The 144,179-nt window shown below is 50.3% G+C and overlaps 1 protein-coding gene across 1 annotated transcript; it reads left to right on the top strand.

The window, feature by feature from the left end:
- Positions 1-68,411: 68,411 nt before the first annotated feature.
- LOC144683185 (nitric oxide synthase 3-like) lies at positions 68,412-139,667 on the top strand. Its single transcript, XM_078546147.1, has 5 exons — positions 68,412-68,630; positions 74,820-74,922; positions 135,286-135,434; positions 135,702-135,864; positions 139,347-139,667. The coding sequence occupies exons 1-5, from the start codon at positions 68,533-68,535 to the stop codon at positions 139,665-139,667; spliced, it is 834 nt and encodes a 277-aa protein (XP_078402273.1). The 5' UTR covers positions 68,412-68,532.
- Positions 139,668-144,179: the final 4,512 nt, after the last annotated feature.

Raw genomic sequence — 144,179 nt, 5'->3', positions numbered from 1 at the left:
CACAAACAGTACTAACATTGAGTTCAGGCTACACACAGCACTAACACTGGGTTCACACTACACACAGCACGTACACTGAGTTCAAACCACACACAGCACTAGCACTGAGTTCACACCACACAAAGCACTAACACTGAATTCACACTACACACAGCACGTACACTGAGTTCACACCACGCACAGCACTAACACTGAGATCTAAACACACACAGCACTAACACTGAGTTCGGGCTACACACAGCACTAACACTGAGTTCACACGACACACAACACTAACACTGAGTTCACACCACATGCAGCACTAACACTGAGTTCACACTACACGCAGCAGTAACTCTGAGTTCACACTACACACAGCACTAACACAGAGTTCACACCACACACAGCACTAACACTGAGTTCACACCACACAAAGCTCTAACATGAGGTCACACTACACACAGCACTAACACTGAGTTCACACCACACACAGCACTAACACTGAGTTCACACTACACACAGCACGTACACTGAGTTCACACCACACACAGCACTAACACTGAGTTCACACCACACACAGCACTAACACTGAGTTATCACCACATACAGCACGAACACTGAGTTGACAACACACACAGCACGTACACTGAGTTCAGTCTACACACAGCACCAACACTGAGTTCACATCACACACCGCACTAACACGGAGTTCACACTACACACAGCACTAACACTGAGATCACACTACACAGATCACTAACACTGAGTTCACAACACACACAGCACTAACACTGAGTTCACAGTACACACAACACTAACACTGAGATTGCACTACACCCAACACTAACACTGAGTTCACACTACACCCAACATTAACACTGAGTTCACACTACACACAGCACTACCGCTGAGATCAGACCACACACAGCACGAACTCTGAGTTCACACTACACACAGCACTAACACAGAGTTCACTCTACACACAGCACTAACAATGACTTCACACTACACACAGCACTCACACTGAGTTCACAACACACAAAGCACTAACGCTGAGTTCACACTCCACACAGCACTAACACTGAGTTCACACTACACACAGCACTAACACTTAGTTCACACGCCACACAGCACTAACACTGAGGTCACACTACACACAGCACTAACACATAGTTCACACCACACACAGCACGAACTCTGAGTTCACACTACACACAGCACGTACACTGAGTTCACACCACACTCAGCAATAACACTGAGTTCACACTACACACAGCACTAACACTGAGTTCACACCACACACCGCACTAATACTGAGTTCACACCACACACAGCACTAACACTGAGTTCACACTACACACAGCACTAGAACTGAGTTCACACTACACACCGCACGAACACTGAGTTCACACCACACAAAGCACTAACACTGAGATCACACCACACACAGCATTAACACTGAGTTCACACTATACACAGCAATAACACTGAGTTCACACCACACACAGCACTAACACTGAGTTCTCACTCCACACAGCACGAACACTGAGTTAACACTAATCACAGCACTACAACTGAGTTCACACTACACAAAGCACTAACACAGAGTTCAAACTACACACAGCACAAACAATGAGTTCACACTACACACAGCACGAACACTGAGTTCACATTAAACACAGCACTAACACTGAGTTCATACCAAACACAGCTCTAACAATGAGTTCACACCACACACAGCACGTACACTGAGTTCAAACAACACACAGGACTAACGCTGAGTTCACACAACACACAGCACGAACACTGAGTTCACACTACACACAGCACTAACACTGAGATCACACTACACACAGCACGAACACTGAGTTCACACTACACACCGCACTAACACTTAGATCACACTACACACAGCACTAACACTGAGTTCACACTACACACAGCACTAACTCTGAGATCACAATACACACAGCACTAACACAGAGTTCACACCACACACAGCACTAACACTGAGGTGACACCACACAAAGCACGTACACTGAGATCACAAAACACACAGCGCGAACACTGAGTTCACACTACACACAGCTCTAAGACTGAGTTCACACCACACACAGTGCTAACACTGAGTTCACACTACACATAGCATGAACACTGAGTTCACAGCGCTCACAGAGCTAACACTGAGTTCACACAACACACAGCACTAACACTGAATTCACACCACTCACTGCACTAACACTGATTTCACACCACACACAGCACTAACACTGAGTTCACACTACACACAGCACTAACACTGAGTTCACACCACACACAGCACTAACACTGATTTCACACCACATACAGCACGAACACTGAGTTGAGACCACACACAGCACGAATACTGAGTTCACACCACACAGAGCACGAACACTGAGTTCACACCACAAACAGCACTAACACTGAGTTGACACCACACACAGCACTAACACTGAGTTCACACCACACACAGCACTAACACTGAGTTCACACCACACACAGTACTAACAGTGAGTTCAGGCTGCACACAGCACTAACAATGAGCTCACACTACACACAGCACTAACACTGAGTTCACACCACACAGAGGACGAACACTGAGTTCACACTACACAAAGCACTAACACTGAGTTCACACCACACACAGCACTAACACTGAGTTCACACCACACACAGCACGTACACTGAGTTCAGGCTACACACAGCACTAACACTGAGTTCAGGCTACACACAGCACTAACACTGAGTTCACACGACACACAACACTAACACTGAGTTCACACCACATGCAGCACTAACACTGAGTTCACACTACACGCAGCAGTAACTCTGAGTTCACACTACACACAGCACTAACACTGAGTTCAAACTACACACAGCACGAACACTGTGTTCAAACCACACACAGCACTAACACAGAGTTCACACCACACACAGCACTAACACTGAGTTCACACCACACAAAGCTCTAACATGAGGTCACACTACACACAGCACTAACACTGAGTTCACACCACACACAGCACTAACACTGAGTTCACACTACACACAGCACGTACACTGAGTTCACACCACACACAGCACTAACACTGAGTTCACACCACACACAGCACTAACACTGAGTTATCACCACATACAGCACGAACACTGAGTTGACAACACACACAGCACGTACACTGAGTTCAGGCTACACACAGCACCAACACTGAGTTCACATCACACACCGCACTAACACGGAGTTCACACTACACACAGCACTAACACTGAGATCACACTACACAGATCACTAACACTGAGTTCACAACACACACAGCACTAACACTGAGTTCACAGTACACACAACACTAACACTGAGATCGCACTACACCCAAAACTAACACTGAGTTCACACTACACCCAACATTAACACTGAGTTCACACTACACACAGCACTACCGCTGAGATCAGACCACACACAGCACGAACTCTGAGTTCACACTACACACAGCACTAACACTGAGTTCACTCTACACACAGCACTAACAATGACTTCACACTACACACAGCACTAACACTGAGTTCACAACACACAAAGCACTAACGCTGAGTTCACACTACACACAGCACTAACACTGAGTTCCCACTACACACAGCACTAACACTTAGTTCACACGCCACACAGCACTAACAATGAGGTCACACTACACACCGCACTAACACATAGTTCACACCACACACAGCACGAACTCTGAGTTCACACTACACACAGCACGTACACTGAGTTCACACCACACTCAGCACTAACACTGAGTTCACACTACACACAGCACTAACACATAGTTCACACCACACAAAGCACTAACGCTGAGTTCACACCACACACAGCACGAACACTGAGTTCACACTACACACAGCACTAACACTTAGATCACACCAAACAAAGCACTAACGCTGAGTTCACACTACACACAGCACTAACACTGAGTTCACACTACACACAGCACTAACACTGAGTTCACACCACACAAAGCACTAACGCTGAGTTCACACCACACACAGCACTAACACAGAGTTAACACTTCGCACAGCACTAATACTGAGTTCACACCACAAACAGCACTAACATTGAGTTCAGGCTACACACAGCACTAACACTGAGTTCACACTACACACAGCACGTTCACTGAGTTCAAACCACACACAGCACTAGCACTGAGTTCACACCACACACAGCACTTACACTGAGTTCACACTACACACAGCACATACACTGAGTTCACACCACGCACAGCACTAACACTGAGATCACACTACACACAGCACTAGCACTGAGTTCACATTACACACAGCACGAACACTGAGTTCACACCACACACAGCACTAACACTGATTTCACACCACACACAGCACTAACACTGAGTTTACACCACACACAGCACAAACACTGAGTTCACACCGCACACAGCATTAACACTGAGTTCACACCACACAAAGCACTAACACTGAGATCACACTACACACAGCACTAACACTGAGTTCACACCACACACAGCACTAACACTGAGATCACACTACACACAGCACTAACACTGAGTTCACACCACACAAAGCACTAACACTGAGATCACACTACACACAGCACTAAAAGTGAGTTCACACCACACACAGCACTAACACTGAGTTCACACTACACACAGCACTAACACTGAGTTCACAGCACACACCGCACTAATACTGAGTTCACACCACACACAGCACTAACACTGAGTTCAAACTACAACAGCACTAGAACTGAGTTCACACAACACACAGCACGAACACTGAGTTCACACCACACAAAGCACTAACACTGAGATCACACCACACACAGCATTAACACTGAGTTCACACTATACACAGCAATAACACTGAGTTCACACCACACACAGCACAAACACTGAGTTCTCACTCCACACAGCATGAACACTGAGTTAACACTAATCACATCACTAACACTGAGTTCACACTACACAAAGCACTAACACTGAGTTCGCACTACACACAGCACTAACACTGAGTTCACACTACACAGAGCACAAACACTGAGTTCACATTAAACACAGCACTAACACTGAGTTCATACCAAACACAGCTCTAACAATGAGTTCACACCACACACAGCACGTACACTGAGTTAAAACTACACACAGCACTAACGCTGAGTTCACACAACACACAGCACGAACACTGAGTTCACACTACACACAGCACTAACACTGAGATCACACTACACACAGCACGAACACTGAGTTCACACTACACACAGCACTAACACTTAGATCACACTACACACAGCACGAACACTCAGTTCACACTAAACACAGCACGAACACTGAGTTCACACCACACAGCACTAACACTGAGTTCACACTACACACAGCACTAACACTGAGCTCACAGTATACACAGCACTAACACTGATTTCACACTACACACAGCACGTACACTGAGTTCACACCACACACAGCACGAACACTGAGTTCACACTACACACAGCACTAACACTTAGTTCACACCACACAAAGCACTAACGCTGAGTTCACACTACACACAGCACTAACACAGAGTTCACATTACACACAGCTCTAACACTGAGTTCACACCACACAAAGCACTAACGCTGAGTTCACACCACACACAGCACTAACAGAGAGTTCACACTTCACACAGCACTAATACTGAGTTCACACCACAAACAGTACTAACATTGAGTTCAGGATACACACAGCACTAACACTGGGTTCACACTACACACAGCACGTACACTGAGTTCAAACCACACACAGCACTAGCACTGAGTTCACACCACACAAAGCACTAACACTGAATTCACACTACACACAGCACGTACACTGAGTTCACACCACGCACAGCACTAACACTGAGATCTAAACACACACAGCACTAACACTGAGTTCGGGCTACACACAGCACTAACACTGAGTTCACACGACACACAACACTAACACTGAGTTCACACCACATGCAGCACTAACACTGAGTTCACACTACACGCAGCAGTAACTCTGAGTTCACACTACACACAGCACTAACACAGAGTTCACACCACACACAGCACTAACACTGAGTTCACACCACACAAAGCTCTAACATGAGGTCACACTACACACAGCACTAACACTGAGTTCACACCACACACAGCACTAACACTGAGTTCACACTACACACAGCACGTACACTGAGTTCACACCACACACAGCACTAACACTGAGTTCACACCACACACAGCACTAACACTGAGTTATCACCACATACAGCACGAACACTGAGTTGACAACACACACAGCACGTACACTGAGTTCAGTCTACACACAGCACCAACACTGAGTTCACATCACACACCGCACTAACACGGAGTTCACACTACACACAGCACTAACACTGAGATCACACTACACAGATCACTAACACTGAGTTCACAACACACACAGCACTAACACTGAGTTCACAGTACACACAACACTAACACTGAGATTGCACTACACCCAACACTAACACTGAGTTCACACTACACCCAACATTAACACTGAGTTCACACTACACACAGCACTACCGCTGAGATCAGACCACACACAGCACGAACTCTGAGTTCACACTACACACAGCACTAACACAGAGTTCACTCTACACACAGCACTATCAATGACTTCACACTACACACAGCACTCACACTGAGTTCACAACACACAAAGCACTAACGCTGAGTTCACACTCCACACAGCACTAACACTGAGTTCACACTACACACAGCACTAACACTTAGTTCACACGCCACACAGCACTAACACTGAGGTCACACTACACACAGCACTAACACATAGTTCACACCACACACAGCACGAACTCTGAGTTCACACTACACACAGCACGTACACTGAGTTCACACCACACTCAGCAATAACACTGAGTTCACACTACACACAGCACTAACACTGAGTTCACACCACACACCGCACTAATACTGAGTTCACACCACACACAGCACTAACACTGAGTTCACACTACACACAGCACTAGAACTGAGTTCACACTACACACCGCACGAACACTGAGTTCACACCACACAAAGCACTAACACTGAGATCACACCACACACAGCATTAACACTGAGTTCACACTATACACAGCAATAACACTGAGTTCACACCACACACAGCACTAACACTGAGTTCTCACTCCACACAGCAAGAACACTGAGTTAACACTAATCACAGCACTACAACTGAGTTCACACTACACAAAGCACTAACACAGAGTTCACACTACACACAGCACAAACAATGAGTTCACACTACACACAGCACGAACACTGAGTTCACATTAAACACAGCACTAACACTGAGTTCATACCAAACACAGCTCTAACAATGAGTTCACACCACACACAGCACGAACACTGAGTTCACACTACACACAGCACTAACACTGAGATCACACTACACACAGCACGAACGCTGAGTTCACACTACACACCGCACTAACACTTAGATCACACTACACACAGCACTAACACTGAGTTCACACTACACACAGCACTAACTCTGAGATCACAATACACACAGCACTAACACAGAGTTCACACCACACACAGCACTAACACTGAGGTGACACCACACAAAGCACGTACACTGAGATCACAAAACACACAGCGCGAACACTGAGTTCACACTACACACAGCTCTAAGACTGAGTTCACACCACACACAGTGCTAACACTGAGTTCACACTACACATAGCATGAACACTGAGTTCACAGCGCTCACAGAGCTAACACTGAGTTCACACAACACACAGCACTAACACTGAATTCACACCACACACAGCACTAACACTGAGTTCACACCACACACAGCACTAACACTGAGTTATCACCACATACAGCACGAACACTGAGTTGACAACACACACAGCACGTACACTGAGTTCAGTCTACACACAGCACCAACACTGAGTTCACATCACACACCGCACTAACACGGAGTTCACACTACACACAGCACTAACACTGAGATCACACTACACAGATCACTAACACTGAGTTCACAACACACACAGCACTAACACTGAGTTCACAGTACACACAACACTAACACTGAGATTGCACTACACCCAACACTAACACTGAGTTCACACTACACCCAACATTAACACTGAGTTCACACTACACACAGCACTACCGCTGAGATCAGACCACACACAGCACGAACTCTGAGTTCACACTACACACAGCACTAACACAGAGTTCACTCTACACACAGCACTATCAATGACTTCACACTACACACAGCACTCACACTGAGTTCACAACACACAAAGCACTAACGCTGAGTTCACACTCCACACAGCACTAACACTGAGTTCACACTACACACAGCACTAACACTTAGTTCACACGCCACACAGCACTAACACTGAGGTCACACTACACACAGCACTAACACATAGTTCACACCACACACAGCACGAACTCTGAGTTCACACTACACACAGCACGTACACTGAGTTCACACCACACTCAGCAATAACACTGAGTTCACACTACACACAGCACTAACACTGAGTTCACACCACACACCGCACTAATACTGAGTTCACACCACACACAGCACTAACACTGAGTTCACACTACACACAGCACTAGAACTGAGTTCACACTACACACCGCACGAACACTGAGTTCACACCACACAAAGCACTAACACTGAGATCACACCACACACAGCATTAACACTGAGTTCACACTATACACAGCAATAACACTGAGTTCACACCACACACAGCACTAACACTGAGTTCTCACTCCACACAGCAAGAACACTGAGTTAACACTAATCACAGCACTACAACTGAGTTCACACTACACAAAGCACTAACACAGAGTTCACACTACACACAGCACAAACAATGAGTTCACACTACACACAGCACGAACACTGAGTTCACATTAAACACAGCACTAACACTGAGTTCATACCAAACACAGCTCTAACAATGAGTTCACACCACACACAGCACGTACACTGAGTTCAAACAACACACAGGACTAACGCTGAGTTCACACAACACACAGCACGAACACTGAGTTCACACTACACACAGCACTAACACTGAGATCACACTACACACAGCACGAACACTGAGTTCACACTACACACCGCACTAACACTTAGATCACACTACACACAGCACTAACACTGAGTTCACACTACACACAGCACTAACTCTGAGATCACAATACACACAGCACTAACACAGAGTTCACACCACACACAGCACTAACACTGAGGTGACACCACACAAAGCACGTACACTGAGATCACAAAACACACAGCGCGAACACTGAGTTCACACTACACACAGCTCTAAGACTGAGTTCACACCACACACAGTGCTAACACTGAGTTCACACTACACATAGCATGAACACTGAGTTCACAGCGCTCACAGAGCTAACACTGAGTTCACACAACACACAGCACTAACACTGAATTCACACCACTCACTGCACTAACACTGATTTCACACCACACACAGCACTAACACTGAGTTCACACTACACACAGCACTAACACTGAGTTCACACCACACACAGCACTAACACTGATTTCACACCACATACAGCACGAACACTGAGTTGAGACCACACACAGCACGAATACTGAGTTCACACCACACAGAGCACGAACACTGAGTTCACACCACAAACAGCACTAACACTGAGTTGACACCACACACAGCACTAACACTGAGTTCACACCACACACAGCACTAACACTGAGTTCACACCACACACAGTACTAACAGTGAGTTCAGGCTGCACACAGCACTAACAATGAGCTCACACTACACACAGCACTAACACTGAGTTCACACCACACAGAGGACGAACACTGAGTTCACACTACACAAAGCACTAACACTGAGTTCACACCACACACAGCACTAACACTGAGTTCACACCACACACAGCACGTACACTGAGTTCAGGCTACACACAGCACTAACACTGAGTTCAGGCTACACACAGCACTAACACTGAGTTCACACGACACACAACACTAACACTGAGTTCACACCACATGCAGCACTAACACTGAGTTCACACTACACGCAGCAGTAACTCTGAGTTCACACTACACACAGCACTAACACTGAGTTCAAACTACACACAGCACGAACACTGTGTTCAAACCACACACAGCACTAACACAGAGTTCACACCACACACAGCACTAACACTGAGTTCACACCACACAAAGCTCTAACATGAGGTCACACTACACACAGCACTAACACTGAGTTCACACCACACACAGCACTAACACTGAGTTCACACTACACACAGCACGTACACTGAGTTCACACCACACACAGCACTAACACTGAGTTCACACCACACACAGCACTAACACTGAGTTATCACCACATACAGCACGAACACTGAGTTGACAACACACACAGCACGTACACTGAGTTCAGGCTACACACAGCACCAACACTGAGTTCACATCACACACCGCACTAACACGGAGTTCACACTACACACAGCACTAACACTGAGATCACACTACACAGATCACTAACACTGAGTTCACAACACACACAGCACTAACACTGAGTTCACAGTACACACAACACTAACACTGAGATCGCACTACACCCAAAACTAACACTGAGTTCACACTACACCCAACATTAACACTGAGTTCACACTACACACAGCACTACCGCTGAGATCAGACCACACACAGCACGAACTCTGAGTTCACACTACACACAGCACTAACACTGAGTTCACTCTACACACAGAACTAACAATGACTTCACACTACACACAGCACTAACACTGAGTTCACAACACACAAAGCACTAACGCTGAGTTCACACTACACACAGCACTAACACTGAGTTCACACTACACACAGCACTAACACTTAGTTCACACGCCACACAGCACTAACAATGAGGTCACACTACACACCGCACTAACACATAGTTCACACCACACACAGCACGAACTCTGAGTTCACACTACACACAGCACGTACACTGAGTTCACACCACACTCAGCACTAACACTGAGTTCACACTACACACAGCACTAACACATAGTTCACACCACACAAAGCACTAACGCTGAGTTCACACCACACACAGCACGAACACTGAGTTCACACTACACACAGCACTAACACTTAGATCACACCAAACAAAGCACTAACGCTGAGTTCACACTACACACAGCACTAACACTGAGTTCACACTACACACAGCACTAACACTGAGTTCACACCACACAAAGCACTAACGCTGAGTTCACACCACACACAGCACTAACACAGAGTTAACACTTCGCACAGCACTAATACTGAGTTCACACCACAAACAGCACTAACATTGAGTTCAGGCTACACACAGCACTAACACTGAGTTCACACTACACACAGCACGTTCACTGAGTTCAAACCACACACAGCACTAGCACTGAGTTCACACCACACACAGCACTTACACTGAGTTCACACTACACACAGCACATACACTGAGTTCACACCACGCACAGCACTAACACTGAGATCACACTACACACAGCACTAGCACTGAGTTCACATTACACACAGCACGAACACTGAGTTCACACCACACACAGCACTAACACTGATTTCACACCACACACAGCACTAACACTGAGTTTACACCACACACAGCACAAACACTGAGTTCACACCGCACACAGCATTAACACTGAGTTCACACCACACAAAGCACTAACACTGAGATCACACTACACACAGCACTAACACTGAGTTCACACCACACACAGCACTAACACTGAGATCACACTACACACAGCACTAACACTGAGTTCACACCACACAAAGCACTAACACTGAGATCACACTACACACAGCACTAAAAGTGAGTTCACACCACACACAGCACTAACACTGAGTTCACACTACACACAGCACTAACACTGAGTTCACAGCACACACCGCACTAATACTGAGTTCACACCACACACAGCACTAACACTGAGTTCAAACTACAACAGCACTAGAACTGAGTTCACACAACACACAGCACGAACACTGAGTTCACACCACACAAAGCACTAACACTGAGATCACACCACACACAGCATTAACACTGAGTTCACACTATACACAGCAATAACACTGAGTTCACACCACACACAGCACAAACACTGAGTTCTCACTCCACACAGCATGAACACTGAGTTAACACTAATCACATCACTAACACTGAGTTCACACTACACAAAGCACTAACACTGAGTTCGCACTACACACAGCACTAACACTGAGTTCACACTACACAGAGCACAAACACTGAGTTCACATTAAACACAGCACTAACACTGAGTTCATACCAAACACAGCTCTAACAATGAGTTCACACCACACACAGCACGTACACTGAGTTAAAACTACACACAGCACTAACGCTGAGTTCACACAACACACAGCACGAACACTGAGTTCACACTACACACAGCACTAACACTGAGATCACACTACACACAGCACGAACACTGAGTTCACACTACACACAGCACTAACACTTAGATCACACTACACACAGCACGAACACTCAGTTCACACTAAACACAGCACGAACACTGAGTTCACACCACACAGCACTAACACTGAGTTCACACTACACACAGCACTAACACTGAGTTCACAGTATACACAGCACTAACACTGATTTCACACTACACACAGCACGTACACTGAGTTCACACCACACACAGCACGAACACTGAGTTCACAATACACACAGCACTAACACAGAGTTCACACCACTCACAGCACTAACACTGAGGTGACACCACACAAAGCACGTACACTGAGTTCACACCACACACAGCACGAACACTGAGTTCACACTACACACAGCACTAACACTGAGTTCACACCACACACAGTACTAACACTGAGTTCACACTACACACAGCACGAACACTGAGTTCACACCGCTCACAGCGCTAACACTGAGTTCACACAACACACAGCACTAACACTGAGTTCACACCACTCACTGCACTAACACTGATTTCACACCACACACAGCACTAACACTGAGTTCACACTACACACAGCACTAACACTGAGTTCAAACCACACACAGCACTAACACTGATATCACACCACATACAGCACGAACATTGAGTTGAGACCACACACAGCACGAACACTGAGTTCACACCACACAGAGCACGAACACTGAGTTCACACCACACACAGCACAAACACTGAGTTGACACCACACACAGCATTAACACTGTGTTCACACCACACACAGCACTAACACTGAGTTCACACCACACACAGCACTAACACTGAGTTCAGGCTGCACACAGCACTAACACTGAGTTCACACTACACACAGCACTAACACTGAGTTCACACCACACAGAGCACGAACACTGAGTTCACACCACACACAGCACTAACACTGAGTTCACACCACACACAGTACTAACACTGAGTTCACACCACACACAGCACTAACACTGAGTTCTCACCACACACAACACTAACACTGAGTTCAGGCTGCACACAGCACTAACACTGAGTTCACACCACACAAAGCACTAATGCTGAGTTCACACTACACACAGCACTAACACTGAGTTCACACTACACACAGCACTAACACTGAGTTCACACCACACAAAGCACTAACGCTGAGTTCACACCACAAACATCACTAACACTGAGTTCACACTACACTCAGCACTAACACTAAGTTCACACCACACACAGCACTAACACTGAGTTCAGGCTGCACACAGCACTAACACTGAGTTCACACTACACACAGCACTAACACTGACTTCACACTACACACAGCACTAACACTGAGTTCAGGCTACACACAGCACTAACACTGAGTTCACACCACACACAGCACTAACACTGAGTTCACACTACACACAGCACTAACACTGAGTTCGCACTACACACAGCACTAACACTGAGTTAGGGCTACACACAGCACTAACACTGAGTTAACACCACACACAGCACTAACACTGAGTTCACACTACACACAGCACTAACACTGAGTTCAGGCTACACACAGCACTAACACTGAGTTCACACTACACACAGCACTAACACTGAGTTCACAATACACACAGCACTAACACTGAGTTCACACCACACACAGCACTAACACTGAGTTCAGGCTGCACACAGCACTAACACTGAGTTCACACTACACACAGCACTAACACTGAGTTCACACCACACAGAGCACGAACACTGAGTTCACACCACACACAGCACTAACACTGAGTTCACACCACACACAGTACTAACACTGAGTTCACACCACACACAGCACTAACACTGAGTTCACACCACACAAAGCTCTAACATGAGGTCACACTACACACAGCACTAACACTGAGTTCACACCACACACAGCACTAACACTGAGTTCACACTACACACAGCACGTACACTGAGTTCACACCACACACAGCACTAACACTGAGTTCACACCACACACAGCACTAACACTGAGTTATCACCACATACAGCACGAACACTGAGTTGACAACACACACAGCACGTACACTGAGTTCAGGCTACACACAGCACCAACACTGAGTTCACATCACACACCGCACTAACACGGAGTTCACACTACACACAGCACTAACACTGAGATCACACTACACAGATCACTAACACTGAGTTCACAACACACACAGCACTAACACTGAGTTCACAGTACACACAACACTAACACTGAGATCGCACTACACCCAAAACTAACACTGAGTTCACACTACACCCAACATTAACACTGAGTTCACACTACACACAGCACTACCGCTGAGATCAGACCACACACAGCACGAACTCTGAGTTCACACTACACACAGCACTAACACTGAGTTCACTCTACACACAGAACTAACAATGACTTCACACTACACACAGCACTAACACTGAGTTCACAACACACAAAGCACTAACGCTGAGTTCACACTACACACAGCACTAACACTGAGTTCACACTACACACAGCACTAACACTTAGTTCACACGCCACACAGCACTAACAATGAGGTCACACTACACACCGCACTAACACATAGTTCACACCACACACAGCACGAACTCTGAGTTCACACTACACACAGCACGTACACTGAGTTCACACCACACTCAGCACTAACACTGAGTTCACACTACACACAGCACTAACACATAGTTCACACCACACAAAGCACTAACGCTGAGTTCACACCACACACAGCACGAACACTGAGTTCACACTACACACAGCACTAACACTTAGATCACACCAAACAAAGCACTAACGCTGAGTTCACACTACACACAGCACTAACACTGAGTTCACACTACACACAGCACTAACACTGAGTTCACACCACACAAAGCACTAACGCTGAGTTCACACCACACACAGCACTAACACAGAGTTAACACTTCGCACAGCACTAATACTGAGTTCACACCACAAACAGCACTAACATTGAGTTCAGGCTACACACAGCACTAACACTGAGTTCACACTACACACAGCACGTTCACTGAGTTCAAACCACACACAGCACTAGCACTGAGTTCACACCACACACAGCACTTACACTGAGTTCACACTACACACAGCACAAACACTGAGTTCACACCACGCACAGCACTAACACTGAGATCACACTACACACAGCACTAGCACTGAGTTCACATTACACACAGCACGAACACTGAGTTCACACCACACACAGCACTAACACTGATTTCACACCACACACAGCACTAACACTGAGTTTACACCACACACAGCACAAACACTGAGTTCACACCGCACACAGCATTAACACTGAGTTCACACCACACAAAGCACTAACACTGAGATCACACTACACACTGCACTAACACTGAGTTCACACCACACACAGCACTAACACTGAGATCACACTACACACAGCACTAACACTGAGTTCACACCACACAAAGCACTAACACTGAGATCACACTACACACAGCACTAAAAGTGTGTTCACACCACACACAGCACTAACACTGAGTTCACACTACACACAGCACTAACACTGAGTTCACAGCACACACCGCACTAATACTGAGTTCACACCACACACAGCACTAACACTGAGTTCAAACTACAACAGCACTAGAACTGAGTTCACACAACACACAGCACGAACACTGAGTTCACACCACACAAAGCACTAACACTGAGATCACACCACACACAGCATTAACACTGAGTTCACACTATACACAGCAATAACACTGAGTTCACACCACACACAGCACAAACACTGAGTTCTCACTCCACACAGCATGAACACTGAGTTAACACTAATCACATCACTAACACTGAGTTCACACTACACAAAGCACTAACACTGAGTTCGCACTACACACAGCACTAACACTGAGTTCACACTACACAGAGCACAAACACTGAGTTCACATTAAACACAGCACTAACACTGAGTTCATACCAAACACAGCTCTAACAATGAGTTCACACCACACACAGCACGTACACTGAGTTAAAACTACACACAGCACTAACGCTGAGTTCACACAACACACAGCACGAACACTGAGTTCACACTACACACAGCACTAACACTGAGATCACACTACACACAGCACGAACACTGAGTTCACACTACACACAGCACTAACACTTAGATCACACTACACACAGCACGAACACTCAGTTCACACTAAACACAGCACGAACACTGAGTTCACACCACACAGCACTAACACTGAGTTCACACTACACACAGCACTAACACTGAGTTCACAGTATACACAGCACTAACACTGATTTCACACTACACACAGCACGTACACTGAGTTCACACCACACACAGCACGAACACTGAGTTCACAATACACACAGCACTAACACAGAGTTCACACCACTCACAGCACTAACACTGAGGTGACACCACACAAAGCACGTACACTGAGTTCACACCACACACAGCACGAACACTGAGTTCACACTACACACAGCACTAACACTGAGTTCACACCACACACAGTACTAACACTGAGTTCACACTACACACAGCACGAACACTGAGTTCACACCGCTCACAGCGCTAACACTGAGTTCACACAACACACAGCACTAACACTGAGTTCACACCACTCACTGCACTAACACTGATTTCACACCACACACAGCACTAACACTGAGTTCACACTACACACAGCACTAACACTGAGTTCAAACCACACACAGCACTAACACTGATATCACACCACATACAGCACGAACATTGAGTTGAGACCACACACAGCACGAACACTGAGTTCACACCACACAGAGCACGAACACTGAGTTCACACCACACACAGCACAAACACTGAGTTGACACCACACACAGCATTAACACTGTGTTCACACCACACACAGCACTAACACTGAGTTCACACCACACACAGCACTAACACTGAGTTCAGGCTGCACACAGCACTAACACTGAGTTCACACTACACACAGCACTAACACTGAGTTCACACCACACAGAGCACGAACACTGAGTTCACACCACACACAGCACTAACACTGAGTTCACACCACACACAGTACTAACACTGAGTTCACACCACACACAGCACTAACACTGAGTTCTCACCACACACAACACTAACACTGAGTTCAGGCTGCACACAGCACTAACACTGAGTTCACACCACACAAAGCACTAATGCTGAGTTCACACTACACACAGCACTAACACTGAGTTCACACTACACACAGCACTAACACTGAGTTCACACCACACAAAGCACTAACGCTGAGTTCACACCACAAACATCACTAACACTGAGTTCACACTACACTCAGCACTAACACTAAGTTCACACCACACACAGCACTAACACTGAGTTCAGGCTGCACACAGCACTAACACTGAGTTCACACTACACACAGCACTAACACTGACTTCACACTACACACAGCACTAACACTGAGTTCAGGCTACACACAGCACTAACACTGAGTTCACACCACACACAGCACTAACACTGAGTTCACACTACACACAGCACTAACACTGAGTTCGCACTACACACAGCACTAACACTGAGTTAGGGCTACACACAGCACTAACACTGAGTTAACACCACACACAGCACTAACACTGAGTTCACACTACACACAGCACTAACACTGAGTTCAGGCTACACACAGCACTAACACTGAGTTCACACTACACACAGCACTAACACTGAGTTCACAATACACACAGCACTAACACTGAGTTCACACCACACACAGCACTAACACTGAGTTCAGGCTGCACACAGCACTAACACTGAGTTCACACTACACACAGCACTAACACTGAGTTCACACCACACAGAGCACGAACACTGAGTTCACACCACACACAGCACTAACACTGAGTTCACACCACACACAGTACTAACACTGAGTTCACACCACACACAGCACTAACACTGAGTTCTCACCACACACAACACTAACACTGAGTTCAGGCTCCACACAGCACTAACACTGAGTTCACACCACACAAAGCACTAATGCTGAGTTCACACTACACACAGCACTAACACTGAGTTCACACTACACACAGCACTAACACTGAGTTCACACCACACAAAGCACTAACGCTGAGTTCACACCAAAAACATCACTAACACTGAGTTCACACTACACTCAGCACTAACACTAAGTTCACACCACACACAGCACTAACACTGAGTTCAGGCTGCACACAGCACTAACACTGAGTTCACACTACACACAGCACTAACACTGACTTCACACTACACACAGCACTAACACTGAGTTCAGGCTACACACAGCACTAACACTGAGTTCACACCACACACAGCACTAACACTGAGTTCACACTACACACAGCACTAACACTGAGTTCGCACTACACACAGCACTAACACTGAGTTAGGGCTACACACAGCACTAACACTGAGTTAACACCACACACAGCACTAACACTGAGTTCACACTACACACAGCACTAACACTGAGTTCAGGCTACACACAGCACTAACACTGAGTTCACACTACACACAGCACTAACACTGAGTTCACAATACACACAGCACTAACACTGAGTTCACACTACACACAGCACTAACACTGAGTTCACACTACACACAACACTAACACTGAGTTCACACCACACACAGCACTTACACTGAGTTCACACTACACACAGCACTAACAATGAGTTCACACCACACACAGCACTAACACTGAGTTTACACCACACAAAGCACTAACGCTGAGTTCACACCACACACAGCACGAACGCTGAGTTCACACTACACACAGCACTAAAACTGAGTTCACACTACACACAGCACTAACACTGAGTTCACACTACACACAGCACTAACACTGAGTTCACACTACACACAGCACTAACACTGAGTTCACACTACACACAGCACGAACATTGAGTTCACACTACACACAGCACTAACACTGAGTTCACACTACACAAAGCACTAACACTTAGTTCACACCACACAATGCACTAACGCTGAGTTCACACTGCACACAGCACGTCCACTGAGTTCACATCACACACAGCACTAACACTGAGTTCACACTAGATACAGCTCGGACACTGAGCTCACACCACACACAGCACTAACACTGAGTTCACATCATACACAGCACTAACACTGAGTTCAAACCACTCACAGCACTAACACTGAGTTCACACCACACACAGTAAGAACACTGAGTTCACACCACACACAGCACGAACACTGAGTTCGCACGACACACAGCACTAACACTGAGTTCACACTACACACAGCACTAACACTGAGTTCACACCACACACAGCACGTACACTGAGTTCAGGCTACACACAGCACTAACACTGAGTTCACAGTACACACAACACTAACACTGAGTTCACACTACACCCAACACTAACACTGAGTTCACACTACACACAGCAATACCGCTGAGATCAGACCACACACAGCACGAACTCTGAGTTCACACAACACACAGCTCTAACACTGAGTTCACTCTACACACAGCACGTACACTGAGTTCACACCACACACAGCACTAACAATGAGTTCACACTACACACAGCACTAACACTTAGTTCACACCACACAAAGCACGAACGCTGAGTTCACACCACACACAGCACGAACACTGAGTTCACAATACACACAGCACTAACACTTAGTTCACACCACACAAAGCACTAACGCTGAGTTCACTCTACACACAGCACTAACACTGAGTTCACACTACAAACAGCACGAACACTGTGTTCACACCACACAAAGCACTAACGCTGAGCTCACATCACAAACAGCACTTACACTGAGTTCACACTACACTCAGTACTAACACTGAGTTCACACCACATACAGCACTAACACTGAGTTCAGGCTGCACACAGCACTAACACTGAGTTCACACTACTCACAGGATTAACACTCAGTTCACACCACACACAGCACTAACACTGAGTTCACACTACACACAGCACTAACACTGAGTTCACACTACACACAGCACTAACAATGAGTTCACACTACACACAGCACTAACACTGAGTTCAGGCTACACACAGCACTAACACTGAGTTCACACCACACACAGCACTAACACTGAGTTCACAATACACACAGCACTAACACTGAGTTCAGGCTACACACAGCACTAACACTGAGTTCACACTACACACAGCACTAACACTGAGTTCACACAACACACAGCACTAACACTGAGTTCACAACACACAAAGCACTAACGCTGAGTTCACACCACACACAGCACGAACACTGAGTTCACACTACACACAGCACTAACACTTAGTTCACACCACACAAATCACTAACGCTGAGTTCACACTACACACAGCACTAAGACTGAGTTCACACTACACACAGCACTAACACTGAGTTCTCACGACACACAGCACTAACACTGAGTTCAGACTACACACAGCACTACCGCTGAGATCAGACCACACACAGCACGAACTCTGAGTTCACACTACACACAGCACTAACACTGAGTTCACTCTACACACAGCACTAACACTCAGTTCTCACTACACACAGCACTAACACTGAGTTCACACCACACAAAGCACAAACGCTGAGTTCACACTACACACAGCACTAACACTGAGTTCACACTACACACAGCACTAACACTTAGTTCACACCACACACAGCACTAACACTGAGTTCACACTACACACAGCACTAACACTTAGTTCACACCACACACAGCACTAACACTGAGTTCACACTACACAGAGCACTAACACTTAGTTCACACCACACACAGCACGAACTGTGAGTTCACATTACACACAGCACGTACACTGAGTTCACACCACACACAGCACTAACACTGAGTTCACACTACACACAGCACGTACACTGAGTTCACACCACACACAGCACGTACACTGAGTTCAGGCTACACACAGCACTAACACTGAGTTCACAGTACACACAACACTAACACTGAGTTCACACTACACCCAACACTAACACTGAGTTCACACTACACACAGCAATACCGCTGAGATCAGACCACACACAGCACGAACTCTGAGTTCACACAACACACAGCTCTAACACTGAGTTCACTCTACACACAGCACGTACACTGAGTTCACACCACACACAGCACTAACAATGAGTTCACACTACACACAGCACTAACACTTAGTTCACACCACACAAAGCACGAACGCTGAGTTCACACCACACACAGCACGAACACTGAGTTCACAATACACACAGCACTAACACTTAGTTCACACCACACAAAGCACTAACGCTGAGTTCACACTACACACAGCACTAACACTGAGTTCACACTACAAACAGCACGAACACTGTGTTCACACCACACAAAGCACTAACGCTGAGCTCACATCACAAACAGCACTTACACTGAGTTCACACTACACTCAGTACTAACACTGAGTTCACACCACATACAGCACTAACACTGAGTTCAGGCTGCACACAGCACTAACACTGAGTTCACACTACTCACAGGATTAACACTCAGTTCACACCACACACAGCACTAACACTGAGTTCACACTACACACAGCACTAACACTGAGTTCACACTACACACAGCACTAACAATGAGTTCACACTACACACAGCACTAACACTGAGTTCAGGCTACACACAGCACTAACACTGAGTTCACACCACACACAGCACTAACACTGAGTTCACAATACACACAGCACTAACACTGAGTTCAGGCTACACACAGCACTAACACTGAGTTCACACTACACACAGCACTAACACTGAGTTCACACAACACACAGCACTAACACTGAGTTCACAACACACAAAGCACTAACGCTGAGTTCACACCACACACAGCACGAACACTGAGTTCACACTACACACAGCACTAACACTTAGTTCACACCACACAAATCACTAACGCTGAGTTCACACTACACACAGCACTAAGACTGAGTTCACACTACACACAGCACTAACACTGAGTTCTCACGACACACAGCACTAACACTGAGTTCAGACTACACACAGCACTACCGCTGAGATCAGACCACACACAGCACGAACTCTGAGTTCACACTACACACAGCACTAACTCTGAGTTCACTCTACACACAGCACTAACACTCAGTTCTCACTACACACAGCACTAACACTGAGTTCACACCACACAAAGCACAAACGCTGAGTTCACACTACACACAGCACTAACACTGAGTTCACACTACACACAGCACTAACACTTAGTTCACACCACACACAGCACTAACACTGAGTTCACACTACACACAGCACTAACACTTAGTTCACACCACACACAGCACTAACACTGAGTTCACACTACACAGAGCACTAACACTTAGTTCACACCACACACAGCACGAACTGTGAGTTCACATTACACACAGCACGTACACTGAGTTCACACCACACACAGCACTAACACTGAGTTCACACTACACACAGCACTAACACTGAGTTCACACTACACACAGCACTAACACTGAGTTCACACTACACACAGCACGAACACAAAGTTCGCACTACACACAGCACTAACACTGAGTTCACACTACACTCAGCACTAACACTGAGTTCACACCACACACAGCACTAACACTGAGTTCACACTACACACAGCACGAACACTGATTTCACACCACACACAGCACTAACACTGAGTTCACACCACACACAGCACTAACACTGAGTTCAGTCTACACACAGCACTAACACTGATTTCACACGACACACAACACTAACACTGAGTTCACACCACACACAGCACTAACACTGAGTAAACACTACACGCAGCAATAACTCTGAGTTCACACTACACACAGCACTAACACAGAGTTCACACTACACACAGCACGACCACTGTGTTCACACCACAAACAGCACTAACACAGAGTTCACACCACACACAGCACTAACACTGAGTTCACACCACACAAAGCACTAACACTGAGTTCACACTACACACAGCACTAACACTGAGTTACAACCACACACAGCACTAACACTGAGTTCACACTACACACAGCACATACACTGAGTTCACACCACACACAGAACTAACACTGTGTTCTCACCACATACAGCACGATCAATGAGTTGACAACACACACAGCACATACACTGAGTTCAGGCTACACACAGCACGTACACTGAGTTCACACTGCACAAAGCACTAACACTGAGTTCAGGCTACACACAGCACGAACACTGAGTTCAAATGACACACCGCACTAACACTGAGTTCACACTACACACAACACTAACACTGAGTTCACACTACACACAGCACTAACACTGAGATCACACTACACACAACACTAACACTGAGTTAACACCACACACAGCACTAACACTGAATTCACACTACACACAGCACTAACACTGAGTTCACGCTACACAGAACACTAACACTGAGTTCACACTACACACAGCACTAACACTGAGTTCCCACCAAACACAGCACTAACACTGAGTTCACACTACACACAGCACTAACACTGAGTTCACACCACACACAGCACGTACACTGAGTTCAGGCTACACACAGCACTAACACTGAGTTCACACTACAAACAACACTAACACTGAGTTCACACTGCACCCAACACTAACACAGAGTTCACACCACACACAGCACTAACACTGAGTTCACACTACACACAGCACGAACAATGAGTTCACACCACACACAGCACTAACACTGAGTTCACACCACACAAAGCACTAACGATGAGTTCACACCTCACACAGCATTAGCACTGAGTTCACACTACACACAGCACTAACACTGAGTTCACACCACACAAAGCACTAACGCTGAGTTCACACTACACACAGAACTTACACTGAGTTCACACTACACACAGCACTAACACTGAGTTCACACTACACACAGCACTAACACTGAGTTCACACTACACACAGCACTAACACTGAGTTCACACTACACACAGCACGAACACTGAGTTCACACTACACACAGCACTAACAATGAGTTCACACTACACACAGCACTAACACTTAGTTCACACCACACAAAGCACTAACGCTGAGTTCACACTACACACAGCACTAACACTTAGTTCACACCGCACACAGCACGTACACTGAGTTCACACCACACACAGCGCTAACACTGAGTTCAAACCACACACATCACTAACACTGAGTTCACACTACACACAGCACGAACACTGATTTCACACCACACACAGCACTAACACTGAGTTCACACCACACACCGCACTAACACTGAGTTCAGGCTACACACAGCACTAACACTGTGTTCACACGACACACAACACTAACACTGAGTTCACACCACACACAGCACTAACACTGAGTAAACACTGCACGCAGCAGTAACTCTGAGTTCACACTACACACAGCACTAACACTGAGTTCACACTACACACAGCACGACCACTGTGTTCACACTACACACAGCACTAACACAGAGTTCACACCACACACAGCACTAACACTGAGTTCACAACACACAAAGCACTAACACTGAGTTCACACTACACACGGCACGTACACTGAGTTCACACCACACACAGCACTAACACTGAGTTCTCTCCACATACAGCACGATCAATGAGTTGACAACACACACAGCACGTACACTGAGTTCAGGCTACACACAGCAGTAACACTGAGTTCACACTGTACAAAGCACTAACACTGAGTTCAGGCTACACACAGCACAAACACTGAGTTCACATCACACACCGCACTAACACTGAGTTCACACTACACACAACACTAACACTGAGTTCACACTACACAAAGCACTGTCACTGAGTTCACACTACACAGATCACTAACACTGAGTTCGCACGACACACAGCACTAACACTGAGTTCACACTACACACAGCACTAACACTGAGTTCACACCACACACAGCACGTACACTGAGTTCAGGCTACACACAGCACTAACACTGAGTTCACAGTACACACAACACTAACACTGAGTTCACACTACACCCAACACTAACACTGAGTTCACACTACACACAGCAATACCGCTGAGATCAGACCACACACAGCATCGAACTCTGAGTTCACACTACACACAGCTCTAACACTGAGTTCACTCTACACACAACACTAACACAGAGTTCACACTACACACAGCACTAACACTGAGTTCACACCACACAAAGCACTAACGCTAAGTTCACACTACACACAGCACTAACACTGAGTTCACACTACACACAGCACTAACACTTAGTTCACACCACACACAGCACTAACACTGAGTTCACACTACACACAGCACTAACACTTAGTTCACACAACACACAGCACGAACTCTGAGATCACACTACACACAGCACGTACACTGAGTTCACACCACACACAGCACTAACAATGAGTTCACACTACACACAGCACTAACACTTAGTTCACACCGCACAAAGCACGAACGCTGAGTTCACACCACACACAGCACGAACACTGAGTTCACAATACACACAGCACTAACACTTAGTTCACACCACACAAAGCACTAACGCTGAGTTCACACTACACACAGCACTAACACTGAGTTCACACTACAAACAGCACGAACACTGTGTTCACACCACACAAAGCACTAACGCTGAGCTCACATCACAAACAGCACTTACACTGAGTTCACACTACACTCAGTACTAACACTGAGTTCACACCACATACAGCACTAACACTGTGTTCAGGCTGCACACAGCACTAACACTGAGTTCACACTACTCACAGCACTAACACTCAGTTCACACCACACACAGCACTAACACTGAGTTCACACTACACACAGCACTAACACTGAGTTCACACTACACACAGCACTAACAATGAGTTCACACTACACACAGCACTAACACTGAGTTCAGGCTACACACAGCACTAACACTGAGTTCACACCACACACAGCACTAACACTGAGTTCACACCACACACATCACGAACACTGAGTTCACACTACACACAGCACTAACACTTAGTTCACACCACACAAATCACTAACGCTGAGTTCACACTACACACAGCACTAAGACTGAGTTCACACTACACACAGCACTAACACTGAGTTCACACGACACACAGCACTAACACTGAGTTCAGACTACACACAGCACTAACACTGAGTTCACACTACACACAGCACGAACACTGAGTTCACACTACGCACAGCACTAACAATGAGTTCAAACTACACGCAGCACTAACACTTACTTCACACCACACAAAGCACTAACGCTGAGTTCACACCACACACAGCACTAACACTGCGTTATCAGCACATACAGCACGAACACTGAGTTGACAACACACACAGCACGTACACTGAATTCAGGCTACACACAGCACGTACACTGAGTTCACACTGCACAAAGCACTAACACTGAGTTCAGGCTACAAACAGCACGATCTCTGAGTTCACATCACAGACCGCACTAACACTGAGTTCACACTACACACAACACTAACACTGACTTCACACTACACACAGCACTAACACTGAGTTCACACTACACAGATCACTAACACTGTGTTCACACCACACACAGCACAAACACTGAGTTCACACTACACACAGCACTAACACTGAGTTCACACCACACACAGCACGTACACTGAGTTCAGGCTACACACAGCACTAACACTGAATTCACGGTACACACAACACTAACACTGAGTTCACACTACACCCAACACTAACACTGAGTTCACACTGCACACAGCACTACCGCTGAGATCAGACCACACACAGCACGAACTCTGAGTTCACACTACACACAGCACTAACACTGAGTTCACTCTACACACAGCATTAACACTGAGTTCTCACTACACACAGCACTAACACTGAGTTCACACCACACAAAGCACTAACGCTGAGTTCACACTACACACAGCACTAACACTTAGTTCACACCACACACAGCACTAACACTGAGTTCACACTACACACAGCACTAACACTTAGTTCACACCACACACAGCACTAACACTGAGTTCACACTACACACAGCACTAACACTTAGTTCACACCACACACAGCACGAACTGTGAGTTCACATTACACACAGCACGTACACTGAGTTCACACCACACACAGCACTAACACTGAGTTCACACTACACACAGCACTAACACTGAGTTCACACTACACACAGCACTAACACTGAGTTCACACTACACACAGCACGAACACAAAGTTCGCACTACACACAGCAAAAACACTGAGTTCACATTACACACAGCACTAACACTGAGTTCACACCACAAACAGCACTAACACTGAGTTCACACTACACACAGCACGAACACTGATTTCACACCACACACAGCACTAACACTGAGTTCACACCACACACAGCACTAACACTGAGTTCAGGCTACACACAGCACTAACACTGAGTTCACACGACACACAACACTAACACTGAGTTCACACCACACACAGCACTAACACTGAGTTCAGGCTACACACAGCACTAACACTGAGTTCACACGACACACAACACTAACACTGAGTTCACACCACACACAGCACTAACACTGAGTAAACACTACACGCAGCACTAACTCTGAGTTCACACTACACACAGCACTAACACTGAGTTCACACTACACACAGCACGACCACTGTGTTCACACCACAAACAGCATTAACACAGAGTTCACACTACACACAGCACTAACACTGAGTTCACACCACACAAAGCACAAACACTGAGTTCACACTACACACAGCACTAACACTGAGTTACAACCACACCCAGCACTAACACTGAGTTCACACTACACACAGCACTAACACTGAGTTCAGGCTACACACAGCACTAACACTGATTTCACACGACACACAACACTAACACTGAGTTCACACCACACACAGCACTAACACTGAGTTCAGGCTACACACAGCACTAACACTGAGTTCACACGACACACAACACTAACACTGAGTTCACACCACACACAGCACTAACACTGAGTAAACACTACACGCAGCACTAACTCTGAGTTCACACTACACACAGCACTAACACTGAGTTCACACTACACACATCACGACCACTGTGTTCACACCACAAACAGCATTAACACAGAGTTCACACCACACACAGCACTAACACTGAGTTCACACTACACACAACACTAACACTGAGTTCACACCACACACAGCACTAACACTGAGTTCACACTACACACAGCACTAACACTGAGTTCACACTAAACACAGCACTAACACTGAGTTCACACTACACACAACACTAACACTGCGTTCACACTACACACAGCACTAACACTGAGTTCACGCTACACACAACACTAACACTGAGTTCACACTACACACAGAACTAACACTGAGTTCCCACCACACACAGCACTAACAGTGAGTTCACACTACACACAGCACTAACATTGAGTTCTCACCACACACAGCACGTACACTGAGTTCAGGCTACACACAGCACTAACACTGAGTTCACACTACACACAACACTAACACTGAGTTCACACTACACGCAACACTAACACTGAGTTCACACCACACACAGCACTAACACTGAGTTCACACTACACACAGCACTAACAATGAGTTCACACCACACACAGCACTAACACTGAGTTCACACCACACAAAGCACTAACGATGAGTTCACACCACACACAGCACGAACACTGAGTTCACACTACACACAGCACTAACACTGAGTTCACACCACACAAAGCACTAACGCTGAGTTCACACTACACACAGCACTAACACTGAGTTCACACTACTCACAGCACTAACACTCAGTTCACACCACACACAGCACTAACACTGAGTTCACACTACACACAGCACTAACACTGAGTTCACACTACACACAGCACTAACAATGAGTTCACACTACACACAGCACTAACACTGAGTTCAGGCTACACACAGCACTAACACTGAGTTCACACCACACACAGCACTAACACTGAGTTCACAATACACACAGCACTAACACTGAGTTCAGGCTACACACAGCACTAACACTGAGTTCACACTACACACAGCACTAACACTGAGTTCACACAACACACAGCACTAACACTGAGTTCACAACACACAAAGCACTAACGCTGAGTTCACACCACACACATCACGAACACTGAGTTCACACTACACACAGCACTAACACTTAGTTCACACCACACAAATCACTAACGCTGAGTTCACACTACACACAGCACTAAGACTGAGTTCACACTACACACAGCACTAACACTGAGTTCACACGACACACAGCACTAACACTGAGTTCAGACTACACACAGCACTAACACTGAGTTCACACTACACACAGCACGAACACTGAGTTCACACTACGCACAGCACTAACAATGAGTTCAAACTACACGCAGCACTAACACTTACTTCACACCACACAAAGCACTAACGCTGAGTTCACACCACACACAGCATAAACACTGCGTTATCAGCACATACAGCACGAACACTGAGTTGACAACACACACAGCACGTACACTGAATTCAGGCTACACTCAGCACGTACACTGAGTTCACACTGCACAAAGCACTAACACTGAGTTCAGGCTACAAACAGCACGATCTCTGAGTTCACATCACAGACCGCACTAACACTGAGTTCACACTACACACAACACTAACACTGACTTCACACTACACACAGCACTAACACTGAGTTCACACTACACAGATCACTAACACTGTGTTCACACCACACACAGCACAAACACTGAGTTCACACTACACACAGCACTAACACTGAGTTGACACCACACACAGCACGTACACTGAGTTCAGGCTACACACAGCACTAACACTGAATTCACAGTACACACAACACTAACACTGAGTTCACACTACACCCAACACTAACACTGAGTTCACACTACACACAGCACTACCGCTGAGATCAGACCACACACAGCACGAACTCTGAGTACACACTACACACAGCACTAACACTGAGTTCACTCTACACACAGCATTAACACTGAGTTCTCACTACACACAGCACTAACACTGAGTTCACACCACACAAAGCACTAACGCTGAGTTCACACTACACACAGCACTAACACTTAGTTCACACCACACACAGCACTAACACTGAGTTCACACTACACACAGCACTAACACTTAGTTCACACCACACACAGCACTAACACTGAGTTCACACTACACACAGCACTAACACTTAGTTCACACCACACACAGCACGAACTGTGAGTTCACATTACACACAGCACGTACACTGAGTTCACACCACACACAGCACTAACACTGAGTTCACACTACACACAGCACTAACACTGAGTTCACACTACACACAGCACTAACACTGAGTTCACACTACACACAGCACGAACACAAAGTTCGCACTACACACAGCAAAAACACTGAGTTCACATTACACACAGCACTAACACTGAGTTCACACCACAAACAGCACTAACACTGAGTTCACACTACACACAGCACGAACACTGATTTCACACCACACACAGCACTAACACTGAGTTCACACCACACACAGCACTAACACTGAGTTCAGGCTACACACAGCACTAACACTGAGTTCACACGACACACAACACTAACACTGAGTTCACACCACACACAGCACTAACACTGAGTTCAGGCTACACACAGCACTAACACTGAGTTCACACGACACACAATACTAACACTGAGTTCACACCACACACAGCACTAACACTGAGTAAACACTACACGCAGCACTAACTCTGAGTTCACACTACACACAGCACTAACACTGAGTTCACACTACACACAGCACGACCACTGTGTTCACACCACAAACAGCATTAACACAGAGTTCACACCACACACAGCACTAACACTGAGTTCACACCACACAAAGCACAAACACTGAGTTCACACTACACACAGCACTAACACTGAGTTACAACCACACCCAGCACTAACACTGAGTTCACACTACACACAGCACTAACACTGAGTTCAGGCTACACACAGCACTAACACTGATTTCACACGACACACAACACTAACACTGAGTTCACACCACACACAGCACTAACACTGAGTTCAGGCTGCACACAGCACTAACACTGAGTTCACACGACACACAACACTAACACTGAGTTCACACCACACACAGCACTAACACTGAGTAAACACTACACGCAGCACTAACTCTGAGTTCACACTACACACAGCACTAACACTGAGTTCACACTACACACATCACGACCACTGTGTTCACACCACAAACAGCATTAACACAGAGTTCACACCACACACAGCACTAACACTGAGTTCACACTACACACAACACTAACACTGAGTTCACACCACACACAGCACTAACACTGAGTTCACACTACACACAGCACTAACACTGAGTTCACACTAAACACAGCACTAACACTGAGTTCACACTACACACAACACTAACACTGCGTTCACACTACACACAGCACTAACACTGAGTTCACGCTACACACAACACTAACACTGAGTTCACACTACACACAGAACTAACACTGAGTTCCCACCACACACAGCACTAACAGTGAGTTCACACTACACACAGCACTAACATTGAGTTCTCACCACCCACAGCACGTACACTGAGTTCAGGCTACACACAGCACTAACACTGAGTTCACACTACACACAACACTAACACTGAGTTCACACTACACGCAACAGTAACACTGAGTTCACACCACACACAGCACTAACACTGAGTTCACACTACACACAGCACTAACAATGAGTTCACACCACACACAGCACTAACACTGAGTTCACACCACACAAAGCACTAACGATGAGTTCACACCACACACAGCACGAACACTGAGTTCACACTACACACAGCACTAACACTGAGTTCACACCACACAAAGCACTAACGCTGAGTTCACACTACACACAGCACTAACACTGAGTTCACACTACACACAGCACTAACACTGAGTTCACACTACACACAGCACTAACACTGAGTTCACACTACACACAGCACTAACACTGATTTCACACTACACACAGCACTAACACTGAGTTCACACTACACACAGCACTAATACTGAGTTCACACCACACACAGCACTAACACTGAGTTCACACTACACACAGCACTAACACTGAGTTCACACTACACACAGCACGAACACTGAGTTCACACTACACACAGCACTAACACAGAGTTCACATTACACACAGCACTAACACTTTGTTGACACCACACAAAGCACTAACGCTGAGTTCACACTACACACAGCACTAACACTTAGTTCACACCACACAAAGCACTAACGCTGAGTTCCCACTACACACAGCACTAACACTGAGTTCACACTACACACAGCACTAACACTGAGTTCACACTACACACAGCACTAACACTGAGTTCACACTACACACAGCACTAACACTGAGTTCACACTACACACAGCACTAACACTGAGTTCACACTACACACAGCTCGTACACTGAGTTCACACCACACACAGCACTATCACTGAGTTCACATCACACACAGCACTAACACTGAGTTAAAACCACTCAAAGCACTAACACTGAGTTCACACCACACACAGCACGAACACTGAGTTCACACCACACACAGCACGAACATGAGTTCACACCACACTCAGCACTAACACTGAGTTCACACTACACACAGCACTAACACTGAGTTCACACCACACACAGCACGTACACTGAGTTCAGGCTAGACACAGCACTAACACTGAGTTCAGGCTACACACAGCACTAACACTGAGTTCACACGACACACAACACTAACACTGAGTTCACACCACACGCAGCACTAACACTGAGTTCACACTGCACGCAGCACTAATTCTGAGTTCACACTACACACAGCACTAACACTGAGTTCACACTACACACAGCACGAACACTGTGTTCACACCACACACAGCACTAACACAGAGTTCACACCACACACAGCACTAACACTGAGTTCACACCACACAAAGCACTAACACTGAGTCCACACTACACACAGCACTAACACTGAGTTCACACCACACACAGCACTAACACTGAGTTCACACTACACACAGCACCAACACTGAGTTCACACCACACACAGCACTAACACTGAGATCACACCACACACAGCACTAACACTGAGTTCTCACCATATACAGCACGAACACTGAGTTGACAACACACACAGCACGTACACTGAGTTGAGGCTACACACAGCACGTACACTGAGTTCACACTGCACAAAGCACTGACACTGAGTTCAGGCTACACACAGCACGAACACTGAGTTCACACCACACACCGCACTAACACTGAGTTCACACTACACACAACACTAACACTGAGTTCACAACACACACAGCACGTACACTGAGTTCAGGCTACACAGAGCACTAACACTGAGTTCACAGTACACACAACACTAACACTGAGTTCACACTACACCCAACACTAACACTGAGTTCACACTACACACAGCACTACCGCTGAGATCAGACAACACACAGCACGAACTGTGAGTTCACACTACACACAGCACTAACACTGAGTTCACTCTACACACAGCACTAACACTGAGTTCACACTACACACAGCACTAACACTGAGTTCACACCACACAAAGCACTAACGCCGAGTTCACATTACACACAGCACTAACACTGAGTTCACACTACACACAGCACTAACACTGAGTTCACACTACACACAGCACTAACACTTAGTTCACACCACACAACGCACTAACGCTGAGTTCACACCACACACAGCACGAACACTGAGTTCACACTACACACAGCACTAACACTTAGTTCACACCACACAACGCACTAACGCTGAGTTCACACCACACACAGCACTAACACTGAGTTCACACTACACACAGCACTAACACTGAGTTCACACTACACACAGCACTAACACTTAGTTCACACCACACAACGCACTAACGCTGAGTTCACACCACACACAGCACGAACACTGAGTTCACACTACACACAGCACTAACACTGAGTTCAGGCTACACACAGCACTAACACTGAGTTCGCACTACACACAGCACTAACACTGAGTTAGGTCTGCACACAGCACTAACACTGAGTTCACACTACACACAGCACTAACACTGAGTTCACACTACACACAGCACTAACACTGAGTTCACACTACACACAACACTAACACTGAGTTCACACGACACACAGCACTAACACTGAGTTCACACTACACACAGCACTAACACTGAGTTCACACTACACACAGCACTAGCACTGAGTTCACACTACACACAACACTAACACTGCGTTCAGACTACACACAACACTAACACTGAGTTCACGCTACACACAACACTATCACTGAGTTCACACTACACACAGCACTAACACTGAGTTCCCACCACACACAGCACTAACACTGAGTTCTCACTACACACAGCACTAACACTGAGTTCACACCACACACAGCACGTACACTGAGTTCAGGCTAGACACAGCACTAACACTGAGTTCACTGTACACACAACACTAACACTGAGTTCACACTACACCCAACACTAACACTGAGTTCACACCACACACAGCACTTACACTGAGTTCACACTACACTCAGCACTAACAATGAGTTCACACCACACACAGCACTAACACTGAGTTTACACCACACAAAGCACTAACGCTGAGTTCACACCACACACAGCACGAACGCTGAGTTCACAATAAACACAGCACTAACACTGAGTTCACACTACACACAGCACTAACACTGAGTTCACACTACATACAGCACTTACACTGAATTCACACTACACACAGCACGTACACTGAGTTCACACCACGCACAGCACTAACACTGAGATCACACTACACACAGCACTAGCACTGAGTTCACATTACACACAGCACGAACACTGAGTTCACACCACACACAGCACTAACACTGATTTCACACCACACACAGCACTAACACTGAGTTTACACCACACACAGCACTAACACTGAGTTCACACCGCACACAGCCCTAACACTGAGTTCACACCACACAAAGCACTAACACTGAGATCACACTACACACAGCACTAACACTGAGTTCACACCACACACAGCACTAACACTGAGATCACACTACACACAGCACTCACATTGAGTTCACACCACACAAAGCACTAACACTGAGATCACACTACACACAGCACTAACAGTGAGTTCACACCACACACAGCACTAACACTGAGTTCACACTACACACAGCACTAACACTGAGTTCACAGCACACACCGCACTAATACTGAGTTCACACCACACTCAGCACTAACACTGAGTTCAAACTACACACAGCACTAGAACTGAGTTCACACTACACACAGCACGAACACTGAGTTCACACCACACAAAGCACTAACACTGAGATCACTCCACACACAGCATTAACACAGAGTTCACGCTATACACAGCAATAACACTGAGTTCACACCACACACAGCACAATCACTGAGTTCTCACTCAACACAGCACGAACACTGAGTTAACACTAATCACAGCACTAACACTGAGTTCACACTACACAAAGCACTAACACTGAGTTCACACTACACACAGCACGAACACTGAGTTCACATTAAACACAGCACTAACACTTAGTTCATACCAAAGACAGCTCTAACAATGAGTTCACACCACACACAGCACGTACACTGAGTTCAAACTACACACAGCACTAACGCTGAGTTCACACAACACACAGCACGAACACTGAGTTCACACTACACACAGCACTAACACTTAGATCACACTACACACAGCACGAACACTCAGTTCACACTAAACACAGCACGAACACTGAGTTCACACCACACAGCACTAACACTGAGATCACACTACACACAGCACTAACACTGAGTTCACAGTATACACAGCACTAACACTGATTTCACACTACACACAGCACGTACACTGAGTTCACACCACACACAGCACGAACACTGAGTTCACAATACACACAGCACTAACACAGAATTCACACCACTCACAGCACTAACACTGAGGTGACACCACACAAAGCACGTACACTGAGTTCACACCACACACAGCACGAACACTGAGTTCACACTACACACAGCACTAACACTGAGTTCACACCACACACAGTACTAACACTGAGTTCACACTACACACAGCACGAACACTGAGTTCACACCGCTCACAGCGCTAACACTGAGTACACACTACACACAGCACTATCACTGAGTTCACACCACTCACTGCACTACCACTGATTTCACACCACACACAGCACTAACACTGAGTTCACACTACACACAGCACTAACACTGAGTTCACACCACACACAGCACTGACACTGATTTAACACCACATACAGCACGAACACTGTGTTGAGACCACACACAGCACGAACACTGAGTTCACACCACACAGAGCACGAACACTGAGGTCACACCACACACAGCACAAACACTGAGTTGACACCACACACAGCACTAACACTGAGTTCACACCACACACAGCACTAACACTGAGTTCACACCACACACAGCACTAACACTGAGTTCAGGCTGCACACAGCACTAACACTGAGTTCACACTACACACAGCACTAACACTGAGTTCACACCACACAGAGCACGAACACTGAGTTCACAACACACACAGCACTAACACTGAGTTCACACCACACACAGTACTAACACTGAGTTCACACCACACACAGCACTAACACTGAGTTCTCACCACACACAACACTAACACTGAGTTCAGGCTGCACACAGCACTAACACTGAGTTCACACCACACAAAGCACTAATGCTGAGTTCACACTACACACAGCACTAACACTGAGTTCACACTACACACAGCACTAACACTGAGTTCACACCACACAAAGCACTAACGCTGAGTTCACACCACAAACATCACTAACACTGAGTTCACACTACACTCAGCACTAACACTAAGTTCACACCACACACAGCACTAACACTGAGTTCAGGCTGCACACAGCACTAACATGAGTTCACACTACACACAGCACTAACACTGACTTCACACTACACACAGCACTAACACTGAGTTCAGGCTACACACAGCACTAACACTGAGTTCACACCACACACAGCACTAACACTGAGTTCACACTACACACAGCACTAACACTGAGTTCGCACTACACACAGCACTAACACTGAGTTAGGGCTACACACAGCACTAACACTGAGTTAACACCACACACAGCACTAACACTGAGTTCACACTACACACAGCACTAACACTGAGTTCAGGCTACACACAGCACTAACACTGAGTTCACACTACACACAGCACTAACACTGAGTTCACAATACACACAGCACTAACACTGAGTTCACACTACACACAGCACTAACACTGAGTTCACACTACACACAACACTAACACTGAGTTCACACCACACACAGCACTTACACTGAGTTCACACTACACACAGCACTAACAATGAGTTCACACCACACACAGCACTAACACTGAGTTTACACCACACAAAGCACTAACGCTGAGTTCACACCACACACAGCACGAACGCTGAGTTCACACTACACACAGCACTAAAACTGAGTTCACACTACACACAGCACTAACACTGAGTTCACACTACACACAGCACGAACATTGAGTTCACACTACACACAGCACTAACACTGAGTTCACACTACACAAAGCACTAACACTTAGTTCACACCAAACAATGCACTAACGCTGAGTTCACACTGCACACAGCACGTACACTGAGTTCACATCACACACAGCACTAACACTGAGTTCACACTAGATACAGCTCGGACACTGAGCTCACACCACACACAGCACTAACACTGAGTTCACATCACACACAGCACTAACACTGAGTACAAACCACTCACAGCACTAACACTGAGTTCACACCACACACAGTAAGAACACTGAGTTCACACCACACACAGCACGAACACTGAGTTCACTACACACACAGCACTAGCACTGATTTCACACTACACACAGCACTAACACTGAGTTCACACCACACACAGCACGTACACTGAGTTCAGGCTACACACAGCACTAAAACTGAGTTCATACTACACACAACACTAACCCTGAGTTCACACTACACACAGCACTAACACTGAGTTCACACTACACACAGCACTAACACTGAGTTCACACTACACAGATCACTAACACTGAGTTCACACCAAACACAGCACTAACACTGAGTTCACACCACACACAGCACGTACACTGAGTTCAGGCTACACACAGCACTAACACTGAGTTCACAGTACACACAACACTAACACTGAGTTCACACTACACACAACAATAACACTGAGTTCACACCACACACAGCACTAACACTGAGTTCACACCACACACAGCACGTACACTGAGTTCACACCACACACAGCACTAACACTGAGTTCACACTACACACAGCACGTACACTGAATTCACACCACACACAGCACTAACACTGAGTTCAAACCACACACAGCACTAACACTGCGTTCTCACCACATACAGCACGAACACTGAGTTGACAACACACACAGCACGTACACTGAGTTCAGGCTACACACAGCACGTACACTGAGTTCACACTGCACAAAGCACTAACGCTGAGTTCAGGCTACAAACAGCACGAACTCTGAGTTCACATCACAGACCGCATTAACACTGAGTTCACACTACACACAACACTAACACTGACTTCACACTACACACAGCACAAACACTGACTTCACACTACACAGTTCACTAACACTGTGTTCACACCACACACAGCACAAACACTGAGTTCACACTACACACAGCACTAACACTGAGTTCACACCACACACAGCACGTACACTGAGTTCAGGCTACACACAGCACTAACACTGAATTCAAAGTACACACAACACTAACACTGAGTTCACACTACACCCAACACTAACACTGAGTTCACACTACACACAGCACTACCGCTCAGATCAGACCACACACAGAACGAACTCTGAGTTCACACTACACACAGCACTAACACTGAGTTCACTCTACACACAGCACTAACACTCAGTTCTCACTACACACAGCACTAACACTGAGTTCACACCACACAAAGCACTAACGCTGAGTTCACACTACACACAGCACTAACACTGAGTTCACACTACACACAGCACTAACACTTAGTTCACACCACACACAGCACTAACACTGAGTTCACACTACACACTGCACTAACACTTAGTTCACACCACACACAGCACTAACACTGAGTTCACACTACACAGAGCACTAACACTTAGTTCACACCACACACAGCACGAACTGTGAGTTCACATTACACACAGCACGTACACTGAGTTCACACCACACACAGCACTAACACTGAGTTCACACTACACACAGCACTAACACTGAGTTCACACTACACACAGCACTAACACTGAGTTCACACTACACACAGCACGAACACAAAGTTCGCACTACACACAGCACTAACACTGAGTTCACACTACACTCAGCACTAACACTGAGTTCACACCACACACAGCACTAACACTGAGTTCACACTACACACAGCACGAACACTGATTTCACACCACACACAGCACTAACACTGAGTTCACACCACACACAGCACTAACACTGAGTTCAGGCTACACACAGCACTAACACTGATTTCACACGACACACAACACTAACACTGAGTTCACACCACACACAGCACTAACACTGAGTAAACACTACACGCAGCAATAACTCTGAGTTCACACTACACACAGCACTAACACAGAGTTCACACTACACACAGCACGACCACTGTGTTCACACCACAAACAGCACTAACACAGAGTTCACACCACACACAGCACTAACACTGAGTTCACACCACACAAAGCACTAACACTGAGTTCACACTACACACAGCACTAACACTGAGTTACAACCACACACAGCACTAACACTGAGTTCACACTACACACAGCACGTACACTGAGTTCACACCACACACAGCACTAACACTGTGTTCTCACCACATACAGCACGATCAATGAGTTGACAACACACACAGCACATACACTGAGTTCAGGCTACACACAGCACGTACACTGAGTTCACACTGCACAAAGCACTAACACTGAGTTCAGGCTACACACAGCACGAACACTGAGTTCACATGACACACCGCACTAACACTGAGTTCACACTACACACAACACTAACACTGAGTTCACACTACACACAGCACTAACACTGAGATCACACTACACACAACACTAACACTGAGTTAACACCACACACAGCACTAACACTGAATTCACACTACACACAGCACTAACACTGAGTTCACGCTACACAGAACACTAACACTGAGTTCACACTACACACAGCACTAACACTGAGTTCCCACCAAACACAGCACTAACACTGAGTTCACACTACACACAGCACTAACACTGAGTTCACACCACACACAGCACGTATACTGAGTTCAGGCTACACACAGCACTAACACTGAGTTCACACTACAAACAACACTAACACTGAGTTCACACTGCACCCAACACTAACACAGAGTTCACACCACACACAGCACTAACACTGAGTTCACACTACACACAGCACGAACAATGAGTTCACACCACACACAGCACTAACACTGAGTTCACACCACACAAAGCACTAACGATGAGTTCACACCTCACACAGCATGAGCACTGAGTTCACACTACACACAGCACTAACACTGAGTTCACACCACACAAAGCACTAACGCTGAGTTCACACTACACACAGCACTAACACTGAGTTCACACTACACACAGCACTAACACTGAGTTCACACTACACACAGCACTAACACTGAGTTCACACTACACACAGCACTAACACTGAGTTCACACTACACACAGCACGAACACTGAGTTCACACTACACACAGCACTAACAATGAGTTCACACTACACACAGCACTAACACTTAGTTCACACCACACAAAGCACTAACGCTGAGTTCACACTACACACAGCACTAACACTTAGTTCACACCGCACACAGCACGTACACTGAGTTCACACCACACACAGCGCTAACACTGAGTTCAAACCACACACATCACTAACACTGAGTTCACACTACACACAGCACGAACACTGATTTCACACCATACACAGCACTAACACTGAGTTCACACCACACACAGCACTAACACTGAGTTCAGGCTACACACAGCACTAACACTGAGTTCACACGACACACAACACTAACACTGAGTTCACACCACACACAGCACTAACACTGAGTAAACTCTGCACGCAGCAGTACCTCTGAGTTCACACTACACACAGCACTAACACTGAGTTCACACTACACAAAGCACTGTCACTGAGTTCACACTGCACAGATCACTAACACTGAGTTCGCACCACACACAACACTAACACTGAGTTCACACTATACACAGCTCTAACACTGAGTTCACTCTACACACAGCACTAACACAGAGTTCACACTACACACAGCACTAACACTGAGTTCACACCACACAAAGCACTAACGCTGAGTTCACACTACACACAGCACTAACACTGAGTTCACACTACACACAGCACTGACACTTAGTTCACACCACATACAGCACTAACACTGAGTTCACACTACACACAGCACTAACACTTAGTTCACACAACACACAGCACGAACTCTGAGTTCACACTACACACAGCACGTACACTGAGTTCACACCACACACAGCACTAACAATGAGTTCACACTACACACAGCACTAACACTTAGTTCACACCACACAAAGCACTAACGCTGAGTTCACACCACACACAGCACGAACACGGAGTTCACAATACACACAGCACTAACACTTAGTTCACACCACACAAAGCACTAACGCTGAGTTCACACTACACACAGCACTAACACTGAGTTCACACTACAAACAGCACGAACACTGTGTTCACACCACGCAAAGCACTAACGCTGAGCTCACACCACAAACAGCACTTACACTGAGTTCACACTACACTCAGTACTAACACTGAGTTCACACCACATACAGCACTAACACTGAGTTCAGGCTGCACACAGCACTAACACTGAGTTCACACTACTCACAGCACTAACACTCAGTTCACACCACACACAGCACTAACACTGAGTTCACACTACACACAGCACTAACACTGAGTTCACACTACACACAGCACTAACACTGAGTTCACACTACACACAGCACTAACACTGAGTTCAGGCTACACATAGCACTAACACTGAGTTCACACCACACACAGCACTAACACTGAGTTCACACTACACACAGCACTAACACTGAGTTCAGGCTACACACAGCACTAACACTGAGTTCACACTACACACAGCACTAACACTGAGTTCACACTACACACAGCACTAACACTGAGTTCACACCACACAAAGCACTAACGCTGAGTTCACACCACACACAGCACGAACACTGAGTTCACACTACACACAGCACTAACACTTAGTTCACACCACACAAATCACTAACGCTGAGTTCACACTACACACAGCACTAAGACTGAGTTCACACTACACACAGCACTAACACTGAGTTCACACTACACACAGCACTAACACTGAGTTCACACTACACACAGCACTAACACTGACTTCACACTACACACAGCACGAACACTGAGTTCACACTACACACAGCACTAACACTGAGTTCACACTACACACAGCACTAACACTTAGTTCACACCACACAAAGCACTAACGCTGAGTTCACACTACACACAGCACGTACACTGAGTTCACATCACATACAGCACTAACACTGAGTTCACACTACACACAGCTCGTACACTGAGTTCACACCACACACAGCACTAACACTGAGTTCACATCACACACAGCACTAACACTGAGTTCAAACCACTCAAAGCACTAACACTGAGTTCACACCACACACAGCACGAACACTGAGTTCACACCACACACAGCACGAACATGACTTCACACCACACTCAGCACTAACACTGAGTTCACACTACACACAGCACTAACACTGAGTTCACACCACACACAGCACGTACACTGAGTTCAGGCTAAACACAGCACTAACACAGAGTTCAGGCTACACACAGCACTAACACTGAGTTCACACGACACACAACACTAACACTGAGTTCACACTACACACAGCACGAACACTGATTTCACACCACACACAGCACTAACACTGAGTTCACACCACACACAGCACTAACACTGAGTTCACACTACACACAGCACTAACACTGAGTTCAAACCACACAAAGCACTAACGCTGAGTTCACATTACACACAGCACTAACACTGAGTTCACACTACACACAGCACTAACACTGAGTTCACACTACACACAGCACTAACACTTAGTTCACACCACACAACGCACTAACGCTGAGTTCACACCACACACAGCACGAACACTGAGTTCACACTACACACAGCACTAACACTTAGTTCACACCACACAAAGCACTAACGCTGAGTTCACACTACACACAGCACTAACACTGAGTTCACACTACACACAGCACTAACACTGAGTTCACACCACACAAAGCACTAACGCTGAGTTCACAACACAAACAGCACTAACACTGAGTTCACACTACACTCAGCACTAACACTGAGTTCAGGTTGCACACAGCACTAACACTGAGTTCACACTACACACAGCACTAACACTGAGTTCACACTACACAGAGCACTAACACTGAGTTCAGGCTACACACAGCACTAACACTGAGTTCACACCACACACAGCACTAACACTGAGTTCACACTACACACAGCACTAACACTGAGTTCACACTACTCACAGCACTAACACTGAGTTCAGGCTACACACAGCACTAACACTGAGTTCACACCACACACAGCACGAACACGGAGTTCACGCTACACACAGCACTAACACTGAGTTCAGGCTAAACACAGCACTAACACTGAGTTCACACTACACACAGCACTAACACTGATTTCACACTACACACAGCACTAACACTGTGCTCACACTACACACAACACTAACACTGAGTTCACACCACACACAGCACTAACACTGAGTTCACACTACACACAGCACTAACACTGAGTTCACACTAAACACAGCACTAACAGTGAGTTCACACTACACACAACACTAACACTGCGTTCACACTACACACAGCACTAACACTGAGTTCACGCTACACACAACACTAACACTGCGTTCACACTACACACAGCACGAACACTGAGTTCCCACCACACACAGCACTAACAGTGAGTACACACTACACACAGCACTAACACTGAGTTCTCACCACACACAGCACGTACACTGAGTTCAGGCTACACACAGCACTAACACTGAGTTCACACTACACACAACACTAACACTGAGTTCACACTACACGCAACACTAACACTGAGTTCACACCACACACAGCACTAACACTGAGTACACACTACACACAGCCCTAACAATGAGTTCACACCACACACAGCACTAACACTGAGTTCACACCACACAAAGCACTAACGATGAGTTCACACCACACACAGCACGAACACTGAGTTCACACTACACACAGCACTAACACTGAGTTCACACCACACAAAGCACTAACGCTGAGTTCACACTACACACAGCACTAACACTGAGTTCACACTACACACAGCACTAACACTGAGTTCACACTACACACAGCACTAACACTGAGTTCACACTACACACAGCACTAACACTGAGTTCACGCTACACACAGCACTAACACTGAGTTCACACTACACACAGCACTAATTCTGAGTTCACACTACACACAGCACTAACACTGAGTTCACACTACACACAGCACTAACACTGAGTTCACACTACACACAGCACGAACACTGAGTTCACACTACACACAGCACTAACACTGAGTTCACATTACACACAGCACTAACACTTTGTTGACACCACACAAAGCACTAACGCTGAGTTCACACTACACACAGCACTAACACTTAGTTCACACCACACAAAGCACTAACGCTGAGTTCCCACTACACACAGCACTAACACTGAGTTCACACTACACACAGCACTAACACTGAGTTCACACTACACACAGCACTAACACTGAGTTCACACTACACACAGCACTAACACTGAGTTCACACTACACACAGCACTAACACTGAGTTCACACTACACACAGCTCGTACACTGAGTTCACACCACACACAGCACTAACACTGAGTTCACATCACACACAGCACTAACACTGAGTTAAAACCACTCAAAGCACTAACACTGAGTTCACACCACACACAGCACGAACACTGAGTTCACACCACACACAGCACGAACATGAGTTCACACCACACTCAGCACTAACACTGAGTTCACACTACACACAGCACTAACACTGAGTTCACACCACACACAGCACGTACACTGAGTTCAGGCTAGACACAGCACTAACACTGAGTTCAGGCTACACACAGCACTAACACTGAGTTCACACGACACACAACACTAACACTGAGTTCACACCACACGCAGCACTAACACTGAGTTCACACTGCACGCAGCACTAATTCTGAGTTCACACTACACACAGCACTAACACTGAGTTCACACTACACACAGCACGAACACTGTGTTCACACCACACACAGCACTAACACAGAGTTCACACCACACACAGCACTAACACTGAGTTCACACTGCACGCAGCACTAATTCTGAGTTCACACTACACACAGCACTAACACTGAGTTCACACTACACACAGCACGAACACTGTGTTCACACCACACACAGCACTAACACAGAGTTCACACCACACACAGCACTAACACTGAGTTCACACCACACAAAGCACTAACACTGAGTTCACACTACACACAGCACTAACACTGAGTTCACACCACACACAGCACTAACACTGAGTTCACACTACACACAGCACCAACACTGAGTTCACACCACACACAGCACTAACACTGAGATCACACCACACACAGCACTAACACTGAGTTCTCACCATATACAGCACGAACACTGAGTTGACAACACACACAGCACGTACACTGAGTTGAGGCTACACACAGCACGTACACTGAGTTCACACTGCACAAAGCACTGACACTGAGTTCAGGCTACACACAGCACGAACACTGAGTTCACATCACACACCGCACTAACACTGAGTTCACAATACACACAACACTAACACTGAGTTCACAACACACACAGCACGTACACTGAGTTCACACTACACACAGCACTAACACTGAGTTCACACTACACACAGCACTAACACTGAGTTCACACTACACACAGCACTAACACTGAGTTCACACTACACACAGCACTAACACTGAGTTCACACTACACACAGCACGAACACTGAGTTCACACTACACACAGCACTAACAATGAGTTCACACTACACACAGCACTAACACTTAGTTCACACCACACAAAGCACTAACGCTGAGTTCACACTACACACAGCACTAACACTTAGTTCACACCGCACACAGCACGTACACTGAGTTCACACCACACACAGCGCTAACACTGAGTTCAAACCACACACATCACTAACACTGAGTTCACACTACACACAGCACGAACACTGATTTCACACCACACACAGCACTAACACTGAGTTCACACCACACACAGCACTAACACTGAGTTCAGGCTACACACAGCACTAACACTGAGTTCACACGACACACAACACTAACACTGAGTTCACACCACACACAGCACTAACACTGAGTAAACTCTGCACGCAGCAGTACCTCTGAGTTCACACTACACACAGCACTAACACTGAGTTCACACTACACAAAGCACTGTCACTGAGTTCACACTGCACAGATCACTAACACTGAGTTCGCACCACACACAACACTAACACTGAGTTCACACTATACACAGCTCTAACACTGAGTTCACTCTACACACAGCACTAACACAGAGTTCACACTACACACAGCACTAACACTGAGTTCACACCACACAAAGCACTAACGCTGAGTTCACACTACACACAGCACTAACACTGAGTTCACACTACACACAGCAATGACACTTAGTTCACACCACATACAGCACTAACACTGAGTTCACACTACACACAGCACTAACACTTAGTTCACACCACACAAAGCACTAACGCTGAGTTCACACCACACACAGCACGAACACTGAGTTCACAATACACACAGCACTAACACTTAGTTCACACCACACAAAGCACTAACGCTGAGTTCACACTACACACAGCACTAACACTGAGTTCACACTACAAACAGCACGAACACTGTGTTCACACCACGCAAAGCACTAACGCTGAGCTCACACCACAAACAGCACTTACACTGAGTTCACACTACACTCAGTACTAACACTGAGTTCACACCACATACAGCACTAACACTGAGTTCAGGCTGCACACAGCACTAACACTGAGTTCACACTACTCACAGCACTAACACTCAGTTCACACCACACACAGCACTAACACTGAGTTCACACTACACACAGCACTAACACTGAGTTCACACTACACACAGCACTAACACTGAGTTCACACTACACACAGCACTAACACTGAGTTCAGGCTACACACAGCACTAACACTGAGTTCACACCACACACAGCACTAACACTGAGTTCACACTACACACAGCACTAACACTGAGTTCAGGCTACACACAGCACTAACACTGAGTTCACACTACACACAGCACTAACACTGAGTTCACACTACACACAGCACTAACACTGAGTTCACACCACACAAAGCACTAACGCTGAGTTCACACCACACACAGCACGAACACTGAGTTCACACTACACACAGCACTAACACTTAGTTCACACCACACAAATCACTAACGCTGAGTTCACACTACACACAGCACTAAGACTGAGTTCACACTACACACAGCACTAACACTGAGTTCACACTACACACAGCACTAACACTGAGTTCACACTACACACAGCACTAACACTGACTTCACACTACACACAGCACGAACACTGAGTTCACACTACACACAGCACTAACACTGAGTTCACACTACACACAGCACTAACACTTAGTTCACACCACACAAAGCACTAACGCTGAGTTCACACTACACACAGCACGTACACTGAGTTCACATCACATACAGCACTAATACTGAGTTCACACTACACACAGCTTGTACACTGAGTTCACACCACACACAGCACTAACACTGAGTTCACATCACACACAGCACTAACACTGAGTTCAAACCACTCAAAGCACTAACACTGAGTTCACACCACACACAGCACGAACACTGAGTTCACACCACACACAGCACGAACATGACTTCACACCACACTCAGCACTAACACTGAGTTCACACTACACACAGCACTAACACTGAGTTCACACCACACACAGCACGTACACTGAGTTCAGGCTAAACACAGCACTAACACAGAGTTCAGGCTACACACAGCACTAACACTGAGTTCACACGACACACAACACTAACACTGAGTTCACACTACACACAGCACGAACACTGATTTCACACCACACACAGCACTAACACTGAGTTCACACCACACACAGCACTAACACTGAGTTCACACTACACACAGCACTAACACTGAGTTCACACCACACAAAGCACTAACGCTGAGTTCACATTACACACAGCACTAACACTGAGTTCACACTACACACAGCACTAACACTGAGTTCACACTACACACAGCACTAACACTGATTTCACACTACACACAGCACTAACACTGAGCTCACACTACACACAACACTAACACTGAGTTCACACCACACACAGCACTAACACTGAGTTCACACTACACACAGCACTAACACTGAGTTCACACTAAACACAGCACTAACACTGAGTTCACACTACACACAACACTAACACTGCGTTCACACTACACACAGCACTAACACTGAGTTCACGCTACACACAACACTAACACTGAGTTCACACTACACACAGCACTAACACTGAGTTCCCACCACACACAGCACTAACAGTGAGTACACACTACACACAGCACTAACACTGAGTTCTCACCACACACAGCACGTACACTGAGTTCAGGCTACACACAGCACTAACACTGAGTTCACACTACACACAACACTAACACTGAGTTCACACTACACGCAACACTAACACTGAGTTCACACCACACACAGCACTAACACTGAGTTCACACTACACACAGCACTAACAATGAGTTCACACCACACACAGCACTAACACTGAGTTCACACCACACAAAGCACTAACGATGAGTTCACACCACACACAGCACGAACACTGAGTTCACACTACACACAGCACTAACACTGAGTTCACACCACACAAAGCACTAACGCTGAGTTCACACTACACACAGCACTAACACTGAGTTCACACTACACACAGCACTAACACTGAGTTCACACTACACACAGCACTAACACTGAGTTCACACTACACACAGCACTAACACTGAGTTCACGCTACACACAGCACTAACACTGAGTTCACACTACACACAGCACTAATTCTGAGTTCACACTACACACAGCACTAACACTGAGTTCACACTACACACAGCACTAACACTGAGTTCACACTACACACAGCACGAACACTGAGTTCACACTACACACAGCACTAACACTGAGTTCACATTACACACAGCACTAACACTTTGTTGACACCACACAAAGCACTAACGCTGAGTTCACACTACACACAGCACTAACACTTAGTTCACACCACACAAAGCACTAACGCTGAGTTCCCACTACACACAGCACTAACACTGAGTTCACACTACACACAGCACTAACACTGAGTTCACACTACACACAGCACTAACACTGAGTTCACACTACACACAGCACTAACACTGAGTTCACACTACACACAGCACTAACACTGAGTTCACACTACACACAGCTCGTACACTGAGTTCACACCACACACAGCACTAACACTGAGTTCACATCACACACAGCACTAACACTGAGTTAAAACCACTCAAAGCACTAACACTGAGTTCACACCACACACAGCACGAACACTGAGTTCACACCACACACAGCACGAACATGAGTTCACACCACACTCAGCACTAACACTGAGTTCACACTACACACAGCACTAACACTGAGTTCACACCACACACAGCACGTACACTGAGTTCAGGCTAGACACAGCACTAACACTGAGTTCAGGCTACACACAGCACTAACACTGAGTTCACACGACACACAACACTAACACTGAGTTCACACCACACGCAGCACTAACACTGAGTTCACACTGCACGCAGCACTAATTCTGAGTTCACACTACACACAGCACTAACACTGAGTTCACACTACACACAGCACGAACACTGTGTTCACACCACACACAGCACTAACACAGAGTTCACACCACACACAGCACTAACACTGAGTTCACACTGCACGCAGCACTAATTCTGAGTTCACACTACACACAGCACTAACACTGAGTTCACACTACACACAGCACGAACACTGTGTTCACACCACACACAGCACTAACACAGAGTTCACACCACACACAGCACTAACACTGAGTTCACACCACACAAAGCACTAAAACTGAGTTCACACTACACACAGCACTAACACTGAGTTCACACCACACACAGCACTAACACTGAGTTCACACTACACACAGCACCAACACTGAGTTCACACCACACACAGCACTAACACTGAGATCACACCACACACAGCACTAACACTGAGTTCTCACCATATACAGCACGAACACTGAGTTGACAACACACACAGCACGTACACTGAGTTGAGGCTACACACAGCACGTACACTGAGTTCACACTGCACAAAGCACTGACACTGAGTTCAGGCTACACACAGCACGAACACTGAGTTCACATCACACACCGCACTAACACTGAGTTCACAATACACACAACACTAACACTGAGTTCACAACACACACAGCACGTACACTGAGTTCAGGCTACACACAGCACTAACACTGAGTTCACACTACACACAGCACTAACACTTAGTTCACACCACACAAAGCACTAACGCTGAGTTCACACTACACACAGCACGTACACTGAGTTCACATCACATACAGCACTAACACTGAGTTCACACTACACACAGCTCGTACACTGAGTTCACACCACACACAGCACTAACACTGAGTTCACATCACACACAGCACTAACACTGAGTTCAAACCACTCAAAGCACAAACACTGAGTTCACACCACACACAGCACGAACACTGAGTTCACACCACACACAGCACGAACATGACTTCACACCACACTCAGCACTAACACTGAGTTCACACTACACACAGCACTAACACTGAGTTCACACCACACACAGCACGTACACTGAGTTCAGGCTAAACACAACACTAACACAGAGTTCAGGCTACACACAGCACTAACACTGAGTTCACACGACACACAACACTAACACTGAGTTCACACTACACACAGCACGAACACTGATTTCACACCACACACAGCACTAACACTGAGTTCACACCACACACAGCACTAACACTGAGTTCACACTACACACAGCACTAACACTGAGTTCACACCACACAAAGCACTAACGCTGAGTTCACATTACACACAGCACTAACACTGAGTTCACACTACACACAGCACTAACACTGAGTTCACACTACACACAGCACTAACACTTAGTTCACACCACACAACGCACTAACGCTGAGTTCACACCACACACAGCACGAACACTGAGTTCACACTACACACAGCACTAACACTTAGTTCACACCACACAAAGCACTAACGCTGAGTTCACACTACACACAGCACTAACACTGAGTTCACACTACACACAGCACTAACACTGAGTTCACACCACACAAAGCACTAACGCTGAGTTCACAACACAAACAGCACTAACACTGAGTTCACACTACACTCAGCACTAACACTGAGTTCAGGCTGCACACAGCACTAACACTGAGTTCACACTACACACAGCACTAACACTGAGTTCACACTACACACAGCACTAACACTGAGTTCAGGCTACACACAGCACTAACACTGAGTTCACACCACACACAGCACTAACACTGAGTTCACACTACACACAGCACTAACACTGAGTTCACACTACTCACAGCACTAACACTGAGTTCAGGCTACACACAGCACTAACACTGAGTTCACACCACACACAGCACGAACACGGAGTTCACGCTACACACAGCACTAACACTGAGTTCAGGCTAAACACAGCACTAACACTGAGTTCACACTACACACAGCACTAACACTGATTTCACACTACACACAGCACTAACACTGAGCTCACACTACACACAACACTAACACTGAGTTCACACCACACACAGCACTAACACTGAGTTCACACTACACACAGCACTAACACTGAGTTCACACTAAACACAGCACTAACACTGAGTTCACACTACACACAACACTAACACTGCGTTCACACTACACACAGCACTAACACTGAGTTCACGCTACACACAACACTAACACTGAGTTCACACTACACACAGCACTAACACTGAGTTCCCACCACACACAGCACTAACAGTGAGTACACACTACACACAGCACTAACACTGAGTTCTCACCACACACAGCACGTACACTGAGTTCAGGCTACACACAGCACTAACACTGAGTTCACACTACACACAACACTAACACTGAGTTCACACTACACGCAACACTAACACTGAGTTCACACCACACACAGCACTAACACTGAGTTCACACTACACACAGCACTAACAATGAGTTCACACCACACACAGCACTAACACTGAGTTCACACCACACAAAGCACTAACGATGAGTTCACACCACACACAGCACGAACACTGAGTTCACACTACACACAGCACTAACACTGAGTTCACACCACACAAAGCACTAACGCTGAGTTCACACTACACACAGCACTAACACTGAGTTCACACTACACACAGCACTAACACTGAGTTCACACTACACACAGCACTAACACTGAGTTCACACTACACACAGCACTAACACTGAGTTCACGCTACACACAGCACTAACACTGAGTTCACACTACACACAGCACTAATACTGAGTTCACACTACACACAGCACTAACACTGAGTTCACACTACACACAGCACTAACACTGAGTTCACACTACACACAGCACGAACACTGAGTTCACACTACACACAGCACTAACACTGAGTTCACATTACACACAGCACTAACACTTTGTTGACACCACACAAAGCACTAACGCTGAGTTCACACTACACACAGCACTAACACTTAGTTCACACCACACAAAGCACTAACGCTGAGTTCCCACTACACACAGCACTAACACTGAGTTCACACTACACACAGCACTAACACTGAGTTCACACTACACACAGCACTAACACTGAGTTCACACTACACACAGCACTAACACTGAGTTCACACTACACACAGCACTAACACTGAGTTCACACTACACACAGCTCGTACACTGTGTTCACACCACACACAGCACTAACACTGAGTTCACATCACACACAGCACTAACACTGAGTTAAAACCACTCAAAGCACTAACACTGAGTTCACACCACACACAGCACGAAAACTGAGTTCACACCACACACAGCACGAACATGAGTTCACACCACACTCAGCACTAACACTGAGTTCACACTACACACAGCACTAACACTGAGTTCACACCACACACAGCACGTACACTGAGTTCAGGCTAGACACAGCACTAACACTGAGTTCAGGCTACACACAGCACTAACACTGAGTTCACACGACACACAACACTAACACTGAGTTCACACCACACGCAGCACTAACACTGAGTTCACACTGCACGCAGCACTAATTCTGAGTTCACACTACACACAGCACTAACACTGAGTTCACACTACACACAGCACGAACACTGTGTTCACACCACACACAGCACTAACACAGAGTTCACACCACACACAGCACTAACACTGAGTTCACACTGCACGCAGCACTAATTCTGAGTTCACACTACACACAGCACTAACACTGAGTTCACACTACACACAGCACGAACACTGTGTTCACACCACACACAGCACTAACACAGAGTTCACACCACACACAGCACTAACACTGAGTTCACACCACACAAAGCACTAACACTGAGTTCACACTACACACAGCACTAACACTGAGTTCACACCACACACAGCACTAACACTGAGTTCACACTACACACAGCACCAACACTGAGTTCACACCACACACAGCACTAACACTGAGATCACACCACACACAGCACTAACACTGAGTTCTCACCATATACAGCACGAACACTGAGTTGACAACACACACAGCACGTACACTGAGTTGAGGCTACACACAGCACGTACACTGAGTTCACACTGCACAAAGCACTGACACTGAGTTCAGGCTACACACAGCACGAACACTGAGTTCACATCACACACCGCACTAACACTGAGTTCACAATACACACAACACTAACACTGAGTTCACAACACACACAGCACGTACACTGAGTTCAGGCTACACACAGCACTAACACTGAGTTCACAGTACACACAACACTAACACTGAGTTCACACTACACCCAACACTAACACTGAGTTCACACTACACACAGCACTACCGCTGAGATCAGACAACACACAGCACGAACTCTGAGTTCACACTACACACAGCACTAACACTGAGTTCACTCTACACACAGCACTAACACTGAGTTCACAGTACACACAGCACTAACACTGAGTTCACACCACACAAAGCACTAACGCTGAGTTCACATTACACACAGCACTAACACTGAGTTCACACTACACACAGCACTAACACTGAGTTCACACTACACACAGCACTAACACTTAGTTCACACCACACAACGCACTAACGCTGAGTTCACACCACACACAGCACGAACACTGAGTTCACACTACACACAGCACTAACACTTAGTTCACACCACACAAAGCACTAACGCTGAGTTCACACTACACACAGCACTAACACTGAGTTCACACTACACACAGCACTAACACTGAGTTCACACCACACAAAGCACTAACGCTGAGTTCACACCACAAACAGCACTAACACTGAGTTCACACTACACTCAGCTCTAACACTGAGTTCAGGCTGCACACAGCACTAACACTGAGTTCACACTACACACAGCACTAACACTGAGTTCACACTACACACAGCACTAACACTGAGTTCAGGCTACACACAGCACTAACACTGAGTTCACACCACACACAGCACTAACACTGAGTTCACACTACACACAGCACTAACACTGAGTTCACACTACTCACAGCACTAACACTGAGTTCAGGCTACACACAGCACTAACACTGAGTTCACACCACACACAGCACGAACACGGAGTTCACGCTACACACAGCACTAACACTGAGTTCAGGCTACACACAGCACTAACACTGAGTTCACACTACACACAGCACTAACACTGATTTCACACTACACACAGCACTAACACTGAGTTCACACTACACACAGCACTAACACTGAGTTCACACTACACACAGCACGAACACTGAGTTCACACTGCACACAGCACTAACACTGAGTTCACACTACACACAGCACTAACACTTAGTTCACACCACACAAAGCACTAACGCTGAGTTCACACTACACACAGCACTAACACTTAGTTCACACCACACACAGCACGTACACTGAGTTCACACCACACACAGCACTAACACTGAGTTCACACTACACACAGCACTAACACTGAGTTGAGGCTGCACAAAGATCGAACTCTGATTTCACACCACACACAGCACTAACACTGAGTTCACACTACACACAGCACTAACACTGAGTTCACACCACACACAGCACTAACACTGAGTTCAGTCTACACACAGCACTAACACTGCTTTCACAATACACACAGCATGAACACTGAGTTCACACCACACATAGCACGAACACTCAGATCATACCACACACAACATTCAAACTGAGTTCACACCACACACAACACTAACACTTAGTTCAGGCTACACACAGCACGAACACTGAGTTCACACCACACACAGCACTAACACTGAGTTCACACCACACACAGCACGTACACTGAGTTCAGGCTACTCACAGCACTAACACTGAGTTCACACTACACACAGCACTAACAATGAGTTCACACTACACACAGCACTAACACTGAGTTCACACTACACGCAGCACTAACACTGAGTTCACACCACACAAAGCACTAACGCTGAGTTCACACCACACACAGCACGAACACTGAGTTCACACTACACACAGCACTAACACTTAGTTCACACCACACAAAGCACTAACGCTGAGTTCACACTACACACAGCACTAACACTGAGTTCACACTACACACAGCACTAACACTGAGTTCACACTACACACAGCACTAACACTGAGTTCACACTACACACAGCACTAACACTGAGTTCACACTACACACAGCACAACACTGAGTTCACACTACACACAGCACTAACACTGAGTTCACACTACACACAGCACTAACACTTAGTTCACACCACACAAAGCACTAACGCTGAGTTCACACTACACACAGCACGTACACTGAGTTCACATCACACACAGCACTAACACTGAGTTCACACTACACACAGCTCGTACACTGAGTTCACACCACACACAGCACTAACACTGAGTTCACATCACACACAGCACTAACACTGAGTTAAAACCACTCAAAGCACTAACACTGAGTTCACACCACACACAGCACGAACACTGAGTTCACACCACACACAGCACGAACATAAGTTCACACCACACTCAGCACTAACACTGAGTTCACACTACACACAGCACTAACACTGAGTTCACACCACACACAGCACGTACACTGAGTTCAGGCTAGACACAGCACTAACACTGAGTTCAGGCTACACACAGCACTAACACTGAGTTCACACGACACACAACACTAACACTGAGTTCACACCACACGCAGCACTAACACTGAGTTCACACTGCACGCAGCACTAACTCTGAGTTCACACTACACACAGCACTAACACTGAGTTCACACTACACACAGCACGAACACTGTGTTCACACCACACACAGCACTAACACAGAGTTCACACCACACACAGCACTAACACTGAGTTCACACCACACAAAGCACTAACACTGAGTTCACACTACACACAGCACTAACACTGAGTTCACACCACACACAGCACTAACACTGAATTCACACTACACACAGCACCAACACTGAGTTCACACCACACACAGCACTAACACTGAGTTCACACCACACACAGCACTAACACTGAGTTCTTACCACATACAGCACGAACACTGAGTTGACAACACACACAGCACGTACACTGAGTTCAGGCTACACACAGCACGTACACTGAGTTCACACTGCACAAAGCACTGACACTGAGTTCAGGCTACACACAGCACGAACATTGAGTTCACATCACACACCGCACTAACACTGAGTTCACACTACACACAACACTAACACTGAGTTCACAACACACACAGCACGTACACTGAGTTCAGGCTACACACAGCACTAACACTGAGTTCACAGTACACACAACACTAACACTGAGTTCACACTACACCCAACACTAACACTGAGTTCACACTACACACAGCACTACCGCTGAGATCAGACAACACACAGCACGAACTCTGAGTTCACACTACACACAGCACTAACACTGAGTTCACTCTACACACAGCACTAACACTGAGTTCACACTACACACAGCACTAACACTGAGTTCACACCACACAAAGCACTAACGCTGAGTTCACATTACACACAGCACTAACACTGAGTTCACACTACACACAACACTAACACTGCGTTCACACTACACACAGCACTAACACTGAGTTCACACCACACACAGCACTAACACTGAGTTCACACTACACACAGCACTAACACTGAGTTCACACTACACACAGCACTAACACTTAGTTCACACCACACAAAGCACTAACGCTGAGTTCACACTACACACAGCACTAACACTGAGTTCACACTACACACAGCACTAACACTGAGTTCACACTACACACAGCACTAACACTGAGTTCACACTACACACAGCACTAACACTGAGTTCACACTACACACAGCACAACACTGAGTTCACACTACACACAGCACTAACACTGAGTTCACACTACACACAGCACTAACACTTAGTTCACACCACACAAAGCACTAACGCTGAGTTCACACTACACACAGCACGTACACTGAGTTCACACCACACACTGCACTAACACTGAGTTCACACTACACACAGCACTAACAATGAGTTCACACCACACACAGCACTAACACTGAGTTCACACCACACAAAGCACTAACGATGAGTTCACACCACACACAGCACGAACACTGAGTTCACACTACACACAGCACTAACACTGAGTTCACACCACACAAAGCACTAACGCTGAGTTCACACTACACACAGCACTAACACTGAGTTCACACTACACACAGCACTAACACTGAGTTCACACTACACACAGCACTAACACTGAGTTCACACTACACACAGCACTAACACTGAGTTCACACTACACACAGCACGAACACTGAGTTCACACTGCACACAGCACTAACACTGAGTTCACACTACACACAGCACTAACACTTAGTTCACACCACACAAAGCACTAACGCTGAGTTCACACTACACACAGCACTAACACTTAGTTCACACCACACACAGCACGTACACTGAGTTCACACCACACACAGCACTAACACTGAGTTCACACCACACACAGCACTAACACTGAGTTGAGGCTGCACACAGATCGAACTCTGATTTCACACCACACACAGCACTAACACTGAGTTCACACTACACACAGCACTAACACTGAGATCACACCACACACAGCACTAACACTGAGTTCAGGCTACACACAGCACTAACACTGCGTTCACAATACACACAGCATGAACACTGAGTTCACACCACACACAGCACGAACACTGAGATCATACCACACACAACACTCAAACTGAGTTCACACCACACACAACACTAACACTGTGTTCAGGCTACACACAGCACGAACACTGAGTTCACACACACACAGCACTAACACTGAGTTCACACCACACACAGCACTAACACTGAGTTCACACCACACACAGCACGTACACTGAGTTCAGGCTACACACAGCACTAACATTGGGTTCACACTACACCCAACACTAACACTGAGTTCACACCACACACAGCACTAACACTGAGTTCACACTACACACAGCACTTACAATGAGTTCACACCACACACAGCACTAACGCTGAGTTCACACCACACACAGCACGAACACTCAGTTCACACTACACACAGCACTAACACTTAGTTCACCCCACACAAAGCACTAACGCTGAGTTCACACTACACACAGCACTAACACTATGTTCACACTACACACAGCACTAACACTGAGTTCACACTACACACAGCACTAACACTGAGTTCACACTACACACAACACTAACACTTAGTTCACACCACACAAAGCACTAACGCTGAGTTCACACTACACACAGCACTAACACTTAGTTTACACCACACACAGCACGTACACTGAGTTCACACCACACACAGCACTAACACTGAGTTCACACCACACACAGCACTAACACTGAGTTCACACCACATACAGCACTAACACTGAGTTCACACCACACACAGCACTAACACTGAGTTGAGGCTGCACACTGATCGAACTCTGATTTCACACCACACACAGCACTAACACTGAGTTCAGGCTACACACAGCACTAACACTGCGTTCACAATACACACAGCACGAACACTGAGTTCACACCACACACAGCACGAAAACTGAGATCATACCACACACAACACTCACACTGATTTCACACCACACACAGCACTAACACTGAGTTCAGGCTACACACAGCACGAACACTGAGTTCACACACACACAGCACTAACACTGAGTGCACACCACACACAGCACTATCACTGAGTTCACACCACACACAGCACTAGCACTGAGTTCACACCACACACAGCACAAACACTGAGTTCACACCACACACAGCACTTACAGTGAGTTCTCACCACACACAGCACCAACACTGAGTTCAGGCTACACACAGCACGAACACTGAGTTCACACACACACAGCACTAACACTGAGTTCGCACCACACACAGCACAAACACTGAGATCATACCACACACAGCACAATCACTGAGATCATACCACACACAGCACTAACACTGTGTTCAGGCCACACAGAGAACTAACTCTGTGAGTTCAGACTTTTTATGACAGGCTCGACTTAGCATGTCAAGTTGGGAACTCCATATCCCGCCAGTCTTCATTCTTCCTGTTCATGCGCAGGCTGGTATTGTGCTGCACGCATACATTTCTGCCTCTTCACATTGCTCGTTCCAAGGGTGGGCCCAGTCCGCATACACAGAAGTAAATGGGCGCGACACCCATGTCAGGTGTCGGGTTTGGAGAGCCAGGGAATAGTGGCTTTTTTCCTGCTGCCTATAATGGTGGGGTTTTCATGTCAAATTGTCTGCTTCCTGCATCATTAAAGATTCAGCTGCAGGAAACACATTGTCTCATGTGTGTCTGGCCTCTCATTCACCCGCCCACCGTGGCCTCATTGGCCATTGCTCCAGATGCCATATTTAACTTGCAGCTTTATCAATATCTTCATCCCAGGACTGCTCCAGGCAAGAGATGTCCCCCAACGCCATCAGTGATGTTTCACCCTCAGTGTAAAGTGTTCTTGTGGAAACTTCTCGTTCACCTCATTTTCTGGGTCATGTCATGTTCATTCTTGTCTGTGTAAGATTGAGGCTGAGCTGTTCAACCAAATTGTCTGAATTCTTGAAAGGTGTAGTGTTGAAGGAGGGATGTCAAAATGCCTGAAGAGGAATAGTTCCTGAAATTCCATGCACTCTCTGTCATCTGGCAAGGTTTACAATCTAGGAGCCCATAATGAGAGCTCATGCACGCTCCTGCCTGACTTGTATGTTGCCAACTCTCCAAGTGTACATCAACTAAACTACATAAGTGTGAGCACCTTCCCTCCTCAATGTGCCAGAGACCTACCCATCACAGCCACATTATTGCCCTGGTGCTCGAAGCTACAACATTCAGCATTTCCCACCTTGTCGTTGCCTGCATTGTGTCCACAAGGCTCTCGTCACAATGTCGTCATGCAGCGCCGGGCCATATATTCTGCTTAGCGTCCCCTCACATAAACACCCACTGAGCTCAGCGATGATAAATCTAAATGATGATGTGTTGTGGTCAATGGAATCTTTGAGCATGCCCTTGATGCATATCTGCTAGCTTGGTGGGGAGACAATGATGAGGGCATCAATGGGCTAGAAACAAGGATGTAATGAAGCCAGGGCTAGTCATTGGGAGACTATTTGTATTCAAGGGGAGGCATTTTGATGTCTGGCAGGCTAACTTGTGAACATGGCCACCCTGAGGTGCTCCACCTCCATTGAAAGGCCCAGTTAAATGCAGGCCTGCATCCCAACTCAGAGAGCCAGATGTCAATGTGATAGAGATGAAGGTGGCACGGAGGAACGAGTGATCTCAAAATGGAGTAGCACTTGTGGAACGTCCTTGGCTGCCTTGTCACAAGTGTCACATTTCAGTCTCACCATCAAGGTTACACAGGATCATTATTCTATTGCTGAAGATGGATCTCCTTGGGAAGCTTTGTCAGGCTGAAGGTAGACTGCTACAAGCCCATTGCATGTTGTAGAACAGCTCCTGCATTTTATAGGCTGTCATCATAACTAGGATCCTGGAGAGACACTTGAAGAGGCAGCACCTGTGTGATGCCGGGACTTCCTCCTCCAGTTAACACCTGATCTCAGCAAGGACACGCTCCGAGGCTTCACTATTGTTCAAAGGATCAGGACAATGTGAGCCTGATGTGTAACTGCTCACTCTCAGATTGATGTGGATGATTGAAATGAGAGGGTTGGCAACACCAGTGTTCACATTGGTCCCTGATGGAGGTCACTTGTCCAAGAGGAAACTCAGTCCTCCTCGAGGAATCTGGTGGATATGAGAGACTAATGTGCCTTGTCTGGCCCATACTATAGCCTCTTTCCCTGCAGCCTCATTTTCCTTGACCTTATCGCCCCAACTCTTTTGATGTCCTCCTCCTCATCAGAAGAGATGTGCAGCTCCTCCATGTCAGTGTCTGGCAAGGTGTCCCCACTTTGCAGCACCAGGTTGTGCAGCGAGCTGCCTACCATGGTGATCGGTGAGGCCCTCTGGGGAGTGTAGTAGAGTGCTCTGTCAGATCTGTCCAGGCATCTTGAAGATGCTAATGCTCTGCTCTACCAGTGTTCAGGCAGGGAATGAGCATTGTTGTGCCTTCTTTCAGCTGGATTGCATGGCCGCCACACGGGCATCATCAGCCACACTCTTTGCGGGTCCGCTTTGTCACCGATCAGCCAGCCCTGGATCCTATGTGGTCCCTCAAAGATATCAGAGATCCACAATCTACTCAAGATGTATGGGTTGTGGCTGCTTCCTGGGTATCCCACGTGAACCTGCAGCATTTGTTTCTTGTGGTCACAGAGCAGCTGGACATTGAGCGAGTGGAAACCTTTCCTGTTAAAGTTTTGGAGTCCTGTTGCCAGGGAGCTTTTCTAGCCATGAGTGCAGTCGATGACACACTGCACCTGTAGGAATCCGCTTGTATGTGCAAGCTTGAGAAATGTCACAGAGGTCCACAGTGGAGCTCTGGAAAGAGTCACTTGCATAGAAGAGTGGTGATGACTTTCAGAGCCACTGCAATGGATGTCTTCCCAGCATCCATAGTGTCAACTCCTGGAGAATGCGGCAGTGGGAGACACCAGATCCCTGGGCATACAGAGGCGTCAGTGACACGGTCTCTCTCACTGCAGAAAAGACATGTGTGCTCTGTATACCCTCGGTCTTGGGAGCTACCTGCGCACAACATCCATGTGAGCCTCATCCTCTGTGTCCGGAGGGGGCTCTGCTGCCCCTCACTGATCAGGGTGAAGCTCCTCCCTTTGGAGAGCCTGGTGCTGAGTCACAATTTTCTCCAGCCTCTCTCCTGTCTGTATGAGATTATACAGGCAGCAATAAATGCAACCCCAAACTTCCTGAAGGTTTCCTCTCTGCAGGATCACCAGGAAGACGACACAGGTGAGCATCAGCCTCCAAAAGCCCTATTTCTGTCCATCACCACTAAGTGACTGTGGGTTCAAGGGCTTGGTACCAGTGTATTGCCCACTGAAATCCTGGACAACACAATGTCCATTTCAAGGGTCACACTATACTTCCCCCCACCCCCAGGCACCCTGACCAGGCTCTTAGATGTGCTACTTATAACAGTACACTCTTAAGAATACAGTGAGAGAGTGAGAGTGAGAGTATTTTGGGGTGGGGGGTGTGCTGAGGGTTTCCATCTGTGAACCTGCCAGCACCAAGATTCAGAGCTCCTGCATTTAACAGGCATCTGCAGCTTGTGCGCAGTGATTCTGGCGAGCTCCCTTTATAATAAATGGAATTATTCTGTTATGTTATTCTGGAGTGGACGATCTTTTTACACCGATGGGAAGCAGATTTTTTTCACTCCAGTGATATTTTCCACTCCTGCCCCCCCGCCCGCTGTGATTCCTGCTGTGGGAGGGATCAGAGAATTCCGGCATTATAAGTTTTTCCAGCATTTTCTGTTTTTGTCCCTCAGTACAGTGTATGTCATGGCCATTGAGTGGAACTTTGAACGAGGGACCCTGTTTACAATGTGTCTCCACAGGTGCATGGTTAGACTCTGTCCAGTGTATCCCGCAGCACTTGTGGAGCTGGACTTGACAATAAATGTTTCTGTGCACAGTGTGTGTGTGTCTCACAGTGAGGATTAACATTCTGCAGCATGTCTATCTATGTGCAGTGTGCATCTCTCCAGTCGTGCAGTCAGATCTGTAACAAATTTTGCTGTTTAAAGTGTGCGTCTCAGCCATTGAAAGGATACAACGTGCCTGTGTAGAATATTTGCCTTTTCCAATGAGGATTGCAACACTGCAACAACTGTTCCTTCCCTCCCAGTGCCTTGTCACAGAATCACAGTGCAGAAGAGGCCCTTCAGCCCATCGAGTCTGCACCGACACGTGAGAAACACCTGACCTAATCCCATTTACCAGCATCGGTGGAGAAGAAAAGAGTCGACGTTTCCGGTCCACACGACCCTTCAACAGAACTGAAGTATAGTTAGGAGAGGGGTGAAATATAAGCTGGTTTAAGGTGGGGGACGGGGGAAGAGAAGTTGAGGGTGGTGTGGTTGTAGGGACAAGCAAGCAGTGATAGGAGCAGATAATCAAAAGATGTCACAGACAAAAGGATCAAAGAGGTGTTGAAGGTGGTGATATTATCTAAACGAATGTGCTAATTAAGAATGGATGGCAGGACACTCAAGGTACAGCTCTAGTGGGGATGGGGTGGAAAGATTGACAAGGTATTAGTTGTAGATTTAAAAATAATGGAAATAGGTGGGAAAAGAAAAATCTATATAAATTATTGAAAACAAAAAAAAAACAAAAGGGAGGGGGAGGAAACGGAGACGGGGTGGGGATGGGGGAGGGAGTTTAAGATCTAAAGTTGTTGAATTCAATATTCAGCCCGGAATGCTGTAAAGTGCCTAGTCGGAAGATGAGGTGCTGTTCCTACAGTTTGCATTGGGCTTCACTGGAACAATGCAGCAAGCCAAGGACAGACATGTGGGCAAGAGAACAGGGTGGAGTGTTAAAATGGCAAGCGACAGGGAGGTTTGGGTCTTTCTTGCGGACAGACCGCAGGTGTTCTGCAAAGCGGTCGCCCAGTTTGCGTTTGGTCTCTCCAGTGTAGAGGAGACCGCATTGGGAGCAACGAATGCAGTAGACTAAGTTAGGGGAAATGCAAGTGAAATGCTGCTTCACTTGAAAGGAGTGTTTGGGCCCTTGGACGGTGAGGAGAGAGGAAGTGAAGGGGCAGGTGTTGCATCTTCTGCGTGGGCATGGGGAGGTGCCATAGGTGGGGGTTGAGGAGTAGGGGGTGATGGAGGAGTGGACCAGGGTGTCCCGGAGGGAATGATCCCTACGGAATGCCGCCAGGGGGGTGAAGGGAAGATGTGTTTGGTGGTGGCATCATGCTGGAGTTGGCGGAAATGGCGGAGGATGATCCTTTGAATGCGGAGGCTGGTGGGGTGATAAGTGAGGACAAGGGGGACCCTATCATGTTTCTGGGAGGGAGGAGAAGGCGTGAGGGTGGATGCGCGGGAGATGGGCCGGACACGGTTGAGGGCCCTGTCAACGACCGTGGGTGGAAAACCTCGGTAAAGGAAGAAGGAGGACATGTCAGAGGAACTGTTTTTGAAGGTAGCGTCATCAGAACAGATGCGATGGAGGCGAAGGAACTGAGAGAATCGGATGGAGTCCTTACAGGAAGCGGGGTGTGAGGAGCTGTAGTTGAGGTAGCAGTGGGAGTCGGTAGGCTTGTAATGGATATTGGTGGACAGTCTATCATCAGAAATTGAGACAGAGAGGTCAAGGAAGGGAAGGGAAGTGTCAGAGACGGACCATGTGAAAATGATGGAGGGGTGGAGATTGGAAGCAAAATTAATAAATTTGTCCAGGTCCCGACGAGAGCATGAAGCAGCACCGAAGTAATCATCCATGTACCGGAGAAAGAGTTGTGGGAGGGGGCCGAAGTAGGACTGAAACAAGGAATGTTCCACATACCCCATAAAGAGACAGGCATAGCTGGGGCCCATGCGGGTACCCATAGCCACACCTTTTATTTGGAGGAAGTGAGAGGAGTTAAAGGAAAAATTGTTCAGTGTGAGTCTGTGACATCTTTTGATTATCTGCTCCTATCACTGCTTGCTTGTCCCTACAACCACCCCACCCTCAACTTCTCTCCCCCCGCCCCCCCACCTTAAACCAGCTTATATTTCACCCCTCTCCTAACTATACTTCAGTTCTGTTGAAGGGTCATGTGGACCCGAAACGTCGACTCTTTTCTTCTCCGCCGATGCTGCCAGACCTGCTGAGTTTTTCCAGGTAATTCGATTTTTGTTTTGGATTTCCAGCATCCGCAGTAGTTTTTTGTTTTTTTCCCATTTACCAGCACTTGGTCCATAGCCTTGAATGTTCTGACGTGCCAAGTGCTCATCCAGGTATTTTTTAAAGGGTGTGAGGCAACCCGCCTGTGTACAGTGCTTGTGTACAGTGCTTGTGTACAGTGTGTCTCCCTTGCTGTATGGTCGTACTTCATAACAAATGTTCCTGTTTACAATGTGTGTATCTCCCAACATGTTGTTGAAAACTGTCACAAACATGTTGTACACAGTATGTGTTTCCTGTAGTCAGAATCTACAATGTCCCCGTGTGTGTGTGTTTCAGCCAGAGGTGTCCTTACGTACGGTATATGTCTCTCCCAGAGTACGTTCAGACCCTGTAAAAACTGTTCCTGTGTACATTGTGTGTCTCTCATGGTGTGGAATCTTGCTCTGTATCATGTGTCCCTGTGCACACTGTCTGTCTCTCCCATGGTAGCATTGGATCTGGTAGCAGGTGGGCTGAAGGGCCTGTTTCTTTGCTGTATAACTCTATGGCTCTATGACTCGATGAGGTGCTATGTGTAGTCTCTCTCTCTCTCTCTTTCTGGGCCAGTCTTTGTAACAAGTGCCCCTGCTTAGAGTTTGTGTCTCTCCCAGTGTTGAGTTGGACTCTACAACACATGTTCCTGTAAAAATGATGTGTCTCTTTAGGAGTAGTGTCAGGATTCTGGAACTATTATTATTATTACTAAAATTATTATGGGGCTGGGACAGAGGGAATAGGAAGACCCTATTGCACTTGACTGAGGGGTTCATAATGAGGGATAGGTTAGAATGAGGAGGTTTAGAGTGGATTAGAGGGGAAATCTTTTTACCGAGAGGGTGGTGGAGGGTCTGGAACTCATTGCCCGAAAGGGTAGTCTAGGCAGAATCCTGCTAACTCAAAAATGAGCTGTAACCCAAAAGGCGAGAGTGGACCAAGAACAGGAAAGTGGGGTTAGGCTGAATGGCTACTTGTCAGTTGATGCAGAATTGATGGGCCAAATGGCCTCTGCCATGCTGTAAATTTCTGTGATGCGAAGGATTCTCTCACCCTCTACCTGTCTCTGTCTCTCTCTCCAACTATACAGGTTTCTCTTCCTCACTGTAATCCTATCTTTCTCTCTCTCTCGCTCTCTCATTTTACAGCTGCATATTTTACTGATCTGAATGAAAAACAAAGCCACTATTGAGAAATTGAAGTTCATCTTAGGCAATAACTTATGGTTGCCGCATGAGTAATTGGAATGGGCAGTTAATGTCTCAACCCAGCTTCAGGATTGGTTGAGAGATGGTTGATAGTGAAATCGCTCCTATTACTGGAATAAACCTCAGAAACGGAGGCACACCTACTCAGTGACGTAGAACAAACCTGCCTTCATGAGCTCTGGGATCAACCTGTGCAACTGCTCACAGCTTGGAGAAGCTGACAGGTCAGTCCACTTTGGATTCTGGTCTGTCTCAAAGGCAAGCATTGGGAAATGATGGAGAACATGGAGCAGAAAAAAGCCAAGGAACCAGGTCCAGAATCAGAGGAAGGGACCTCGGTTGCTCGGAACAGCAAGAACACTGAGGACAGGTGAGAATTTCAACAGAATCTGTGCCTCTATGAGCAGCACCACTCCAGAGACACCAGGACAGTGCTGAGGGAGTGTTGCACTGTCAGAGGATCAGTACTGAGGGTGTGCTGCACTGTCAGAGGGTCAGTACTGAGGGAGTGCTGCACTGTCAGAGGGTTAATACTGAGGGAGTGCTGAACTGTTGGACGGGGAGTACTGAGGGAGTGCTGCACTGTCAAAGGGCCAGAACTGAGGGAGTGCTGCAATGTTGGAGGGACCGAACTGAAGGAGTGCTGCACTCAGTACTGAGGGAGTGCTGCACTGTTAGAGAGTTGGTACTGATGGAGTGATGCACTGTTGGAGGGTAAGTGCTTAGGGAGTGATGCACTGTCAGAGGGTCTGTGCTGAGGGGGTGCTGCACAGTAGGAGGGTCAGTACTGAGGGAGTGCAACAGTATCAGAAGGTCAGTACTGAGGGAGTGCTGCACTCTCAGACAATCAGTACTGAGGTAGTGCTGGACTTTTGAAGGGTCGTCACTGAGGGAGTGCTGCACTGTTGGTGCGTCAGTACTTAGAAAGTGCCGCACTGTCTGAGTTTCAGTACTGAGGGGGTGCTGCACTGTAGGAGGGTCAGTACTGAGGGAGTGCAACAGTATCAGAAGGTCAGTACTGAGGGAGTCCTGCACTGTCAGAGGGCCAGTACGGAGGGAATGTTGCACTGTCAGAGGGTCAGTACTGTGAGAATGCTGCAATGTCAGAGGGTCAGTATTGAGGGAGAGCTGCACGGTCAGATGGTCATTACAGATGGGTCACTGCACTGTCAGAGCATCAGTACTGAGGGAATGCTGCACTGTTGGAGGGTTGGTACTGAGGGGGCGCCGCACTGTCAGAGCGTCAGTACTGAGGGAGTGCTGCACTGTCAGAGAGTTGTTACTGAGGGGGTGCTGCACTGTTGGAGGGTCAGTACTGAGGGAGTGCTGCACTGTCATAGAGTCAGGACTGAGCATGTGCTGCACTGTCAGAGGGTTAGTACTGAGGAGTGCCGCACTGTCTGAGTTTCAGTGCTGAGGGAGTGCTGCACTGTAGGAAGGTCAGTACTGAGGGGGTGCTGCACTGTAGGAGGGTCAGTACTGAGGGAGTGCAACAGTATCAGAAGGTCAGTACTGAGGGAGTCCTGCACTGTCAGAGGGCCAGTACGGAGGGAGTGCTGCACTTTAAGAGGGTCAGTACTGAGGGAGTGTAACAGTATCAGAGGGTCAGCATTAAGGGATTGCTGCAAGGTCATAGTTTCAGTACTAAGGGAGTGCTGCACTGTCAGAGGGTTAGCACTGAGAGAGAGCTGCACTGTCAGAGGATCAGTACTGAGACAGTGCTGCACTGTCACAGGGTCTGTACGGATGGAACACTGCACTGTCAGAGGGTCAGTACTGAAGGAGTTCTGCACTGTTAGATCTTTAATACTGAGGAAATGCTGCACTGTCAGAGGCTCATTACTGTAGGAGTGCTGCAATGTCAGAGGGTCAGTACTGAGGGAGTGCTGTTCTATCGAAGAGTCATCACTGAGGGAGTGCTGCACTGTCAGAGGGACAGTACTGAGGGAGTGCTGCACTGTCAGAGGGTCAGAAATGAGGGAGTGCAACAGTAGCAGAAGATCAGTACTGAGGGAGTGCTGCACTGTCGGAGGATCAGTACTTAAGAAGTGCTACACTACAACAGATTCAGTACTGAAGGAGGACTGCACTGTCAGAGGGTCAGCAACGAGGGAACGCCGCATTGTCGGAGGATCAGTACTGAGGGAGTGCTGCACTGTCGGAGGATCAGTACTTAAGAAGTGCTACACTACAACAGATTCAGTACTGAAGGAGGACTGCACTGTCAGAGGGTCAGCAACGAGGGAACGCCGCATTGTCGGAGGATCAGTACTGAGGGAGTGGTGCGCTGTTGGAGGCACCGAACTGAAGGAGTGCTGCAATGTCAGATGGTCAGTACTGAGCATGTGTTCCACTGTTGGACAGGCAGAACTGAGGGAGTGCAGCACTGTCGGAGGATCAGTACTGAGGGGTGCTGCACTGTCACAGGGTCAGTACTGGAGGAGTGCCGCACTGTCGGAGGTTCAGTACTGAGGGAGTGCTGCACTGTCAGAGGGTCAGTACTGAAGGAGTGTTGCACTGTTGGTAGGTCAGTACAGTGGGAGTGCTGCACGGCTGGAGGGTCACTACTGAGGGAATGCTCCACTGTCAAAGGGTCAGTACAGAGGGGGTGCTGCACTGTCGGAGTGATAGTACACAGGGGTGCTGCACTGTTGGAGGGTACTGAGGGAGTGTGGCACTGAGATATTTGGATTTAACTCTTTTTCTACTTTCCAATAAGGCACTTGCATTTATATGGCACCTTGCATAACAACCAGAATTTTCAAAGTGCTTCCCAGCCAATGAAGTAGTTTTGAAGTGTAGTCACTGTTGTAATGTGGGAAACACAACAGCCAATTTGTGCACAGCAGACGCCCACAAATAGTGATGCTAAGTTGACCAGAAATTCCATTTCTAAATGTTCACTGAGGGATAAGCATTGGCTGGGTCACCAGGGATAACTCCGCTGCTGTTCTGCAAAATAACATGGAATCTTTTATACCCACCCGATCAGCACTTGGGGCTTCAATTTAACATCTCACCTCTGTCAGTGCAGCACTCCCTCAGTACTGACCCCCCAACAGTGTAGCACTCCCTCAATAAAAAACTCTCTGAAAGTGCAGCGCTCCCTCACTACTGACCCTCTGACAGTGCAGTGCTCCCTCAGTACTGACATTCTGACAGTGCAGTGCTCCCTCAGACTGACCCCCTGACAGTGCAGCACTCCCTCAATACTGACCCTATGACATTGCTGCATTCACTCAGTACTGACCCTCGGACAGTGCAACACTCCCTCAGTACTGCCCCTCCGGCAGTGCAGCACAGCACTCCCTCAGTACTGACACTCGACAGTGCAGCATTCGCTCAGCACTGACCCTCTGACAGTGCAGCACTCCCTCAGTACTGACACTTGACAGTTCAGCACTCGCTCAGTACTGACCCTCCGACAGTGCAGCACTCCCTCAGTACTTACCCTCGACAGTGCAGCTCTCCCTTAGTGCTGACCCTCTGGCAGTGCAGCACTCCCTCAGTACTGTTTTGGAGTGTCCACCTGGATTTTTGCGGTCATGTCAATGGGTGGGTGAATGCACAACGTTCTAATTGTGAAGCCAGAGTGATAGCCACTGAACCATGATATTCCTCGTCCAACACTGTGCACCACAGCAAACCTTTTCCCTGCATGCTTGTTATCAAATCATTGAATCATCTCAAAAGTCTCAATTATATCAGCCCCTAATCTTCTGTATTCCAGGAAATAGTAGCTGAGAAATGCAACCCTCTCCATACCCTTTCAGCACACCCCACAGGTGCTGTGCAAGATCTGAATTCCATTCCTCTAAACAGGTACCGAGAGGAGATCTGTAGGACAGTAACATCACTTTCAATCGTTGTGTAGTCCCACTTGCTGGTGATAAAGGTGAAAATTAAATGATGAATTTTTGTTTTTATTTTGTACCTGTACACAGTCCTTTCATGTTTGCTGTATTTGGGCCAGTGGATCTCTCTGATCCTCCACTGTTCCTCACTTCTCGCCATTCATTAAATGTGCTGATCTATTGTAGCTCTAATGTGGATGATCTCACTCATTGACAAGTGGAACTCCACCTGCCACTGTTTTGCTCACTCAATCTGTCAATGCCCTTTTGCAGCTTTCTGCTCCCAGCTTTACTACTTCCTGTGCCATGTAGCTTGGTGTCATCAACAAACTTGGATATGTGCCCCTGTATGTGGGGAAATGTGGCAGCTAACTTGCACACAGCAAGGTCCCTCACACAGGACATCAGGGAAAACCCCCCTTTTTCTGCTTCATTTCCAACTTTCTCTGGACTGTGTGCCCCCTATCTCCCTGGGCTGTGTGCCCCCCTATCTCCCCTGGGCTGTGTGCCCCCCTATCTCCCTGGGCTGTGTGCCCCCCTATCTCCCTGGGCTGTGTGCCCCCCTATCTCCCTGGGCTGTGTGCCCCCCTTTCTCCCCTGGGCTGTGTGCCCCCCTATCTCCCCTGGGCTGTGTGCCCCCCTATCTCCCTGGGCTGTGTGCCCCCCTATCTCCCCTGGGCTGTGTGCCCCCCCTATCTCTCCTGGGCTGTGTGCCCCCCTATCTCCCCTGGGCTGTGTGCCCCCCTATCTCCCCTGGGCTGTGTGCCCCCCTATCTCCCTGGGCTGTGTGCCCCCCTATCTCCCCTGGACTGTGTGCCCCCCCTGTCTTCTCTGGACTGTGTGCCCCCCTGTCTTCTCTGGGCTGTGTGCCCCCCCGTGTCTCCTCTGGGCTGAATGCCCCCCTGTCTTCTCTGGGCTGTGTGCCCCCTGTGTCTCCTCTGGGCTGTGTGCCCCCTGTGTCTCCTCTGGGCTGTGTGCCCCCTGTGTCTCCTCTGGGCTGTGTGCCCCCTGTGTCTCCTCTGGGCTGTGTGCCCCCTGTATCTCCTCTGGGCTGTGTGCCCCCTGTGTCTTCTCTGGGCTGTGTGCCCCCTGTGTCTCCTCTGGGCTGTGTGCCCCCCATGTCTCCTCTGGGCTGTGTGCCCCTTGTGTCTCCTCTAGGCTGGGTGCCCCCCTGTCTTCTCTAGGCTGTGTGCCCCCCTATCTCCTCTGGGCTGTGTGCCCCCCGTGTCTCCTCTGGGCTGTGTGCCCCCCCTATCTCCTCTGGGCTGTGTGCCCCCCTGTCTTCTCTGGGCCATGTGCGCGCCTGTCTTCTCTGCTCAGTCACTCTTCATGTTCCTGTATTGTTTCAGTTTGTGGCTGAATGAACAGGGGTCACCAACTGTGAGACTTCCTGTGCCGTTATTCATTTGCAACACACCTTCCGCCAATCCCTCAGCTTCCTGTTCTCAAAGCACCAGAATGATAACTGCCCTCCGAGACTTAAGATATGAGGAGAGTTTACACAAACTAGGATTTTATTCTCCGGAATTCAGAAGGTTGAGGGATAATTTGAACAATTTGTTCAAAATATTATGGTGAACTGGCAGGGTTGATAGAGACAAACTATTTCCACTTCACGGGGACCCTGGGGGCCAGAGCTTAAACAGTAGAGTCTCTCCTTTCAGGGGTGAAATCAGGAAACAATCTGATGCACAAAAGGTTGTAGAAATTCAGAAGTCTCTTCTGAAAATGGCAACTGATGCTGATTGACTGAAACAACAGGCTTGAGGAACTCAATGAGCTCAGTCCTATTCCTGTGTACAAGATAACACACAGGAAGGGCTCAATGTCTGCATTGCAATCAGACACACCATATAGTGTGCACCAATGGCAGGGTGAATAGAGTGAAAATGGGCACAAAAGTAAGGCAATCACTGTCAATGGCAGAACAACTGAGTGTGAGAAAGATCAGGATAGTGAGGAAAAAATAGAGAAACTCAAATATGATAACAGGGAGACAAACAGAATGAAGGGAAGTGGCCACACAGAATGAAAGCCAGGAAATTAAAGAAAGTGAGGTAGGTGAACAGAAAGATACACTGTCCCCATCAAACACTCCCAGGACAGGTACAGCACAGGGTTAGATACAGAGTTAGGCTCTATCTACACTGTCCCCATCAAACACTCCCAGGGCAGGGACAGCACGGGGTTAGATACAGAGTTAGGCTCTATCTACACTGTCCCCATCAAACCCTCCCAGGACAGGTACAGCATGGGGTTAGATACAGAGTAAATCTCCCTCTACACTGTCCCCATCAAACACTCCCAGGGCAGGGACAGCACAGGGTTAGATACAGAGTAAATCTCCCTCTACACTGTCCCCATCAAACACTCCCAGGGCAGGTACAGCATGGGGTTAGACACAGAGTAAATCTCCCTCTACACTGTCCCCATCAAACACTCCCAGGGCAGGTATAGGATGGGGTTAGATACAGAGTAAATCTCCCTCTACACTGTCCCCATCAAACACTCCCAGGGCAGGTATAGGATGGGGTTAGATACAGAGTAAATCTCCCTCTACACTGTCCCCATCAAACACTCCTACAGCAGGTACAGCGCGGGGTTAGATACAGAGTGAAATGCAATGAATGAACCCACCCAGAGTCCATGTGCCATCGCAATGCTGCTGACTCTAGTTAAGCTGACCTCTTTGTATTTGTCCATAGCCTGTCTCGGAACACCACTTTCCAGAAGCCCAAATTCATGCGATTGAAGAACTGGGAGAGCGGGATCCTGTTGTATGACACGCTGCACCAACAGACAATCAAGGTGTGACCCTGTTTCAGTAGCTATGGCCTCAGGGTTGGGGGAGGGGCTATGGCGTCATCAGACCTTAGGTGGGGAGGGGAAGACGAGGTCAACATCAAAGTCAAGGGGGCAGGTGCCACTTCCATGTGGGTAAGTGTGAGATCATCCACTTCAGAACAAAGATAGTTCAGTGAAATCTGTGATAAACTAGGAATTGCAGAGGAGCTGAGAGATCTCTAGATCCATGTACCATCTGTCTATAATTAGTAATAGTCCCCAAGGAACTGTAGGCATCTCTCTGTTTCTGAGAGAGATAAGTAATAATTTGAGGGGAATAGTTCTGCATCAAGCAGTCCTGACCCAGAGTCTCTACCACTCTTACTGCCTGCCATTCTCATGTCAGAGTGTAAGAGGCTGATTATCACTTGTTTGATCACATCACTAACATTCCTTCTGTGGCAAGCAAGGTCTGGGGCGAGTCTTGCACCCGGAACCCGTGGTTCAAAGGCAGGTCTGCTACCCACCGTCCCACAAGAACTCCCCAATCCATGTATAGAATACACAAAAAGCTGGTGGTCAAGGATAAAGACATGCAAAAAACAGGCAAGCAGAAAATTAGCTTTACTTTAAGGCCTGGAATACAAAGGAGGGGATAGGTACAGGAGCTGACACTGAGATTCACACTGACCATACAGGAGCTGACACTGAGACTCGCATGGACTGTACAGGAGCTGACACTGAGACTCAAATGGACTGTACAGGAGCTGACACTGAGACTCAAATGGACTGTACAGGAGCTGACACTGAGACACACACGGACTGAACAGGAGCTGACACTGAGATACACACGGACTGTACAGGAGCTGACACTGAGACACACAAGGACTATACAGGAGCTGACACTGAGACACACATGGTCTGTACAGGAGCTGACACTGAGACTCGCATGGACTGTACAGGGGCTGACACTGAGACTCAAATGGACTGTACAGGAGATGGTACTGAGACAAAAATGGACTGTACAGGAGCTGACACTGAGACACACACGGACTGAACAGGAGCTGACACTGAGACACACACGGACTGTACAGGAGCTGACACTGAGACTCAAATGGACTGTACAGGAGCTGACACTGAGACACACACGGACTGAACAGGAGCTGACACTGAGATACACACGGACTGTACAGGAGCTGACACTGAGACACACAAGGACTATACAGGAGCTGACACTGAGACACACATGGTCTGTACAGGAGCTGACACTGAGACTCGCATGGACTGTACAGGGGCTGACACTGAGACTCAAATGGACTGTACAGGAGCTGACACTGAGACTCAAATGGACTGTACAGGAGCTGACACTGAGACACACACGGACTGAACAGGAGCTGACACTGAGACACACACGGACTGTACAGGAGCTGACACTGAGACTCAAATGGACTGTACAGGAGCTGACACTGAGACACACACGGACTGAACAGGAGCTGACACTGAGATACACACGGACTGTACAGGAGCTGACACTGAGACACACAAGGACTATACAGGAGCTGACACTGAGACACACATGGTCTGTACAGGAGCTGACACTGAGACTCGCATGGACTGTACAGGGGCTGACACTGAGACTCAAATGGACTGTACAGGAGCTGACACTGAGACTCAAATGGACTGTACAGGAGCTGACACTGAGACACACACGGACTGAACAGGAGCTGACACTGAGACACACACGGACTGAACAGGAGCTGACACTGAGATACACACGGACTGAACAGGAGCTGACACTGAGATACACACGGACTGTACAGGAGCTGACACTGAGACTCGCATGGACTGTACAGGGGCTGACACTGAGACTCAAATGGACTGTACAGGAGATGGTACTGAGACAAAAATGGACTATACAGAAGCTGACACTGAGATATACACAGACCGTACAGGAGCTGACACTGAGACTCACACGGACTGTACAGGAGCTGACACTGAGACTCACACGGACTGTACAGGAGCTGACACTGAGACACACACGGACCGTACAGGAGCTGGCACTGAGACTCACACAGACTGTACAGGAGCTGACACTGAGACACACACGGACTGTACAGGAGCTGACACTGAGACTCACACAGACTGTACAGGAGCTGACACTGAGACACACACGGACTGTACAGGAGCTGACACTGAGACACACACGGACCGTACAGGAGCTGGCACTCAGACTCACAGGAACTGGACAAGAGCTGACACTGAGACAAAAATGGACCATACAGAAGCTGACACTGAGACACACACAGACTGTACACTCAGACTCATACATGAACCGCACAGGAGCTGACACTGAGACACACACAGACCATTCAGGGGCTGACACTGAGACTCACATGGACTGTACAGTAGCTGACACTGAGTCTTACAAGAACTGTACAGGAGCTGACACTGAGACTCACAGGGACTGGACAAGAGCTGACACTGAGACAGATACGGACTATACAGGGGCTCACACTGAGGCTCACATGGACTGTACAGGAGCTCACACTGAGAGACACATGGACCTTAGAGGAACTGACACTGAGACACCCACACAGACATTACACGAATTGATAATGAGACACACATATGGACCATGCAGGAGCTGACACTGAGACCCACTCAAAACATACAGGAGCTGACAGTGAGACTCACACGGAACACACAGGAGCTGAAACTGAGACTCACACAGACCGTACAGGAGCTGAAACTGAGACACACACGGACCGTACAGGAGCTGAAACTGAGACACACACGGACTGTACAGAAGCTGACACTGAGACACACACGGACTGTACAGAAGCTGACACTGAGACACACACGGTCTGTACAGGAGCTGACACTGAGACTCACACGGACCGTACAGGAGCTGAAACTGAGACACACGCAAAACCTACAGGAGCTGACAGTGAGACTTACACGGAACATACAGGAGCTGAAACTGAGACTCACACAGACCGTACAGGAGCTGAAACTGAGACACACACGGACTGTACAGGAGCTGACACTGAGACTCACAAGAACTGTACAGGAGCTGACACTGAGACACGCACGGACTGTACAGGAGCTGACACTGAGACACACACAAGGACCCATACAGGAGCTTACACTGAGGCTCACATGGACTGTACAGGAGCTGACACTGAGACTCATACGGACCATACAGGAGCTGACACTGAGACTCACACGGACTGTACAGGAGCTGACACAGAGACACACACGGACTGTACAGGAGCTGACACTGAGAGACACACAAGGATCCATACAGGAGCTGACACTGAGACTCACATGGACTGTACAGGTGCTGACACTGAGACTCACATGAGCTGTACAGGAGCTGACACTGACACACACACAAGGACCCATACAGGAGCTGACACTGAGACTCACATGGACCGTACAGAAGCTGACACTGAGACACACACGGGCCGAACAGGAGCTGACACTGAGACTCACATGGACTGTACAGGAGCTGACACTGAGACTCACACGGGCCGAACAGGAGCTGACACTGAGACTCACATGGACTGTACAGGAGCTGACACTGAGACTCACATGGACCGTACAGGAGCTGACATTGACACACATACAAGGACCCATACAGGAGCTGACACTGAGACTCACATGGACTGTACAGGAGCTGACACTGAGCCTCACATGGACCGTACAGGAGCTGACATTGACACACATACAAGGACCCATACAGAGCTGACACCGAGATTCACATGGACCGTAGAGGAGCTGACACTGAGACTCACATGGACTGTACAGGAACTGACACTGAGACATACACACACAGAACGTATAGGAGCTGAAACTAGGACGCGCAAAGACTGTACAGGAGCTGACACTGAGACACATACATGGACCGTACAGGAGCTGAAACTGAGACACACGCAAAACCTACAGGAGCTGACAGTGAGACTTACACGGAACATACAGGAGCTGAAACTGAGACTCACACAGACCGTACAGGAGCTGAAACTGAGACACACACGGACTGTACAGGAGCTGACACTGAGACTCACAAGAACTGTACAGGAGCTGACACTGAGACACGCACGGACTGTACAGGAGCTGACACTGAGACACACACAAGGACCCATACAGGAGCTGACACTGAGACACACACGGACCGTACAGGAGCTGACACTGAGACTCATACGGACCATACAGGAGCTGACACTGAGACACACACGGACCGTACAGGAGCTGACACTGAGACTCACACAGACTGTACAGGAGCTGACACTGAGACACACACGGACCGTACAGGAGCTGACACTGAGACTCACACAGACTGTACAGGAGCTGACACTGAGACTCACACGGACTGTACAGGAGCTGACACTGAGACACACACGGACTGTACAGGAGCTGACACTGAGACTCACACGGACCGTACAGGAGCTGGCACTGAGACTCACACAGACTGTACAGGAGCTGACACTGAGACTCACACGGACTGTACAGGAGCTGACACTGAGACACACACGGACTGTACAGGAGCTGACACTGAGACTCACACAGACTGTACAGGAGCTGACACTGAGACACACACGGACTGTACAGGAGCTGACACTGAGACACACACGGACCGTACAGGAGCTGGCACTCAGACTCACAGGAACTGGACAAGAGCTGACACTGAGACAAAAATGGACCATACAGAAGCTGACACTGAGACACACACAGACTGTACACTCAGACTCATACATGAACCGCACAGGAGCTGACACTGAGACACACACAGACCATTCAGGGGCTGACACTGAGACTCACATGGACTGTACAGTAGCTGACACTGAGTCTTACAAGAACTGTACAGGAGCTGACACTGAGACTCACAGGGACTGGACAAGAGCTGACACTGAGACAGATACGGACTATACAGGGGCTCACACTGAGGCTCACATGGACTGTACAGGAGCTCACACTGAGAGACACATGGACCTTAGAGGAACTGACACTGAGACACCCACACAGACATTACACGAATTGATAATGAGACACACATATGGACCATGCAGGAGCTGACACTGAGACCCACTCAAAACATACAGGAGCTGACAGTGAGACTCACACGGAACACACAGGAGCTGAAACTGAGACTCACACAGACCGTACAGGAGCTGAAACTGAGACACACACGGACCGTACAGGAGCTGAAACTGAGACACACACGGACTGTACAGAAGCTGACACTGAGACACACACGGACTGTACAGAAGCTGACACTGAGACACACACGGTCTGTACAGGAGCTGACACTGAGACTCACACGGACCGTACAGGAGCTGAAACTGAGACACACGCAAAACCTACAGGAGCTGACAGTGAGACTTACACGGAACATACAGGAGCTGAAACTGAGACTCACACAGACCGTACAGGAGCTGAAACTGAGACACACACGGACTGTACAGGAGCTGACACTGAGACTCACAAGAACTGTACAGGAGCTGACACTGAGACACGCACGGACTGTACAGGAGCTGACACTGAGACACACACAAGGACCCATACAGGAGCTTACACTGAGGCTCACATGGACTGTACAGGAGCTGACACTGAGACTCATACGGACCATACAGGAGCTGACACTGAGACTCACACGGACTGTACAGGAGCTGACACAGAGACACACACGGACTGTACAGGAGCTGACACTGAGAGACACACAAGGATCCATACAGGAGCTGACACTGAGACTCACATGGACTGTACAGGTGCTGACACTGAGACTCACATGAGCTGTACAGGAGCTGACACTGACACACACACAAGGACCCATACAGGAGCTGACACTGAGACTCACATGGACCGTACAGAAGCTGACACTGAGACACACACGGGCCGAACAGGAGCTGACACTGAGACTCACATGGACTGTACAGGAGCTGACACTGAGACTCACACGGGCCGAACAGGAGCTGACACTGAGACTCACATGGACTGTACAGGAGCTGACACTGAGACTCACATGGACCGTACAGGAGCTGACATTGACACACATACAAGGACCCATACAGGAGCTGACACTGAGACTCACATGGACTGTACAGGAGCTGACACTGAGCCTCACATGGACCGTACAGGAGCTGACATTGACACACATACAAGGACCCATACAGAGCTGACACCGAGATTCACATGGACCGTAGAGGAGCTGACACTGAGACTCACATGGACTGTACAGGAACTGACACTGAGACATACACACACAGAACGTATAGGAGCTGAAACTAGGACGCGCAAAGACTGTACAGGAGCTGACACTGAGACACATACATGGACCGTACAGGAGCTGAAACTGAGACACACGCAAAACCTACAGGAGCTGACAGTGAGACTTACACGGAACATACAGGAGCTGAAACTGAGACTCACACAGACCGTACAGGAGCTGAAACTGAGACACACACGGACTGTACAGGAGCTGACACTGAGACTCACAAGAACTGTACAGGAGCTGACACTGAGACACGCACGGACTGTACAGGAGCTGACACTGAGACACACACAAGGACCCATACAGGAGCTTACACTGAGACTCACATGGACTGTACAGGAGCTGACACTGAGACTCATACGGACCATACAGGAGCTGACACTGAGGCTCACACGGACTGTACAGGAGCTGACACAGAGACACACACGGACTGTACAGGAACTGACACTGAGACTCACATGGACCGTACAGAAGCTGACACTGAGACACAGACAGGCCGAACAGGAGCTGACACTGAGACTCACATGGACTGTACAGGAGCTGACACTGAGACTCACACGGGCCGAACAGGAGCTGACACTGAGACTCACATGGACTGTACAGGAGCTGACATTGAGACTCACACGGACTGTACAGGAGCTGACACAGAGACACACACGGACTGTACAGGAGCTGACACTGAGACTCACACGGACTGTACAGGAGCTGACACAGAGACACACACGGACTGTACAGGAGCTGACACTGAGAGGCACACAAGGACCCATACAGGAGCTGACACTGAGATTCACATGAGCTGTACAGGAGCTGACACTGAGACTCACATGGACCGTACAGGAGCTGACACTGACACACACACAAGGACCCATACAGGAGCTGACACTGAGACTCACATGGACTGTACAGGAGCTGACACTGAGCCTCACATGGACCGTACAGGAGCTGACATTGACACACACACAAGGACCCATACAGGAGCTGACACTGAGACTCACATGGACCATACAGGAGCTGACATTGACACACATACAAGGACTCATACAGGAGCTGACACTGAGACTCACATGGACTGTACAGGAGCTGACACTGAGCCTCACATGGACCGTACAGGAGCTGACACTGAGACTCACATGGACCGTACAGGAGCTGACATTGACACACATACAAGGACCCATACAGAGCTGACACCGAGATTCACATGGACCGTAGAGGAGCTTACACTGAGACTCACATGGACTTTACAGGAACTGACACTGAGACATACACACACAGAACTTATAGGAGCTGAAACTAGGACACAGAACGTATAGGAGCTGACACTGAGACACATACATGGACCGTACAGGAGCTGACACTGAGACAGACATATGGACCATACAGGTGCTGACACTGAGACATACACATGGACCATACAGGAACTGACACTGAGACACGAACAGACCGTACAGGAGCCAACAGCGAGGGTCAAACACGGACTGTACAGGAGCTGACACTGAGGCATAGTATCAATGGGGTCAGCCATTCACTTGTGCTGAAGCTGATTATACCAGTGTTCACTGCAGTGTTTAACGAGTGTGGCCCAATCTGCTTGCAGAGAGTTGATGAGCTGAACAGCCCCCTCTCACAGTTGGCTCTTCAACCAGTTGGTGTTAGTTACAGAGCATGATTCTAACCAGGAAGATTGATTTTTTAAATTCTCTGTATGTGTCCAGGAATTTTTGTCAGGGTTTTTCCCAGGACTGGCCAAGAAGTGCCTCTATCCGGAAGGGGTTGGGTTATCGGCTTATAAACAATAAGAGATTGTTCTTGTCTGTTCTGACTGTTTTTTTCATGCAGTATCTGAATGACATAACTGGCTCACCTCCCCACCTTCCCATTAGCTGCATACAATCCCCTTTTGTTGCAGCACATTTGCTTTCAGATATAAAAACAAAAAGCTAAAAGCTACTGCGGATGCTGGAAATCCAAAACAAAAACAGAATTACCTGGAAAAACTCAGCAGGTCTGGCAGCATTGGTGGAGAAGAAATCAGTTGACGTTTCGAGTCCTCACGACCCTTCAGCAGAACTGCTTTCAGCTCTGTTTACTTGCCTGTTGTGAGCTGCACAGAGGCTCAGGTCAGGTCAAGTGACTGGGACTGGAGAGATGTGCTGGGGTTTGATTTGTCAGCCCTGGTCAACAGAGGCTGAAAGGTCATTTTCTCATTTACAACTCTTCACTTTCCCTCCAATCAGAGAGAGGTGTCCTTCACTTCCTCTGTCTGTGCAAAACAAAAACAGAATAACCTGGAAAAACTCAGCAGGTCTGGCAGCATCGGCGGAGAAGAAAAGAGTTGATGTTCCGAGTCCTCACGACCCTTCTGTTTTGGATTTCCAGCATCCGCAGTAGTTTTTTGTTTTTATCTCTGTGCAACCTGTCCGCACTACTCTAACCCTGTGAAATGCAGTATTATTCATGTGAATCTGCACTGCACCATTCCAATGCCACTGGAACTTCTTGAGCTGCAGCACTATGTTAAACCTTGATAAAGATACTGCTTTGACCTGACATTTTGTCTTTAATTCTGGAGAGCACTTGAAACTTTCAAAGGACATAGACAGGTTGGTGGACTGGGCAGACAGGTGGCAGATAAAATGTAAAATGGTTAATTTTGGCAGGAAGAACACAGAGAGGCGATATAAAATAAAGGGTACAACTCTAAAGAGTTGCAGGAGCAGAGAGACCTGGATGTATATGTGCATAATCATTGAAGGTGGCAGGACAGGTGGAGAGTATGATTAATAAAGCATACAGTGTCCTAGGCTTTATTCATAGGGGAATAGAGTAGAAATACAAGGAAGTTATGTTAAACCTGTATAAAACACTGGTTCCGCCTCAGCTGTCTCAGTGAATAAGTTTCTTTTTATTGAAGTTTTAAAGAATACATAAAAGTGCAGAAATAGCATTTGAAAAGAAAAATTATTAATAAGTAAGGCTGACTAGTAGGCTTGATTCAGGCCTAGTGGGTCAGGTGGTGTCAAAGGTTATTTGGACCGCTCAGTGTATGGGAAAAGAGAGGTATATGAAGCTGCTAGCTAGTCCGGGGAACGTCCGCGCCAACACAGCTCCTCCTCGGACCATCCCAGTCAGTTATTTTACTATTTAAGAATGATTAAAATGATGCATAGCAGTTTCTAAATATGTCCAGTTTTCAGACAACTTGGGTTTAGAATCACTGGATTTGGGATAGGGATACTGTATCTATTGTCTGAAAACAAAGAATGTGCAGGGCAGAAGGCTACAGAGTGGTGCAGTTCAATTCCTCCTTTACCAGCACAGACACGACATGCTGAATGGCCTGTGTCGATGATCTAATCATTCTGCATATTGTACTGTAGCCTAGTGGCCTATTTGTAATAGAGTTGATCTGCAGACAATATTCTAAGTGGAAACATTAGGTTTATTTACAACACAGACAGCAGCAATACACGTGTGCGTTCAACACCATCTCTATCTCTACACTGCCTGTGGGGGTTCCCCGCACTACTAACACATTGGTTTACACAGATCATGCGATCTTACATCTCAGGACTATTCTTAAAGGTACAGTCCAACATTTAATAAAACCATAATTACTGCACTGCGCTTCTGTGTAAAATCCTGAGCTTTGAGAAAGTGCCGTAGGAGAAATGGATTCCAGTCACAGAGGATCAGTAAACAGAGGGTCATTAAATAGAGAGGCACAGAGAGTCAGTAAACAGAGGAGCACAGAGGGTCAGTAAACAGAGGGCCTGTAAAGAGAGGGCCAGTAAAGAGAGGGTGTGTAAAAAGAGGGTCAGTAAAGAGAGGGCCAGTAAAGGGAAGGTCTGGAAAAAGAGGGTCAGTAAAGAGAGGGCCAGTAAAGAGAGGGTCAGTGAAAAGAGGGCCAGTAAACAGAGGGTCATTAAGCAGAAAGTAAGTAATACAAGGGTGGACAAAGTACTGGGAGGGACAGATAACACAAGAATAGAGAATAGTAAGTTAATAGGTGGAATCAGGGTGAGGGAGAAAGTAACAAAATCTAAATCAGGGTTACTATGCATGTATGTGAATGCACAGAATATAGTAAATAAGATTGGGGAGTTACAGACCATGTGGAAATATGATGTTGTGGTGATAACAGAGACTTGGCTCAAGGAACGGCAGAACTGGGTGTTAAATATTCCCATTACAAGGTGTTCAGAGAGATAGGAAAGGAGGAAGGGTGGTGGTATTGATTAAGGAGAGCATTGCAGTGCTGGAGAAAGAGGATGACCCAGCTGTCCCAAGGACAGAATCTATTTGGCTAGAGCTAAGGAACAAAAAGGGTCCAGTTACATTGCTCGGTGTAGTCTACAGACCGCCAACTAGTGAGAAGGACGTAGGAAAACAAATCTGCAGGGAAATTACAGAGAGATGCAAGCATTATAGAGTAGTTATAATGGGGGACTTTAATTACCCGAATGTAGACTGGGACAGTGGTAGTATAAAGGACAGAGAGGGACAAAAGTTCCTAGATTGTGTTCAGGAGAATTTCCTACAGCAGTATGTGTCCAATCCAACAAGAAAAGATGCACTGTTGGACCTGGTTCTTAGAAATGAGGTGGGCCAAATAGATCAAGTGTCAGTGGGGGAACATTTAGGAGACAGTGACAGTATTGCACATTTTAGGATGTTGATAGAAAAGGACGATTGACAATCCAGTGTAAGAATAATTAACTGGACGAGAGCTGACTTCAATGGGGCAAGAATAGACTGGGGTGAAAGATTGGCAGGAAAAGCTGTCGCTGAACAATGGGCTACCTTCAAAGAGGAATTGGTTTGAGCACAGCCAAAGTATGTTCCATTGAAAGGGAAAGGTAGGGCAAACAAATCCAGAGCTCCTTGGATGAAAAAGGAGTTAGAAATTAAGATTTAAAAAAAGTGTGCTTATGACGGGTGTCAGAATCACAGAATCACACAGTGCAGAAGAGGCCCTTCGGCTCATCGAGTCTACACCGACACCTGTGAGAAACATCTGACCTACCTACCTAATCCCATTTACCAGCACTTGGCCCATAGCCTTGAATGTTATGATGTGCCAAATGCTCATCCAGGTACTTTTTAGAGGATGTGAGGCAACCCGCCTCCACCACCCTGCTAGGCTGCGCATTCCAGACCGTCAGCAACCTCTGGGTAAAAAAGTTTTTCCTCACATCCCCCCTAAACCTCCTGCCCCTCACCTTGAACTTATGTCCCCTTATGACTCGCCCTTCAACTAAGGGGAACAGCTGCTCCCTATCCACCCTGCCCATGCCCCTCATAATCTTGTACACCTCAGTCTTCTCTGCTCCAACGAAAACAACCTAAATCTATCCAACCTCTCTTCATAACTTAAATGTTTCATCCTAGGCAACATCCTGGTGAATCTCCTCTGCACCCCCTCCAGTGCAATCACATCCTTCACATAATGAGGCAACCAGAACTGCACACAGTACTCCAGCTGTGGCCTCACCAAGGTTCTATACAACTAGTGTCAGGTAGAAAATATAATTGAGAACCAAGAGGAATACAAAAGGTTCAGGGGGAGATGAGAAAGCATATTAGAGAAGCAAAAAGGGATTATAAAGGCAAATCGCAGTCTTCTATAGGCACATAAATAGTAAAAGGATGGTAAAAGGAGGAGTAGGGCCGAAAAGGGACCTAAAAGGTAATTTACATATGGGTGAAGGGACCATGGCTGAGGTATTAAATGAATACTTTACATCCACCTTTACCAAAGAGGTAGATGCTGCCCAGGCCATGGTGACCGACGAGGAAACTCTGTCACTAGAAGGGTTCAAAATTGATAAGGAGGAAGCGTTGAATAGACTGTCGGGACTTAAAGTTGACAAGACACTGGGACCGGATGAGATGCATCCAAGGATATTGAAGGAAGTGAGAGTGGAAATTGCAGGGGCACTGGCCATATTCTTTCAGTCTTCCCTAGACTCAGGGGCGGTACCAGGGGACTAGAGAATTGCAAACATGACGTCCTTGTTCAAAAAGGTTGTGAGGATAAACCTAGCAAGTACAGACCAGTCAGTTTAACTTCAGGGGTGGGCAAGATTCTAGAAACATTTTTTTGGGGTAGAATTAGTAGTCGCATGGAAAAATATGGGCTGATCAGGAAGAGCCAGCATGGATTCCTAAAGGGGAAATAGTGTGTAACTAACTTGCTGGAGTTTTTTGAAGAGGTAACAGAGAGGGTTGATGAGGGTAATGCTGTGGAGGTGGTGTACATCGACTTTCAAAAGGCATTTGATATAGTGCCGCACAACAGACTTGTGAGAGAAGTTATTGCTCATGGAATAAAAGGAACAGTAGCAAAGTGGATACAAAATTAGCTGAAAAATAGGAAGCAGAGAGTAATGGCCAATGGATATTTTTCAGGCTGGAGGAAGGTTTGTAGTGGAGTTCCCCAGGGGTCGGTATTGGGACCCTTGCTTTTCCTGATATATATTAATGATCTAGATCTTGGTGTACAGGGGACAATTTCAAAGTTTGTGAATGATACAAAGCTAGGGAGTGTTGTGAACTGCGAGAAAGACTGTGTGGAACTTCAGAAGGACATAGACAAGTTGGTGGAGTGGGCAGATAGCTGGCAGATGAAGTTCAATGTGGAGAAGTGTGAGGTGATGCATTTTGGTAGGAAGAACATGGACAGTCAATGTAAAATAAGGGGTGAAATTTTGGAGAGGGTGCAGGAGCAGAAAGACCTGGGTGTATATCTGCATAGATCATTGAAGGTGGCAGAACAGGTGGAGAGAGCAGTTAATAAAGCATATAGTATCTTGGGTTTATTAATAGGGGCATAGACCACAAGAGCATGAATGAGTATGCTGAATTTATATAAGATACTTGTTAGACCTCAGCTGGAGTATTGTGTACAGTTCTGGGCACCATATTATAGGAAGGGTGTGAACACATTGGAGAGAGTGCAGAAGAGGTTTAGAAGAATGGTTCCAGAGATGAGAAACTTCAGTTACAAAGATAGATTGGAGATGTTGGGACTGGTCTCCTTGGAGAGATGAAGACTAAGAGGAGATTTGATAAAGATGTTCAAAATTATGAAGGGGCTGGACAGAGTAGATAGGGAGAAGCTGTTCTCGCTCGTAAAAGGATCAAGAACTAGAGTGGTTAGAGTCTAGAATGCACTACCTGGACGTGTGAGGGAGGCAAGTTCAATCGAGGCACTCAGGAGGGCATTGGATGATTATGTGAACAGAAACAATGTGCAGGGATACGATAAATATGCGATGGGGCTAATGGCCTTCTGTGCCGTTAAAATTCTGTGATTCTGTAAAGGGAGGGTCAGTAAAGGGAGGGTCAGTAAAGGGAGGGTCAGTAACAGAGGGTCCGTAAACAGAGGGTCCGTAAACAGAGGGTCCGTAAACAGAGGGTCCATAAACAGAGAGTCTCTCAAGAGAGGACACAGATGTGCGCCGAGGGAGGGTTTGAGCTGGTCTTACGGTTTCTGGATCGTTGGAGACTAGGTGTAGAACTGCAGATGTACCTCAGGAAGCTCTGACACACATACCTCCATGGGAATTGCCCAGAAAGTTTTAACTTCCAATGGGCAATTTCACTGCTCCCCAGCAGCCACTGCAAATGTCTCCGGCTCTGAGCTTAATTTAGAGACATTGGCCTGTTCTGAGGTACTTATTGGGATAGTTTCCCAGGGAATGTTTGACAGATTACCACCTAGTCGAGCACTTGGGTAACTACACAACTGACTCCTCAATCACCCCCATAACCCCACCCCAGCTAAACCCCCGACCCTCTGACTACCCTCTGAACCTTTGACTGCCCCCCTAACCAGACCCGGCTGCGCCCCCTAAATAAAGCCTGAATCCCACTACCCTATCTGAATGCCTGAATGCCACCCTCCCCCAACCAAGCTACAGCCCAACCCCTCCAACTCACCCCCAAACCCCCACTACCCCACCCGAACCTCCAACTGCCCCCCAACCGAACCCAACTACACACCTAACCCCCCTCCCAAACTCCCACTGCCTTATCCACCCCCCACCCCGCAATTATCCCCTGAACCTCCACTACTCAAACCAAACCTCCAACTATCCCCTAACCCGACCTGGCTAGACCCCAATGCCCGCCATCAACAACTTCTTCAACCCCGACTACCCCCATGAACACCCGCCTAGCCCCCTGACCAGCTGACCTGGATTGACTGAACCCCCAATTCGAAAATCCCCCCCCCACCCCCTAACCACTGGACTCACCCAATGATCCAACCTGATTTGCCCCCCGACCGGATCACTCCACTATTTACCCTTTACACTCCCGACCTGTCCTGACTATCCCACTGACTGCTTGAGTGTCCCCTGACCAGACCAGCCCTGACTACCTGACTATGCCCTGAAACGACCAGACCCTGATACCCCTCTGACCTCCCACTGACTACACCAGTGACTAACCCCCGCCGATGCGACCGAACTACTCCCCCCCTGCCGATGCACCAAAACCTGATCACTCAATTTACACTTGACTCAACCCAACTACTACCCACAACATGATCCAACCAGCCCTGACCACCCAGCCCAACCTGACCACCCCAACACGTCTACCAGCTCACCCGCCTCCCCACATACCCACCTTACCCACCTCCTCACTTACCCACCTCACCCGCCTCCCTACTTCCCGACCTCACCCGTGTCCCCACTTACCCACCTCCCCATCTACCCACCTCACCCCCTCCCCACTTACCCACCTCACCCACTTACCCACCTCACCCACTTACCCACCTCACCAACCTCACCCACCTTCCCATTTACCCAACTCACCCACCTCCCCACTTACCCACTACACCCACTTACCCACCTCACCCACCTCCCCACCTCCCTACTTACCCACCACACCCACTTACCCACCTCGCCCAACTACCCAGATCCCCACTTACCCACCTCACCCACCTCCCCACTTACCCACCTCACCCACCTCCCCACTTAACCACCTCACCCACCTCCCCACTTACCCACATTACCAGACTCCCCACTTACCCATCGCCCCATCTACCCACTTCCCCACTTTCCCACATTCGCCACCTCCCCACTTAACCACCTCACCTGCCTCCCCACGTACTCACCTCACCCGCCTCCCCACTTAACCACCTCACCCACCTCTGCACTTACCCACCTCACCCACCTCCCCACTAACCCACCTCCACACTTACCAACCTCACACACCTCCCCACTTACCCACCTCACCCACTTACCCACTTACCCACCTCACCCACCTCACTCAACCATCCACCTCAACCAACTACGCACTTCAACCACCTACCCACCTCACCCACTTCACTCATTATCCACCTCTCCCACCTACCCACCGCATCCACCTACTCAACTACCAAACTCACACACCTACTCACTCCACCCATCTATCTACCTCACCCACCTGCTCACCTCATCCATCTACCCAACTCCCCCACCGCCCCACCTGACCCACCTACACACATACCCACATCACCCACCTCCCCACTTACCCACCTCCCCAACATACCCAGCTCAACCAACTCCCCAATTACCCACCTCACCCATCTCCCCACGTACCCATCTCACCCACCTCATCCATCTCCCCACTTACCCACATCACCGGCATACCCATCTCACCCACCTCACCCACCTCCCCATCACCCTACTTACCCACCTCAACCACCTACTCACTTACGCACCTCACCCATCTCCCCACCTACCCACCTCACCCACCTACACACCTCACCCAGCTACTCACCTCACCCACCTGCCCACCTACCCAGCTCACCCATCTACCCACCTCACCCACCTACTCACCTCACCCACCTAACCCACCTACCCACCTCAGCCACCTACTCACCTCATCCACTCCACACTTACCCACATCACCCACCTCCCCACTTACCCACCTCACCCGCCTCCCCACTTACTCACCTCAGCCACCTAAACCACCTACCCACCTCACCCGCCTACGCACCATCCCCATCTCCCTACATACTCACCTCACCCATCTCGCCAACTACCCACCTACCCTTCTACATACCTCACCCACCTTCACACCTAACCCACCTACACACCTACCCACCTCACCCACATACCCACCTCACCCACTTACTCACCCACCCACTCACCTCACCCATCTACCCGCCTACCAACCTCATCCACCTACGCACTTACCCACCTGACCCACCTCACTCACCTATCCACCTCACCCACCTCTGCCCCTCAGCCCCAAACCCACCTGACCACCTCATCCACCTACCCACTCACCCACCTTAATCACCTATCCACCTCACCCACATATCCACCTCACCCACCTACTCACCTACCCACCTCTCCCACATACTCACCTCACCCACCTACCCAGTTCGCCCTCTCCCCACTTACCCACCTCACCAGCCTCCTCACATTCCGATCTCACTCACCTCACCCATCTCTCCACTTACCCACCTCACCCGCCTCACCCACCTACTCACTTATCCACCTCCCCATCTCCCCACTTACCCACTTCATCCACCTACTCACTTACGCACCTCACCCATCTCCCCAGCTCAGCCAGCTACTCACCTCACCCACCTGACCACCTACCGAACTCACCGACCTACCCATTTACCCACCTCACCCACCTAATCATCTTACCCGCCTAACCCACCTACTCACTTATCCACCTCCCCATCTCCCCACTTACCTACTTCACCCACCTACTCACTTATGCACCTCACCCATCTCCCCAGCTCAGCCAGCTACTCACCTCACCCACCTGCCCACCTACCGAACTCAACGACCTACCCATCAACCCACCTCACCCACCTAATCATCTTACCCACCTCACCCACCTACCTATCTCACACACCTACTCACCTTACCTGCCTACCCACTTCACCCACCTATCCACTTACCCAACTCACCCAGCTACCCACTTACCCACATCACCCACCTATCCACTTCACCCACTTACCCACCTCACACACCTACTATCCCTCCTACCCATTTACCCACCTTGCCCACCTACCACCTCACCATCCTACCCACTTACCCACATCACCCACTACCCACCACTTACTCACCTCACCCACCTCCCCACACACCCACCTCACCCGCCTACCCACCTCACCAACCTCACTCACCTACTCACTTATCCACCTTCCTATTCCCCCACTTACCCACTTCACCCAACTACTCACCTCGCTCACCTGCCCAACTACCAAACACACACACCTACCCAATTACCCACCTCACCCACCTAATCACCTACCCACCTCACCCACCTACTCACTTCACCTGCCTACACACCTCACCCACCTACTCACCTCACCCACCTCACCCATCTACTCACCTCAACCACCTACCCACCTCACCCACCAACCCACCTAACCACTTCACCCGCCTACTACCTCACCAGCTCCACCCACCTACTCCAACTCCCTACTTACCCACCTACTCACTTACCCACCTCACCCATCTCCCCATCCAGCCACCTCACCCACCTACCCACCTCACCCAGCTACTCACCTCACCCACCTCACCCACCTACACACTTAGCCACCTCACCCACCTGCCCACTTACCCATCTCCCGACTTACCACCTCGCCCTCCTTGTCACTTACGCACCTCAAAAGCCTACGCACCTCCCCACTTACCCACCTCATCCACCTGCCCACTTACCTACATCTCCCCCTTCCCCACTTACTTACTTACGCACCACACCCATTTCCCCACCTACCCACCTCACTCAGCTACTCACCTCACCCACCTGCCCAACTCACGCACCTATCCACCTCACCCAACTACCCACCTCACCCACCTACTCACCTCATCCACCTACCCTACACACCTTATCCACCTCCTCACTTACCCACCTCTCCCACCTCCCCACTTACCCACCTCACCCACCTACTCACCTCACCCATCTCACCCACATACCCATCTCCCCACCTAACCCAGCTACTCACCTCAATCAGTTGCCCACCAACCCAACTCTCCCACCTACCCACCTCATCCACCTAATCACCTCACCCACCTCACCCATCTACTCTCCTCAACCACCTACCCACCTCACCCACCAACCCACCTAACCACTTCACCTGCCTACCACCTCACCAGCTCCACCCACCTACTCTAACTCCCTACTTACCCACCTACTCATTTACCCACCTCACACATCTCCACATCCAGCCACCTCACCCACCTACCCACCTCACCCAGCTACTCACCCAGCTAGTCACCTCACCCACCTCACCCACTTACACACTTACCCACCTCACCCACCTGCCCACTTACCCACCTCCTGACTTACCCACCTTGCCCTCCTTGCCACTTACGCACCTCAAAAGCCTACCCACCTCCCCACTTACCCACCTCATCCACCTGCCCACTTACCCACATCTCCCACCTCCCACCTACTCACTTACGCACCACACCCATTTCACCACCTACCCACCTCACCCAGCTACTCACCTCACCCACCTGCCCACCTCACACACTTATCTACGTCACCCAACTACCCACCTCACCCACCTACCCTACACACCTCATCCACCTCCCCACTTACCCACCTTTCCCAGCTTCCCACTTACCCACCTCACCCACCTCGCCCTCCTCCCCACTTACCCACCTCTCACTCCTACTCACCTCCCCACTTATCCACCTCATTCACCTTCCCACTCACCCACCTTCCCATGTTCCCAGCTCACCCACCTCACCCATCTCTCCACTTACCCAACTCACACACCTACCCACCTCACCTGCCTCACCCACCTACTCACTTATCCACCTCCCCATTTCCCCACTTACCCACTTCTCCCATCTACTCACTGACGCACCTCACCCATCTCCCCACCTCACCCACCTGCCCAACTACCCACAGCACCCACCTACCCATCTACCCACCTACTCACCTCACCCACCTACCCACTTACCCACCCCACCCACCTACTCACCTCACCCACCTACCCATCTCACCTACCTACCCACCCACCTCACCCACCTATCCACCTCACCCACCTACTCAGCTACCCATTTCACCCACCCACTCACCTCACGCAGCTACCCAACTCACCCATCTACTCAACTCAACCTCCTACCCACTTACCAACCTCACCCAACCACACACTTATCCACCTCACCCACCTATCTACCTCTACCACCTACCCACCTCATCCACCTATTCACCTACCAACCTCACCCACCCACTCACCTCACACACCTACCCACCTACCCACCTCACCCACCTCCCCAACTTACCCACCTCACACACACCTACCCACCTCACCCAACTCCCCTCTCGCCAACTTCACCCACCTGCCAACTTACCCACCTCACCCACCTGCCCACTTACCCACCTCACCCACCTACCATCCTCACCCTCCTTGCCACTTACCCACCTCAAACGCCTACCCACCTCCCCATTTACCCAACTTATCCACCTCCCCACTTACCCTCCTCACCCACCTCCCCACCTACTCACGTATGCACCTCACCCATCTCCCCAGCTGCCCACCTCACCCACCTACCCACCTCACCCAGCTACTCACCTCACCCACCTGCCCACCTACCCACCTCACCCACCTAAACTTCTACCCACCTGACCCACTTACTCACCTCAACCACCTACCCACCTCCCCCTCCTACCCACCTCACTACCTACTCACCAACCCACCTCACCCACCTACCCAGCTCACCCACATACCCACCTCACCCATCTATCCACCTCAGCCACATACCCACCTTCCCACCTCACATACCTACCCACCTAAACCACCTACTCACTTACCCACCTACCCACCTCACCCTCCTACCCACTTACCCACCTCATCCACCAACTCACTTACCCATCTCACCCACCCAGTCAGTTATCCGTCTCACCCGCCTACTCGTTTACCCACCTAACCAAGCTCTCCACTTACCCTCCTCACCAACCTAACCACCTTACCCACCTCACCACCTACTTGAATAACCATTTCCCCCATCTCCCCACTTACCCACCTCACCTATCTACTCACTTACCCACCTAACCCACCTCCCCACTTAACAACCTCACCCACCTCCCTACTTTCCCACATCACCCACCTCCACACACACCATCTCACCCTCCTCCTCACTTACCCACCTCACCCATCTCCACACGCACACATCTCACCCACCTCACCCATCTCCCTACTTACCCAGCTCACCCACCCACACCTACCCAACTCATCCATCTCACCTACCCACCTCACCTATCTAGCCACCTCACCCACCTGGCCACCTACCCATCTCACCCAGCTACTCACCTATCCACCTCAACCACCCACTCAACTCACCCACCTACTCACCTCACCCACCTACCCACTTAACCACCTCACCCACCTCACTCAACTATCCACCTCACTAAACTACACACCTCACCCACCTACTCACCTACCAACCTCGCCCACCTACTCAGCCCACCCACCTACCCCCTTACTCACTTCACCCACCCACCTCACCCACCCACCCACCTCATCCACCTGCTCACCTAATTCACCTACCCACCTGACCCACCTACCCACCTAATCAAGCTCCCCAACTTACCCACCTCACACACACCAACCCACCTCACCCACCTGCCCACTTACCCACCTCCCCATTTACCCATCTCACCGACCTCCCCACTTACCCACCTCACCCGCCTCACCCACCTACCCAGCTCACTCTCCTCGCCACTTACCCACCTCATCCACCTCCCCACTTACTTACTTACGTACCTCACCCATCTTCCCACCCACTCACCTCACCCACCTACTCACCTCATACACCTACCCACTTTCACCTCACCCACCTCACTCAACTATCCACCTCACCCACCTACACACTTACCCACCTCACTCACCCATCCACCTCACCCACCTACCCACCTCATCCACCAACCAACCTCGGCCACCTACTCAGCCCATCCATCTACCCACCTACCTCCTTACTCACTTCACCCACCCACCTCACCAACCTATCCACCTCATCCACCTGCTCACCTACCATCCTCGTCCAGCTACTTAGCCCACCCACCTGACCCAAATACCCCCTACACACTTCACCCACCCACCTACCCAACTCACACACCTACTCACCTACCCACCTCACCCAGCTCCCCAACTGACCCACCTCACACACACCTACCCACCTCACCCACCTCCCCACTTACCCACCTGCCCACTTACCCACCCCCCCACTTACCCACCTCACCCGCCTCCCCACTTACCCACCTCACCTGCCTCACCCACCTCACCCTCCTCGACACTTACCCACCTCAAATGCCTCCCCACCTCCCCACTTACCCACCACATCCACCTCCCCATTTACTCACCTCACCCATCTTCCCACCTGCCCACCTCACCCATCTAACCCAGCTAGTCACCTCACCCACCTGCCCACCTACCCACCTGACCCACCTGTTCAGCTCAACCACCTACCCACCTCACTCACCTACCCACTTATCCACCTCACCCACCTATCTATCTCACCCACCTACCCACCTCACCCACCTAACCACCACACCCAGCTACTCACCTCACCCACCTCACCCTCCTAGCCACCTCAACCACCTATGCACCTCACCCACCTACCCACCTATATCGCCAACTCACTTACCCACCTACCAAGCTCAACCTCCTATCCACTTACCCACCTCGCCCATCTACCCACCTCACACTCCTACACACTTACCCACCTCACCCACATACCCACCACCCACCCACTCAATTACCCACCTCACCCACCTACCTACCTCCCCACCCACTCACTACCCGCCTCATCCACCCTTCCACTTACCCACCTCACCCACCTCCACACGCACACATCTCACCCACCTCACCCATCTCCCCACTTACCCACCTCACCCACCGACCCACCTCGCCCCCACTCCCCACTTACCCACCTCCCCACTTACCCACCTCACCCACTTCCCCATGCACCCATCTCACCCAACTCCCCACTTACCCACCTCACACACCTAACACCTGACCCGCCTCACACACTTACTCACCCACCTCCTCCATCTGCCTACTTCCCCAGCTCACCCATCTCCCCATCTACTCACCGACCAACCACACCCACCTACACACCTGCGCACCTCACCCACCTACCCACTTACCCACCTCACCTTCCTCACTCACCTATCCACCTCACCACCTCATCCACCTACTCACTTACCAACCTCAACCACATACTCATCCCAGCAACCTCACCCACCTGCTCAGCTCATCCACCTACCCACCTCTCATACCTACACACCTACACCTCCACCCACTTCACCCACCTACCCACCTCACCCACCTCACACACATCTACCAACCTCGCCCTCCTCGACACTTACCCACCTCAAACGCCTACCCACCTACCCCCTTACCCACCTCATCTACCTCCCCACTTACCCTCCTCACCCACCTACTCACTTATGCACCTCACCCATTTCCCCACATGCCAACCTCACCCGCCTACCCACCTCACCCAGCTACTCACCTCACCCAACTGCCCACCTACCCAACTCACCAACCTACTCATCTACCCAACTGACCCACCTACTCACCTAAACCATCTACCCAACTCCCCCACCTACCCATCTCACCCACCTACTCACTTCACCCACCTACCCACCTCACCCGCCTACTCACCTCACACACTACCCACCTCACCCACCTGCTCGCCTACCCTCCTCATCCACCTACTCACCTGCCCACCTACACCACCTACCAACCTCATACACCTACCTACCTCATCCACCTACTCACTTAGCCATCTCACGCACCCACTCACTTACTCGCCTCACCCATCAACTCGCTTACACACCACACCTGCCTCACCCACCTACTCGATTACACATCTCCCCACATACCCACCTCGCCAACCTCACCACTTGCACACCTCACCCACCTCCCCACTTACCCACCTCACCCACCACCCCACTTACCCACCTCACCCACCACCCCACTTAGCCTCCTCAGCCACCTCCACACTTACCCACTTCACCCACCTCACCCACCTACTCACCTCACCCAACTCCCCACTTACACCTCACCCACCTCCCCACTTACCCACCTCACCCACCACCCCACTTAGCCTCCTCAGCCACCTCCACACTTACCCACTTCACCCACCTCACCCACCTACCCACCTCACACACCTGTCACTTCATCCAACTACCCAACACACCCACCTACTCACCTACACATTTCACCCACCCACCTCACCCACCTACCCACCTCACCCTCCCCCCCACTTACCCACCTCCCCACTTACCCACCTCCCCACATACCCATCCCACCCACCTCACTCATCACCCCACTTACCCACCTCACCCCCATCCACCTCACCCACCTACTCATTTATCCACCTCCCCCATCTCCCTATTTCCCCACCTCACCCAACACCCGCTTCACATACCTAAACACCTCACCCACCTACCCACTTCATCTACCTACTCACCTCACCCATCTACCCACCTCACCCACCTACCCAAACTCACATACCTAACCACCTCACCCACCTTACCCGCCTACTCACCTACCCACCTCACCCAGCTACTCACCTACCCAGCCCCACCCACTCACCTCACCCAGCTACCCACCTTACTCACTTACCCACTTACCCACCTCAACCCCATATCAACCTCACCCCCTACCCACCTCACCCACCTATTCACCTACCCACCTCACCCACATGCTCACCTACCCACCTAACCCACCTAAACCACCAATCACTTACCCACCTACCCAGCTCACCCTCCTACCCACTTACCCACCTCACCCACCTACCCACCTCACTCCTACCCACACGCACCTCACCCACTATCCACCACCCACCCACTCTATCCACCTCACCCACCTACCTACCTCATCCACCTACTAACTTACCGACCTCACCCACTCACTCACCTACCTCACCCACCTTCGCTTACCCTCCTCACGCACTTCCCCGCTTACCCACCTCATCCACCTCACCCACCTGCCCACTTCCCCACCTCACCCACCTCCCCTCTTACCCACATCACCCACCTCACCCACCTACGCACCTCACCCTCCTTGCCACTTACCCACCTCAAACGCCTACCCACCTCCCCACTTACTCACCTCATCTACCTCCCCACTTATTCACTTACGTACCTCCCCCATCTTCCCTCTTGCCCACATCGCCCACCTACCAACCTCACCCAGCTACTCACCTCACCCACCTGCCCATCTCACCCACCTACTCACTTACCCACCTCACCGAACTCCCCTCCTACCCACCTCACCCACCTCCCCACTTAGCCACATCACCCACTCCCCACTTACACATCTCACCCACCTCATCCATCTCCCTCCCTACTCACCTCACCTACCTACCCATCCACCCAACTCACCCACCTACTCACCTCACCCACCTGGCCACCTACGCATCTCACCCACCTACTCACCTCAACAACCTACCCACCTCACCCACCTACCCACCTACGCACCTCACCCACTCAGCCACCTCACCTACTTATTCACCTACCCACCTCACCTACCTATTCACCTACCCACCTCACCCACCTACTCACCTCACCCACCTACCCACCTCACACACCTGTCACTTCATCCAACTACACAACACACCCACCTACTCACCTCACCCACCTACCCACCTCACACACCTGTCACTTCATCCAACTACACAACACACCCACCTACTCACCTACACATTTCACCCACCCACCTCACCCACCTACCCATCTCACCCTCCTCCCCACTTACCCACCTCCCCACTTACCCACCTCACCCACTTCCCCACATACCCATCCCACCCACCTCACTCATCACCCCACTTACCCACCTCACCCCCATCCACCTCACCCACCTACTCATTTATCCACCTCCCCCATCTCCCTATTTCTCCACCTCACCTAACACCCGCTTCACATACCTAACCACCTCACCCACCTACCCACCTCATCTACCTACTCACCTCACCCATCTACCCACCTCACCCACCTACTCAAACTCACATACCTAACCACCTCACCCACCTTACCCACCTACTCACCTACCCAAAAAAAAACAGAATTACCTGGAAAAACTCAGCAGGTCTGGCAGCATCGGTGGAGAAGAAATCAGTTAACGTTTCGAGTCTTCATGACCCTTCGGCAGAACTGCCGAAGGGTCATGAAGACTCGAAACGTTAACTGATTTCTTCTCCACCAATGCTGCCAGACCTGCTGAGTTTTTCCAGGTAATTCTGTTTTTGTTTTGGATTTCCAGCATCCGCAGTAGCTTTTAGCTTTTTGTTTTTACTCACCTACCCACCTCATCCAGCTACTCACCTACCCAGCCCCACCCACTCACCTCACCCAGCTACCCACCTCACTCACCTACCCACTTACCCACCTCACCCACATGCTCACCTACCCACCTCACCCACCTAAACCACCAATCACTTACCCACCTACCCAGCTCACCCTCCTACCCACTTACCCAGCTCACCCACCTACCCACCTCACTCCTACCCACACCCACCTCACCCACTCACTCACCTACCTCACCCACCTTCGCTTACCCTCCTCAACACCTCCCCACTTACCCACTTCATCCGCCTCACCCACCTAATCAATTGCCCATCTCCCCCATCTCCCCACTTACCCACCTCACCAACCTACCCACCTCACTCACCTCACACACCTCCCCACATATCCACCTCACCCACCTGCCCACTTCCCCACCTCACCTACCTCCCCTCTTACCCACCTCACCCTCCTTCCCACTTACTCACCTCATCTACCTCCCCACTTATTCACTTACCTACCTCCCCATCTTCCCACCTGCCCACCTCGCCCACCTACCAACCTCACCCAGCTACTCACCTCACCCACCTGCCCATCTCACCCACCTACACAGCTCACCCACTTACCTATTTAATCACCTCACCCACCTCACTCAACAATCTACCTCACCAAACTACGCACCTCACCCACCTACCCACCTGCCCACCTAACCAATCTATACACTTACCCACCTCACTCATCCATCCACCTACCCCACCTACCCACCTCATCCACCTACTCACCTACCAACCTCGTCCACCTACTCAGCCCACCCACCTACCCCCTTACTCACTTCACCCACCGACATCACCCACCTATCCACCTCACACACCTGCTCACCAAATTCACCTACCTACCTGACCCACCTACCCATCTACCCAACTGAACCACCTACTCACCTAAACCACCTACCCACCTCCCCCACCTACCCATCTCACCCACCTACTCACTTCACCCAGCTACCCACCTCACCCACCTACCCCCCTACACACCTCACTCACCTCAACACCCTACCCACCTCACCCATCTACCCACCTAGTCACCTCATCCACCTACCCACCTCCCCCACCTACCCACCTACTCACCTACCCATTTCACCCACCCACCTCACCCACCTACCCACCTCACCCTCCTCCCCACTTACCCACCTCCCCACTTACCCACCTCACCCACGTACCCATCTCACCCACCTCACACATCTCCCAACTTACCCACCTCACCCCCCATCCACCTCACCCACCTATTCACTTATCCACCTCCCCATCTACCCACTTAACCACTTCACCCACACACTCATTTACACACCTCACCCATCTCCCCACTTACCCACCTCACCCACCTACCCACCTCACCCAGCTACTCACCTCACCCACCTCACCTAGATACTCACGTCACCCACCTCACATACCTAACCACCTCACCCATCTCACCCACATGCTCACCTCATCCACCTACCCGCCTCCCCCACCTACCCACCTTACCCACCTACCCACCTGACCCACCTACCCACCTGACACACCTATCCACCTACACCCCCACCCACTTCACCCATCCACCCACCCACCTCACCAACCTACCCACCTCACACCCCTGCCCACCTACCCAACTTAACCACCTCAGCCACCTACCCACCTCGCCCTCCTTGATACTTACCCACCTCAAATGCCTACCCGCCTAACCACTTACGCACCTCATCCACCTCCCACCTTACCCTCCTCACTCACCTCCCCACCTACTCACTTACGCACCTCACCCATCTCCCCCCTGCCCACCTCACCCGCCTACCCACCTCACCCATCCACCTCCCCCACCTACCCACCTCATCCACCTACTCACCTACCAACCTCATCCACCTACTCAGCCCACCCACCTACCCACTTACTCAATTCACCCACCCACCTCACCCACCTCACACACTTACCCACATAAACTACCAATCACTTACCCATCTACACAGCTCACCCTCCTACCCACTTACCCAGCTCAACCACCTACCCACCTCACCCTCCTACCCAGTTACCCACCTCACCCACTACCCACCTCACCCACCTTCGCTTGCCATCTTCACCCACGTCCCCACTTACCCACTTCATCCGCCTCATCCATCTACTCAATTTCCCATTTTCCCCATCTCCCCATTTACCCACCTCACCCATCTACCCTCCTACCCACCTTATCCACCTCCCCACCTCACCCACTCCCCACGTACCAATCACCCCCACCTTACCCATCTCCCCACTACCCACCTCACACGCCTACCACCTCACCCACCTCACCCACCTATTCACTTACCCACTCACCCATCTCCCCTCCTACTCACCTCACCCACATGCCCACCTACCCACCTCACCCACCTACCCATCCACCCACATAACCCACCTATCCACCTCACCCACCCACTCACCTCACACACCTCACCCACCGACCCACTTACCCACCTCACTCACCTGCCCACCTCACCCACCCACCCACTTATCCACCTCACTCACATATCCACCTCACCCACCCAGCCACTTCACACACCTACTCACCTACACACACCTCACACACCTGGTCACCTCTTCCACCTACCCACTTCCCCCACCTACCCACCTCACCCACTTACCTACCCATTTTAGCCACCCACCTCACCCACCTACCCACCTCACCCCCCTTCCCACTTAACCACCTCGCCCACCTCCCCACTTACCAACGTCCCCATGTACCCATCTCACCCACCTGACTCATCTTCACACCCCCTATCCACCTCACCCCGCCTTCCCACCTACTCACTTATCCACCTCCCCATTCTCCCCACTTAACTACTTCACCCACCTACTCATTTACGCACCTCACCCATCTCCCCACTTACTCACCTCACCAACCTACCCGCCTCACCTATCTACTCACCTCACCCACCTACCCACCTCACCTATCTACTCACCTCACCCACCTACTGACCTCACCCACCTACCCACCTCACATACCTAACCACCTCACCCACTTATACACCTGCGCACCTCACCCAGCGATCCACTTACCCACCTCGCCTACCTCACTCACATATCCACCTACCCACCTATTCCACCTACTCACCTACCAACCTCACCCACTTACTCACCCCACCCACCTCACCCACCTGCTCACCTCATCCACCTACCCGCCTCCCCCACCTACCCAGCTGACCCACCTACCCACCTACACTCCCACCCACTTCACCCTCCCACCTACCCACCTCACCAACCTACCCACCTCACACACCTATCCACCTCACTCACCTCCCCAACTTACCCACCTAACACACATCTAACACCTCACCCACCTACCCACCCACCCATCCTTGACACTTACCCACCTCAAACGCCTACCCACCTAACCACTTACACACCTCATCCACCTCCCACCTTACCTTCCTCACCAACCTCCCCACCTACTCACTTACGCACCTCACCCATCTCCCCACCTGCCCACCTCACCCACCTACCCACCTCACCCAGCTACTCACCTCACCCACCTGCCCCCTACCCACCTCACCAACCTACCCATCTACCCAGCTGACCCACCTACTCATCTCACCCACCTACTCACTTCACCCAACTACCTACCTACTCACCTCACACACTACCCACCTCACCCACCTGCTCACCTACCCTCCTCATCCACCTCACCCACCTACCCACCTCACCCACCTACCAACCTCACACACCTACCAATCTCACACACCAACCTACCTCATCCACCTACTCACTGAGCCATCTCACGCACCCTCTCACTTACCCGCCTCACCCACCTACTCGCTTACCCACTACACCAACCTCACTCACCTACTCGATTACCCATCTCCCCCATCTCCCCACCTACCCACCTACTCACTTACCCACCTGACCCATCTCCCCACTTACCCACCTCACCAACCTACCCACCTCACTCACCTCTCACACCTCCCCACTTAGCCACCTCAGCCCCCTCCCCACTTACGCGCTTCATCCGCCTAACCTCCCAACCTGCCTCCACACTTACCAATCTCACCCACCTATTCACCTACACATTTTAGCCACCCACCTCACGTACCTACCCACCTCACCCTCCTCCCCACTTACCCACCTCACCCACCTCCCCACTTAACCACCTCACCCACCTCCCCATGTACCCATCTCACCCACCTCACTCATCTCCCCACTTACCCACCTCACCCCCGCTACCACCTCACCCACCCTCCCACCTGCTCACTTATGCACCTCCCCCATCTCCCCACTTACCCACTTCATCCACCTGCTCATTTACGCAACTCACCCATCTCCCTACTTACCCACCTCACACGCCTACCACCTCACCCACCTCCTCCATCACCCTACTTCGCTACCTCACCCACCTACACACTTACACACCCCACCCATCTCCCATCCTACTCACGTCACCCACATGCCCACCTCACCCACCTACCCATCCACCCACCTCACCCACCTACTCACCTCACCCACCTGGCCACCTCACACACCTACCCACCTCACTCACCTCAACAACCAACCCACCTCACCCACCTACGCACCTCACCCACCTACACACCTCAACCACCTACTCACCTCACCCAGCTGCCCACCTCACCCACCTACCCACCTCACCCACCTACTCACCTACCCACCTAAACCACCTACCCACCTCCCCCACCTACCCATCTCACCCACCTACTCACTTCACCCAGCTACACACCTCACCCACCTACCCAACTACACACCTCACCCATCTATACACCTATGCACCTCACCCAACTACACACCTTACCCACCTACTCACCTCGCCAACCTATTCACCTCACCCACCTGCCCACCTCACCCACCTACCCACCTCACCCACCTCAGCAACCCACTCCCCTCACCCACCTACTCACCTGACCTACTTACCCACTTCACTCACACCCACTTATCCATCTCACTCACCCAGCCATCTCACCCACCTATTCACCCACCCACCTCACCCACCTACTCACCTCACTCACCTACCCACCTCACACACCTGGTCACCTTATGCACCTACCCATCTACCTCACCTACCCACCTACTCACCTACCAATTTCACCCACCCACCTCACCCACCTACCCACCTCACCCTCCTCCCCACTAACCCACCTCACCCACCTCCCCACTTACCCACCTCACCCACCACCCCACGTACCCATCTCACCCAACTCACACATCTCCCAACTTAACCACCTCACCCCCCATCCACCTCACCCACCTATTCACATATCCACCTCCCCCATCTCCCCATTTACCCACTTCACCCACCTATTCATTTACGCACCTCACCCATCTCCCCACTTACCCACCTCACACACCATCCCGCCTCACCCAGCTACTCACCTCACCCACCTACGCACCTCACCTACATACTCACATCACCCTCCTACTCACTTCACATACCTACCCAGCTACCCACCTCACCCACTTACACACCTGCGCACCTCATCCACCAATCCACTTACCCACCTCACCTACCTCACTCACATATCCACCTACCCACCTCTCCCACCTACTCACCTATCAAACTCACCCACCTACTCACCCCACCCACCGACCCACCTCACCAACCTGCTCACCTCATCCACCTACCTGCCTCCCCCACCTACTCACCTACCCACCTCACACACCTACCCAACTACACCCCCACCCACTTCACCCACCCACTTCACACACCTTCCCACCTACCCACCTCACCCACCTCCCCAACTTACCCCACCTCACCCACCTACCCACCTCGCCCTCCTCGACCCACCTCAAACGCCTACCCACTTAACCACTTACACACCTCATCCACCTCCCATCTTACCCTCCTCACCCAGCTCCCCACCTACTCACTTACGCACTTCACCCATCTCCCCACCTGCCCACCTCACCAACCTACCCATCTATCCAACTGACCCACCTACTCACCTAAACCACCTACCCACCTCCCCACCTACCCTTCTCACCCTCCTACTCACTTCACCCACTACCCACCTCACCCACCTGCTCGCCTACCCTCCATATCCACCTACTCACCCACCCACCTCACCCACCTACCCACCTCACCCTCCTCCCCACTTACCCACCTCACCCACATCCCCACTTACCCACCTCCCGGCTTACCCACATCACCCACCTCCCCAAGTACCCATCTCACCCACCTCACACATCTCCCAACTTACCCAGCTCACCCCCCATCCACCTCACCCACCTATTCACTTATCCACCTCCCCCATCTCCCCACTTACACACTTCACCCACCTACTCATTTACGATCCTCACCCAGCTCCTCACTTATCCACCTCACCCACCTACCGCCTCAGCTAGCTACTCACCTCACCCAGTTCAACCACCTACCCACCTCACCTACCTACTCACCTCACTGACCTACCCACCTCACCCATCTACACACCTTACATACCTACACACCTGCGCACCTCACCCACCTTCACACTTACCAACCTCACTCACCTATATACCTACCCACCTACCCACCTCACCCACCTGACCCACCTACCCATCTCACACACCTACCCACCTACACCCCCACCCACTTCACCCAACCACCTACCCACCTCGCACACCTGCCAACCTCACCCACCTGCCCAACTTACCCACCTCACACACATCTACCCACCTCACCCACCTACCCACCTCGTCCTCCTCGACACTTACCCACCTCAAACGCCTATCCACCTAACCACTTACCCACCTCATCCACCTCCCCACTTACCCTCCTCACCCAACTCCCCACCTGCCACCTCACCCACCTACCCACTTCACCCATCTACTCACCTCACGCACCTGCCCATCTACCCACCTCACCAACCTACCCATCTACCCAATTGACCCACCTACACACTTAAACCACCAACCCACCTTCCCATCTCACCCACCTACTCACTTCACCTGCCTACCCACCTCACCCACCTACTCACCAACTCACCTCACACACTACCTACCTCACCCCCCTGCTCGCCTACCCTCATCCACCTACTCACCTACCCACCTCACCTACCTACTCTACTCGCCAACCTACTCACCTCACCCACCTGTCCACCTCACCCACCTATTCACTTGTCCACCTCCCCCATCTCCCCACTTACCCACTTCACCCACCTATTTATTTATGCACCTCACACATCTCCCCACTTACCCACCTCACACACATCTACCCACCTCACCCACCTACCCATCTCGTCCTCCTCGACACTTACCCACCTCAAACGCCTACCCACCTAACCACTTACACACCTCATCCACCTCCCACCTTACCCTCCTCACCCAGCTCCCCACCTACTCACTTACACACCTCACCCATCTCCCCAACTGCCCACCTCGCCCACCTACCCACCTCACCCAGCTACTCACCTCACCCACCTGCCCACCTCACCATCCTACCCATCTACCCAACTGACCCACCTACTCACCTAAACCACCTACCCACATCCCCCACCTACCCATCTCACCCACCTACTCACCTCACACACTACCCACCTCACCCACCTGCTCGCCTATCCTCCTCATCCACCTACTCACCTACCCACCTCACCCACCTACCCACATCACCCACCTACCAACCTCACACACCTAGGCACCTAAACCACCTACTCACTTACCAGCCTACCCAGCTCATCCTCCTACCCACTTACCCACCTCACACACCTACCTACCTCTTCCACCTACTGACTTAGCCATCTCAAGCAGCCATTCACTTACCCGCCTCACCCACCTACTCGCTTACCCACCACTCCCACCTCACCCACCTACTCAATTACCCATCTCCCCACCACCCCACCTCGCCAATCTCCCCACTTACACACCTCACCCACCTCCCCACTTACCCACCTCACCTACCTGCCCACTTACCCACCTCATCCGCCTCACCCACCTACTCGATTACCCATCTCCCCCATCTTCCCACTTACCCACCTCACCCACCTACTCACTTACCCACCCCACCCATCTCCCATCTTATTCACCTCACACACATGCCCATCTCACCCACCTACCTATCCACCCACCTCACCCACCTACTCAAATCACCCACCTGGCCACCTCACCCACCTACAAACCTCACTCACCTCAACATCCAACCAACCTCACCCACCTACGCACCTCACCCATCTACACACCTCACCCACCGACTCACCTCACCCACCAACTCACCTACCTACCTCAGCAACCCACTCACCTCACCCACCTACACACCTCACCCACTTACCCACCTCACTCACACACCCACTTATCTACCTCACTCTCCTATCCACCTCACCCAACCAGCCACATCACCCAGCTACTCACCTAACCACCTCACCCAGTTACTCACCTCACTCACCTACCCACCTCACACACCTGGTCACCTTATCCACCTACTCACCTCCCCCACCTACCCACCTACTCACCTTCCCATTTCACCCACCCACCTCACCCACCTACCCACCTCGCCTTCCTCCCCACTAACCCACCTCACCCGCCTCCCCACTTACCCACCTCACCCACCGCCCCACGTACCCATCTCACCCACCTCACACATCTCCAAACTTACCAACCTCACCCCCCATCCACCTCACCCACCTATTCACTTATCCACCTCCCACATCTCCCCACTTACACACTTCACTCAGCTATTCATTTACGCACTTCACCCATTTCGCCACTTACCCACCTCACACACCTACCCACCTATGCCCCCACCCACTTCACCCACCCACCTACCCACCTCACCAACCTACCCACCTCACACACCTGCCCACCTACCCACCTCTCTAACTTACCCCACCTCCCACACATTTACCCACCTCACCCACCTACCCACCTCGACCTCCTCGACCCACCTCAAACGCCTACCCACCTAACCACTTACACACCTCATCCACCTCCCACCTTACCCTCCTCACCCAGCTCCCCACCTATTCACTTACACACCTCACCCATCTCCCCACCTGCCCACCTCACCCGCCTACCCACCTCACCCAGCTACTCACCTCATCCACCTGCCCACCTACCCACCTCACCCACCTACTCACTTCACCCACCACCCACTTCACGCACCTTCTCGCCTACCCGCCACATCCACCTACTCACCCACCCACCTCACCCACCTACCCACCTCACGCTCCTCCCCACTTACCCACCTCACCCATCTCCCACTTACCCACATCACCCACTTCCGCACGTGCCCATCTCACCCACATCACACATCTCCCAACTTACCCACCTCAGCCCCCGATCCACCTCACCCACCTATTCACTTACCCACTTCCCCCACCTCCACACTTACCCACTTCACCCATCTACCCGCCTCACACAGCTACTCACCTCAACCACCTACCCACCTCACCCACCACGCATACCTACACACCTGCGCACCTCACTCCCCTACCCACTTACCAACCTCACTCACCTATCCACCTACCCACCTCATTACCTTCTCAACTACCAACCTCACCCACCTAAACACCTCACCCACCTACCCACCTCACCCACATAACCACCTGACCCAACTACCCACCTCACACACCTGCCCACCTCACCCACCTCCCCAACTTACCCACCTCACACACATCTACCCACCTCATCCACCTACTCACCTCGCCCTCCTCGACACTTACCCACCTCAAATGCCTACCCACCCAACTACTTACCCACCTCCCCACTTACCCTCCTCACCCAATTCCCCACCTACTCACTTATGCACCTCATCCAGCTCCCCACCTGCCCACCTCACCCGCCTACCCACCTCACCCAGCTACTCACCTCACCCACCTGGCCACCTACACACCTCACCAACCTACCCATCTACCCAACTGACCCACCTACTCACCTAAACCACCTACCCACCTACCCATCTCACCCACCTACTCACTTCACCCACCACCCACTTCACCCACCTGCTCGCCTACCCTCGACATCCACCTACTCACCCACCCACCTCACCCACCTACCCACCTCAACCTCCTCCCCACTTACTCCCCTCACCCACCTCCCCACTTACCCACATCACCCATCTCCCCACGTACCCATCTCACCCACCTCACACATCTCCCAACTTACCCACCTCAGCTCCCCATTCACCTCACCCACCTATTCACTTATCCACCTCCCCCACCTCCCCACTTCACCCACCTACTCATTTATGCACCTCACCCATCTCCCCACTTACCCACCTGACCCACCTACCCGCCTCACCCAGCTACTCACCTCACCCACCTCAACCACCTACCCACCTCACCCACGTCACATACTTACACACCTGCGCACCTCACTCACCTACCCACTTACCAACCTCACTCACCTATCCACCTACCCACCTCATCCACCTTCTCAACTACCAACCTCACCCACCTAAACACCTCACCCACCTACCCGCCTCACCCACCTAACCACCTGACCCAACTACCCACCACGCACACATGCCCACCTCACCCACTTCCCCAACTTACCCACCTCACACACATCTACCCACCTCACCCACCTACCTACCTCGCCCTCCTCGACACTTACCCACCTCAAACGCCTAACCACCCAACCACTTACCCACCTCCCCACTTACCCTCCTCACCCAATTCCCCACCTACTCACTTACGCACATCACCCATCTCCCCACCTGCCTAACTCACCCACGTACCCACCTCACCCAGCTACTCACCTCACGCACCTGCCCATCTGCCCACCTCACCAACCCTACCATCTACCCAACCGACCCACCTACTCACCTAAACCACATAGCCATCTCACCCACTTACTTACTTCACCCGCCTACCCACCTCACCCACCTACTCACCAACTCACCTCACACACTACACACCTCACCCACCTGCTTGCCTACCCTCATCTACCCAATCACCTGCCCACCTCACCCAGCTACCCACCTACCCACCTCACACACCTACCCACCTCACCCTCCTCCACCACCATCTCCCTGCTTACCCAACTCACCCAAATACTCACTTACCCACATCACCCATCTCCCCACCTACCCACCTCCCCACTTACTCACCTCACCCACTGCCCACATACAATCTCACCGACCTCACCCATCTCCCCACTTACCCACCTCACATGCCTACCACCTCACCTGCCTATCCATCTCACCCACTTACCCACCTCACCTACCTCACTCACGTATCCATCTACCCACCTCTTCCACCTACTCACCTACCAAACTCACTCACCTACTCACCCCACCCACCGACCCACCTCACCAACTTGTTTGCCTCATCCACTTACTCGCCTCCCCCACCTACCCACCTACCCACCTCACACACCTACCCACCTACACCCCCACCCACTTCACCCACCCACTTCACCCACCCACCTACCCACCTCACCAACCTACCCACCTCACCCACCTCCCCAACTTACCCCACCTCACACACATCTACTCATCTCACCCACCTACCCACCTCAAACGCCTACCCACCTAACCACTTACACACCTCATCCACTTCCCACCTTACCCTCCTCACCCAGCTCCCCACCTACTCACTTATGCACCTCAACTATCAACCGCACCCACCTAAACACCTCACCCACCTACCCACCTCACCCACCTACCCACCTGACCCAACTACCCATCGCACACACCTACCCACCTACACCCCCAACCACTTCACCCACCCACCTACTCACCTTGAACACCTGCCCACCTCACCCACCTCCCCAACTTACCCACCTCACACACATCTACCCACCTACCCACCTCGCCCTCCTCGACACTTACCCACCTCAAACGCCTACCCACCTAACCACTTACCCACCTCCCCACTTACACTACTCATCGAATTCCCCACCTACTCACTTATGCACCTCACCCATCTCCCCACCTGCCCACCTCACTCGCCTACCCAACTCACCCAGCTACTCACCTCATGCACCTGCCCATCTACCCACCTCACCAACCTACCCATCTACCCAACTGACCACCTACTCACCTAAACCACCTACCCACCTACCCATCTCACCCACCTACTCACCAACTCACATCACACACTACCCACCTCACCCTTTGTTAGTCTTTCCACCCCACCCCCACTAGAGCTGTACCTTGAGTGTCCTGTCTTCCATTCTTAATTAGCACTTTTCTTAGACAAATATCACCACCTCCAACACCTCTTTGATCCTTTTGTCTGTGACATCTTTTGATTATCTGCTCCTATTACTGCTTGCTTATCTCCACAATCACCACACCCTCAACTTCTCTCTCCCCCCACCCCCCCCACCTTAAACCAGCTTATATTTCACCTTTCTCCTAACTATGCTTCAGTTCTGCCGAAGGGTCGTGAAGACTCGAAACGTTAACTGATTTCTTCTCCACCGATGCTGCCAAACCTGCTGAGTTTTTCCAGGTAATTCTGTTTTTGCCTCCATCTCCATGTCACCCATCTCCCCTCATACTCACCTCACCCACATGCCCATCTTCCCACCTACCCACCTCACCCCACCTACCCATCCACCCACCTCACCCACCTGGCCACCTACGCACCTGAACCACCTACTCACCTCAACAACCTACCCACCTCACCCACCTACCCACTTACGCACCACACCCACCAACACACATCACCCACCAAATCATCTCACCAACCTACTCACCTCACCCAGCTGCCCACCTCACCCACCTACCCACCTACTTACCTACCCACCTCACCCACCCACTCACCTCACCCACCTACCCACCTCACTCACCCACCCACTTATCCACCTCACTCACCTATCCGCCTCACCCACCCATCTACTTCACCCACCTACTCATCTACCACCTCACCCACCTACTCACCTCACTCACCTACCCACCTCACACACCTAGTCACCTCATCCACCTACCCACCTCCCCCAACTACCCACCTACTCACCTACCCATTTCACCCACCCACCTCACCCACCTAACCCTCCTCCCCTTACCCACCTCACCTACCTCCCCACTTACCCACCTCAACCACCTCCCCAACTTACCCACCTCACACACATCTACCCACCTCATACGTCTACCCACCTACCCACTTACCCACCTCATCCATCTCCCCACCTACCCACCTCCCCCACCTACCCATCTCACCCACCTACTCACTTCACCCATGTACTCACTTCACCCACCTACTCACCTCACACACTACCCACCTCATGCACCTGCTCGCCTACCCTCATCCACCTACTCACCTACCCACATCACCCAGCTACCCACTCACCCACCTACCCACCTCACCCATCTACCAACCTCACACACTTACCCACCTCACCCTCCTCACCCACCTCCTCCCTCTCCCTGCTTACCCAACTCACCACCTCCCCACTTACCCACCTCAAACACTCCCCATGTACCCATCTCACCCATCTCCGCACTTACCCACCTGACCCGCCTTACCCACCTGCTCACCCACCGCCTCCATCTCCCTACTTTGCCACCTCACCCACCTACTCACTTACCCACATCACCCATCTCCCCTCATACTCACCTCACCCACATGCCCACCTTCCCACCTACCCACCCAACCCACCTGGACACCTTACCCACCTGGCCACCTACGCACCACAACCACCTACTCACCTCAACAACCTACCCACCTCACCCACCTACCCACCTACGCACCTTACCCACCTACACACCTCACCCACCTACTCACCTCACCAACCTACTCACCTCACCCAGCTGCCCACCTCACCCACCTACCCACCTACTCACCTACCCAAGTCACCCACCCACTCACCTAACCCACCTACCCATCTCACTCAGCCACCCACTTATCTACCTCACTCATCTATCCGCCTCACCCACCCACCCACCTCACCCACCTACTCACCTATCACCTCACCCACCTACTCACCTCACTCACCTACCCACCTCACACACCAGGTAACCTCATCCACCTACCCACCTACTCACCTACCCATTTCACCCTCCCACCTCACCCACCTAACCCTCCTCGACTTACCCACCTCCCCACTTACCCGCCTCACCTACCTCCCCACGTTCCCATTTCACCCACCTCCCCACATTCCCATCTCACCCACCTCACATATCTCCCACCTTAACCACCTCATCCCCCCTATCCACCTCACCCGCTTCACCCACCGATTCACTGATCCACCTCCCCCATCTCCCCACTTACCCACTTCACCTACCTACTCAATTACGCACCTCACCCATCTCCCCACTTACCCAGCTCACCCACCTACCCGCCTCACCTAACTACTCACCTCACCCACCTACCCACCTCATCACCTCACATGCCTACGCACTTGCACACCTCACCCACCTACCCACTTACTAACCTCACCTACCTCACTCACCTATCCACCTACCCACCTCCCCCACCTAAACACCCCACCCACCTACCCGCCTCCTCCACCTAACCACCTGACCCACCTACCCAGCTCACACACCTAACCACCTACACCCCCACTTACTTCACCCACCCACCTCACCCACCTCGCACACCTGCCCACCTACCCACCTCACGCACCTCCCCAACTTACCCACCTCACACACATCGACCCACCTCGCCCTCCTCGACACTTACCCACCTCAAACGTCTACACACCTACCCACTTACCCACCTCATCCACCTCCCCACTTACCCTCCTCATCTCCCCACCTGCCCACCTCAACCACTTACACACCTCACCCAGCTACTCACCTCACCCACCTGCCCACCTACCCACCTCACCAAGCTACCCATCTACCAACTGACCCTCCTACTCACCTAAACCACCTACCTACCTCCCCCACCTACAAATCTCACCCACCTACTCACTTCACCCGCCTACTCACCTCACCCACGTACTCACCTCACCCACATACTCACCTCACCCACCTACTCACCTCACACACTACCCACCTCACCCACCTGCTCGCCTACCCTCATCCACCTACTCACCTACCCACATCACCCAGCTACCCACTCACCCACCTACTCACCTCACCCACCTACCAACCTCACACACCTACCCACCTCACCCTCTTCACCCACCTCCTCCCTCTCCCTGCTTCCCCAACTCACCCACCTCCCCACTTACCCACCTCACCCACTCCCCACGTACCCATCTCACCCATCTCCCCACTTATCCACCTCACACTCCTCACCCACCTGCTCACCCACCGCCTCCATCTCCCTACTTCGCCACCTCACCCACCTACTCACTTACCCACGTCACCCATCTCCCCTCATACTCACCTCACCCACATGCCCACCTTCCCACCTACCCACCTCACCCACCTACTCACCTCACCCACCTGGACACCTCACCCACCTGGCCACCTACACACCTCACCCACCTACTCACCTCGCCAACCTACTCACCTCACCCACCTCACCAAACTACCCATCTACCCAACTGACCCTCCTACTCACCTAAACCACCTACCCACCTCCCCCACCTACCCATCTCACCCACCTACTCACTTCACCCACCTACTCACCTCACCCACCTACTCACCTCACACTTTATCCACCTCACGCACCTGCTCGCCTACCCTCATCCACCTACTCACCTACCCACATCACCCAGCTACCCACTCACCCACCTACTCACCTCACCCACCTACCAACCTCATACACCTACCCACCTCACCCTCTTCACCCACCTCCTCCATCTCTCTGCTTATCCAATTCACCCACCTCCCCACTTACCCACCTCACCCTCTCCCCACGTACCCATCTCACCCATCTCCCCACTTACCCACCTCACCCACCTACTCACTTACCCATGTCACCCATCTCCCCTCATACTCACCTCACCCACATGCCCACCTTCCCACCTACCTACCTACCCATCCACCCACCTCATCCACCTACTCACCTCACCCACCTACGCACCTCACCCACCTACAAGCCTCACCCACCTACCCACCTCAACCCACCTACTCACCTCCCCACCTCACCCATCTCCCCACTTACCCATCTCCCCAATACCCACTTCACCCACCTACGCACTTATCCACCTCCCCATCAACCCAGTTACCCTCTTCACTCACCTACTCACTTACCCAACTCACCAATCTCCCCATCTACCCACTTCATCCACCTACCCACCACACCTACCTACCCACCCACTTGACCCACCTAGCAACCTCACCCATCTACTCACATCCCACCTCACTCACCCACTCACCTCACCCATCTACCTGCCGCACCCACCTACTCACCTCTCTACCTCACCCACCTACCATAGAACACTACAGCACAGAAAACAGGCCATTCACATTATCAGCCAAAGCAACCTCATGTCTTCTTTTTGCCTTCCTGATTTCCTTTTTTAGTATTTTCTTACATTTTCTAGACTCTAAAAGTACCTCATTTGCTCCTTGTTGCCTATACCTGCTATACACCTCTCTCTTCTTCTTAACCAGATCGCCAATATCCCTTGAAAACCAAGGTTCCCTATGCCTGTTAACTTTGCCTTTAATCCTGACAGGAACATGCAAATTCTGCACTGTCAAAATTTCACCTTTGAATGCCTTCCACTTACTGAACACATCCTTGCCAGAAAACAACTTATCCCAATCCATTCTTCCTAGATCCTTTCTCATTTCCACAAAATTGGCCTTTCTCCAATTTAGAATCTCAACTCGAGGACCAGACCTATCCTTATCCATAATTTGCTTAAAACTAATGATATTGTGGTCACTGGACCCAAAATGTTCGCCTACACATACTTCTGTCACCTGACCTGTCTGGTTCCCTAATAGGAGATCAAGTATTGCATCCTCTCTCGTTGGTATCTCAATATATTGATTTAGAAAACTTTCCTGAACACATTTGACAAACTCCAAGCCATCCAGCCCTTTTACAGTATGGGAGTCCCAGTCAATATGTGGAAATACCTACCTACTCACCTCACCCACTACCCACATCGCCCACCAGCTCATCTACCCTCCTTCCCCACCCACCCACCTCACCCACCTACCCACATCACCCACCTACCCACCTCATCCACCTCACCCACCTACTCACCTCACCCACCTACCCACCTCACCTACCTAACCACCTCACCCACCTAACCCACCTACTCACCTACCCACCTCACCCAGCTACTCACCTACCCAGCTCCACCCACTCACGTCACCCAGCTGCCCACCTCATACACCTACTCACCTCAACCACCTACCCACCTCACCCATCTACCCACCTACCCACTTGCATATCTCACCCACTATCAGCCTCACCCACCTATTCACCTACCCACCTCAACCTCCTACTCACTTCACCCTCCTCACCTATCCTCCTCAGCCACCTACCCACCTCACCTACCTACTCACCTACCCACCTCACACACCTACCCACCACAGCCACCTACCCACCACACACACCTACCCACCTAAACTAGCAATCACTTACCCACCTACCCAGCTCACCCTACTACCCACTTAACCATGTCACCCACCTACCTACCTCACCCTCCTACCCACTTACCCACCTCACCCACTACCCACCTCACCCACTCACACACTTACCCACCTCACCCACCTTCACTTACCCTCCTCACCCACCTCCCCACTAACCCACCTCATCCGCATCACCCACCTACTCGATAACCCATCTCCCTCATCTCCCCACTTACCCACCTCACCCACCTACTGACTTACCCACCTCACCCATCTCCCCTCCTACCCACCTCATCCACCTCCCCACTTACCCACCTTACCCACACCCCATGTACCCATCTCACCCACCTCACCCATCTCCCCACATACCCACCTCACACACCTACCACCTCACCCACCTCCTCCATCTCCCTACTTCATCACCTCACCCACTTACCCACCTCACTCATCTCCCTTCCTACTCACCTCTCCCACATTTCCATCGACCCACCTCACCCACCTACCCATCCACCCACCTCACCCACCTCTTCACCTCACCCACCTGGCCACCTCACCCACCTACGCACCTCACTCACCTACTCAACTCAACAACCTACCCACCTTACCCACCTGCCCACCTCCCCAACTCACCCACCTACTCACCTACCCACCTCACGCACCCACTCACCTCACCCACCTACCCACCTACCCATCTCACCCACCTACCCACTGACCCACCACACATGCCTTCCACTTCACCCGCCTCACCCACCTCCTCCATCTCCCTGCTTCGCCACCTCACCCACCTACTCACTTACCCATCTCACCCATCTCTCCTCCTACTCACCTCACCCACAGGCCCACCTTCCCACCTCACCCACCTGTCCACCTCACCCACCTACTCACCTACCCACTCACCTCACCCACCTACCCACCTCACCCACTACTCGCCTCACCCACCTACTCACCTCACCCACCTACCCACTTATCCACCTCACTCACCTATCCACCTTCCCCACCCAGCCAGCTCACCCAACTACTCACCTACCCACCTCACCCACCTACTCACCTCATCCACCTACCCACCTCCCCCACCTACCCACCTACTCACCTACCCATTTCACCCACACACCTCGCCCACCTAAACACCTACCCATTTCATCCACCCACCTACCCTCACCCTCCTCCCAACTTAGCCACCTCACCTACCTCCCCACTTATCCACCTCACCCACCTCCCCATGTACCCATCTCACCCACCTCACTCATCCCCCCACTTACCCACCTCAACCCCCTATCCACTTCACCCGCTTCACCCACCTACTCACTTATCCACCTCCCCCATCTCCCCGTTTACCCACTTCACCCACCTACTCATTTACGCACCTCACCCATCTCCCCACTTACTCACCTCACCCACCTACCCACCTCACCCAGCTTCTCACCTCACCTACCTACTCACCTCACCCACCTACCCACCTCACCCATCTACCCAGCTCACATAACTAACCACTTCACCCACCTTACCCACCTCACCCACCTATACACTTGCGCACCTCACCCACCTGCCCACTTACCCACATACTCCCTTACCCTCCTCACCCACCTCCCCACCCACTCACTTACGCACCTCACCCAGCTCCCCACCTGCCCACCTCACCCGCCTACCCACCTCACCCAGCTACTCACCTCACCAACTTACCCATCTACCTAACTGACCCACCTATCACCTCACCCACCTACCCACCTCATCCATCTACTCACCTCACACACTACCCACCTCACCCACCTGCTCGCCTACCCTCCTCATCCACCAACTCACCTAACCCCCTCATCCACCTACTCACCTCACCCACCTACCCACCTCACCCACCTATGCACTTCACCCACCTACCCACCATGCCCTCCTCAACACTTACCCACCTCACCCACTCCCCACTTACCCATCTCCCCACTTACCCGCTTCACCCATCTACGCCCTTACCCAACTCACCAATCTCCCCATCTACCCACTTCATCCACCTACCCACCTCACCTACCTACCCACCCACTTGACCCACCTAGCAACCTCACCCACCTACTCACCTACCCACCTCACCCACCCACTCACCTCACCCATCTACCTGCCTCACCCACCTTCTCACCTCAACCACCTACCCACCTATCCACCTCACCCATCTACCTGCCTCACCCTCCTACTCACCTCAACCACCTACCCACCTATCGCCCTCATCCACTTACCTACCTACTCACCTCACCCACTACCCACCTCACCCACCAGCTCATCTACCCTACTTCCCCACGTTCCCATCTCACCCAGCTGCCCATCTCACACACCTACTCACCTCAACCACCTACCCACCTCACCCATCTAACCATTTACCCACCGCAGCCACCTACCCACTTACATATCTTATCCCCTATCAACCTCACCCACCTATTCACCTACCCACCTCACCCACCTACCTACCTACTCACTTCAGCCACTACCCACCTCACCCTCCTCACCTATCCTCCTCACCCACCTACCCCCTCACCCACCTACTCACCTACCCACCTCACCCACTACCCACCTCACCCACTTACTCACCTCACCCATCTTCGCTTACCCTCCTCACCCACCTCCCCACTAACCCACCTCATCCGCCTCATCCACCTACTCGATTACCCATCTCCCCACTTACCCACCTCACCCACTTACTCACTTACCCACCTCACCCATCTCCCCACTTACACACCTCAACCATCTCCCCTCCTACCCACCTCATCCACCTCCCCACTTACCCACATCACCCACTCCCCACATATCAATTTCACCCACCTCACCCATCTCCCCACTTACCCACCTCACACGCCTACCACCTCACCCACCTCACCCACCTGCTCACCTCACCTACCTACTCACTTACATACCTCACCCATCTCCCCTCCTACTTACCTCTTCCACATGCCCACCTACCCACTTCACCCACCTACCTATCCACCAACCTCATCCACCTACTCACCTCACCCACCTTACCCAACTACTCACCTACTCACCTCAGCCACCTGGCCACCTCACCCACCTACTCACCTCACCCACCTCACCCACCTACTCACCTACTCACCTCACCCAGCTACTCACCTACCCAGCTCCACCCACTCAACTCACCCAGCTGCCCACCTCACACACCTACTCACCTCAATCACCTACGCACCTCACCCATCTAACCACTTACCCACCACAGCCACATACCCACTTACGTACCTCACCCCCTATCAACTTCACCCACCTATTCACCTACCCACCTCACCCACCTACTCACTTCACCCGTTACCTACCTCACCCTCCTCACCTATCCTCCTCACCCACCTACCCACCTCACCCACCTACTCACTTACCCACCTCAGCCACCTACCCACCTCACACCTACCCACCTCACACCTACCCACCTAAACTACCAATCACTTACCCACCGACCCAGCTCACCCTCATACCCACTTACTCACCAACCCACATCACTCTCTTACACACTTACCCGCCTCACCCACTACCCACCTCACCCACTCACACACTTACCCACCTCACCCATCTGCGCTTACCCTCCTCACCCACCTCCCCACTAACCCACCTCATCCACCTACTCGATTACCCATCTTCCCCATCACCCCACTTACCCACCTCACCCACCTACTCATTTACCCACCTCACCCATCTCCCCACTTACACACCTCAACAATCTCCCTACTTACACACTTCAACCATCTCCCCTCCTACCAACCTCATCCACCCCCCCACTTACCCACCTCACCCACTCCCCACGTACCCATCTCACCCATCTCCCCACTTACTCACCTCACACGCCTACCACCTCACCCACCTCACCCACCTGCTCACCCACCTCCTCCATCTCCCTACTTCGCCACCTCACCTACCTACTCACTTACATACCTCACCCATCTCCCCTCCTACTTACCTCTCCCACATGCCCACCTACCCACTTCACCCACCTATCTATCCACCAACCTCATCCACCTACTCACCTCAGCCACCTGGCCACCTCACCCACCTACTCACCTACACACCTCACTCACCTACTCACCTCAACAACCTACACACCTCACCCACCTACACACCTCACCCACCTACACACCTCACCCACCTACACACCTCACCCACCTACTCACCACGCCAACCTACTCATCTCACCCACCTGCCCACCTCCCCAACTCACCCACCTACTCACCTACCCACCTCACCCACCCACTCACCTCACCCGACTACCCACCTACCCACCTCACACACCTCCTCCAACTCCCTGCTTACCCAACTCACCCACCTATTCACTTACCCACCTCACCCATCTCCCCACCTACCCACCTCACCCACCTCACCACTTACCCACCTCACCCACTCCCCACGTACAAATCTCACCCACCTCAGCCATTTCCCCATTTAACCACCACACATGCCTACCACCTCACCTGCCTCCTCCATCTCCCTACTTTGCCACCTCACCCACCTACTCACCTCCATCTCCCTACTTTGCCACCTCACCCACGTGCTCGCCTCACCCACCTACCAACCTCACCCACCTACCCACCTCACCCACCTCACCTACCTACTCACCTCACCCACCTACCCACCTCACATACCTAACCACCTCACCTACCTTACCCACCTACCCACCTGACCCACCCACTCACCTAACACACTACCCACCTCACCCACCTGCTCGCCTACCCTCCTCAGCCACCTACTGACCTACCCCCTCACCCACCTACCCATCTCACCCACCTACCCACTTCACCCACCTACCCACCTCACCCTGCTCGACACTTACCCACCTCATCCACCTACCCACTTACCCGCCTCATCCATCTCCCCACTTCCCCTCCTCACCCACCTCCCCATCTACTCAAGCACCTCACCTTCCCTCCTCATCCACCTACTGACCTACCCCCTCACCCACCTACCCATCTCCCCACCTGCCCACCTCACCTGCCTACCCACCTCAACCACCCGCCCACCTACCCACCTCACCAACCTACCCATCTATCCAAATGACCCACCTACTCACCTCAACCACCTACCCACTGCACCCACCTACTCACCTCACACACTACCCACCTCACCCACCTGAATGCCTACCCTCCCTATCCACCTACTCACCTACCCACCTCAACCACCTACCCACCTCACCCACCTACCCACCTCACATACCTACCCACCTAAACCACCTACTCACTTACCCATCTACCCAGCTCACCCTCCTACCCACTTACCCAACACACCCACCTACCTACCTCATCCGCCTACTCACTTAGCCATCTCACGCATCCACTCACTTACCCACCTCACCCACCTACTTGCTTACCCACCTCACCCGCTTCACCCACCTACTTCATTATCCATCTCTTACCCAGGTCACCCGCCTCCACAGTTACTCACTTCACCCACCTCACCCACCTCCCCATCTCATCCACCTCACCCACCATCCCATTTAGCCACCTCACTCACCTATCCACCTCACCCACCCAGCACCTCATCCACCTACTCACCTACCCACCCACTCACCTACCCATTTTAGACACCCACCTCACCCACCTACCCACCTCACCCTCCTCCCCACTTCCCCACATACCCACCTCCCCATGTACCCATCTCACCCACCTCACTCATCTCCCCACTTAACCACCTCAACCTCCCTATCAACCTCACCTGCCTTCCCACTTGCTCACTTATCCACCTCCCCATCTCCCCACTTACCCACTTCACCCACCTACTTATTTACGCACCTCATCCATCTCCCCACTTACCCACCTCACCCACCTACCCACCTCACCTACCTACTCACCTCACCCATCTACCCACCTACCCAGCTCACATACCTAACCACCTCACCCACCTTACCCACCTACCCAGCTCACCCACCTACACACTTGCGCACCTCACCCACCTACCCACTTACCCACCTCACCTACCTCACTCACCTATCCACCTACTCACCCCACCCACCTACTCACTTACCCACCTCACCTGCCTACCCACCTCACCCAGCTACTCACCTCACCAACTTACCCATCTACCTAACTGACCCACCTATCACCTCACCCACCTACCCACCTCACCCATCTACTCACCTACTCACCACACACACTACCCACCTCACCCACCTGCTCATCTACCCTCCTCATCCACCTACTCACCTACCCCCCTCACCCACCCCCATCACCCACCTACCCACCTCACCCAACCACCCTTCACCCACCTTCCCACCTCGCCCTCCTCGACACTTACCCACCTCACCCACTTCCCACTTACCCACCTACCCACTTACCCACCTCATCCATCTCCCCACTTACCCTCCTCACCCACCTCCCCACCAACTCACTTACGCACCTCACCCATCTCCCCACCTGCCCACCTCACCCGCCTACCAACCTCACCCAGCTACTCACCTACCCACCTCATCAACCTATCCATCTACCCAAATGACCCACCTACTCACCTCAACCACCTACCCACCTCCCCCAGCTACCCATCTCACCCACCTACCCACTGCACACACCTACTCACCTCACAAACTACCCACCTCACCCACCTGCTCGCCTACCCTCCTCATCCACCTTCTCACCTACCCACCTACCGACCTCACACACCTACCCACCTAAACCACCTACTCACTTACCCATCTACCCAGCTTACCCTGCTATCCACTTACCCAACACTCCCACCTACCTACCTCATCCACCTACTCACTTAGCCATCTCACGCACCCACTCACTTACCCGCCTCACCCACCTACTCGCTTACCCACCTCATCCGCTTCACTCACCTACTCGATTATCCATCTCTTACCCAGGTCACCCGACTCCACAGTTACTCACTTCACCCGCCTCACCCATCTCTCCACCTCCACACTTACACACCTCACCCAACTCCTCACTTACCCACCTGCCCACTTACCCATCTCACCCACCTCCCCACTTACCCACCTCACCCACAAGCCCACTTAGCCACCTCACTAACCTACCCACCTCACCCACCTACCCACCTCTCAAACCTGCTCACCTCGTCCACCTACCCACCTCCCCCACCTACCCATCTGACCCACCTACCCACCCCACACATCTACGCACCTACACCCCCACCCTCTTCACCCACCCAGCTAACCTCCTCACACAACTGCCCACCTCACCTCCCCAACTTATCTACCTCACACACTCCTACCCACCTCACCCACCTCCCCACTTACCCACCTCACCCACCTCGACACTTACCCACCTCACCCACCTGCCCACTTACCCACCTACTCACTTACCCTCCTCACCCACCTCCCCACCTATTCACTTACGCACCTCACCCAGCTCCCCACCTGCCCAGCTCACCCGCCTACCCACCTCACCCAGCTACTCACCTCACCCACCTACCCACCTCACCCACCCACTCACCTACTCACCTCACACACTACCCACCTCACCCACGTGCTCGCCTACCCTCCTCATCCACCTACTCACCTACCCCCCTCAACCACCTACCCACCTCAACCACCTACCCACTTCACCCAGCTACACACCTCGCCCTCCGCGACATTTACCCACCTCACCCACCTGCCCACTTACCCACCTCATCCATCTACCCACTTACCCTCCTCACCCACCTCCCCACCTATTCATGCACCTCACACATCTCCTCACCTGCCCACCTCACCCACCTACCCACCTCACCTAGCTACTCATGTCACCCACCTGCCCACCTACCCACCTCACCAACCTACCCATCTACCCAAATGACCCACCTACTCACCTAAACCACCTACCCATCTCACCCACCTACCCACTGCACCCAGCGATTCACCTCACACACTACCCACCTCACCCACCTGCTCACCTCCCCACCTCACACACCTACCTACCTCACACACCTACCCACCTAAACCACCTACTCACTTACACATCTACCCAGCTCACCCTGCTACCCACTTACCCAGCACACCCACCGACCTACCTCATCCACCTACTCACTTAGCCATCTCACGCACCCACACACTTACCCGCCTCACCCACTTACTCGCTTACCCACCTCACCCGCTTCATCCACCTTCTCGATTAACCATCTCTTACCCAGGTCACCCGCCTCCACAGTTACTCACTTCACCCACCTCACCCACCTCCCCACTTACTCACCTCACCCACCTCCCCACTTACCCACCTACTCACTTACCCTCCTCACCCACCTCCCCACCAGCCCACTTACGGACCTCAACCACCTACCCACTTACCTACCTCACCTACCTCGCACCTATCCACCTACCCACCTCATCCACCTACTCACCCCACCCACCTACCCACCTCACCCACCAGCTCACCTCATCCACCTTCCTGCCTCCCACACCTACCCCCCTGACCCACCTCACGCAGCTACCCACCTACACCCCCACCCTCTTCACACACGCACCTAACCCACCTACACTCCTTACACAACTGCCCACCTCACCCACCTCCCCAACTTATCTACCTCACACACACATACCCACCTCCCCACTTACCCACCTCACCCACCTCGACTCTTACCCACCTCACCCACCTGCCCACTTACCCACCTACTCACTTACCCTCCTCACCCACCTCCCCACCTATTCACTTACGCACCACACCCAGCTCCCCACCTACCCACCTCACCTGCCTACCCACCTCACCCACCTATCACCTCACCCACCTGCGCACCTACCCACCCACTCACCTACTCACCTCACACACTACCCACCTCACCCACCTGCTCATCTACACTCCTCATCAACCTACTCACCTACCCCCTCACCCACATACCCCCATCACCCACCTACCCACCTCACCCACCTACCCTTCACCCACCTACCCACTTCACCCTCCTCGACACTTACCCACCTCACCCACCTTCCCGCTTACCCACCTCATCCATCTCCCCACTTACCCTCCTCACCCACCTCTCCACCTACTCACTTACGCACCTCACCCATCTCCCCACCTGCCCACCTCACCCGCCTACCCACCTCACCCAGCTACTCACCTCACCCAACTGCTCACCTACCCACCTCATCAACCTATCCATCTACCCAAATGACCCACCTACTCACCTCAACCACCTACCCACCTCCCCCAGCAACTCATCTCACCCACCTACCCACTGCACACACCTACTCACCTCATAAACTACCCACCTCACCCACCTGCTTGCCTACCCTCCTCATCCACCTTCTCACCTACCCATCTACTGACCTCACACACCTACCCACCTCACCCACCTACCGACCTCACACACCTACCCACCTAAACCACCTTCTCAATTACCTATCTACCCAGCTCATACTGCTATCCACTTACCCAACACTCCCACCTTCCTACCTCATCCACCTACTCACTTAGCCATCTCACGCACCCACTCACTTGCCCGCCTCACCCACCTACTCGCTTACCCACCTCACCCGCTTCATCCACCTACTCGATTATCCATCTCTTACCCAGGTCACCCGACTCCACAGTTACTCCCTTCGCCTGCCTCACCCATCTCTCCACCTCCACACTTACACACCTCACCCACCTCCCAAATTACCCACCTGCCCACTTACCCATCTCACCCACCTCCCCACTTACCCACCTCACCCACCAGCCCACTTAGCCACCTCACTCACCTACCCACCTCACCCACCTACCCACCTCTCAAACCTGCTCACCTCATCCACCTACCCACCTCCCCCACCTACCCACCTGACCCACCTACCCACCCCACACATCTACCCACCTACACCCCCACCCTCTTCACCCACCCAGCTAACCTCCTCACACAACTGCCCACCTCACCCACCTCCCCAACTTATCTACCTCACACACACCTACCCACCTCACCCACCTCCCCACTTACCCACCTCACCCACCTCGACACTTACCCACCTCACCCGCCTGCCCACTTACCCACCTACTCACCTACTCTCCTCACCCACCTCCCCACCTACTCACTTACGCACCTCACCCAGCTCCCCACCTGCCCAGCTCACCCACCTACCCACCTCACCCAGCTACTCACCTCACCCACCTGCCCACCTACCCACCTCACCAACCTACCCATCTACCCAAATGACCCACCTACTCACCTAAACCACCTACACACCTCACCCACCCACTCACCTACTCACCTCACACACTACACACCTCACCCACCTGCTCGCCTACCCTCCTCATCCACCTACTCACCTACCCCCTCACCCACCTACCCACCTCACCAACCTACCCATCTACCCAAATGACCCACCTACTCACCTAAACCACCTACACACCTCACCCACCCACTCACCTACTCACCTCACACACTACACACCTCACCCACCTGCTCGCCTACCCTCCTCATCCACCTACTCACCTACCCCCTCACCCACCTACCCACCTCACCCACCTACCCACTTCACCCACCTACACACCTCGCCCTCCTCGACACTTACCCACCTCACCACCTGCCCACTTAGCCACCTCTTCCATCTCACCACTTACCCTCCTCACCCACCTCCCCACCTACTCATGCACCTCACGCATCTCCCCACCTGCCCACCTCAACCACCTACCCACCTCACCCAGCTACTCACCTCACCCACCTGCCCACCTACCCACCTCACCAACCTACCCATCTACCCAAATGACCCATCTACTCACCTAAACCACCTACCCACCTCCCCCACCTACCCATCTCACCCACCTACCCACTGCACCCACCTTCTCACCTCACACACTACCCACCTCACCCACCTGCTCACCTACCCTCCTTATCCACCTACTCACCTACCCACCTCACACACCTACCTACCTCACACACCTACCCACCTAAACCAGCTACTCACTTACACATCTATCCAGCTCACCCTGCTACCCACTTACCCAACACACCCACCTACCTACCTCATCCACCTACTCAGTTAGCCATCTCACGCACCCACTCACTTACCCGCCTCACCCACCTACTCGCTTACCCACCTCACCCGCTTCACCCACCTACTCGATTATCCATCTCTTACCCAGGTCACCCGCCTCCACAGTTACTCACTTCACCCACCTCACCCACCTCCCCACTTACACACCTCACCCACCTCCCCACTTACCCACCTACCCACTTAGCCATCTCACCCACCTCCACACTTACCCACCTCACCCACCAGCCCACTTAGCCACCTCACTCACCTTTCCACCTCACCCACCCAGCACCTCACCCACCTACTCACCTACCCACCTATTCACCTCTCACACCTGGTCACCTCATCCACCTACCCACCTCACCCACCTACCCACCTCACCCACCTACTCACCTACCCATTTTAGTCACCCACCTTACCCACCTACCCACTTCACCCTCCTCCCCACTTAGCCACCTCACCCACCTCCCCACAAACCCACCTCATCCACCTCCCCATGTACCCATCTCACCCACCTCACTCATCTCCCCACTTACACACCCCCCCCCCACCATCCACCTCACCCGCCTTCCCACCTAGTCACTTATCCACCTCCCCCATCTCCCCACTTACCCACTTCACCAACTTACTCATTTACGCACCTCATCCATCTCCCCACTTACCCACCTCACCCACCTACCCGCCTCACCCACCTACTCACCTCACCCATGTACCCACCTCACATACCTAACCACCTCACCCACCTATCCACTTACCCACCTCACCTCCCTCAATCACCTATCCACCTACCCACCTCATCCACCTACTCACCTACCAACCTCACCCACCTACCTCACCTCAACCACCTACCCGCCTACCCATCTCACCCACCTACTCACTTCACCCAGCTACCCACCTCACCCACCTACTCACCTCACACACCTAGCCACCTAAACTGCCTACTCACTTACCCACCTACCCACTTACCCACCTCACACACCTACCTACCTCATCCAGCTACTCACTTAGCCATCTCACGCACCCACTCACTTACCCGTCCCACCCACCTACTCACTTACCCACCACACCTGCCTCACCCACCTACTCTATTACCCATCTCCCCCAACTCCCCACTTACCCACCTCACCCACCTATTCACTTACCCACCTCACCCATCTCCCCAATTACCCACCTCACCAACCTACCCACCTCACTCACCTCACACACCTCCCCACTTAGCCACCTCACCCACCTCCCCACTTACCCGCTTTACCCGCCTAACCACCCCACCCACCTCCACACTTACCAACCTCACCCACTCCCCACTTACCCATCACCCCAATTACCCTCTTCACCCACCTACTCACTTACCCAACTCACCAATCTCCCCATCTACCCACCTCATCCACCTACCCACCTCACTTACCTAACGACCCACTTGACCCACCTAGCAACCTCACTCACCTACTCATCTACCCACCTCACCCACCCACTCACCTCACCCATCTACCCACCTCATCCAACTACTCACCTCAACCACCTACCCACCTATCCACCTCACCCATCTACCCACCTCAATCACCTACTCACCTATCCACCTCACCCACCTACCTGCTCACCTCACCCACTACCCACCTCGCTCACCAGCTCATATACCCTCCTTCCGCACCTACCCACCACACCCACCTAGCCACCTCATCCACCTACCCACCTCACCCACCTACCAACCTCACCTACCTAACCACCTCACGCACCTTAACCACTTACTCACCTACCCACCTCACCCAGCTACTCATCTACCCAGCTCCACCTACTCACCTCAACCACCTACCTACCTCACCCATCTACCCACTTACCCACCCACCCACTTACATACCTCACCCCCCTATCTAACTCACCCACCTATTCACCTACCCACCTACCCACCTATTCACTTCACCCACAACCCACCTCACCCTCCTGCTCTCCTATCCTCCTATCCTCCTCACCCAGCTACCCACCTCACCCACCTACTCACCTACCCACCTCAGCCACCTACACACCTCACACACCTACCCATCTAAACTACAAATCACTTACCCACCTACCCAGCTCACCCTTGTACCCACTTACCCACCTCACCCACTACTTACCCACCTCACCCACTACTTACCCACCTCACCCAGCTTCACTTACCCTCCTCACCCACCTCCCAACTTACCTACCGCATCCGCCTCACCCAGCTACTCGATAACCCATCTCCACCACCTCCCCACTTACCCACCTCACGCACTCCCCACGTACTCATCTCACCCACCTCACCATCTCCCCACTTACCCACCTCACACGCCTACCACCTCACCTGCCTCACCCACCTGCTCATCCACCTCCTCCATCTCCCTACTTCGCCACCTCACCCACCTATTCACTTACCCACCTCACCCATCTCCCCTCCTACTCACGTCACCCATCTGGCCACCTCACCCACCTACCCACCTACGCACCTCACACACCTCAACAACCTACCCACCTCACCCACCTACCCACCTACTCACCTCACCCACATACACACATAACCCACCTACACACCTCACCCACCTACTCACCTTGCCAACCTGCTCACCTCACGCACCTGCCCACCTCACCACCTCACCCACCTACTCACCTACCCAGCTCACTGACCCACTCACCTCACCCACCTACCCACCTCACCCACCTACCCACTTACCCACCTCACTCACCCAACCACTTATCTACCTCACTCACCTATCCACCTCACCCACCCAGCCACCTCACCCACCTATTCACCTACCCACCTCACCCAACTACCCACCTCACACACCTGGTCACCTCATCCACCTATCCACCTCCCCCACCTACCCATCTACTCACCTACCCATTTCACCCACCCCCCTCACCCACCTACCCATCTCACCCACCTCCCCACGTATCCATCTCACCCACCTCACACATCTCCCAACTTACCCACCTCACCCCCTATCCACCTCACCCACCTCACCCACCTATTCACTTATCCACCACCCCCATCTCCCCACTTACCCACTTCACCGACCTACTCATTTACGCACCTCACCCATCTCCCCACTTACGCAGCTCACCCACCTACCTGCCTCACCTACCTACTCACCTCACCCAACTACCCACCTCACCCACCTACCCACCTCACATACCTACACACCTGCGCACCTCACCCACTTACCAACCTCACCTACCTCACTCACCTATCCACCTACACACCTCATCCACCTACTCACCTACCAACCTCACCCACCTAAACCCCCCACCCACCTACCCACCTCCCCCACCTACCTACCTCACCCACCTACCCACCTCGCACACCTGCCCACCTACCCACCTCACCCACCTCCCCAACTTACCCACCTCACTCACATCTACCCACTTCACCCACCTATCCACCTCATCCAGCTACTCACCTCACCCACCTGCCCACCTACCCACTTCACCAACCTACCCATCTACCCAACTGACCCACCTACTCACCTAAACCACCTACCTACCTCCCCCACCTACCCATCTCACCCAGCTACTCACTTCACCCACCTACCCACCTCACCCACCTACTCATCTCACACACTACCCCGCTCACCCACCTGCTCGCCTACCCTCATCCACCTACTCACTTACCTACGTCACCCATCTCCCCTTCTACCCACCTCACCCACCTCCCCACTTACCCACCTCACCCACTCCCCACGTACCCATCTCACCCACCTCACCCATCTCCCCAATTACCCACCTCACGCGCCTACCACCTCACCCACCTCACCCACCTGCTCACTCACCTCCATCTCCCTACTTCACCACCTCACCCACCTACTCACTTACCCACCTCACCCATCTCCCCTCCTAGTCACCTCATCCACATGTCCACCTACCCACCTGCCCACCTCACCCACCTACCCATCCACCCACCTCACCCACCTACTCACCTCACCCATCTACCCACCTATGCACCTCACCCACCTACACAACTCACCAACCTGCCCACCTCACCCACCTACCCACTTACCCACCTCACTCACCTGCCCACCTCACCCACTCATCCACTTGTACACCTCACCCCTACTCACCTCACCCACCCACTCACCTCTCCCACCTATCCACATCACCCTCCTACCCCCCTCCCCCACCTACCCACATCACCCACCTACCCACCTAGTCAACTACCCACCTCTCCCACCTATCCACCTCACGCACCTACCCACCTCACCCATCTACTCACTTACCCTTCTACCCACTTTACCATCCTACCCATCGCAGCTCCGACGACCATCACCGCTCCGACAGTCACCTCTGCTCCGAAAACCATCGCCACCACGACGGTCACCCCCACACCGATGACCATCACCCCAGCTCCGACGGTCACCTCCACTCCAAAGACCATCGCCACCCGACGGTCACCTCCATTCTGACGACCATCACCCCCGCTCTGATGGTCACCGCCGCTCCGATGACCATCGCTGCTCCAACGACCATTGCCACTCAGACGGTCCTCGTTTCTCCGACAACCATCACCACTCCGACAACCGCCGCCTGACGACCATCACCGCCCTAATGGTCATCGCCGCCCCGATGGTCACCACCGCCCCGACGACCATCGCCGCCTGACGACCATCGCCGCCCCGACGGTCACCGTCGTCCCGACGGTCCTCGTTGCTCTGACGACCATTGCCGCTCCGACAACCACCGCCGTCCCGACGACCATCGCCGCCCTGATGAAGATCAGAGTCAGTTGTTAGGATTTGGAATGCACTATCTGAAAGGGAGGAGTAAGCATATTCAATAATAGCTTTTAAAAATTAATTGGATGAAAGATTAAAAAGAGAAAATTTGCAGGATTATGGGGAATGAGCAAGGGAATGGAACTGATTGGATAGCTTTACAAAGCGCCGGCATGAGTACGATGGGCCGAATATGTTCTCTCTTGTTATCTGATTCTAAAGCGAATTATGAGGGTGAAAGGGAGTGAATAAAGGGAGACGTACACTTGAGGTGAGTGTGACTGCCCTTGATATCAAGGCAGCGTTTGACCAAGTGTGGCATCAAGGAGCCCCAGCAAAACTGGAGTCAATGGAAATCAGGGGGAAAACTCCCCGCTGGTTGGAGTCCTACCTAGCACAAAGGAAGATGGTTGTGGTTCTTAGAGGTCAGTCATCTCAGCTCCAGGACATCACCGCAGGAGTTCTTCAGGGTAGTGTCTTCAGCTGCTTCATCAATGACCTTCCTTCCATCATAAGGTCAGAAGTGGGGATGTTCGCTGATGATTGCACAATGTTCAGCACCATTCACAACTCCTCAGATACTGAAGCAGCCCATGTCCAAATGCAGCAAGACCTGGACAATATCCAGGCTTGGGCTGACAAGCAACATTCACACCACACAAGTTCCAGGCAATGGCCATCTCCAACAAAAGAGAATGGAACCATAGCCCCTTGACATTCAATAGCATTACCATCACTGAATCCCCACTAACAACATCCTGGGGGTTACCATTGACCAGAAACTGAACTGGACTAGCCATATAAATACTGTGGCTACAAGAGTAGGTCAGAGGCTAGGAATTCTGCAGTGAGTAACTCACCTCCTGACTCCCCAAAGCCTGTCCACCATCTACAAGGCACAAGTCAGGAGTGTGATGGAATAGTCCCCACTTGCCTGGATGAGTGCAGCTCCCACAACACTCAAGTAGCTCAACACCATCCAGGACAAAGCAGCCCACTTGATTGGCACCACATCCACAAACATTCACTCCTTCCACCACCGATGGACAGTGGCAGCAGTGTGTACCATCTACAAGATGCACTGCAGGAACTCACCAAGGCTCCTTAGACAGCACCTTCCAAACCCACGACCACTACCATCTAGAAGGACAAGGGCAGCAGAGACATGGGAACATCACCACCTGGGAGCTCCCCCCCAGGCCACACACCATCCTGACTTGGAAATATATCGCCGTTCCTTCACTGTCACTGGGTCAAAATCCTGGAACTCCCTCCCTAACAGCACGGTGGATGTATCTACACCACATGGACTGCAGCGGTTCAAGAAGGCAGCTCACCACCACCTTCTCAAGGGCAACGAGGGATGGGCAATAAATGCTGGCCTTGCCAGCGACGCCCACATCCCATGAACAAATAAAAATATTGTTCAGCTGCTTTTCCTGTGTCTGTACTCTCTCCTCAGAGAGACCACCTGCTCCAACTCTATATGTACCCTGCCAACATCCATATTCACCATCTCTCTTCATCCCCAAGGACCTTGATCTGTGCGTGCGACTGCAGAACATGTATCAATGTCTGCCTCCCTCTGCAATTGAGAGCCATTGTTCCTGGCCCTCAACATAGGTCCCACCCCCATCCTCTTTCTCCCCAATGCCCCCTCCCTCCCTACCCCCTCCCTCATCATCCCCTGTCTCCCACCACCTCCCCAACCCAAGCTCTTCCTTGTCTCCCTTTTCTTCTAATATCCCCCATGCTGATTCTGTGTTTATCATTCCCTATCCATTGTCACCCTCTGGTTCTATCACTGCTTGTTCCTGTATAGGTTGGGGACAGTGTTTGAAAGCTGTGTGTGTTTGGTTCGTGACCATCTTTTGCTGTCTGCTTCTTTTCAGCGATGCCCGTGCTCGGAGATGCGATGCCTGGGATCTATCATGTTCCCTGAAGAGCTCATATCCAAACCAGAAGGTGAAGCCCAGTCCAAGAAGCAACTGCTGCAGCGAGCAACAGTGTTCCTCAACCAGTACTACACAGCCATGAAAAGGTGCAGGAACGCCGCAGGGTCAGGGGGCTTGGGAGAAGGGACAGGGCTTGGGGGAGATTGGGGTGAGGGGTGATGGGTGGGTGGCGGACGAGAGAGGTGGTACTCAGTGGAGGGAGTATCGGGGTTCAGTAGGGATAGGGTGGAGTAAGGGGGAGGGTAGGGGTAGGTGGAAATGAGGGGAATTTTGACAGGGTGGATAGAGAGCCTGTGAGATATTTCAGCTCCATTCTCAATAACTGAGCTGCTCTCTCTCATCCCCTGTCTCAGGGAAGGGACTCTAGGCCACAGCAAGCGTCTGACGGAGGTGGAGGTGGAGGTGCAGAGGACTGGCTCCTATCAGTTGATGCAGAACGAGCTGATTTTTGGGGCGAAGCAGGCCTGGAGGAATGCAGCACGGTGTGTCGGCCGAATCCAGTGGAGCCGCTTACAGGTCGGAGTCCTCACACCATCCTCTCCGTCACTGTCTCTCTCTTTATATATCTCTCCTTTCAGTGATTATCTTTTCTCTCACTCTCATCTTTCTCTCTATCTCTCTCACACTCAATCACTGTCTCTCTTTGAGTTCCATCTCTCTGTCCCTCTCTCTTTCTCTGTCCATCTCTGTCTCACTCTGTCCCTGTCTTTCTCTTTCATTCTCTCCTCTCTTTTTTATTCATTTACGGAATGTGGGCTTCGCTGGTTAGGCCAGCATTTATTGCCCATCCCTAATTGCCCTTGAGAAGGTGGTGAGCTGCCTTCTTGAACCGCTGCAGTCCATGTGGTGTAGGGGAAAGTTGGGGTGTTGGGAAGGCAGGGGGAAGAGTCAGGTGATTGGGGGAGTGGGGGGTCAGCGGGGTGTGGAGAGTAGTCGGGGATGGAGGGTGTAGTTGGGGTGCGATGGTGGGGGGGGGGTAACTGGGGTGTGGAGGGTAGTCGGGGTGGGGCCAGGAGGATAATCAGGAGGGTGCTGGGGGTTAGTCAGGAGGTGGGGAACGTAGTCCCAGGGTTGGGAGGGTAGTCAGGAGGTTGGCTTGGTGGGGTCAGTCCCAGTTACTCAGGAGTTAGAACTGATTTCAATCCATTTAACTTCTCCTGGGTAACTATTCTACTAACTGAGTTGGAACCATCCAGGGTCTCCAAATTAAATTAGATGGTGCCAAGTGCAGGGTAATTGCCCAACAGAAGTCTAAGATTCGCAGGCAATTCCCATGCAGTCCTTGTATGGGGGCTTCTGGAGGGTCGCCTAACACATCCTCTGGGGTACCTCTGGGGTATGAATCTCCAGGGAATGGTTCTGTGTCTCCTCAATTTTTTTGTCAATCATTTTAATTCTGTGTCTTCTGGTTACTGACCTTTCTGCAACTGGAGCAATTTCTCCTTATTTACACTTGTCTGTGTTAAATTTCGCCAGCTACATATCTGGCTTTTTCACTGGCTATTTATCTATCAAAACTATTGTTGATTTTGTATCAAATCTCCTGTAACCTTCTAAATAGCAAAATACTGCAGATGCTGGAAATCTGAAATAAACAGATTGACTCAGCAGGTCGAACAGCGTCTGTAGAGAGATAAACAGAGATAATATTTTAGGTCATGGTCTTTCATCAGAACTATTTGGATTGAAATGCAATCATGTAATAATGGCCTGCTGTAGTCATGTGACCTCTGCCATGTTATGTTACATTCAGTTCTAATAAAGACAGAACACAATAACCATTGTACTCTTTGAGCTCGTAACATGGTGTCAGAAGTGGAGAGTGAGTTTTGAAGAGCTGTAAAGAAGCACAGCTACTAAAACAGGGAAACAGAAATGTTCAGAGCTGCTGAAAGCTCCTAAACAAGCCACTGAAAAGGAGAAGCAAGCACAAGAAACAGGCTGCAGTGAATCACTGGGTGAGTCTCACTATGGCTGTGAACTTTCCTCTCCCGACTCCTGTCGAAATGAAATGTGAAAGAACTGAAAGTTTTTCCACTTGCAATTGCAAATCTTAGATTGCAACAGACTTAATGAACAAGTCGGAGCCAAACTGAGTAGCAACACTTTTAACACAGCTGGGGAGAGACTGCTACAAATTGTATTCTACACTAAATCTCTCTGAAGGACAGACAACAGAAATTTTGAAAGCCTTGAAAGCAGGCTTTGAACCCCAAGTGAACATAACTTATGAATGGCATGTGTTCAACATTAGGGCTCAAGGTGAAAAAGAGTCTATCGATCAGTATGTGACTGCGGTAACGCAGTTCGCTGAATCCTGTGAATTCAGGCAACTAAAAGATGACCTCATTAAAGATAGGATTGTGTCAGGCATAAGGGATCCGACAGTGAGAGCAGGTCTACTGAGAGAGGAGAAACCTAGTCTCAAGAAAGCGATCAACATGTGCAGAAGTGCAGAGGTTGTAAAACATCAGCTACAGCACATTCATAGCAGAACAGACCATGCTTTACATTATACAGGTAGACATTCCAGGCCGAAAGAGCAGAACGATCACGGACAAAGGGCAGGATGCAAATGCTGGGAAAAACAAGACACAAAAGAAAAGAAGGCCTGTCCTATATGTTGTCAGCTGAGTTTTAACTGCAAGCAGCTGAATCATTTTGCACACAAGTGTTTGGCTAGAAAGAAGCAAAGGAAACCGATACAGATGGCCTTTGGAGGGATATCAGCCAGAGTCTGACGAATCACTATACGGCATCAAATCTATAGGTGATAAATGGTTTGTGACTATTAGAATGATGACCGCAGAAGGAAAACATCAAGTGAACAGGAAGTGTCAGATCAACACTGGTGCATCATGCAACATCATGATCTTCATGGACCTGTACCAAGTGGCTCAACATGGAGATCCAAAAACAAAGCCCCCAAAAGTAAGGTTGAGGCTATATGATGGCACGATAGTCAAACCGAGAGGGCAAATTAGTCTGAGGGCCCAGTGCAAAGACAAGAATGAAGATCTAGAGTTCCAGATCATAGACAGTAAGCGTTTGCCACTTATCTCACCTGCAGCAAATCTAAAGCTTGGACTGGTAACCCTAAATATACCAACAGAGATTTACAGCGTATCATAGCACACAAGACCCCTGACTGCTGAACAGATCCTAGAGGAGTACAAAGATGTGTTTACAGGGTTTGGATGTCTTCCTGGTGAATATCATCTCGAAGCAGATGAGAGTGTAAGACCAATTCAGCATCTGCTGAGAAGAATTCCAGCTGCCCTCAAGTCCAGCCTAGAAAACAAGATAGAACAGCTGGAAAAGAAGGGAATAATCAAGAAAGTGACAACTCCTACAGACTGGGTTAGCAGCATGGTTGCAGTGGAAACAATTTGGAAAGCTCAGGGTATGCTTAGACCCAAAGGCTCTAAATAAAATGGTGAAGAGGTCTCACTACCCCATGCCAACCATTGAAGGAATTTTGCCACAACTTGCCAAGGTAAAGATATTCACTGCCTTGATGCAAAGGATGGTTACTGGCAAGTGAAGCTGGATAGAAACAGCAGCTTTCTAACTATACTCTGGACACGGTTCGGGAGGTACAGATGGATGTGCCTGCTGTTTGGCATTTCCATGGCTCCAGAAGAGTATCAATGCAGACAGCATGAGATAGTCAGTGATCTTCCTGAAGTGGAAGCCATAGTGGATGATCTACTAGTCTATGAATAAGGAGACAATGGAGGAAGCCATAGCTGACCATGATCAGAATTTAATAGGACTGCTAGAGGGGACTCACCAGATGAACCTGAAGAAAAAATTGTAATTGAAGAAGCCTGAAGTTCAGTACATAGGTCATATATTGACAGCAAAAGGTCTTCGCCTAGATCCTGACAAGGTGAGAGCTGCAGCAGCGATACAGCAACCAACAGATGTGAAAGCAGTGCGACGATTTGTTGGATTCATCAACTATTTAGCAAAATTTTTGTCTAATTTGTCGCCAGAGTGTGAACCATTATGCAAGCTCTGCCAAGGCTATGCAGTGGGATTGGGGAACAGAACAAGAAGCAGCGTATGCTAAAATTAAACAACCAGTGATGACTAAGCCAGTGTTGAAGTATGACCATGCCAATGATGACATCACCTTGACGTCACACTACGTCAGGTCTGGGAGCAGCTCGAATGCAGCAAGGGCAACCAGTCACATTTACCACGCGGGCGTTAGCGAAACGGAACGACACTACACTCAGATCGAGAAAGAGTGCATGGCTACTGTTTCTGTTTGTGAGCAGTTTCATCACATCTACTTGGGCGAGACAACGTGACAGTACAGTCTGGACCACAAGCTGCTTCAAAGCATTTCCTCCAATCACTACTATCTGCTCCTAAACACCTGCAATGAATGTTACTTTGTTTACAGAGATATCACCTGGACGCTACATTTTTTTCTTTTATTCATTCATGGGATGTGGGTGTTGCTACTTAGTCCAGCATTTATTGCCCATCCCTAATTGCCCTTGAGAAGGTGGTGGCGAGCTGCCCTCTTGTGCCACTGCAGTCCATGTGGTGTAGCTACACCCACAGTGCTGTTAGGGAGGGAGTTCCAGGATTTTGACCCAACGACAGTGAAGTAACAGCGATATATTTCCAAGTCAGGATGGTGAGTGGCTTGGAGGGGAACTTCCAGTTGGTGGTGCTCCCAAATATCTGTTGCCCTTGTTCTTCTGGATGGTGGTGGTCGTGGGTTTGGAAGATGCTGTCTAAGGAGCCTTGGTGAGTTTCTGCAGTGCATTTTGTAGATGATACACACTGCTGCTACTGTGCGTCGGTGGTGGTGGGAGTGAATGTTTGTGGATGGGGTGCCAATCAAGCTACTTTGTCCTGGATGGTGTCAAGCTTCTTGAGTGTTTTAGGAGCTGAGCTCATCCTGGCAATTGGAGAATATTCCATCACACTCCTGACTTGTGCCTTGTAGATGGTGGACAGGATTTTGGGAGTGAGCAGGTGAGTTACTTGTCACACTATTCCTAGCCTCTGACCTGCTCTTGTAGCCACAGTATTTATATGGCTTGTCCAGTTCAGCATGTTGATAGTGGAGGATTCAGTGATGGTAATGCCATTGAATGTCAAGCGGCGATGGTTAGATTCTCTCTTGTTCGGGATGGTCATTCCCTGGCACTTGTGTGGCGCGAATGTTACTTGCCACTTGTCGGCCCAAGCCTGGATATTGTCCAGGTCTTGCTGCATTTGGACATAGACTGCTTCAGTACTGAGGAGTCGTGAATGGTGCTGATCATTGTGCAATCATCAGTGAACATCCCCACTTCTGACCTTATGATGCAAGGAAGGTCATTGATGAAGCAGCTGAAGATGGTTGAGCCGAGGACACTATCCTGAGGAACTCCTGCAGTGATGTCCTGGAGCTGAGATGACTGACCTCCAACAACCACAACCATCTTCCTTTCTGTCTGGTATGACTCCAACTAGCAGAGAGCTTTCCCCCTGATTCCCATTGACTTCAGTTTTGCTAGGGCTCCTTGATGCTACACTCAGTCAAATGCAGCCTTGATGTCAAGGGCAGTCACTCTCACTTCACCTAATTGCTTGCTGTACCTGTATGCTAACTTCTTCTGTTACTGTACGAGTGCACCCATGCCTCTTTGAACATCAATCAACACTTACAAGTTTCACACCTTTTAACAAATATTCTGCTTTTCTATTCTTACGACCAAAGTAAAGAATGTCACACTTCCCCACATTATAGTCCATCTGCCATCTTGTTGCCCACTCACTTAATCTGTCTGTATCTCTTTGCAGCCTCTTTGTGTCCTCTTCAAAGTTCATAATCTCACTTAGCTTTGTATCATCAGCAAATTTAAATACATTAATCTCTGTCTCTTTGCCCAAGTCATTGGTATAGATTGTAAATTGCTGAGGCCCAGCACTGACCCTTGTGGCTCTCCACTATTCACAGCCTGCCAGCTTGAAAAATGCCCCATTTGTGCCCACTCTTTGCTTCCTGTTCATAAACTAATCCTCTATCCATGCTCATATTTAACACCCAACTCCATGAGCCCTTATTTTGTTACTAACCTTTTATGTGGCACCTTATCGAATGCCTTGTGGAAATCCAGGTATACTATATCCACTGGTTCCCCTTTATCTACCCTATCAATTATATCCCCAGAAGCTCTAATAAATTTGTCAAACCGGATTTCCCTTTTCACTTTTCTGATCATGCTATGATTGTCTAAGTGCATTGTTAAGACTTCCTTAACAATAGATTCTAGCACTTTCCCGATGACTGATGTCAGGCTTACTCTCCTATCGTTTCCTCCTTTCTCTCCCTCTCTCTCTGCCTCCTTGAATAGTGGAGTTACATTCTACAAAGTACAAGTTACATTGGAAATAACTTCCAATCTGCTGGGACTGTTCCAGGATCAAGGTAAGTTTGGAGAATCATTGTCAATGGCTCCACTATCTCTGCAGATTTCCCTTTTAGAACCCGAGGGTCCAGACCATCAGGTCCTGGCAATTGGTCAGGTTTTAATCCCTTGCACTTTTCCAGTACTCTTTTCCTGCTGATATTACCTAAATTTCCTCATTCTTATTAGCCCTTATATTACCCTCTGTTTCTGGTATGTAAATTGCATCTTCCACAGTGAAAACAGACACAAAATATTTGTCCAAAGTCTCTGCAATTTCCTCATTCCCCACAATCATTTCCTGCTGTCTTTGCTTTTAAGACCAACATTTACTTTATATGCACTTTTTATATACTCAAGGGGGAGACACTGGTGCAGTGGAAATGCATTGATAGCTAGTCTCAGTAATGGCTCCGTGAAACTATCATCAATTGTTGTAAAAGGAACTGTAAGGATTCTGGGTGTCTTGCACTCCTGGAACTCCAGTGTTACAGGCAGGAGGGGTTTTAATTTAAACAGACCTGGTCTCTCTGCTCATTACCTGTCCATAAACAGAAATGTGTTTTTTGATTTTTGATTTCTCTCTTTATATGTATGTTCCCCAACCCTTGAGTTTTGGAGTGATCCAATCCTCTATTAATAACCCCACAGTAAACTCGAGATAGGGTAAAATAAGAGGGTTGGTTATTTTACACACACGGGAAAGGTGTTTCGCAACCTCTGCCCCTTTTTGCACTTAATCAAAGAAAGAGGGATAAGGGAAAGAAAGGGGTTCAGGGCAGAGACCACAATAAAAATAAGAGTTATGGTTTCACGTGAGTCTAGAGTCCAGAATCAAAGTGCATTGAGGAATTTGTTCACAGGTTGGCTGGCTGAAGACTGATGGTGTAAGATCTACTTTTCCAGGGGTGTTGATGACCCACGATGAAGTAGGCATGCAGAGATTGAACCAGTCCTGTAGGCAATAGTACAAAATCTTCCCAGCGGAGTTAGGTTAGATGGGACCTGGTTGTCCATCCTGGCCGGAGCTTGCTTCTGTATGGCCTGCCTGTCAGTTGTTAAACAGCAGACTGAGGACAGAATTCAAAAGTTGTATAATTAAAGCAATTCAAAGAGGTGCAGTCTCGGTCATGTGATGGGTGTTTTATCAACTTATCCAGCTAAGTTGTTAAAACCCATTGGTTTTGAGCAGGTAACTGTAGAACCATTAGCACAGCATTGGAGGTGAGGAGCCATAGCTGGCTGGTGCAGTCATCGCGTCTACTATCCTTTGTGTTGGCTTGGCTGGAATGTTTATACAATGCAGGGAGTGTTATATTTGATGGGTTTCACATGTTAGCCTTTGTCCATGTTTAAAGCGCTCAGAAACTTCCAGAACGATGATCATGTGGTCAGCGAAAGCCACTTTATCAGTCCAGCCATTTGTCGAGATGAAGTCAGGGGAACTTTATGAAGCTTTCAGATAAATGATAGCAATATCCTCAGGATGGTGATTTATAGTTTAATGTGGGTTATACGACGTGTCAAGATCTGGACAGCAGAGTGCACGGCTTCTCTCATGGCTTTCTCCGTGTCACTTTCTCTGTCTCTGTGTCTCTGCCTCTCTTTCTCTCTCTCTCTCTGTCCCTCTACCTCTCTATCTCTCTCTCTGTTTCTCTCTCTCTGTCCCTCCTTCTCTGCCTCTCTGTCTCTCGGCCTCCGTCTCTCTGTCTGTCTCTCTCTCTCTCTCTCTCTCTCCCTCTCTCACTGTCTGTCTCACTGTCTCTCTCTCTCTGCCCTTCTGCCTCTGTTTCTCTGTCTGCCCCTGTCTCTCCGTCTGTCTCTCTCTGCCTCACGGTCTGGCTCCATGTCTCTGTCTCACTGCCTCTCTCTGTATCTCTGACTCTGTCCCTCTGCCTCTTTGTCTCTCTCTCTCTCTGACCCTCTGTCTCTCTGCCTCTCTCTCTTTCACAGTCTCTCTCTCTCTCTCTCTCTTTTTCTCTTGCCTCTCTCTCTGTCTCTCTCTCCCTCTCTATGTCTCTCTGTCTCCCTGCCTCTCTTTCTCTCTCTGTCTCCCTATCTCTCTGCCTCTATTGCACTTTGTCTGTCTCTCTGTCTGTCTCTCTCTGTCTCTCTCTGCCTCTCTGCTTCTCCATTTCTCTCTTCCTGCCTCTGTCTCTCTCTGTCACTGTTTGTTTCCCTGTCTCTCACTGCCTGCCTCTCCATCTCTTTCTTTCTGCCTCTGTCTCTCTCTGTCACTTTCTCTTTCAGTCTGTCTCCCTGTCTCTCTCTCCCTCTGTCTTTCTCACTCTCAGTCCCTCTGTCTCTCTCCCTTTGTCTCTATGTCTCTCTCTCTGACTGTCTGGCTCCATGCCTCTCACTCTCTGCCTATCTTTCTCTTGGTCCCTCTCTCTCTCTCTCTCTCTCTGTCCT

Source organism: Cetorhinus maximus, chromosome 8, assembly GCF_964194155.1.
Source record: "Cetorhinus maximus chromosome 8, sCetMax3.hap1.1, whole genome shotgun sequence".
Classification (NCBI taxonomy): Eukaryota; Metazoa; Chordata; class Chondrichthyes; order Lamniformes; family Cetorhinidae; genus Cetorhinus; species Cetorhinus maximus.
This window is presented reverse-complemented; position numbering and strand designations above follow the sequence as displayed.

Coding starts and splice junctions, on each gene's coding strand:
- LOC144683185 (XM_078546147.1), top strand. CDS start 68,533: ATGATGGAGAACATGGAGCAGAAAAAAGCCAAGGAACCAGGTCCAGAA. Junction 74,923..135,285: donor TGCACCAACAGACAATCAAG/GTGTGACCCTGT, acceptor GCTTCTTTTCAG/CGATGCCCGTGCTCGGAGAT. Junction 135,435..135,701: donor TACTACACAGCCATGAAAAG/GTGCAGGAACGC, acceptor CCCCTGTCTCAG/GGAAGGGACTCTAGGCCACA.